The 139859-nt window shown below is 35.1% G+C and overlaps 5 protein-coding genes across 7 annotated transcripts; 3 read left to right on the top strand and 2 right to left on the bottom strand.

Moving 5' to 3' along the window:
• The first annotated feature begins 3184 nt into the window (after positions 1-3184).
• LOC121325843 (dorsal root ganglia homeobox protein-like) lies at positions 3185-11322 on the top strand. Of its 2 annotated transcripts, none has more exons than XM_041268935.1 (7): positions 3185-3299; positions 3598-3712; positions 5069-5169; positions 5599-5700; positions 7448-7620; positions 7711-7823; positions 9288-11322. In XM_041268935.1, the coding sequence occupies exons 2-7, from the start codon at positions 3655-3657 to the stop codon at positions 9521-9523; spliced, it is 783 nt and encodes a 260-aa protein (XP_041124869.1). In that variant the 5' UTR covers positions 3185-3299; positions 3598-3654; the 3' UTR covers positions 9524-11322. The 2 variants fall into 2 exon arrangements, with proteins under 2 accessions (XP_041124869.1, XP_041124868.1); XM_041268934.1 differs by having other exon boundaries at positions 9258-11322.
• Positions 11323-17597: 6275 nt separating this feature from the next.
• On the bottom strand, positions 17598-29273 carry LOC121325842 (cardiac-enriched FHL2-interacting protein-like). Its single transcript, XM_041268933.1, has 4 exons — positions 29141-29273; positions 28948-29047; positions 18736-23320; positions 17598-18685 (listed from the first exon to the last, which is right to left on the bottom strand). The coding sequence occupies exon 3, from the start codon at positions 23207-23209 to the stop codon at positions 18776-18778; it is 4434 nt and encodes a 1477-aa protein (XP_041124867.1). The 5' UTR covers positions 23210-23320; positions 28948-29047; positions 29141-29273; the 3' UTR covers positions 17598-18685; positions 18736-18775.
• Positions 29274-53294: 24021 nt separating this feature from the next.
• Positions 53295-72270, top strand: LOC121325810 (V-set and transmembrane domain-containing protein 4-like). Of its 2 annotated transcripts, XM_041268874.1 has the most exons (8): positions 53295-53465; positions 55265-55660; positions 59506-59559; positions 66902-67009; positions 67268-67301; positions 67905-68026; positions 69143-69207; positions 71650-72270. In XM_041268874.1, exons 1-8 carry the CDS (start codon positions 53414-53416, stop codon positions 71773-71775), a joined length of 957 nt encoding a protein of 318 aa, XP_041124808.1. In that variant the 5' UTR covers positions 53295-53413; the 3' UTR covers positions 71776-72270. The 2 variants fall into 2 exon arrangements, with proteins under 2 accessions (XP_041124808.1, XP_041124809.1); XM_041268875.1 differs by lacking the exon at positions 59506-59559.
• A 5172-nt stretch (positions 72271-77442) lies between these two features.
• Positions 77443-137925, bottom strand: wdfy4 (WDFY family member 4). Its single transcript, XM_041268458.1, has 65 exons — positions 137356-137925; positions 134488-134633; positions 133886-133999; positions 133054-133318; positions 131980-132094; positions 130787-130896; positions 129701-129838; positions 128819-129008; positions 127403-127592; positions 126548-126708; positions 124476-124937; positions 124061-124162; positions 123449-123639; positions 121108-121736; positions 120754-120844; positions 120427-120641; positions 120034-120143; positions 119479-119692; positions 119096-119172; positions 118639-118857; positions 118125-118303; positions 117743-117974; positions 117112-117263; positions 116558-116669; positions 115994-116184; positions 115353-115505; positions 115202-115271; positions 114366-114531; positions 114148-114239; positions 113931-114030; positions 113579-113784; positions 112960-113126; positions 112554-112673; positions 111752-111913; positions 110954-111145; positions 110643-110769; positions 110261-110418; positions 109883-110121; positions 108574-108695; positions 108182-108373; positions 107741-107871; positions 102461-102538; positions 101977-102183; positions 101737-101824; positions 100528-100694; positions 97658-97806; positions 97289-97409; positions 96975-97060; positions 96820-96882; positions 90411-90453; positions 90204-90323; positions 89289-89406; positions 88634-88743; positions 86158-86311; positions 85920-85996; positions 83324-83551; positions 82698-82845; positions 82070-82227; positions 81207-81365; positions 80705-80884; positions 80225-80407; positions 79574-79670; positions 79352-79402; positions 78269-78380; positions 77443-77956 (listed from the first exon to the last, which is right to left on the bottom strand). Exons 4-65 carry the CDS (start codon positions 133297-133299, stop codon positions 77890-77892), a joined length of 9687 nt encoding a protein of 3228 aa, XP_041124392.1. The 5' UTR covers positions 133300-133318; positions 133886-133999; positions 134488-134633; positions 137356-137925; the 3' UTR covers positions 77443-77889.
• LOC121325635 (leucine-rich repeat-containing protein 18-like) lies at positions 92296-96171 on the top strand. The gene is made up of 3 exons (XM_041268457.1): positions 92296-92399; positions 92536-92647; positions 94398-96171. Exon 3 carries the CDS (start codon positions 94402-94404, stop codon positions 95167-95169), a length of 768 nt encoding a protein of 255 aa, XP_041124391.1. The 5' UTR covers positions 92296-92399; positions 92536-92647; positions 94398-94401; the 3' UTR covers positions 95170-96171.
• Positions 137926-139859: the final 1934 nt, after the last annotated feature.

Below are 139859 nucleotides of genomic sequence, written 5' to 3'. Positions count from 1 at the left end.
ATTAGAAGTGTTTGTTAATTTAGAAAAATGAGCTTGAAAATAACAATTTCTACCTGACTTGATTTCTTGTTTTTCCTTTTTTTGTTGTCATGTATGCTTTTTTAATCAATTGCTAGCTATGACGCAAAAATTAGTATTATCATATATATATATAATATCTATATATATATATTAGATATATATATATATATATATATATATATATACTTTTGAAAACAATATCATGAGCACCACAAACCTTATATAGGTCTAGCATTCCTGGTTTTAATAAAAGAACAGTACTGTATCTCTGTGAAACTAAATAATTTTGTATGTCCTGTTATAAAGTATAGCTATAAAAAAAAAATATAGCAAGTACATCAATTTGAATGCATTAATCTGAGAGTATGTTCATTACACATGGTATCTAATTTGCAAAGTATTGTAGTAAAGAGTCTGTTTATCTGTTAATGCAATTATAAAAACATGCTTTATACAAACACAGTTTCACCTTATTAAAACCTACTGATCACCTCCGATGGAGGGGGGTACCCCCACCCCCCACCCTCCCCCAATATATATATATGCTATATATATATATATATATATATATATATATATATATATATATATATGGCAGTCTGATCAAAAGATTAAAATTATCATTATTGATCATTTTGCATTTAATAGGTTATACATGGACACCAAATGCACTACACATGGCTTCTGTAAATGGGTATTCTCCATCATGTGGCAGATTTACAGATCATCCCATGTGTCTTAAAGATACATTTATGCCCTTTTGCAAACCAAGGGCCCAGTTTGTCAGAGTCATACTGGTGTCACTCAAGAAACAACAGGGTTAACCCTGGATCTAATACAAAGGTGTACTAAATTAAAGATTCAGACAGAGTATTTTAATATTGCTTCTACATCTAGATGGTTCGACAGGGGTAGTTTTTACGATCTGCAAAACTGAAATAGTTCACCCAAAATAACAGTAGGCCTATCTCATGATATATCTGTTATTTAAATGAAAGAATGCCACTGACGTAACTGCTTATACCAGTTACTTTCACGAACCAGTTGAACAAAACAAAAACTTTAATGAAAGAAAATATCTATATTGTTATGCAGACATGCAAATAGCAACGTAGGTGTTACAGGAAACCGGAGAACAATTAATGAACCATGTCTGAAGTCAATTAAAATTATGATTTAACCTACCGTAGAAGGTCTAGGATAAATTTAACCCAGTCACGTTGCAGGTTAAGAGTACACAAAGTCATAAATAACACCGACCGAATCAAATCGGAGGATTTCTTCTCATAAACACAAAATACTCTGCGTGACTCGCTGGAGCTGGCCAGGGTGCTGAAAAACTTAAATCAAGTTAGACGTCATCGTGTTCGTGTTGGTATAAAGTGATGTTTTTTTTCTTTTTTGTTTGTTTGTTTGTTTGCTTGTTAAACAACTATTGGTTACTGTAGGCCCAGGTATACCTTGTACTCCGTTGTTTAAACTTCACTTTCACAACGTATGGGTGTTGAAAACGTGCTTTTAAATATCTAGCGTTGTGCTTGAAATGTCAAATATGAAATAGTTGTAAACTGGAAATGACAAAGAAACAGGTTTTGGTAACTTTTTTTTTTTTTTTTTAATTTTGGTAACCGATGTTTTTTGCGAGTTTCTAAAGTATATTATTAAACAATATGTTTAAAATATAATTCTTAAACATTTGGAAATACAGTGATACGTTTATTTTTACTAAGATTCATAACATCAAACAACACATTATCGTGTGCAACTTTTAAACGTCCATACGCATATTCCAACGAGATTTACAATGTTACAATACAATAACTACACTTAATACTAAACAATGTTACTTGACACGTTTGTGGCTGCCAGTGCCTTAATACAGAAAGATTGATTAAACTAGAATTAAGTCCTACACTATAGTTTATATTTTTAAAAAATGAGGGTAGGTTATTTTTTACCAAAAACACTCACGCAGCAACACCTAACAAAATACAATAGATCTATTTAAAAATGTCTTACCCCTTTCCACACAATTAGTATAGGTAATTGCTGTATATCTACCAAAGGTCTACTGGCCCTTTAAGGTTCACATATTTCTGTAAACTTCCCTGCACTAGAGATTTATAAAATATGCAACTTCTGAAGTCTGTCCAAAAAACAAACAGTCCTTTAAATATGTCTAGACAAAACGTTATCAACAGTTGTCTGATTTCAATCTTCTGATGCATCTTGCCGAGGTCATAATACCAACTTTATTTTCAGTGTTGCATAAATTAATTACATGCATTTAATAACCAGAATATCATTATACCCCCCCCCCCCCCAATATCATAAAGGCATTACGCCAGGGAAGCACTTAATAGTGCAGCGGGTCGTAACAGGCTATTATCCTTGTGTAATGCTGTTAGAGAACCAATTATGCACCATTATACTTGCTTTTTTTACAGTTTATGTGATTTCCAATCCCGCCCTCGACTTGAAAATATCAGCTGGTACTTAGAGCCTAATTTTCACACGCACATAAACGGCGATCTCTTTCCTCTGTGTCTCTGATGCGTTTTAAAAGTATTTCAAAGGGTCCCGCAGCAATACATTTGCGGCGGAAGCGAGCATAAATCCACGGACCCCTTGCTGTGAACAAAATCAAAATTTGGTTGTACTGCCGCTTAGAAACGGAAGCCTTGTGTAAACTGGACCCTCTAACCCGTCTAATGTGCAATTATGGATATGATTATACATTTAAAAAATACAGAAGTTTTGGTGATGACTTATGAAAAAATATCTCCCTATGCAAGGCGACTGTCCACGGGGCGTGAATGCTTAGGCTCTGGGGATCACAATACAGCCCGTATCAAAGCAAATATGTGAAAATAAATACTGCATAGATGTTTTAAGTCTTTGACGTTTTGAACCACGTGAGTGGTTTGGAAAGCCCAATGGACCTATACAAGTCACTCACAAAACACAATGCTGGAAATAATCAGATTAAGGCCATTTATGCGTGAGATTATAAAGGCAAGTGCTGAGAGGCAGAGCGTGTAGACAGATATAAAGACATCTGGTCACTTCCAGGGTTGGGCTCGCTCTCTCTCTCTCTCTCTCTCTCTCTCTCTCTCTCTCTCTCTCTCTCTCTCTCTCTCTCTCTCTCTCTCTCTCTCTCTCTCTCTCTCTCTCTCTCTCACACACACACATATACTCTCGTCTTTGGCAGTAACACAGTAGCTGTTTACATCTGCTCAAGATTAACTCGGTGGTAATCCAGTTCTGCCAACAGAAAGGTATGACTCATAATATTTATGGTAATGCAGGATTTTTTGTCAACAATGAATTGCAATTGTAAAATGCATGTTTGTACTGTCCCAAACATTAAAGTTTAGGACACTTCATTAAATAAATTTTAATTGTAATAAATAACAACAGTTGAATTTACCTACCTGTATAATAATACGATTTTTTTTTTCTTCTGATTATTGACAATTCGTTAGCTTTTTGATTTATTGTACTAGCATACGGAAACATATTACATTGTAATATTGCACTGTACTGTAACTCTTGTACATGTTACATGTCTTTCAGAGTTAAATAAGGGTTACGAGTGCCATTGGTTACACAGTTTCATCGAAGTAAACTACAATGTTCTATTTCCATTGTCCTCCACAATTAGACGGTGAATGCTGCCGGAATAATACCTGTAAGTAGTTTAGTTTTGTATATGTTCCAGTGGTGTCTTTCTTTTTGTTTTCTTTTTTTTTTTTTTTGCAGAAACATCTGACCTTGTATTATGCAGTTATCTATATCCTTTACCATGCAAACAGCAATCATTTCTTAACTTAACTGTAACTAGTGTGTTTCCCTTTATCATGCAATAATAAAGTACTTATAAATGTAGTATTGTAGATATTTTAAACCGCTTGTCATTTAATTTAATCTAAACGTAAATAAGTTAAACTCAACAACATACGAGGCTGTGTGGTCCAGGCAGGAGGCTGTAAGGTCCAGCAAGTACCCGCTTCAAATCCCAGCTCAGCCATTAACTCATTGTGTGACCATGAACAAGTCACTTAACCTCCTCGTGCTCCGTCTTTGGGGTGAGACGTTGTTGTAAGTGACTCTGCAGCTGATGCATAGTTCACACACCCTAGTATCTTGTAAAGCGTTTTGTGATGGACCTCTATGAAAGACGCACTATAAAATGATTATATGTCCTGTCTTTTTTAAATAACTTATTTAATATTTGCATTTAATTATCAATTTAAACTCCAAATGTCAATGCGTGTGCAAACAACATACAGGCTTGCAATTGATGTACATTATTCAAACATATTACGCTAATAGTGAGCTCTTACGATAGAGAAACTGATTGTTTTTTTTTTTTTTTTTTTTGTTTTTTTTAAACTTGCATTTTGCCACCTGCCTCCCTTTTGTGGGCGAACCTCTTACATTTGCTCCAGGCTATGAAGGTTTTTTTTTTTTTTTTTTTTTTTTTTTTTTTGTCACAGATGTTTGTTGTCATGGGTCTAATCGACAGTTAAATGTGGTCACGCTCCTTCCTTTGCTAAACTGCAGTTTATATAAATCTTTTATGTTATACTGAAAGCATTTTTCAAGAAAAGAGAAGTGACCATATGATGCCATATGCTTAAGGGAAACCGGTAATAAACACTAGGACTATATATAAATACAATGTGCATGTTTTAACCTAAAATGCATGAATTTACCACAACAGGCCTACTTCATAATAACTGAAGCTAGTTTTATTAGTATAAACATACCACTTTTTTAACCTTTCCACTATGACAAACAAACAAACAAACACACAACAAATAAACAAATAGTGCTAATTTCTGCTGTTGGAATGTTTTAATATAGGGTAAATTAATATTTGATAAGAGCTTCAGATTTTATTATTTGCAATGCACAAATATATTTTCCCCGTTAGCCTACTGTCAGGACCTTCGTGAGATGTAATTATCGTATTTTTCAATTATAAAACAACACATTTTGTAATGTAACAATTGTACATGTGTGCTCTCCATATACCCTTCAGTAAACACCAGCAGTTTCGCAAACCACGCCACGGGCGACTTCGATGATGGTTTCCTACGCAGGAAACAACGGAGAAACAGGACAACATTTACTTTACAGCAGGTACAAGCTGTGACATTGCTATCCAAACTATTTATTTTGGCATTTGGGCATAATAGTCATCCAATTATGTTTGGTATGCTTTTGCGAACCTATGTCAAGTAGTAAAGAATAATGAAAGCCTGATAAGTTAAAACTTTCAATAGTGATACAAACTGTATGGTACATCACAGTAAAAACAGAGTAGGCCTCATAAGGGTTAATCATGAAACTACAGAATTACCGTGCAAGGTGTCTTCGTCTAAAGCCGAGTGAATGAGTGAAAATGAGATCGTGAGGAGTGAGGAAGGTAAAGGCTTGTTAGAATGAATCAACTCAGAACTGTCGAAAAAAAAAAGCTGTTTAAGGTTTCTATAAAGAAACCATTGTTCTCTTTTCATCCAGTACGATGCAATCTTATAGCATAATTGTGACTTTGTGTTTGTTTAATAGTTAGAAGCATTAGAAGCAATATTTGCACAGACACACTACCCAGATGTTTTCACGAGAGAAGAGTTGGCGATGAAAATCAACCTCACAGAAGCAAGAGTCCAGGTAAAAACTGCTGTTCAGTAGCCTACTGTAAATAAATATCCCAAATCTAAACTGGCAAACTTTTTGACATTTGGAATGTTGAGTTCACAGTTGGCCAGAGAAACTATATGAATAATATTTGTCATTTTCATGATGCATTTTAATAACATCGACATAATGTGGAATATTAGATTAGGTTGATTAATCGGTCATTCATAATTAACCAGTGATAATGTTCTACACTAATTTGTCCGCGTCTCTAAGGTACTAAATTACATCAACTCACATCCATTTCAGTGCTTTGGGAAAAAAGGGAGATAATCTTAAAGCTGTAGATAGGTTTTAAACTTTCACATATTATGACTACTACTACTACTACTAATAATAATAATAATAATAATAATAATAATAATAATAATAATAATAATAATAATAATAATGTTTTTCAGTTCATAGAACAATAACAAATGTTCAAGAACATGTTTAGGCTCAGTTTTAGAGCTTATATATTTTCTACTTTTCAGTATTGCAGAACAGCAAAAGACAACTGTATATTATCTAGTCTACTTATTCTGCAGACGATTTGCTATAGTATAAACATGGTCACATCTAATTAAATTCTGTGTGTCCTATATGTAATTTCCTGCTTTCCACATTTGCTTTTGGGTTTTGGTGCAAGCGCAGATTTAATTGTAAGAAATGTAATAGTTTGCCTTTTATTCCCCTGGGTCATCTTACTATCGCTTAAAACCAACGACTGCAGAGAGATAATGGAATTCGCAGCTGTAAATTAGGGATTGTAAACAAATTATTTCCCTCTAATCGGATTACGCGATTCGTATTATTAAATCTGAACACGAATCGGTGGGAGCATGCAGAGATATTAAACATACATTATTATTAGAAAATAAATGTTCTTTTTGTTGTAGTGTGTAGACCTTCTTTTTAAGTGTCAATTGGCTGTTGCTGCCTTAAGACCGAACAGCAAATTGAGATAAATGGGGCAATTACAGACCATTCAAAAGGGAAAGATCGTGACTTCTCGCTGGAAGGTGCAGGGGTGAGATAGTGTTGAGACAATTAAAGTCTGAATATTGTTTTTTTTTTCTTTTTTTCTGCCTGTAAACCGTTGCCGTTTATTATGTTGAGTGAATGTTATCTATTTTATTTAGATAGATACAATAACAGGAGAATCTGGGAAGGTATGTTTTCATTATGGCCCCCATTCAAATATGATTAATGTGTTAGAAAGCACAGTCTTAATCGAATCTGATGTTGTCAAACAATCACTAAATAGGGAATAAACGACTTCATCATGCTTCTTTCACAGAAGCAGGGGAACTGTCATTGGGAAGTCATTAAAATATGATAATGAAAAATTGCTCAATTAAATGTTGTTATAGCCAGTGACCTTCATTCAATTAAGATACAAGAACTGCCCTGCATATGCTCAGCATTTAAGTATCAGAAGTTTTAAAGAAGAAACAGAAGAAGAAGAAGAAGAAGAAGAAGAAGAAGAAGAAGAAGAAGAAGAAGAAGAAGAAGAAGAAGAAGAAGAAGAAAGGTCCTCTCAATTAAAGAAAAGTGTAAAAAATATAATGGTGTCTAGAACAACATTTAATTTATCATGATGTTTTGTATTTAATCTAACAGACTCAAACACTGGTCAAGTGACCAGGAGACCAGAATAGCCTTGCTCTCAGTTCCATATTTTAAGTTAGCTTAGGTCCACAATGAGAAATATTAAACTAGACAAGTTGTTTTTTAGGTGTGGTTCCAGAATAGGAGGGCCAAATGGAGGAAGACGGAAAGAGGCAGTTCGGACCACGAGGGCGGTAAGGAACAGTTAAATGACGGCACGCCCTCCGTTAGAAATTTGAATTCACCTTCCCCAATCGACCAGGCTAGGAATAAAAAGGAGCATTTGGAGATACAACAAAGGTATGTACAATGTATCATAAATAATGTCAGTTTCTGGTTTGTAGTTAACGTTTATATTAAGAAACTGACCTTTTTTTTGTTTGTTTTTAGTTTAAACAGGTCAGTTGGTCCCGGTGGTCCGTTCTTCCAGTCCTGCTTGCCTGGCACACTTCTCAATACAGCTACATATGCTCAAGCACTTTCCCAAGTTGCTACCTTAAAAGGTAAGTGCAATAGAAAACAAAAAGCCTAAGCCTGTTTATATATGTCCTGTTTGGGAGATGATAATGTAGGCTCTGTAAAAGTCAACAGAATGCAGTTTCCTTCAATTCAGTTGTCCTTTCTGGTCACTGTCGATGAGAGTTATTGATTTCAGTTTACCCCATGTGTTTTTTATGCTGTAAAATAAACTACAAATCCGGAGTAGCTATACACAGATAGGGAACATATCAACTTGTGTATATATAGTAGCCTAAAACTTAAATCTATTGTAGTTTCTGTATATTATAAACATGATTGTAAGTGAGAGTTGCACACGCATGATATATTTAAAATATTCACTGCCTTCCCCTAGTATACATAACTGCACTATCTCTATTATCCCCATGATGCAGCATTCTGTTATCAGTGGCATAGGCCACAGGCTTCAGAGAATATGAAACTATAACTCCAATGACCTAACATATTGTGCAAACAACTCTAGCATGATTTGAAGACAACTCGAGGCAATGACATTTTTTGTCAGTTTTATTGTAGGAATGTTCATAGTTTCCATTGCATTGTATGCAACATTAGTTTTATTCCAATATGTCTACCAGCAGTCCAGCAGGTATTTTGTGGACCAGTTATATATGTATGGGTGTTTATCATAAGTGTAAGGCTAGTGTACAGTTTATAACTTGACAGGATCTGTGGGTAATCTGGATATTTAAAATTCTATGTTATTAAAGATTTTTTAAATTATTCTTTCTTTTTTTAAACAAGGGACATATTTCTTGATAAGGTTGTTTTATTTAGTACATCAGTAGATATGTTTGTTCTATTAATCTATTCCTCTCCATGTTTGTCTTCATGTAGAAAACTGAGTTGTGTATTTTTGTATAAAGTTATTGTGATTGTTGCCACTTTAGCTCAGCACAGTTTGTTATTATACTTTCATTACAATGTAGAGAAACTATAATACATGCTCAGTACAGAAATATAGTTTTGGGGTCATCAAAGAATTATAGATATTAATCAACCATTATTTGTTAAAAATGGCAGGTTTAGTTTTTTCCTTAGCTTATCACGTATTACCTTCTGCCCTGTAAGCGTGTTCTCTACATATCAAGCCATCAGCCCTCATATTTCCTGTTTGATCTGTATTTAATAAAATGTAGGAGATTTTAAAAGTGCTGCAACAATTGAGGTTTGATAACAAAACAAGGAAAATATAAGCATGGTATGAATGGAATAAATAATTTTCCTCACCTCTCAGTCATATTTTACTTAAGGACTTGTTATATTTAAGGTAGAATATTGCATGATTATATATTACATTTCTCAGTTTATACTTTTTGGGTATAGGCCCCAATTATATTGTTGGCAAGTTTTTATTGATTCCAACCAGTGATTGATAGCTCCTAACACATATTTTTTTTAAATATATTTCCACTAAGGGAGCCCACTCTGTTCTTGCTGTGTTCCAGACCCAATGGGCCTTTCCTTCTTGCCCACTTATGGATGCCAGAGTAACCGCACGGCCAGCGTGGCAGCGCTGCGGATGAAAGCACGGGAACACTCTGAAGCTGTGCTTCAATCAGCCAACCTCCTCCCTTCCACAAGCAGCAGCCATGTCCCAGCAACAAAGCAAACCACGCAGGAAAACAGCCCTGACAAGTCAAACCACTCCAAGGAACAGCTGGAAAAGAAAATAAACTTGTGAGAGATTCAATCCACGTATCAGAACAATAAGATGCATCAAATTTACTCTGTGGATAATAAAAAAGAACCCTACTGCTTCTACATTTTCACACTGTGCAGTTAATTCCTACTAAATTAAAAGAAGCTTTATCTCTGGGGATTATTTTCACCTAACAAATTATTTATTTATTTATTTATTTTTATGTATTTAACCAATGCATTATTTTAATTAGGACACATTTATTTTTAATGTAATGTACTTTTCGTAATAGTGCACTTTCTCATGTTTGATCCATAGCAAAATATGAGGAACCAATATTGTTTCAAAGTATAAAACAAAATGCCCTGACAGCTAAGGGATCAGTCTTCCACTATGTGCTGTTAGCACTAAGTGCTAACTTTTTATAAAGAAACGCATGGTCAACATATTATACTGACAAGTGCAAAAGAAAGACTAAAGAAGCATATTATCTTTGGATATCAGTCTGATATAAACTATACAGCTACTGTTACCTGTAACCTTTCAGTGAGAAAACAATATAATGCTTCTTATATTTATTTTGTTTCTTGTATGCCATAATTCCAATTATGTTATTTAAAATGCAAGTGTAATGTGCCAAGAATACAGAGTATACAAACATGTGGCTGTATTTCTGTTAAATACAGTGAAGGCTTTTTTGTTTTTTCCAGACAGAAGCTTAAATCTAATATAAAATGTTTCTGATACAAATTTGAGTAGTAAGGTAAAAAAAAAAAAAAAAAGACATATCATTACCTATTCCTGTGCTTGTATGTTGTATTATGTAATGATTATAGAGAGAAACATTAACGTAACAATATAAATCTCTAGTCGCCTATTGCTTGAGCCATCTGGCTCTTATTAATAATTTACTTTCCTGTACAACAGGAGAAAACGTCAAGAAACAAACAGTGGTTGGTTCCATAATTTATTTACTTTTAGGAACTCCACTGCCATTTGTTGTTCCCTTTCATTACTGAATCATCCTTTTTTTTACAATAAAATTATTCAGAGCTATACAATTACAATTCGTGAACTAGAGTCCATGTGCACTAATGCTTCATAACTAGGGTCCATGTACACCTGTCCACTAACGCTTCCTTCTATCTGTTTGATTAAATTCTTGTTTCCTCCAGAAAAGTACATAAGTAAGAGAACTCTTCAGCAAATTAAGAATACTTAACAGCATTGCATCTGTAAAGTAGTTAGGCTGATTAAATTTTGTGTCCTTGAGGATTTTCAGGAAATTACTTTTGATTGTCAATAACGCAATTAAGTAAACTACATGCACATTAGCATGAATAATTGATAAGGAATTATGTATTACCACGAAGCAGTGATTTAATAATTCATGATGCGACACCCTAGTGAATGTGCAGAACTAGATAACGTCAAAAGTCTTGCCTGATATCGCTGAAAGCACTGTGCAAATACAGATGCTATGTTGTTTGGTTGTGTATAAAAAGTATGTGACGCATGATGTGGATTTTTTTGTACAAATCATATTAATAAAACAAAGGAGTCAGATAAATTAAAAGGGTCTTTATTTGGAATATTAAAGCTCCCAGATTTCATATTCTAACTATAAATATACTGATGCTCAATGAAAATGCAACAGTCTAGGTTTTACACCAATAGCTCACTGGGCACATACATAATGTTATTTACATTTATTTGAGTAGTATTATTCCTTGGGATAACAAAATACTGAGCTCATGTGATTTCATGAAAACGCCAGATGGTCAGTGTTTGGTATTTGAGTTGAGTTAAAATTGCCAAAATGAGTTGACTAATGTAACACAATTTTTGTTCCTGGGTAGTAAGTGTTATTTCCTAATTGCTTATGCCTCAAAAGTATAGAGCATGGCTATTATTCCCTACAAACTTTGCTTTTGTGACCAGGACAGTGATATTTCAAAATATCGCTATTTCCAATGGGAAAATGGGCAAATGTGTATCTTTTCGTTCACATAAAGTCAGCAAAAAACAACATATGAATCCAAATTAACATGTATTTATACTAAAGTAATACAAAGATGACTACAAAAGATTTAGAAGTGAGTAGTTTTTCGAGATTTACAATTATACTTATCACTGTCCTGGTCACAAAAGCAAAGTTTGTAGGGAATAATAGCCATTTTCTATACTTTTGAGGCATAAGCAATTAGGAAATAACACTTACTACTCAGGAACAAAAAAAAAAAAAAAAAATGTTACACAGTGTAATCAGTATAAATAGCTATTCAGAAATACATGATTTTAATTAAAGCAAGAACAGTGAAATATACAACCATGCCCTGCCTGAGTAATGAAGATAGCATGGTTGTTATTTGCATGATTGAAGGCAGCCTGTCTATGAGAGAACTTGCCTGGAGAATGGCATGTTCTGCTTCAACACTCCTTTCAACAGTCCAGGGAAACCAGGAGACTGCTCTGTGAGGGACAGGCCACATCCTGGAAGGCAGAGGGTCACCACACCGGCCTACCACACCGTGGTGAGCGTTATGCTGACTGTTGCGTTGTTTAAGCCAACCAGTAGGGCAGTGGAAGTGTGATGATGTGGGGAGGAATCTCCTTTAACACAAGAAGAAATTTGGTGCAGAATGAGAGCAACCTTACTGCTCATTGATACATTGACAAAGTCCTTGAGGCAACAGTTTTCACATTCCTGCAAGCCAATCTGGAAGTGTCCATTTTTCCAGCAGGACAATTCCAAGACCCCACAGTGCTCGGATTACAATTGCACGACTTGAAGAAAACAATGTCAACGTCTTGCCCTGGCCAGCTTTTTCTCCTGACCTGAGTCCAATAGAAAATCCGTGGGACCAAATCGCCAGTGCCATCCACAGAAGACAACTGCGGCCAGCCATCCTTTGCCAGTTGGTTGCAGCTGCACAGGAAGAGTGGCAGAACATCCCACAGTCTATTCAGAGGCTGATTAGGTCTATGCATCAATGCTGCCAGGATTACGTTAATGCTCAGGGAGGTCATACCCGATACTAACTTTATAATGTTTTCATTTTGACAGTGTGTGCCACATTTCATACTGAAAACTTATCATAATTCTTTGGTCTGTATTTTTTTCACATTTTCTTCTATTTTGTTTGATCTCTATGTTTAAAATATTGATTAAATCCATTAGATTGACTGTTGCGTTTCTTTTGTACATCAGGATAGACAGATAGATAGATAGATAGACAGACAGACAGACAGACAGACAGACAGACAGACAGACAGACAGACAGACAGACAGACAGACAGATTGATTGATTGAGTGACTGATTGTGCCTCTGGTGGTTGCACATGTTTTTGATTGCCTTATAAAAAATACAAATAAATTCCCAGAAGTATTATTTCATATTACCCTCTGCTGGCCCTATTCCCAAAATTTGCGAAGAATGTTTTGTTGTTAAGTACTCTTTGGTGTTTTAAATAAAACTGACATTCAAGTAAGTGTTCAAGACTATCAGATTGTATTGATCTATCGAAATGTTCTTTAAAAATATATATTTTAAAAGCTCAAGAGCTAAAGCTTTGTGAATAGGATCCACTGTCAAAGCGGTATTTTTTTGTTTTGGTAGTATGTATTACATGTTTAGAAAAAAGTAGCCAATTACAAAATATTTTTCAGTTAGCATCATGAAAAATATAAAGGTTCAGATTGATTTAGAAAAATGTGCAGGTTACAGCAAAGCAAGTCTGTATTGCTTTTTGATTCTTGTGTTTTCAAAAAGATCAATACATCAATCAATTATGCTCATCTCTTGTGAAAATTTTACAAACGTAGCATTCTTTAAATGCAGGAAGTAATGTTTCTGAAAGGTGCTTACAGGTATTCCAATAAGTACTGTATTTTCTGCTTACTCAGCACCCACAAAAACAAGTACTTTGCAAACTTCATTAAATTATTGATATCAAGAGCAACACATTTAGAGTAGTCTCTTTGCTTGCCATTTCTCAGGGAATTATCATAATTTCTAGCATAAAATACAACATAATTTATAAACTGCAGCATCAACATCATTTTTTTGTCTTGTATTTCATTAATAGACATTTTTTACTAGTATAAAATAATCAGCTTGACTGGTTTCACTAGAGATGCCTATATCCTGGGCCTCCACAGAGAGCAATGGAAATTGAAAGACATGCCATGAAACTATATTGTATAGATCCACCATGGTCGTCCAGCACAGCACTGAAATTGTTCTGGAATGTTACTTCTCGAAGATTACCACCGCTAAGGGAAGTTCATATGGAGAACCAGTTTTGAGCCTGGTTCTGATTGCATATCAGTAATGAATGCAGTCTAGAAACAGAATCATCTGCCAACCGAACACTTACTGTATACAGTGCAGAGATTCTATTTGAGTAACAATGAGCTGGTCATGTGGTTTATGGCCCAGTTAAACAAAATGATGTGCTACACATTGAAGAGGTTTCCATTTATAGAATATAGCATAAACTTTAATGCAATAAAATTTGTTAATGATTTACAAATTGGTTAGCAGTTTCAGGGTGTAAAATTAAACCTGGTTGTAATGTCCCCAGAAGTGACCCAAACAATTCTATTGGCAACCAATTGTCAGTTCCAGAATAAGATGTCACAAGTCATCAATATAGATAGCCACCTCACTTGCAAAGCATAAGCATAGTATAGAAAAGTACAATTTCTCAAAAGGGGCGAACAATAATATACACTGCTCTACATAAAAGATATGAGCATGCAGGATAATAATAATAATAATAATAATAAATAATAATAATAATAATAATAATAATAATAATAATGGAAGTAATCTGTATTCAGGACACCTTTAGAAATGAGATGTATGGAATATTTCCATTAATGATATTTATGATTATCCCTTATGAAACAGTTACGAAGTTCAGTATAAAATAATAGAAAGCAAATGAATGATATTAGCTAACTTCAAATATGTTCAGTGTAAAACATGCAACCCAGATCTTTTTTTCTAAGCTGGAACAGCCACTGTTCTGTGAGGGAGAATGTCACAGCTGCACACCACTGCATTCTGGGTTCTGTAGTCTATTTATTCACACACTACCTTCGTTTGGGTAAAAAAACAAAAGAAACAAAAAAAAAAACTACACATCCTGGGCCTATTGCTGTGCCATTAGTCACATTTTCCAATCCCAAATCCTATGTGTGTCGAATTTTCTGTGGGGTTTTGGGGATCTCTATAGGGTTTTTTTTTTTTTGTTTGTTTAATCATACAATCCCATAGCAAATTACCCTGTGCGAATGAAACCAAATAAAAAGAGACAACAGCTGGATAAAGGACTCCAGACAGTGGAGTGGAACATTCCTTTGAACTTTTCTGCTTGGAGATTTGTAGAAGAGCACATTTCCATCTGTTGGTGAAAGACTGCAGTTGAGATGTGAAAGGATAACCTTCTCTAATTATTCATGTCATAGAAGTGTCTGTACATGTTTTGCAATGACTGCTGGGCATGAGTGGCATGGAACAATTATCAAACATTAAAAAGTATTTTAACAAGGACTCGCCACACCCCACGTTAAAATTGCATTGCATGCTTGTATGTACAGTATGGTACATTCTGTATCTGATTAAACATTCCAAATTGAGGTTTACGCTGGATAAAAAAATAAATAAATAAAACATCACACAATAAGCTATTAAGTTTTATTGCATACACCTGATCTTACCTGTTTGCTTGTGTTTGCACTGGTTAGATCATCTCTTTTTTGTCTCTTTTACAGTCAGTTTGTCTCATGGCAAAATTTGGATGTCAGAAGTGATGCAAGATAGCCCTCCAGGTTACCAGTTTCTAAAATTTGTATATTTTAATGAATTTAATTTAAATAAATTTTTTGTTTCTTTTTCTAACTTTTAAAATAGGTCCTAAAATATGTTTAACAAATAAGAAAATGAAATAATGTGTAAATCAAGTATGCTAATAAAAAAAAAAACACATTTATTGTGAATGAGTGGAAATTCCACATATTTTCAAAGAATTAACATCTGAGTCTCTAAATAAAGTTAGTCATTTATTTTTTTATTTTTTTGTAATAAAGAAGTTATCTCTGAAACAGCAGGTCACTTCAAGTAAAAATACACTTCTTTCAACAGTTTAATATGATTTAAATCAGGCCTTTTAGGAAATGATAAAAGAAAAAAAAAAACATGTAAAAAAATTAATTATCTTTGCTTATAGACCATAGATATTTTCTTACAGTCCTAAAAGGAGGATCAAAATGTCAAATAATTTACATTTCTTAAGATATATTGCACAAATATGTTATTTTTTCCATTAGAAAATGTGAGACAAATCTGTTAAAACCATAACATGTAATGCTTTACAGTGTTAAAATAAAAGCATACATTTTCTCCACTATAGACTACTGTTCTGTTAACTGCTGGTGCGTATTGCTTTTTTTAGGCTGGCTCATATAAAATGTACATTTCTCATAAGCAACATATAATTATTTCTAGGTCATTTCTATTTATATTTTCTAGGCTGATTCTCTTCAAGAGAACTGTAAATTATACATGTAAACATACATTCATTTTTTGCTTCAGTAAAGATGATATGGTGGCCCATTGAAGAGATGGAAAAAAAAAAAATCTAAATGTGTTTTATCCAGACCCTGATATCATTTACCTTGTGATCTTGACATAATGGCTTAAAATGTTGAGTTCTTGAGATAAATGATCTCGTATTTATTTTTTTCCCACTATCCTTAATGAGCCACCATAAGATGATGTAATGTAAGTGAGAGCAAAATAATGTTTTAACTGAAATAGGTTTTCTTATTGTCATACAATGATGCAGTAGAATGTTCCTTACTAGTCTAAAACATTTGTCTAATGGAAATCACAGCAGATTCAATTGGACAACACTGTATATTTTCAAATAGCAAGTAGCACATTTTGTAAGTTTTTTAAATCTGCATTTAAGTATATAACAACACATCAACAACAACCACTGTGATATGTGAAAAAAAATGGTCATTTACCCCACTGATATTAATTAATGTGGACAAGAAAGAAAATGCAATTGAAACATGCATCCGTTATAGCTAAAATGCTGTGATGAAGCACTGCACATATATATTAAAAAAAAAAACAAAAAAAAAAACAGACAAATGCCCAACATATAAGATCACCTATTTTTTTTTTTTTTTTTTTTAAGAATAGGCCTTTTCAATGGAATGGTTTCCTTTTATAGCACAACACATTCTTTCAAAAACAGCATTGATTTCTAAATTTTCTAACTAAAAGATAATAAATTATATATTACTATATTATATATATATATATATATATATATATATATATATTATATCTATATATATATATATATATATATTGTTGTTTCTTTTGGGAAAAGAAAACCAACCCCTTTGTGCACTGCAATGCTTCAGTTTCCACAGAGGTGCTGACCAATATAAGGTAATGTCCATAATATGCATAATATCCATGTCTCTGTCGAGTCATGCCAACAAGCCAGGAATGGTCAAACAAACCTTACTTACTTATGGTTCAGGACTGTAGAGCCAAGAATTGGGCGCACACTGTGATTTTTCTCAATGATCCACACTACTCAGAAGTCCAAAATTAATTTCATTTTTATTAAACATATATATATATATATATATATATATATATATATATATATAATATATATAAAAGAGTTTACTTTTAATCAGTGGTGAAAATTTACACCTTTGTTAATTGGAACCAATTTTCATAAAAATTTACAAACATGTATTGTATGTCACGAGGGAACGATATTCCCTTGCTAATATTGCAAGGAGCCTCTATTGCGAGGATAACGTTCTCTGGGGGTCACGGGATATATATCTAAGTCGCACCCAAGTTCCCCTATACCAGTGAAAGTTAATTTTGCGGAAGTTTATTGCTTCACGGAAAGTTTAATTTTTGCTTCACTATATATGCATTATAGAGGGAGTTATTTTACTTTGTATTTTAGTCAGATGTGTGTTGTTATGTGTCCCGCGACGCCACCCCCCCCCCGTCCCCCCCCCCCCCCCCCCCCCCCCCCCCATTTAAAAAAAAAAAAAAAAGCTCTTCGATTATAACACTCATGTTCTGTTTCTCCATGACCTGCATTATAGCGTGGGGGCACTGTACGTATACAGAGAGAGAGAGAGAGAGAGAGAACACATGTTTAAAAGGGGAACCCAAACATTCATACCTATGTTCACACTAAACTGTCCTTTGATATCATAGAAATATGATGTGTCTTTTTTCAATTTCCAATTTTAAAAATTGGTAATGTAACGATTAAACCTTGAATTTTTTCAATGACCGAAATGAGTTTTGTCAATTTCCTGACAACAAATGCTCTCTCCTTGTATACCCATTGGTTGGCAGTTACCACAGGAGCACCTGAGATTAGGAATGTAAAATACATACCAGTGGAATTAGGCCTTTATTCCTGTTTGTATTCGGGAATCTGCAGGGACATTGTTGTGGTTTTTGGCTCCGTCTAGCGGATTTAGTTGAAACATTTGTGAATAGGTGAGTTTTTTTTTTTTTTAATTATTATTACCTAACTTACTTTTTTTTTTTTTTTACAACGATATGGTACCCAGCAAAACTCTTACCAGTCAGTGTTATTTAAACCATCACTGAGATTGTCTTGATCACTGCTATTTTCCGTTTCATCTTTTTAACTCTAGTGCGGCTCGAAATGATAGGGCCAGCTCTATTGCATCTGCCATGTCCAACACTAAAGGTGTTCACTCTATGACGTCACTGGTCAAGGTCACAGGATTTTTCACTTGGGGCAAAAATACCAGTTTTTAAAAAAAAGCAATTGGGACTGGAATGGATCTTTCTTTTATTTTATTTTATTTCGTCTTTAAATTCGGACCACGTGGAGTAATTATCAATATTTTTTATTCGATTTTTTTTTTTTTTCTGTTTGGGTTCCCCTTTAATTAATTTCTAATGGACAGTTGTATGAATCCCAGTTTTCTAAATAGATTACAGTTAGACTAAAAGGGAAAATAGAAAGAATTTACTTTTATTTCCATAACTTGTTCTTAAAAAAAAGTAAAATATGCAGAAAATTATCTTGATTTAATATGTTCTTTCATATCCGTGTTCTATTTTTGCTGGGTGTTTCAAAACAAGGACTTAACTTAAGGAATTTATATATATATATATATATATATATATATATATATATATATATATATATATATATATATATATATATATATATATATATATATCCCTGAATCTATAAAATGCTTTCAACTGCAAAATCTTCTAACTCACTCATTGGTATTATGTCCAAATTCCTGGGGCTGCTACTTTCTTTCTCTTCACTGTGCATTGATCCATCAGTCAGCTGATTGTGAGAATCACACACAGGCTCGATGTACGGGTGACTTTCTTCATTGTGCTTCTGGTTAATAGCATCCTGTGTCCAGATCTCTGAACGGTCATTTATTCCATGATCATCCATAAGCGCTGCCGGTGCTGACATCTCAGAAGAAGACCTCAATGCTGGTAAAGATGTGACAGGCAAGGGCAAAAATCCAGGATATACCACATAAGGAGGGTTCAAAACCTCCAACGATGATGCATGTGATAATCCGCCTTCCGCTGATCGAATGGATAGCTGAATATATTTTCCAGTTTCTGGATCAAAAAAGGTTTTAGTTTTCACTTGGACAGGCATATCTACAACAAAGTACTGACCCGACTCAGGGTCTTGTAGCAGCTTTCTTTGGGTAATTGGGAAAGACTGGATTAACGGTGTTGTCACAATATTAGGGACTGGCGAAACATCCTTCGGTTCAAGGTGCACAGGCTGTGGTACTGGTGTTGAATTCATAGGTATGGGTGACTGTGACATATGCGTTGGAGATGATGGCACACTGGAAACGGTTCTGACAGGTTTCTTTTCGATTTGGCTAGTACTTTCTGTTTTTGGCTTTGTTTCAGCCTTTTTTCTTCTGTTGGTAAGCTTCTTGGCACGTCGAAGTCCTTTTTCAGTTTTCGGGGGAACAGTGGGTGGTTTGCCTAATGGTTTATTTTCACTAACATTACTTAATGAATCTGACCTTTCACTAACATCTTTTGAATGTTCTGCTTCTTTTGTACAGACAGCTCTTGCAACCTTTTCGTCTATGTGTACGGTACTTGCGGCACAACTTTCTATGTCTTCTGACTTTGTGTTTACAATCAATTGACTTTCTTCTTCCACTCGCACTGAATTAAGTTGAATTAAACATTCAACTTCATCTTTAACTGAGCCCTTACGTCTAACTGGGGCTTCACCTTTAACTGTGCTTTTGCTTCTAAAAGGGACTTCACCTTTAACTGAGCCTTCACTTCTAACTGGGGCTTCACCTTTAACTGAGCCCTTACGTCTAACTGGGGCTTCACTTTTAACTGTGCTTTTGCTTCTAAAAGGGACTTCACCTTTAAATGAGCCTTCACTTCTAACTGGGGCTTCACCTTTAACTGAGCCTTCACTTCTAACTGGGGCTTCACCTTTAACTGAGCCTTCACTTCTAACTGGGGCTTCACCTTTAACTGAGCCTTCCCTTCTAACTGGGGCTTCACCTTTAACTGTGCTTTCGCTTCTAAAAGGGACTTCACCTTTAACTGAGCCTTCATGTCTAACTGGGGCTTCACCTTTAACTGAGCCTTCACTTCTATCTGGGGCTTCACCTTTAACTGAGCCTTCACTTCTAACTGGGGCTTCACCTTTAACTGAGCCTTCCCTTCTAACTGGGGCTTCACCTTTAACTGTGCTTTCGCTTCTAAAAGGGACTTCACCTTTAACTGAGCCTTCATGTCTAACTGGGGCTTCACCTTTAACTGAGCCTTCACTTGTAACTAGGGCTTCACCTGTAAGAGGGATTTTCTCTGTAACTCGGTCTTTGTCATACTCTTCAAAATAGGCCTTTGCAATTTCAAATTTCTCAGGACTGCTTCCACTTCTACTAAGGCCATTCATCTCAACATCCTCTTGAAATGTTTTTTGCAATGGTGCTTTCACGGACTTGATTACAGGTGACGTCCGGAATGTGTTGTCTTTAACTTTAAACAGATTTCCCTTTACTGAAGACGGAGATGATGCATTAGATGATGATACTGGTGTGTAACCCATAGCATCATCTATTAAACAATGAACCCAGCTTCTTTCCTCCACCCCATTCGAAGGCAAATCGTGTTCTTCCTTTGGGGATGTACTTTGATTTCTCATAGGTGACGGGTGGCTCTCAGCTTCACTTTCTCTCTTACTTTCATGGTTACTTAGTGCATAATACTGCAACTCCGTATTTTCAATGTCTTTCTTTGTCTCCTCTGCAGTATTTTTAACCTTTTCATCACTACCATTTCCATTCCTCAAAGCTAACTCTTCATTCAAGTTGTAATCCAAATCATTTTGATGGTGACCTTTTAATGATAAATATGATTGTTTAGAAGGCTTTGTTCTACCACCTGTACTTCCTTTACATGAAACACCAGGGTTGTGCTTCACACTGCTTTCCTGCAAGGGAAAGCTAGGGGTTGTCCTTGTCTTGTGGAAACTGCTAATATTTTGGATGGCAGTATGCTTTTCAACATTATCATTCTCTTGTGGTGAACTAGACTGTGGAGGGTTCTTTATTGATGCTGGTATTTCTTTGGTTTCTTCCTTCACAATATCCTCTTTCTTGTACAGTTTTAAAGAGGGGTAGTCTGGTCTCTTTCGCAAGGTGACTTCACTTGATCTGGGGCAAGGCATCATATCTAAATCATTGTTTATACTACTTTCGCTTTCAACAGATTTAGTTTTATGTACTGCACCTTCCCGAATTACATGACTGAGGCCTTTGTAATTAGCAGCCTCTTTTATGGTTTGAGGTGAACTTAAAGTCAAATAGTCATCTGAGATACAAACAGCAGCTTCTTTATTGTCAGCGACTTGTGTGTTCAATGTTTGCAAAGTTGAGGCGATGCTAGGGGAGATGTCTGTCCTTTGTAGTTGTGTAGAAGAGTTAGCAGGAGGGTCTGAGGTAAACGGCACATTTTTTGGAATTACCTCTTGGTTTGAGGTCTGTTTACTTCGGTCTTGTACTTCGTGGCTTCGAAAGGCAGATGGGCTATAAGTGCTTTTTACTCTTTTCCTGTTATCTTTAAGATTAAATAACAAGCTTGAAGCCATAGATTTATAACTGTCACGTAATTTGCTCTCAGCAACAGCTTTAAATTCATTTTCATGTGAAGTTGTTAAGTCAGTGGTTGGTGGAGATAACACACATTGTAGGATCTCAGATGTTTCCGTATCTTGTCTAGCATGAATAACTGGTGTCAGGAGTTTGGAAATGTTGAACGAGGGTGTTTCAATGCTCGGTATTTGTCCATCCACAACTGTGCGTACTTTTTGGAGGGTTGATGTTGGCTTTGTGAAAGAAAAATTACTGTCTTCTTTTCTACTAGATTTTTCACTAAATGGTGAAACAGTACAGGGATGGGGAAGGGGCAGTTTGTTTTTAATCGTGTTTCTAGTTCTTCTCCACGGGGGACATGTACTCCCCATTTCCGATTCACTTATTTTCTCAAACATGGAGGCTTCTTGCAAAAGAGAAGATGATGCACTTCCTGTGAGAGAAACATCATCTTTTTGGTGTTTTCGCATTTTCCTGTCCTCAATTGGCAGGGTTCTATTTCTATGTGCTGCTGTAAGTTCTTTGTAATCAGGAGAGTCGTACCATTTAGGGATTCCATTTGTTGGCAAAAGTTCCACTTCTTCTTTCTCAAATGGAAATTCATTATAATCTTTCCATGATCTGAATGGACTGTATTCACTATGGAGAAAACAATTCCTGAAGCTCAACCTTTTCCCTTTACTAGTATTGCTAGTTTTGTTTTTAGTAGGTATAGCAGGAGGATTATTTGGGTCCACGTTGGACTTATGAGTTATTATCATGTTAGAAGATTGCAAATTGTTTCTGCCTGGGAGTAAATTATCAATTGTTTTCTTTCTATTATCTTCATCAGATTTCTTACTTAACATATAGTTTTGCTGATAGGCAAGAGAGAATTCAGATAATTCTTTCTCAATACTCAACAGGGCAGACTTATCCCATGATGCAAAGTCACTTTCTTTATGCATTCTATCATTTTTAGTAGCTGCTAGAATGCATTGTTTGTTGCCCAGATTTATGCTACTGTCACCGTCATTTTCTACTGTATCAGATGCGTTAATCAGGGAAGATACGTTTGAGATGTTCTTTTTTGGTCTACAGCTTGCCCCAATAACACCATTGCTCAAATGAGTTGCTATATCATTTTTGAAGCCATTTTCTGCTTGTTTGGAACTGTGCCTGACTGACTTCTGGAATGTTACAGCAACTTCAGATTTTTCTTCCACTTCTTTAGATTTAATTCTAATGGTATGGCTTTCTTTTTTCAGGATATCTGGGTTTTGTGCATTATCAATAAAAGCCAAGCTGCGTTCAAGTGGAGAGACAGCAAAATCTGAGTCATTATAAATGGCTTCTTCCCCAATACATAAACTTCTAAATGCACGGTCTGTCAGATTGCTAACTTCTCTGTCGGTATCATCCATAAAACTTCCAATGCTTGACATGTCACTAAAGCCATCTGTATATTTGTGGTGCTTCTGCATCGTTCTTTTGTGAGTCATATGGCAGTGATCCAGAAAACTCATTTCAAGTGCTTAACACAGATTCAGGGGCCAGTTGTCTCACTCAGTCGTCCATCAACGGTGTCTTGCATTTACAAATTCACCTTCCAAAATCTTCAAATGATTATTTGTTTCCTGTAAATAATTACAGAAGAAACATTTGCCTAAGAATTGCAACTTTAATAACAATGAAAAGCAGTATTTTCACCATAACATGTTTAGGAAATAGAATACTACAAATTCAACTTGCACAAATAGTTGATGAATTAATGAAACCTAGAAGTATATGAGTACATACTATTGTATGGAGTCAAGCCCATGTTAACACTTTTATCTTGGATATCATTATCTGTAGTGTTATTTCTCCAATACAATTCAATTGCACCCCAGATAATTACACTCATTTCAACTCTTTTAAAGTAGAACTACCACAGTGGAATTAGAACTACAAACACATTGATATCTTGGATAACATCAGCTATTACTGCAATGGTATCCAGAAAAAAAGGACAACAAGCACTCAAGGGGCTTCAAATTTGGTCACATAGATAGACAGGTATTTGTTCTATGCATGTGTAACTGTATTTTCCCTAAAATGTCATTATTATGCCCATCGTATTTCCACGGGATGCATGTGACCGTTTCTTGGGGTCATTCCATTCAAAAGGCATTTGCTGATCCAACTGGGTTTTTCATGTTGAACAGCAGAATACATTTTTTTTGTTTAATGTTGTTGGAAATGTGCAGTTCCTAGTCCTGTAACTGTAGTAGGCTTTGTAACAAAACAACTATGACTGTTAGTTTATAGCTAGAAAATGCACCAGGTCCCAAACTGTTACCATGAACACTACAGGGTGAACTTCATGTTGAAATTGGACATTTTGTCAACTTTGATTACCTGAAAAATTACGCATTGATCTACTCTTCAGCCCCAACAGCTGAAGAGATATGGACTGTGCCAACCCTCAGTCTATGAGGGGGAATGTCACAAGAGCATTTGGGGATAGAGAGGAAATAACATGTATTTTAGCATTACTTTTTGACCACAACCAAGCATACCCCAGATAGCAACCTTTTGTTACCAGGAATGACCCAATGAGAACCTCAATGTGCCCATCCTGGAGTAATACATAAATACATTGGTTAATGACTGAATAAATGCATCATCATTTTCTCAAAGACCTACCTGGCTTGCAGGCTGAAATTGCATTGTAGTTTATGCTTCTTTACATTTAAAGATTCCTTACCGTGTGGTGTTTAGTCACATCGATGCCCATCTACAGTAGAAGTTCAAATTAGTTACTCATACTACTGCGATAGTAAAGGTTTCATCCACTGCGTCTGACCTTCAGCTAAACCAACCTCTGTGAACTCTGGTATCATTGCTCATAATATAAAGACAATTGTAAAACCAAGCCTATTCTATTTTAAAAAACACTTCTGAATCCACCTTAGCGGTAGTCTATACTTTTAAATGTAATTAATGTTTCTTACCTGTGAAACTCTGCCAAACATTCAATACTGAATTCAAATTTTAAAACTTCTTATAATTTAGATGAAATTATTCAGGTCTCTAATTGAAAGTTAAAGTTTTATTGTTAACAGTACTTTTGCGCAATGTAAAAAGTGCACTGCAAAGTCATTCTGCTTATGTTATGTTAAAAGTATTCGATTGACAGGTTTCAATCAAGGCATGCTGTTTCTGGGAGTATATCTCTAATCATGAGGCTAGTTTTGTAGTTACTTTTAGAGATGTCAGGTTCTATTTTTTTTAATGATGCATTTACAGTGGTCTGCTAATACACCTTGAAAACAGATAAAGGCCAAAGTTTCATGGTTTTATAACAAGCTATTACTACAATAACTGTGCAACGTACCAACTAAATGCTTAACAACAACTATTTGAGACAAACTGTATCTAGTTAAAATAAGACAGAACCTGAACCATTTTCTTTTTTTATTTTAAGAAATAAAAGATTCAGAACTCATGTAACCAGCGTAAAATCACGTTACAGAAATTCCACATGCCGCAGCAGGTTGAAATATTCTTTTTTTTTTTATTATTTAGTAGTCGGCAATTGTTTTTACCCGTTTTTAAGAATTCAACCTGGACCCCAGTGGCTACCGAAAATAAGAGCTAAAGGAATGGCTGTGCTAAGCTCAGGTCATCAGAGATTCTTTGAAGTCACACCTGCCATTTTGCATTCCTTGCCTAGAACTCACCCCATCAGGATCATAATCCAAGTGCTACAGCATTAATCTATTACACAGAAAAGTAAGTGAGATGAATTGTAATGTTGAGAGGTTTGCCAGTCAACCCCCATTAGTTGTTGATAAGTTTAAATGCACTAACTTAACTCTTGGTTCAATCTCTGTTTAAAAAGCTATATTGTACATACCTTTTAATCTATGCTAGCAGAAGGTATCAGTGCAAGTTATCAAAGTGTTGCAAGTAAGAAGCTTATATGCATAAACACTTAATCATAAATTCAGAGATCCATTAAAAACATTTGTTTACCCTGCTTAGTTTCTGCAGTAAGTGGCTTAAAACTTTGGAAGTGAATTTAAATAATTCCAAGCACCTGAACCCCACCAGAAAGCACTTAGTAGAAGGGTGGCATTCTACACCATGAGTTCTACACAACCCCTCCACACACACACACCTGTACAGTGCAGGTATTATTGCAGAGTGGCTGCTGTGGTATTAGATCCAGATTCATTAGAATGAAGCTAATGTTTGTGTACTGTGCAGCAGGCTAGGGTGAGTTACACTTGCATTTTAGAAATGTGCTTGCTTTTTTTATTATTTGTATTGATTTGTTTCATTTTTAAGCTGCAAAAGGAAACAATAAAATACAGAAATGCTGGTTAAAAAACAGAATACATTGATAGAATTAACTGATTGTCTGCCAGCAGTGTATATCTTTCATAAAGAAAGAAGAACAGGTTAAAAAAAAAAAAAAAAACCTTAATAACCAGCATACCAACACATTCGGTATGGTTCAGCATTCAGGTTTCAACTTCATGCACATGTATACTTTACACAAAAGCACAGTTCTGACAGAGGGGTTGTATAGTGTTTGAACCCCTTTTGCTTCTATAAATACATTTTAAATAAAATGTATAAAGATGCCCACATTGATAAAATTGTGAAATGGGTCAAATATAACAATATAATCAAATACTTTTACAATATTAACTTATTTGCTAAGTGTGCATAGCAAATCCAGTACATTATTTATGTACGTGCTTATTTCTTACTGGATATTTTTAAATATAGAAACTAATTTTATGTTATTTAATACTGCTGCCATTCAGATAACAATACTGTTAAGAATTGATTTTATTACACTATGTCAGTAGTTAGATTTGGATATGGCTGGACCGGCAACTTGTTTATGACGTATTTACAGCAAATATAGGATTTATGACCTAGAATAGTTTTCATAGAACAGGAAATGTTATAAATTATGTTACAATTTAGACAAGTTAACCTTTTATAGGTTATTCGAACTGGTCAATGTATACTAAATGTTATCTAAGAACAGTTTGGGCCCTGAACCAAGGTTTTGCTGTACATCTCAAGCATATAGTCTTACAACCTAAGGGCTGGGTTCAGCACCCCTGAAGCTTAATGTATAATTCACAGCACATATTGGCTGAGTTTAAGACCCATTGGCTATTTCTTCAGATGTGTGGGGTATCCTAAATTGAACATTTCTATTTGTGAGTTATAGTAACTTCAATTACAGTATTTAACTCTGATGTCCATTTTCTGTTCTATCTTTTTGTGGGATGCCACTCATGGAACCCTCACACTTAAAGAGTTTTGAAATATGCCTCAACTTTTTGTTAGGCATCTTCTATAATACCACTCTCAGCTCCGATATCTGTACTGACATTCTGCAATGGTCACAATAATTGATATACTGTATTGCATTTCTTTACAATTAAAGTAAATTTGCCTGACCATGTACTGCCACCTGTGGTTTGCAGTTGTAATTCAATCACAATGGAATACAATCTTGTATCGGTTTCCTTTTGATTCCAAAGTTCTCTTCCACAGCAGCTCTTACATTTTGTGTTGAAAGAATCTATTTGTTTCTCATTCTGAATAAAGAGTACTTGACCTATTTGCCCTATGTCTTGTCAGATAACATGTAATGTGAATATTACAACACATACTTGAGTCATTGAGACCCACCTAGCAGATGTGAGCTGAACTTAAATGTTTGCTTTCACAGATCCTGATTAGCACTTGCAATACTTTATATTACCTCAGGTATGGTACTCAATGATTAGTGTTAATCAGATATAAAATCCTGCCCATCATTTCCTTCCAATCTTCAAACTAAATGCGTTGCTTTCTGCACAAAACGTCTGAACCAACTCTACCCCCTTGAGCAACTAAACAGTCTTTTACTCTGCAAGCTTTGCATCTATAGTACTAGCATGCACTTCAACTGTGTCTCCTATTGACCGTGCTGCTTAAGATTGATAAAGAATAACTGACTATGTTTACAGCTTACTTCATAAAACAGTCAGCAGAAACAAGTAAGCAATCTTAATTTTCAACAACTGTAATCTAGTAAGTGCCAGCTGATAGTATCATAGCCATAGCTACTTTTAGAAACTCATGTATGTGTGTACTATGCAAATAAAAAACAGGAGAGAATATTTATATAGAGTACATGTCATATACAGTACAAGCATGCTGTATACAGTTTGTACCCCAACATATAGCTTTCATGTCTTTAGCAGGAATCTCAGTTTGTGCATGTCACACCTACTGTCTACTTATTTTTAAAGACAAGATTAGCATGTGAGCCAATTTTTATCAGCCAGTTTTGACCATCAACTGACACCACCTACACACACACACACACACACACACACACACACACACACACACACACACACACACCCCCGTTTAATATTGTACTTTTATGTTAAAAATCCCAATTCAGCATTTTTTTTTTTTTTAAAGTCAAATTAAATCTGAATTTTTCCCAGGCCCGACCATTTGTAAACTAGTCTTTTAAAGTAATATTAAGCTAAGTATACTATACATGGTATCCATTCCGTCTCGATCAAAATTTAGCAGCCATTTAAGACATTTTCCATTACTTATAATTTGTTACCAATCACAGTCCTGTTGATTTACCTGTGCCTGGTTCAACTACATGTTTATTTTTACCCCTTAAAGCAGTACCTACCCCTCTACAGTACTCTTTTGTTGCATTCAATAAAATATCGATATTGACTTTACAGCTGTTAAAAAAACATAAAACTATTATACAGAAGTATATTATCTGTGTGAACAACTGTTGCCTGTAAATATTTGTTGTACAAGTACAATAGGAAAGGGGTTCCCGGAGACTGAAACTACATTGTTTTTATGTACATTAAATTCCTTGACATATTTCTTAACTTTTAAGACTTATTTAAGATAGTATGACAGTAGTTTTAATGGCCCAGTTCCTACCCATATAAACCTTATTAATTTCTAAATATCTACAGTGTGTAGAATTAGTTTAAAATGATCTATGCTAGGTAGATTTAAAATGTGTTCTAAACAACCATAATAAATTATAGAGTATTAACAATATGATTTCTCCATTTAAAAACACACACACACATTATATATATATATATATATATATATATATATATATATATATATATATATATATATATATATATATATACTTTCTAGAACAGTTGTTCATAACTTTTGAAGCATGTGTGAATAATCCACTTACCTTTTAATCCTGTATTCCATTTTGATGTGAGATCACTGGTCAAGCCTCAAACCTCCCTAATTCACCAGGAAATCCAAATAATGTCATTTGAGCAGGGGCGCTGTAGCAAAACAGACATGTTTCTGTTACTTTATAGAACATTCGATGGCCAGAAATACAATTTGTTGAGCAAAAGAAATAGCAAACTTTTTACCACTCTTAGGCCTCCCAAACCAGGTGAAATGAACTAAGCAAGGAGCCAGAAGGAAGTAAAAAGTACTGAAATAGACATGGGAGCCGTGAAACCAAACACAGTCGTAATATGGGAAGAAGCTAGCACACGTATTGGAATAACCATTTGGTGTCAGGTATCAAGCAGATGAAATAAACAGACTCAGCCGCTATTTATATATATGGAGTTGCTAGCTCTTAAGCCTTTATAGTCAAACCTACCTCCTCTCTATTCGGCAAAGCAATATAGTATATAAAAACAGCAACACTATATTCAAACTGAACTGTTTTTCAAAAATAGTCCCTCTTAATCAATCTAGATAAGGCTGCTACTGAGCACTTGAGCTGTACATGCTTAATCTTGTTGATGCATTTGAACAAAAATAGCCTATTACATCACAATGTCCTGCAGTTCCTTGGAGAGTAAGAGTTTGAACTACGCCACATGATTACTCTAATGTTACTATAGTAGACAACAAGAAAAGTATTTGTTATTTTGCTTTGTGAAGCATTTAAAATATGTCCAGAACTGCTTAGGAAATAAGCATCACAAAGTATAAACAACTCATGTTTACTACTGACCTAAGGATAATAAATATACGTACAAGCTTCAGATAGGATATAACTAAAATATAATGGAAACAATTCTCAAATCTGAAGCATATCTGTATACGGTACTTTATTGATAGAAGACTGGGCTCTAATTCATATCAAGGGGATGCTCACTAGGCCTTGTTGATTTGGGTGTTGGTTTAAACCAACTGAAGAGCAAATTGTCACATGGTCAAAACTTGATAGTTCCAGTTTTCCTCTCCCACGACCTACTCTTCAGTACCAGGTTGTGGGTTACACTTAACATTTGACAATTTCTTTTTTTATGATTTTTTCTTTTTTTTTTTTTTTATTGTGTACAGCAACTTAAATGTGAAGAGTTGTCATAAAAAATGTAGTGTGGTCCTTTATTATGAAAAAAGTAATACAATGTCCTCAAAACAAACATATAAAGAAATAAGCAAAAAGTGCAGCTTCCTGCTGCATTTCAAGGAAGTAAAATGTCAAATCAGGAAGTTGAGATCTTTCAAAATGGTAGGACTGAAAACATTGTTTTTACTTAACAACACCAGAACATTTCCTCAAGGTGTTTGTTTACTTGACTGTGATTCATTGTAATACTACATTAAGAATAGAATCAGAATTTTATATAGAGCTTTTGTATTTGGAATATTGGGACTGTGTGTACTCATTTTTGGAAATAAAAACAATACTTTTTCCGTACTTACGGTATAGTGTATGTGATGTGATTCCAGTCTTGGATGGATTAGCATTCATACTAAATCATTTTAAGAAGTCACAACAATTCATATGTATGTTTGCACAAGGTAAAATATGACTGCTTTCTCCTTAACAGCTACAGTGGGTTTTGGTAACCTGAATGTATTACACTTTAATGAGAGCCTAACAAATCATAATGTGGTTGTACCAGGGCGATTTCCTGCTAGTGCTGTGTAGGCACTTGGGTCCTCTTAAAAGTAGAAAGGAATTCAAGGGCATTTTTATTTTACTATCTACAGACACTTACCTCTTAGTAAAGAAGGTCATGAGGCATACAGAAAACCTTTCCAGCTACATAGCCACACACTTTCCAAATGTTTTTCATGTCAAGTGATCTTCCCACAGCCTTATATTGCAGACAGTCAATGCTATAATAAGAGATGGGCGCTGTGAATATTTTCTCAGGAGTCCTGGCTGCCGGCAAGCGGGGCTTGTTGACATGATGGACATTCACACATGTTCTAACAGCAGTGAGGTCAGCCATCATTCATGGAGGCAGACAGATACTCTGAAGCATGTTATAGAACAGCAGAAGTAGAGGCATTTTGACTGGGTCTGAAAGGCTGACTATCACACTCCCAGAAATGTCAGACTCCTCCCTGTTTACAGCATTCCAACCAGGAGCAAGTGTCAATCTGTGCTAAAATATACAGCATTACCTTTTTTGACCTGAATCAAAATATATTGCATAACAGTATTAATGTTTTTTGTTATTTTCATTGTTTTGAATGATGCCAGGTTTGTCAGTTGGTATTGTTCCATAAGAATTGGTGACTAAGTGAGATGAAAATAACTGACTTTCATCATTACTTTGCTATGGAATATGATCTACTCAGCACAACTTTTCTATATGAGTTAGTACTGTATAGATAACATCTAAATTATGGTAATTACAGCATATTAAATAATTTACACAAAAAATGTGTGTTTAATAAGTTGATGTATGTATATTACAGTATTTTCTTTGCAGATGTTCAGTTATGTCAAAAATATATGGTTACTATTTTCAGTTCAAAAATAAATTTTGGGCTTTTACCATTATTTGTAATCTGCAACGCGTGTCACTGCATTATTGAATTCAGTTGCAGTTTGTATATGGACACCCAGAAGGTTAGTCCCATGGACTACACATAGAGCAGAGCTGTGTTTGAACCCGAACCCTAACCCTCCCCCCCCATACAAGATTTTGCAAGGCCCTATAAAGATGTGTTGTTTTATTGATTCATAATAGTATGTCTAGTAGCTATTAAGGATGTAAGTAATGATAATAACACCCAGGCATAGTCTACTGTATCTAAAAGAGGTAATACTATTATTAGGTTATTTCAGGCCAGGTTTGTGGTTTTGCTAACTAGCCAACAACACCTTAACTGCTGATACTCAATGCAAGTGTCCTGTCACTGATCACTCCATTTTGTCTCATACACACCTTTAGATACATGCATAATGTGTAGTATGAAAATGAGTAGTAAAATAAATGTTTAATTAAGAATCATTTAAGAAGCTTAATAATGCCACTTTTTCCTTTTACAATTCCAAAATTCCCTGTTATCTACACCAGCTCTCTCATGGCACACTACTGAGACATCAGGTATGCAAGTAAAAAGCCCTAGGCTCATGTATACTTTGCAGCCAACTTGAATGGATACAATAGTCCTCCTTTTCTGGCCCATACCCAAGGCCAATCCTTCCTTCCTGTACCTTGCTGTTCCTGGATTAGATAGTGCTGGCTTCCTTCAGTTCTTCAGTCCTCTTAACTTGTGCTGAGATGTTGTATATCAACCACAACATCGAAGACCTCGACTTCATGCAGCAGGTTACTCTTCAGTCCTGGGTAAAGGAATCCTTTTTTCCAGCCACCAATCACATAGGATGATGGGCGCCATATGCTATTCATAAATCTTAAATTCACAAGTGATTTAAAAAATGTTTCTTTTTAAAAGTCTGGTTTGATGCATTGAACAAAGTTTGATGTTCATAAAAACTGCCGTTAAAGCAAACAGCAGCTTTTGAATACACCTAGTTCTTTTATACTTGTGGTATAGTGATAGAAGTATCTGATTTACAGTAGTAATATTAAGTTGAACTGTACTCTCCAGTAAAGTTATCAATCTGACATGTATTTAAATACAATGTGCTGTTAATTCTGTTACTGCAGTAAATTATCTTTTCACTCAGGACTTAAATTCAGACAGTTCTGAGCGCCGATAAATATTTTTTCACCTTGACTTCAGCTTGAGGCTGTTCTGTAGTGAAAACAATACAAAATACAACTTTACTATAAATAATTATGAACATTTATTTTCACAAGGACTGTAGCAATTTATTTTCATGGCAATTATTACAAGTGAAAATATTTATGTACAGTATATGGAGAGCAGCATAACAGGAGTGCAATTTCAGTATCTTTTTGTGTGCGTCTGTCCTTCCTTTCCCTGGTTGTTGCTAGTGCTGTGTGTAAACCAGTTAACTGCTGTGTATACTTGACACAATGTAATAAGTCACTACTATCGGCAGAACTGAAACAAGAAATTGGTTTGGTTGCCTGAGAATGTATGAACTTAACTAGTTTGAAATAAAATTAATTGAAGTACTTGACTGAATAGTCTTATCTTCAGAGATCTTTTCTGTGGAAGTCCAGAGTTGCACTTGTAAATAAGCTTGATTCACACATTTGTTTTTGGAGTTTTACTTATTTGAAGTTTTACTTATCTGTACTTTTATGTAATTTCCTAGGTGGCTACGGAAACAGAAAAACAAAACTTGTAAGAAATGTTTATAAAACCTGTGAACAAATTGCTTTGGTTTAAAATAAAATAAATGCAATTGCTTTAATTGATCCTGTTTGTTTTATTTTGAAATGTGCTTGGGGAGATTTGGCAGGTGGGCTTCGGGAAATATTCCATGAGAATTTAAGCCCTGTTTATACTTGATTATGCTTGTCTACTCCAATACTTTTTCAAGGGTCGACAGTGTCACAACCCATTATGGGTTTACAGTATAACCAAGGCATCTAAAACAGCTGTGGTATGCTATCTCTGAACCATTGTCAGTACTTGCCTGCCTTACTAGTTTTAAGGAAGCTTAAAATAACCCCTGAGACATAAAACTTAATTGTGTTCTCTAAATTTTGCATCAACAACATTTTCTGTATAGAACAATATCTTCACAGAAGAAGAATGTAAGTTCAAATTTCAACTGTATGATGATAGAGATTTATTTATTGCAGACTATAAAAATATTCTGCAGAATGTATATCAAGAGATATATATATATATATATATATATATAGTGGATCCCCTTCCCTCTCTCTTTTACAAAAAATGTATTTTCCAGGAGGGGTTAAAAGTCTACATCCCCCAGAATGGCAGGTATATAACATGGACAGCAATGTGTGTTCAAGGCAGTCTGTGTGAAGGCAAGAGCCTGTTGGTGAGAGACAAAGCAAGGCACTGTGGAAAACTGTGTGTGTAACTATGTGTGTAACAGTGTGTGTAACTATGTGTGTAACAGTGTGTGTAACAGTGTGTGCAAGCGGTTGACGGCTTAGCCGTCTGATATAGTCAGTGCAGAAGAAACATTACGTTTAGTACTCTAAATGGAAGTTAAATTTTTGTTTACTTTTATTTGTTTTGTAATTAATAAAAGTGCTTCAAACCTGCAATTCTGGTGTCTGGGTTGATGTTTTAAAGGGGCAAAATGAACCTCAGAATAAGGCTGTGTTACTATATGTAGTGTATATATATATTATGTGTGTGTGTGTGTGTGTGTGTGTGTGTGTGTGAACAGTTTCACTTTAAATCTATAACAGTGCAAAAGGAACTGGAAAATCATTCACTGAGGACAGTGTAGTAAAAACAACTTTTATTACTTATCTTTTCCTGTAAGTGCAGTAGCAATGTAAAACTCAAATCAATAATCACGCTGACTTATCCATGGATTTTATCACACCTCAAATGTTATAGAAAATACATTTTAAAAGAATCCAACTTTATTCCCCAGTACTGCTGGATACTGGATGGCTTTTATTGTTTTAGCTGTATTCAGTTCATAACACAAAAACTGATCATACTCACAGTGTAAAGCCATCTATTGAGAGGGAGGTGGGAAATACAGAGTATCAATCAGTTTAATTAATTCATCAGTGTGATTATTTAGTAATATTATCCTGACATGAACCTCTGATTATATTATACAACTGATATTAACAGTATGCTCAGTTATAGCTAGCCTGCTGGATTTCAGAAGGCCGTTTGACAGGAAGTGGAAAGAGTTTTAGTTAAAAAGTGTTTAATAGCATCTAATAATAACTCTAATTAGAGAGCCAGTACAGCTGTCATATATATATATATATATTTTTACTTTAATTCTATGAAATAGAAACAAACATCAATAATAATAATAATAATAATAATAATAATAATAATAATAATAATAATAATAATAATAATAATGATTTGATTTTTGTTCGACAAGTTTTCTTGTGCATTTTTATTTTTATTTATTTATTTATTTATAAATCTTCCATTAAATACCGCAAAAGATCGTAAAGCGATTCATGCATTCATGTGGTCCATGGAGCTTTTTTGCCATATCACTACTACCATTGCTGTTCCACAGCTGCCAGCAGTCTTCTTTTGAAGAGACAGAAAAGTGCAAGTCCCCAGGAAAGAATTCATGTCAGTAAATACAAAGGTTCCCACCATGGTACAGTACCAGATGACTGAAGTGAAGTGTCCTCTTTATATCTTTATATTGTAAGTACCGTCCCAAATTACCCTTATTGGGTGACATTGTCAGCCAATGAAAAGCCAAGAAAGTTTCCTATTGCCAAACAGTTCAGTCCCTCAGCATGCAGCTTAGATTAGTAGGGATCAAAATGATACTATTACTACTACTACTACTACTACTAATAATAATAATAATAATAATAATAATAATAATAATAATAATAATAATAAAACTTCATAAATATATTGAGCCTCCTTAACCCACAGCATGATGCCACACAAATAATGTCCATGCAAATGCTCTTTCATAATAAGTTATGTCCTGTATGCATTGTTTTTTGAGTACTAACAGCAACCCACATTGACCACTTACAATCTCCACTGCGTACTGTAAAGTATGTTTTTATACTGGGGCTTTTGAATTATTTTAGTATTTAGGATCACCCGAGATGCATTTTACTGTCCTAAATATCCATTGCATTGCTAATGTGTTCAGTTGTTATCGAGGTTAATCATATCACTGTCACATCTACTTTGCAGGCACTTTTTAAAAGAAAGAACAGGTTCAGGATGTGGCTACATTATTTCTCTGTCATGTGACCCATTTTCAAGTTTCAAGAAGGCTGATGATAGTACGGTGAATTTAATCAACAAAATGGTTGTGTCTTTAAGCTGGGTTTCTACTTTTACACTTATTCTTTTCTTGGGTGAGTAGTCTTTAGTGTATTTTCTTATAAATGTGTTTTATAGCTGGTTCATTTAGCTGGGATATTTTTGTCTTTTCTGTTTATTGTATAGCAATTTGGGGTTCTCAGTCTTAAAACAGATTTAATGAAAATGAAACTGTGACTGTATGTGTGTGTATATATATATATATATATTATATATATATATATATATTATATATAATGTGAGGAACTAGTAGATAGGGTATCCCATAAATTCACGAACACCATGACATAATTCTGAGAAGTATTTAAGTATTCAGTGATGTCATGGAATATCCGTACTAGGTGTTGTTTTTGTTATATAGCATTTGGAGGACGTCTTAATGTGGTTGCAAAAGAAAAAAATAGATTGATTGCCAAACATTTCACCCAGGGCATTGTTTGCATAAATATGTAATTCTGGAGAACAGCCTGCTGCAGCTCTATTTAATTTAATAAGGTCAAAAAATGATGCTATAATAATAATACCTGTTTCATGTTTTCCTTTTACTACTAAATTACATTGATTTTCATATTGCCTGATCATTTTACTGGGATATTTAACTTAATAAGGGTTAAATCTGAAACTCCAGCGATGGAAATATTATAGTTCCAATTCAAGAGTCCCAAATTATAAGGGATGTTTTGAAGAGTCCAATGAAATAATGTATGATACCATTCTCTATTGGTTGACAGCAAGGTGAGGGTAAACAGGTTTAACACTAGAACGAACAACCATGACCAGTGAATTTGACCGGCATATTAACTGATGCTTTTAAAAGGCGAATATTTTGACAGAGGAGGATTAGTGTGTAAATGACAGATGTAATGTTGGTATACACATTAGGGTTTGTTTCCATTGCACTGGGGGAATGCCCTGGAGGGCCTGTATATTGAACAAGTTATTGCACACTCAACATGGTACAATATCATCATTTTACAACTTTGTCATTTTGTTCATGAAGATCACCATTTTATTAAAGTCATTCTGTATTATGAGTTATATGTGCATAATCCTCAACTTTGAAAAGTCTTTGGTTTTAAAAAGAAGCTCAGGACCAGTCATATCTTCCATGTGTTTATATATTCTTATTTCCAGATATTTATATAGCAGTATATAAACGTGACCCTTGCTTGAATATTAGACATGACAGCAGTGCATTGTCATGTGCAGTGTATTTAGCCAGCAATGCATTGTCATATTCGTAGCGCTGAGACATCAATGTAATTTCCAGCAGCACCTAATTGTTCTTGCATTTCTCCTATAAAGTACTGACCAGGATTAGCCTTTAAGTGCTGACATAATTAGACTTCAAAATCTGTTGTCATCCAGCTGTATACTTGCTTTTGACAAAATGTTTAACTAGTTCCCTTTCAATTCAAAGATGGCCACCAACCAATACTTTTGGGATATGCCTGCCACAGGTCAGTTGTTCACGGAGCATTTTATGTCACAGCTACCGATGGGCCCCTCCGTGGAGTGACGTCCTTGGTCCTGCCCACCAAGGTATTAAACAGTCGATACGCATAGAACTCATTCTCTTTTGCTTCTCACAACCAGGGAAGTAATGTGGGTATACTAACCTCTTCCAGTTGTTGATTGTCTCTTAAAAAGAGCCCCTCTCCAAGTTTACTGTAGTTCCCTTGCAATTTATTGCTGGAAGTCGGCTTGCCATTTCCCTGAAATCAGAACTCGGCAGCTGAAGCCTGAGCAAAACACTTCACAACTGAGGTCCGTTCAAAAAAATATTATATATTACTTTCAACAGACTACATTGCCTAGCGACTGTAGTCTGCCTCTACTAACCTTGCAGCTTGCTGCCTGTGTTTTCTATTTTTCCTCTGTGTTTGGCAGCTGCTGAAAAACCAGAGAGAGAGACATACCCTCCAGTGAGGCCCGGCTCTGCTGTGCCCGCTGTTGAGTCAAGTACTCTGGGCTACCTCAGCACCCACATTTGCTGTGCGTGGCCCAGTCTGGCCCAGCCTCAGTGCCTTGGTGTATTGGCATCGTCTGTGCCTCGAGGACTCAACACCTCTACGCTTTGATGCCTTCTGAACTTTAATGCTCCGTGCAGTGGTGTCCTCAGTGCCTTCAGTACCCTCGACCCCTAGTGCCCCAAAGCTTAGGTGCTTCAACACCCTCTGTGCCCCAGGGCCTCGTCACCTTGGTGCATTGATGCCCTTGGTGCTGAAGTGCTCCTTGCACTGGTGCATTCTATACCTTTGGTGCTTTTGGTACCCCGGTACCCTATAACCTCGACACCTCAGTGCTTCAGCTCTGTCAACGCTCCAGAGCTTCGAAGCCTCATGCTTAGGTGCCTTCTGTACTCACACACTCTATAAAATGGAGGCTTTGGGTCCCTTGGTGCATTTTGTACCTCTGTTCTCCAGTACATCAGCGTTTCGGTGCATCAGTGCCCCCCAGTGCTCCAGAGCCTTGGGGCCTCGGTGCTTTGATACCTATTACAATGGCGCTTCGGTGCTCTGGGTACCTCAGCACCCTAGAGCCTTGGTGCCTCGGTGCCCAAAGGACATAATTTCAGAGTACATATGAGGGTACATGCGGAAGTCATGTTTTTTGGCTCAGAAGAGATGCTTGAAAACAGTGATTTTGGACATAGCAGTGTGGCATTATGCAGATGTTTGGGTGCATAGGGATTATTACACAATGGCCAAATACATTCGGAACAGCAAGGTGGAATAGTTTATTTTTTATCTTTCATGTAGTGCTGATATACCCTTTAATCATTGCTAAAATCTACTAACCACAATGCCAACCGTGTTTCAGTTTGCTTTAATAATTCAATCACTAAATACATTTTTCTGTAGTTTTAAGTCATGTATCAGATTTCCTCTGCCATTTCAAATTGATGTTTCAGTCATGTTGTTGAGTAGATTAGAGATTATGAAGCAACTAGTCTTCTCTTGGGCATTGGAAATAGATAATAGATAGACCTTTTAAGATGGAAACTTTAAAAAATGGAATACAAAATGTGCAATATTAAATTTAAAACTATAAAATGAAAGATTGAAAATAATGTTTTTACTAATACAACTTATTCACATACTAATTTGCAGAATGCTTAAGCACAAAAGTTAATGGAACTGAATTGGACAGTGAAGATGATCCAGGTAAACCTGTTTTATAATAACAAATCACTTTTCCATTGACGTAAAATGATGATGTACAAGCAATGACTTCCGTTGCTAATTTGTTTGATACATAAGAGGTACTCCAAATATTTTGTTCCTACTTTTTTACTTTACTACACAATATGAGGAGGCTCCAATAATAAGTTCCCAGAACAATTCACCACATGAGGCACCAGCTGCCTACAGTCAGACATTTCAGGATTTCAGCTGACTTTGACATGAGTTTGCTGTCCACCTTGGGGCCATCACATACACGTGCCAAAGGTCACATAAATGGGTTGCTTAGTAACAGATTGCATTCGAACAAGTTACTCCCTGTAAGTAGCTTCTGAATAGATATTAATAGATGAAAAATTGTTTTGACTTAGGTAAACTATTTAAGACTTGCATCATTTTCTAAAATTAACAAAATTTAGCCGACAAAGGTTCTCCCATCAGGAAGACCTCTGACCAATTGTCTGTAACTGCATTGAGACTTGTTAATTGAGAAGAGGGGAAACTATGTGGTTGATACTGCAGGCATCATCAATCTAACAGTGTAAAATACAGTAATATTATTGAACTGATTGCAACTGTACTAACTTCCCTTCATACCTAGCCCTGGTACATTGCATATCTTGTATAACCTCCACAGCAGAGAAAGAAGTTTTCCCTTTTCAATTTCTGATATAACTGCAAGATAATGAGTGAAATGGCAGCAGTTTGTGCCACAATTGATTACTAGACAAGTTTAAGCAAAAAACAGAGTAAACCTGGCTCATGGTTTGCTGTGATCTTAATTAAGCTCAAGTGTGTACTGCTGCCATTTCTGAGCACTGATGGTACAATCCCAGTGCTGATGGAACATCTTATTAACCACAAAAGGGAGAGTTTCTGACGATCTCTATTTAGCAATGTGTGTTTGGAACAGGATCATCCTAAATTTATACTATAAAATGATTTATTATCAGTGTCAATTCATTGGTACTGGAAAGACTTTGTTGACTCAATTAACATATTTAATGCAACCTTTATTTAGTCATTGTTAAAAACACATTATTAACAACATTCATTCTTTAGAAATAGTCAAGTTTCTTGAATACTGAGGACTATTTTTTTTTTTTATTAAAACAGGTCTGAAAAGAAATAAACCTGGGTTAAAGTGTTATTGATAGGGCCCAGTATATTTTGTACATCTTCCTTTCGCTTAAGAATATGTATTATATGACCTCTACTATGTGTAGGGCTGCTTGTAATATGCTAGTATTTTGGTTTACAGAAGTCAAGTATGCAGTACTTGGAGCTGGAATCGGTGCCTTCTTTGCCTTATGTTTTGTTGCAATAAAGCTCTACATGATTGAAAAACATATGCTTGACAATGAGCTTTCAGGTAAGAGACAGTACTTTCTACAGTTAACTATTTGTAAAACATGTCCATAAAATTAAAAAATAAAATAAAACAGTTGGTTAATTGTTTAGTTAAATTGCTTTGCTTAGGGTACGTGTTTATTTTTTTTTAATGATGGCAGTATCATTGATTACAACATGAACCAGTAGCAAAAACCCCTGTCTATATTACTGGATTTACTCAATAGTCTCTCACCCATGAGAGGCAAGCAGGCAGTCAGAAATCCCTCCTCCCTTGAATCCCTAGAGCTTAGTTAACCGGATTATGTCATCATTTCAGTGTTTTTGAAATACAGTAATATGTCATTGTGTAGTTCTGTGAGCACCTGCTGTGAGCTGTCATTTATTTATTTATTTATTTTGCCCCTGGCATCTTCAAACAGCATCCTGTCTTTATTAGGTCAAGGACATGGTGTGGCATGAAATAGAATTGTGCTGATACACTTTGAAATACATAGCAAGCTCCTTATCCTATACACACGTGGATGCCTTATTTGCACTTTACACAATTCTCATATTATTGATGCATTAATTCAGCTTTTTTTATGTCAGCTAGCCACAGCATACTGTATGTGGAAAACTCAAGCCACTTTATGCCAGACCTGTATGTTTTCACATGCAAGTACTTAAGGGAAAATGGAAAATCCAGACCATTATGTGTTTTCTTTACAGTTGATGATAGCGTTCAGGTCCAGGAAGCTTTCATTCATGAATCTCAGTTGATTTTTTGTTCTCTAATTGTATTAATTTTAGATACTGAAACTGCCAAATGGCTGTATTTAAGATAAGTAACCTACTGTTGACTGTGTGAGCAGGCATGTTTTGAAAAGGGTTAGGCTTTATTATTACTATTTTCACAATTAGCACAGTAAAACATGCTTCATCTGGATTTACAGATGCTGAATTACAGATGTACTGTAAAATATAATACTGTGCCTTAAAAAAGGAATAGAGTTTACAGTACATACAGTATGAAGCACTGTACAGATAGACCTTATAATTCAAGGATAGTGTCCATTTAAATTTCTTTCTCCATAATGCAAAAAGGATTTTACTGTAGATGTACCATACCTGTGCGATGTGTGCCTACTTACACAACATACTGGTTTCTAAACTTAGAAAAGAAAAAAAACACATGACTTGGTGGCAGACAGTTAGATTGACATTATTTTTAGACAGACAAGACTAAAAAATCATGTCGGATTCCAGAATAGACAGACTAGAGAGGACCACAGTAACATTTTTAATAGGGATTTGGTCGGGACACAAAAATAACGCAGAATTATACAGAATGCACAGGAGCTGGATTAGACATTTGCATTTACATTTGTATGAATTATATGAGTCTACAGTCTTATTATTTGCACTTATTATTGTCACGCGACCCCAGTAAGATAATAATTCTATAATAGATAATAAGACTGCCCGTGTCACCACAATCAATAAACACAAAAGTCTTCACCCACTTCACCGTAGAACAACTGTACAATATAAAATACAAAGTAGAAGTCATCTACAACTAGCCTTGTGCTTTTCGAGACACCCTCGAATCAATTACAGCCTCATTATGTACAGGTGGTTAACATCATTCCTAAAGCTGTTGCTGTTGTTGTTGTTATTAGTTTTTTAAAGTATCTTTAACAAAAATATTTGTTTTGAATTGCAAAACCATCAATTAGAATATACAGATAATGTTCATATATATTATGTTTCCATCTGACTAATGATTAAAAAATAGCAATTAAAAAATATATAAGACACGGAATATACGATTGAAATATGTTATCTGAGGTAAGGAGAAGGCACAGTGCAAAGTAAGGCGCCCAAGGTGTGTTGTTGTGGGAAATTGCTGCTTTTTTAATGTCTGAAGGAATAATTAAAAAAAAAAAAAAAAAACGAGAATCAAGAACCGGGGGTCACAAATGGAGATTAGACAAAGGAGCATTCAAAACAGAAAATAGGGGGCTCTTTTTTAGACAGAGAATTGTGAGGGCCTGGAACTGACTCCCCAGTAATGTTGTTGTAGCTGACACCCTGGGATCCTTCAAGAAACTGCTTGATGAGATTCTGGGATCAATAAGCTACTAACAACAAAAGGAGCAAGATAGTCCGAATGGCCTCCTCTCTTTTATAAACTTTCTTATATTCTTATTTTCTAATTCACCTGACATAGCAATATCCCACATAGCACCCGCAATGGTTCGCCTTATTCCTAAAAAAAAACAAAAAAAAGAAAATATTCATTTATTTATTAAAATAAACACAATGGGAGAAAGTTCTATGTCTACTGATGTCTTTTTTTTTTTGTGCAAAAACTAATGCAAATATTTAACTGTGCTGTTTCAGGAGTGAAAGAAGTAGTCTGAAGTGACAAGAGGACATGTTTTGCACCGAAGTATGAAATCATACCTGTTCGATAAGAAGAGTTTCTAAAAATGTAGTTTCTTATCTTAGCTTAGTGGGAAACCTGAACCCAGTGCAACAATCCATTTTGTCAAAAAACTGAAATGACTTTTCTGAAATGACTCAACTTTTATTAAATATATAAAATTGATCATTTCCTTTTTAAAATATTTGTAAATATTCTTGTCACTATGCTATTTGGCAGTTTTGACATTAAACTAGCTTTTGTGCAAATAAACTGTTAAGTTTCAGGAAAGTAAGACATGTTACTGGTACCCATAAGAATTTTCATTAAGTTCAGGGATAGAGTCTGGGAGTGAGTTTAGATAATGTGTTTAAACTTTCCACAGAGCTACACAGTCCCACAGAGGTATCTTTCTTTATCTTTTTTTAACTACTGAAAAACAATGATAATCGATCAATTGGGCCCTTTCCTGGTGTATTTAAAGAAGACAGAGCCAGGCACCCCTCCCATCGAAATGCACCTTGTAGCCATGATCATGATGCTTCTTTTTCTATTTTTTACTCATTAAAGTGTCCTGTTCCATATTAAAAGCCACCCAGTGAAGCACGGTATGTACACCACAATTATCTTTGAGATAATCAGAGACAAATTATGCATGTACATTTCCTGTCTATGCTCAGACACACTGAAAAGGTCATAGTGACAAGAAAACAGTTCTGAATGTTACATGTTGGAGGATCTGTTTTTGATAAGATCTATGTTCAGTTTAGGCGACATCAGCTTTCCTCCATGAAAGATAGAGGCTGTTTTTATTTCTCAACAAGCCAAAAAGCCTGGTCCTTAAAGTTTTCTGTTGCTTGCTTAATGTATTATAATGATTATATACAATCTACAGCTCAAACAGAATGAGATTTGCATTGTTTTTTGATTTTAGATGCTCTGAACAATTTGGACAAAATTACAATATAGCAATATAATTTTCAAACGTGTCTTAAAAATAAATTCATGAATTAATATTGTAGCCTGATGAGCATAAAACAATTAGCAAATTATGTCTTCTGTTCATTAGAAAGCAATTATAATTGTGGCATCTCTTTTAAATATATCACTCAATCCCCATTTTACTCTTAAACAATTATGCATTATTGAATGTTACAATTGGCTGACAAACAGTTAGACTCTTTCAATTAATCAGCACAATCAAAAGTTGCTTTCCAAACGTGAATGTTGTCTACTGCAGGGTGTGAGGGATCAGTGGATCTACTTGTCAAATGCAAACATTGACTGCATAGTTAATACATATCAGTGCGGTATAGATTAAGCAGAAGTGGGGTTTTTTTGTATCCATGCATGGCAAGAGCTGACAAGGTTTGCCAGTCACAGGGGTGTCCTCTTGGGCAAACAGTTTCAAGTCAAGAATAGCACTCCCTTGTTAATTCACAATTTAATAATTCACAAATGTGGTTAATTTAGTTAGGTCATGTCAACAGTAAATTATCACGTTCAGTACTTTGCAGTATAAGGCCCATTCACCAATTCACAATTTATAATAGTGCATGATTTTTTGATGCGTTGAGCCTTTATAAAGAGGAAGCTCTATACCTTTTTCAACTAGCCTTTATCCTTAATGTTCTGCAATGTATTTGTGAAAGCTGGTGCTGATTATGCATTATCTTCTGATTATGTTGTGAAAACTAGTAAGAAAAAAATCTGTATATCCATTCTCAGAACATGCACATGCATCTAGAAAGCTGAACAGGCAACATTTCTGAAATGAATGTTCTATAAATTTTTTATTCAACTTTTATTTACATATCCTGTGATTATGGGATGCTAATGCAACCATTAGCAATAACTGTATATGACTGATACAATCATTAAGCATATAACAGAAAACGTCTGTGTCACTTTACAGTTTTGGTTTCAAACTCTCCATACATTTTTAAAAAGATGAGTAATCAATGAGTAATTTGCTGAGATAAAGAAAGCAGCACATTGCTCTTCATCACACTGATGTACACCCATCAAATGGAAACACATTTGAAAAAAACATTTTTAAAAAAAATTTAAAAGCTACTTTTTTAAAAACTTTGATTACCTAATCAATAGTTAAATTCTATAGTCAAAAAATGTGTTTCTGTCTCAATGGACTGTAACCTGTAATCTGAATGGAATGTCACCACTCTTATTAACTGCCAGCAATGTGTTATTCTAGGGGGTGCACGATGCTGGAACCTGAACATGACCTTTAATAAAACATGTATTTTAAACTATATGAAAGTTTAATAATAATAATAATAATAATAATAATAATAATAATAATAATAATAATAATAATAAAACAAGAAGGAAAAACAATCTTCATTATTACTGACAAACTATTAATCCATAAAGCAGCCTGGAAATCTGTTGATCAGCTGTCAAAAGAGAGGGAGGAGAATAAAACAAGTGTTTGCTTTATGTAAGGTAGTGCAGATATTTTTGGCAAATAATGTGGTGGCATTTCATCTTTTTTACTGTTAGAAAGAAGAACAATTTCATATTTTCACTCCTTCATAAAGCATACAATGGGCTCCGACAACGTTAGGGGATTAAAAAAGTACTAAAAACCCCAAGTAAACTTCCTAAAAGGGCTTTGAAAATTCCAAAATGCTGCATTGTGCTATCTTTGAAGTTTTCTTGCTGTCGGAAGCCTTCCTCAAGACTGATTACTAAATTAAGCAGTTCGTTACATTTCTCTTTTGCGCGCTCTATGGCCCGGATAAACTCAAAACAATTGTCCAGATGACTTTATAAGTTACTCCAGCAGACATGAACACCACTTAAGCAATTTTTCAATGTGTCACCGAGACCAATCTGAAAGCACTTTGAATCCAATCCTGTTGATTTCCATTGGCAGCAGTCTAAGATTAAAGCAGTTTGAATTAAGATTCAATCCCAGTAAGGACTGCAGGGTGACGGAAATCTGCTTCGATGGAGGAGGTTACCTAATGAGCTTCCAGCATGAAGGACACAAGAGGCAATGAAAAAAACAGGCAGGAGGGGGTGTCAATTAATTATACATTGATACTGGAGGTAAGTGAATGTATTTATAAATGGCAGTTAAACAAAAACTCGATACATTTGGCAGTCTTTGACCTCATGGGAAATCTATTACAAATCATCTTGTAGACTGCTGATGGAATCAGCTGTAGGCAGCCCCAGTTCGATATTGCAATGAGAGGAGATAGAGTTTTACTGGTGTTTACAGTGTATTGAAATAAGTATAAGTAATACAATTGCACTCTGTCCAGATTTGCAAATGTTTTTCCTCAAAAATGTTAACGCAAACAAGGGGATAGTGAGCATTTTCATTCTACCGTGCCATTAATCACTTGCATGTAGATCTGGGTCATTTGTTCTTGTGAAATGTAGACGTCATTTTTTATCCAGATCTTTCATTCAAGCCACATATTAGGAACTTAACTAAAGTGCCTTTTTTCATTCAAGAAATATTGTTAAACTAAGATGTTCACTTTCGCTGCAGGATGCTGAGAGATTGATGCATGCTTTTATAACATCCGTCATTGATTATTGCATTGCTATTTTTCTGGTATTTGAAGTTGTGTTTAATCTCGATTGCAGCTTGTGTAAAATGTTGCAACAAGATGAAAGAACAAGTACAAACACATTACCCCTGTGTTAGCAGCAGCACATTGGCTTCCTGTATGGTTTAGGATTAATTTTAATGTCAAATCTATAAAAGGCCTTGCTCCCCTATATCTAAAAGATTTGCTGACCCCATATGTGCCTAGCTGCTCTCTTAGATCACTAGGTGAAAGTTTACTTCATATTCCATGAATACAGAGAAAGAAGGCAGGTGGCAGAACATTCAACTTTAGTTGTGGAATGATCTGCCCTGATTTGTAAGGGAGGCACCATCTCTTGCTGCTTTTAAAGTAAGATTAAAAACACATTTTAATAATTTAGCGTATTTATTTTATATTAGTTATTTTTCTTTTTGTATACTGCTTATTTTTGGTCACTGCTTTTAAAACTAAGAATTAAAACAACTTTTTAAAATAATTTATTGTGTGTAATTTAATGGGGTATTTCATCATCTTATCTTTTACTACTCCTCTGAATTGTTTTGTATATTATTACTTTTTGTTACAGCTTTAAGGAGATGTATGCAAAAGAAATAGATTAGTTTATTGATTGGTTAATCAGCACTCGTGTCCATACAAATTACATGAATGACTAAAACCCTAATGCAATATCATTAGTATGCACTATAAGTGAATTCTTACCACAGTTTTGTAATACATTCAGATTACTGAATAGATGCTCAGACTGAACATGCATACTACTACCATTGTTTAAATGACCTCTTGGATTATATAAGAGATAAAAGGCAGTTTAAGCAAATTAGAATATTCTGCAGCACCTCTGTGGTAGATTCTTGAACAAAGTAAGCCATGCAAGTACGCAGTCTATTGTGCATCTAACGATATAATTAGAAACAAATTGACTGAGAATAATTTGTATAACGGTGGAGTCAATAAACAAGCAAACTAAGCAACTGATCTAATGCATCTGTGCCGGTTGTTTTACAAATGGCCCAAGTGCCTTTTATGAGTTCTTACTAGGCCTCAGGGATTGGATGTCTATAGTAAATATGAAAGCATGTTTACTTTGATTTCCCCTGGTCAATAATTTAACGACTGAAACATCTTTTTTTAACCAGGCCACTGTCCAGCACTTTGTGACCTAGACATACATGTTGATCATCTAATTGTCACTGACCAGTTGCTGGTCAGATAACACAGGGCAAGGGGCAGGGTTAGAGGTAGTGGTACTCAGAGCAAAAGAGTGTCTTATTTTAGTAAAATTCACTGAGGTCAGGCAGTGCCAGGAAATGGGGACTAATCTTTGGTCGAAGCAGCAGCTGCTTATTGTGTAGCAGTTGCCTTCCTGCTGATTAATTAATTATCTTCCATTATATAATTTGTCATAATCCCCTGCCAGTCAGGTCAATTAATCATCATTCAGAAAAAATGAAATTTCACACTTGGAGATGATCTGTCAATGACAAACACTATATAATCGAATTTGTCAGATTTATTTATTTATGTATTTGATTATAACTTCATAAGGTAGATATTTTAACATACATGCCATTAAAATGTTCATTGATAAATATTATATTCTGTTAAGTTTATTTTGTGTATTACAGGGAAGGACTTCTTGCGGTTATGCACTTAGGATTTGGAATAATCTTCTGCAGGTGATCAAGGACGCAAAAAACATATGTCTATGTACAGGCATATCATTATGGCTAGGCTTACGTCACTGTGCAATCTTTTATTTTATAATCTGTGCTATTTTTAACCATGTGCTTGTGTATTTGTTGTTGTATTTTGTTTTGTTGTTTTTAGAGTTATTGTTCTATATTATTCAGTGCTTTGAGATGCTTGCATTTAGGTGCTATACAAATAAAGATTATTATTATTATTATTATTATTATTATTATTATTATATTATTATTATTATTATTATTATATTTTCATTGTAGTTCCGTAACAGACTGTCTGCAATAAATTGATTTGAATGTGTTAAAAATCAAAGATAGTCAGTTGGCATTCATTTGAGTTTGTGTCAGAAGTTAGGGCTAAAATAATCTCTAAGACAAAGTAATAGTTGCAAATATTGAATCCAACAATAATTGAATCCAAATAAATATTTCTCCACATTCATTCCATTAATGGCTGAAAATGTCCAGGTAAAAAGCATATTGAATTTTTCTTCAAGAGGAAATCTGAATATGTATCTGAATATATAGCTCTTTAATTTTTTATTAAAATGATCCTGCACATACCTTTACACAAAATGAAAATATATATTAAACAAGTTCCCAGATGAGAATAAATATGAAACTTTCACGTTTCTGCAATGCATTATTTTTGCATTTTTCTGTATTTTTTTTTAAAGCTTTAGAATTAATTATTTGTAAATGGCAAACAAGAAACCCCCAAAAAGCTTTGAGATTTTGAAAAGCATTTCTTCTGATGGACTAAAGTCGAGGCGTACTTTAATGAGAATTTATATTTTTTGTTTTTCAGGAGGGTTAATATCAATGATATATGGTTTGTTAGAACGTACTCCTGATTTGTAGTGATCCTTGAAACAGGCCTTAAAAACTATTGCATTGAAGAAAACTACAATCAAAGATGGACCTTAGTAATAAATGCATATACATTTATGGGTATATTAATTACCTAAGACTCATATGTGTATCAAGGTTATGAAAATCAAATACCTAACAGTTACTATTGGCCTCTTTAGTATATTCCTGTGTGTAAAAATATGAAAAACTCCAGGTGGGGTAACATATTGATGTAAGTGATGGTGGTATTCAGATCAATTGAATAGTCCCTTATATTGTTAACATATATATTTTTTTCATTTAACCTTTATTTTACCAGATATGAAGATTGAGGACAAATTCTCATTTACAACAACAATCTGGTCAAGAGGCAAACATCACAGCAGCACAAAGCAAACAAATACAGAATAAATAAATAAATAAATAACACATTCATAATCAATCCAATAATAAAACAAACAAACAAACAAACATGTAATTGAATTAAGTTACAGTATACATTGGCAACCCCAATGTTGTTACAAACTGTTGGTTTTCATTGGTTTTATTCAATCCACAAGGTGGCAGTGTAAAATAGCATTCTACTGAAAACTTTTCTTGTACTTTACAACTGAAATCCTTGTAGTGCACATGATTTCTGTGTTATAAAGAATCTTCATTCCTGCAATCAAATCAGGCTCCAGTCGAGGAGACGGCATGATCACTATAAACAATGGAGTTTATAGCAATCAGGTTGCTTGTACAGAAAGCCATTGCCAGAAACCAAAACTAAATTGAGCAAGAAGCTGAAATAAAACTGGGGACACTGAGGGGTGAGAAAAGCTTAGCAAAGTAATTCAAACTGCAAAATAAATGCAAGCATGGCATTCATGTGCATTAGTGGTTGTGGTAAATTTTCAGTGTTGCTTATTCTGTGAGTTTCATATCACAACATTTTATTTTCAACATATTCACAACAGTTTTGATCTTTTTTTATGCAAAATATCAGAGATAAATAAACTAGGGTGCTATTTTTTTTTTCTCCTAAATATCGCAGCATATCCAATTCATGCTCCCTCCTGCAACACTACTGGCTTACTCATTGAAACGGTGGCGTAGTGTGGGAAAGGCATTGTTGCAGGGTGGAGCATGATCTGGATACACTGTGATCCTTACATCCTGAAATTTCCTGAGTAAATGTTCAGAAATGTGTTGCCCAGTTGATTTACAACCCATGATGATGTGTGATTAAAAACGTACAGAGAGTCTGCAATATATTTTCAAATACATTGCTGTGTGACTGATAACATGGGACAGCAAAGGTGACGTAATGTGTTTCTTGTAAACTTCGCAGGGTGTTCTGTTGGCTCTGAAAATTGATTCAGTTGAACTCATGCAAGTTCACATAGTTTGTGTTCGTGTTGCTGCTCAAGCACATCCAGCCCCTGAGCACATATACTATGGATAGACTGTGAGGCCTTTTTCTGTGAATAAATCTTGTGTGAGTGATCCCGAAATGACCCTGAACAAGTTTGTCCCACTGGGAGAGCAGGTGTCATTTAACACTATCCCAACTGTGCAGCCAAGCTCCATTTGAAAGAATGGCAAGCTTCATACTCTTCATTTCCTATATAGCCAAAATTCCTTCTGTCTATTCTATATTCAATACTGATTGATCTGTGTGACTGATTCTAAATAGCTGGAGCTCTGGGACTAGTGGGGCATTCTCAGGATCTTACAAACATGTAATTTTACCTCTGAACACAGCTTGTTGCAACTGGTGATTATGTTACCTTTAAAAGAAAAGAAGAAATACGAGCAACAATATTAAGCAAGCTATCACAGGTAATGAGTAGACAAGAATAATGTGTTTATGAAAGCACAGAGAGAGACATAATTTTGTTTCAGCAGTGTCAACTTGACTAAAAGTGATTGGGTTTCTTGTAACAGACAAGAGTATGTTACTTCTTAAAGGGCCAGTGCAAGAATCAGCAATAGTCTGAGACAGGAATCTTGGAGTGTTGAGTTTAACAGTCGTCTCCCTGAACTCTGTCTGTGTGTGATGGTATTTGTATTGTATGACATAAGAACCATCTATCCACATTACTAGGAAAGGAATGGTGGGGCCCCAGACAGATCTGCACAGGCTGTGCTGTGTTGTTTTGTGAAACAAGAATAACTGACAGACCACTGCAGCTTTGGTCTCTTCCAAATATGTTAAAAAAAATTATAATTAACCCTTTGCATACCTTTGCTGTGGCAGAATGACAGATTCTTTTGATACTGAATTACAGCAGTTTTTCTGGTTTGTTTGTTTTGTTTTGTTTTATACTGGTCTCACATTAGGAACATTGTGTTTATTTTAATTGCTAAGTCTGTGTTGATGTGAGTTCAGGATCTGATCTTCAGTTCTAGTTTTCTGGCACAGACATGTCATGTAGACTAGTTTAGCTAATGTGTCTTTATATTAGGTGGTACCAGCACCATCCAGACGACAGTAGTGTATTGACAACAAAACAAACACTTGAGGCAAAGTGGCACATCACTAGATGGCACTGTCTCTTACTTCTAAAATGACTTTGGTTGATCTAACCAAATTACATGCCTCTATGACAGACAACTAGAACTAGAACGTCTATGACTTTATTACTTCTTATTGCACATTCATATATAGCCAAATTGCTTGTTATCCATTCTAAAATTCAACCCTCTATGGAAGTGATGTGTGACTGATTTTACAGAAGATGCACAGTATGTGGTGGAGCACTGAGACTGGTGGTGTGTGTGTGGGTGGGGGGGTAATGCTAAGTATCTTATACAACATGTAACTGTACCTCTGGACACTGCAACTTGTGACTGGAGAGTTTGTTGTTTTCAGCTTTCTTTCATGATTCAATACAGCCTCATGTCAGAGCCACAGCAGGATGGCATGATGCTTCCTAATTTACTACAGTGCATCCTGTTTACAGACCTGGATTCACATTTACAATTGAAAACAGATTTGAGAAAACAAAGTCTCTGAAACAAGTATGGGCTTTAAAGTTTGTACGAAGAATGTGTTATTTATTTTTTTCGGTAAATTTAATGAGCCTGGTTTCCAGTGACTGACACAATTAAATCCCAGAGGGACTAAAAAAATGAAGACTGTGTGTTTTAGATACTACTGAAGTAAGTAAAGAGTAAAACCTGCTCATCTTCTACTGTGATATCACTGAGAAATAAAGAAAACACAAGGCCTACTCCAAGTGACGTGCCTACGTATCCTTTTGTTTATTACTTTTCAGTGCCCAATACTATTATTCCCTTATCCATAATGAGTACTAGCAACAGATCAAAATAATACTATGTATTTTACTTTTCACATAGTTATGTTTTTCTTGTTGTTTTAAAGAAACCTGTGGTTTGTTTTTTCACTTTTCTTTGTGTGCTTCTGATTAATGGTTCTTTACTGTAAACCAGCCTTGCACCATGTTTTACATCAAGATGGTTTTGATTTTGTTTGACTGTTGGAATCTAAATAAAAATGTGCTTACAAAGGTTTACAATCAACCATATTTGATGATCAAAGAGCGCTGTGATGTCTCCATACGTTATGCAAAACACATGTCTTGTCATTAACCATCTGTTTCCACTGAGAAATTAAATATAGGTATCAGTTTATCGTAAAAAGCAAATATATATGACTTTACTTCAAGGATTATTCCCTGTGTCACTTTATATTAGCTATCCTATACAAATACAATGCAGGAATAGTTTCTTTATTGTTCCCAACATCTTTCTACATGTTAACAATATCTATCCTCAAGCCAAGAACGACTTGCTCACGATATTATACACACCAATAAACTATCAAGTTTCCAACCACAAAAAAAGGGTGGGTGCCAGTCTGAACACTACATAGCAGAAATACATGGACTGGGTAAGAAATATTTGCATCTCTGAACCTAAACTTGATGACAGTTAAAGGAGGCTACATAATGACCACTGCGTTCAGATAATGAAAATTGTAGCATGAGTCATTAAAAGAAAATAATGGCAAATAATGGAAACAATAGATATAAGAATGTACTTGTTATATTATGGAAATCTAGCAGAAACAGGGAGTACGCTGTGTCTCTTTTCAGGAATACAATCTTTTGAGAATCCCATGCAAGTATTGTGAAGAGAATTTAACAGCAGACTTCAAATGATCGTCCCTCATTATCTACACAAATAATGAAAACAAAGACTAAGTTGCTGTGTTTCATGTAAGTCCAGCTGGAAATTTGTTTGGTTTCCAAGTACAGCACAGGAAATGACATTTCCTACATTTGCAGGAGAGGAGTGATTAAGAGGGAGGGTGTTTCTAACTGGGAACAGAACAAGTACTGTTTCATATTACAACAGAAAAGAAAAATCCTGCGACTTCTTCAGTTAAAACGCTTAGTTGAGTTTATGGAGCCTGTGTGTCTGAAAAATGAAAATCTTTTTAGTGGTCATAGTTCTCCTGAATAAAGTTTTAATTGGAGGTAAGTGCAGTTTTCTTTGTGTTTCTTTTAAAACTAAGAAAACTGGTTTGTGTAATTCAATTGGTCAGTCTGTAGGAATTGGGTTTTTTTCTGTTGAAGGATGACTTAACTTGAGAGTTCAGAAAAACAAAAAACATCTTCTAAAGTTTGGATACTATAGGCCAGTCTAGCTGGACAATGCGCTGTAGAAGTCAGAAAAAGAATACAATCAGATGGGTTTAACGCACGCTGTTTAACAGTATTTAGTTTTTATCTGAAATAATTATTGTAATGTAAACACCAATATAAACAATGCAGAAAGGAAATAGAATGTTATATTTTTTTCAAGGAAAGATTATCATTTGGTTTTTAAAGTTTATTAAATATTAAATAAAAAAACAGAGGTTTTTGCTGTTTTCCTTTCCCCTTGAAATGATCTACCTACTGATTTTTATGACTGTTGAGATGTGGTCAAATAACCTGGTGCAAGCTTAAATTAAATTGTTGTGCATATTTAAAAATGACCAGTTTACATTTCTTAACAAACTGGAAAACAGATTCAAACTTCACCCTGGAAAATATTTGGTCCGACGTTGATTGTTGTGTTTTTGTTGAATATTTATACCTAAAGTTATGAAAAGCCACCAGACATTTAATAAAAGTTGAATACAACTTTGTACTCACTGTGCCACCAGGACCATTATAATTTTCATCTATCGACTACTAAAGACTGCCAGTATGTGGTACACAGTGCTTCCCAATTTGTCACACACATCACCCATAGATATTAGGGGTTTATTGCAAACAAGTCTCTTTCCGTTTCCATTACCAGTTTCACAGTGGAAAATAAACTGCTTTTAATATACTTTTTATTGTTAAGTTTGTAGTCTTTGAAGGAAAGTCATGTGACTAAGATATTGAAGAATTAGAGAAACTAAATATAAAATAATTATTGTAGGAAAGTACGCCATTTCAGACAAATAACACAAGCACAGAAATGTGTACAGAAATATTTCCCTGGCTCAGCAATGGTCTAGAGCCCCAATTAATGTACCACACACGCGATTCTCTGCCAGTCCAGACAAGGTAATTGTGATATTTCTTGAATGAGATCATGGTGTGCCTACAGTGCGGTAGGAACAATTGATTAAGAGACAGGAGTCGATGGGTAAGAAAATTGCACTAAGTAGCCATTTAATAGTTGAGTTATTCAGCAGACCAAAATCAACAGCCACTGTGAATGAGCAGACACACTGGTTTAGTGACATAATCATTTCCGTACCCAAAACCAGTGGTACTTCCTCTGTGTTTTTACGGGAGTTTTGCAAACAAACATTGCTAGTCATTTATTTATATTGTCATATCAAAGTTAAAGCTGAGTAATTTTTATACATAACTGTACCATGACAACAGTGGAATACAGTTTTGATGGAGCTGTACATTGTAATTGTCATTTGACATCAGTAAAACTGAAGTGAAGCTAGGGTACAAGTATGAAGTGTCACAATACTGTATCTTGAATAATGTTTTCTTCTTGTTGTTCAGACTCACTTTCTATGTTTCAGTCTTCATATCCTGGTGACTTTTCAAGTTAAGTTTTAAGTACCTTTGTGGCTTCTATAGCCCACTGCAACATGTGTTTTCTCTCAGTACAGTTGGTACACCAGAGCGTAACCATTAACTAGCCCTCCTTCATTTGTACTGTGGTATTTCTTGTTGTTGTATTTCTAACTTCCACAAGAGGCAGTGTTAAAAGAGTAACATACACTACTTTGATTTACGTGAACATCATTTTCGAATTCTTCGTTTTTCTTTTCCAGAAATCTGTGAAGCCCTGAACGTCACTGTCTCCCCAGGACCAGTGGCCATGTTTATGGAGGGTGAAAATGTCACTCTTTCCTGTCATGTATCCCAGCAAAAAAACTCCAACAGTCTTTTGGTTGTACGCTGGATGTTTTCTGTTGTACCTGATGAAGAATATTTACTTGTCAAAATGAACATGAGAAAGGTAAAAATGTATGGAAATTATACAAAAGGTTTTAATCAACACAAGTTGCAGTTTTCTGAAGGGAAAACCAGTAAAATCTATAATTTAGACATTTTTAACTTTTCAAAAGAAGACAAGGGGAATTATACGTGCAAAGTCCAGGAAATCAGAAAACACCAAAATAAATGGAGAGCGACATCTAACGGCACAGGAACTGCAGAATTAAGAGGTAGGGGAAAACGACAAAATAGTTTTTTTTTTTTTATAGTGCACTTTATTTAAGCTCAACAAAGACAATATAGACTTATAATAATATGTAATAACTGGTTAAAGTTTAGTCTAGTTCAGTTATGGTATAAAGCTGTTCCAGTCACAGAGAATTTCTACAACAAAAGCATATCCCTAACTTCCATTCTAGAGGACTGTATATTTTGAATATTCCACTCTTGCTCCAATAAATCTGTTTTGTTACTTGTGGTGAGCAGCAATTCATATACAAATGTTTCCTTTGACTGCTCACCCCTGTCTCTCTAAAGACTGAGAGGAATTTCCTTGATTGTGCTATGCGAACTAAATTAGCAAATATACACAACAAACAGCCATTCGCTTTAGAAAATATAGATTTAAATCCATATAGTACTGATACCTATAAATACTGCTAATAAGAAACCATATCAATTCCCTTACCATTATTTTATATGGAAAACCACCTGCATGGAGCCTGTATAATTGAATAGTAATATGTCTGGCCACTACATGGATAAGGAATATGTTCATGTTATGTTTTTGATATACTTTGTATTTGGGAGCTGTGAGACTTGTATAAATGCAGCACAGATGTTGAGCAGTTGGCTTTCAACTGCAGTATTTTTTGTCTGTCAGTTGTATGTATGTTGTAAAAACAAATAACATTGCAGTGATGCTAAATTACAGCCATATTATATTATTTCAGTTTTTTATTGTCTATATCCAATAAGATTATAAGGCAATACGTTCTGGTTTAACAACACATAATGAAAACATCAGTTGAGAAATCAGATGCATTCTGCATCATCATACACGCTAGGTCATCTCCATATATATTATTTCCACTATGAATTGTTCTTATGCCATTAAAAACAATCATTAGGTCTGAAAATGTGTAGAACTTGGACGTGCTGAGATGACAGCAGAAGGCACTTTGGCACAGTATAATATTGGCATTGGCTGCAGTGTCAGCTTTCTCTCATTGACCTGTATTAGATTTAATACAGACGCAGACATACTGCGCACATACATGCACAGAATCATGCAGACATTCAAACAACCTGATGCCATTCTCCAATTAAAGACATTGGCACCAAGAAGGCTGGTGTTCTGTGTCTGCATGTTGCATAATCGACAAGGTTCAAATTAAGCATAGGAATAGGAAGATCATTGCAGAACTTATTTTGAGTTATTCTAGTTCAGTTGAAAGGAGTAAGGGGTTCGGGAATAGTTGTATTGACTTTTGCAAAGTGCTGGATTTATGTTTTCATTGTACATGTTGTTCTTTCTGCTGGTTTTCTTCAGTTTAAGTAATATCATTTTACCCAGATACACAAGTAACAAATCTTCTTGTTATTGTCTACAGTAAATCCTTTAATTGATCTCTAGAATAGAAGCAAATACATTTCTGAAAAGTCTGTGGTCAGTGCGTAAAAGCTGCAAGTACCTGAAATGGACGTACTTCTATAACCTCTAACTAGGAACTCAAATATTATTCAAGTCATCTATCAATTTTACCAAGACCTTGTTATTCAAAGGTATTGATGATCTTAGCAAAATGGTCTCTACAAGTCAAAGAATGTGAACCAATGCATATCTGAACAGTTTTCACTGAGTAGTTTCTTAAATCCTTCCAGGGACTCTTAGTTGTATGCATTTAAGTGCAAACAGTTTCCTCGATCATGATGCACTCCTTCACTGATTTTAATTTAGAAAATGGGAATCAGATGTGATTTCAAATGCAATTGGTGTGAGGTGTTTTGTTTCAGTGGTTAAAGAAAAGGGCTTGTAAACAGGGGGTCCCCGGTTCAAATCCCAGCTCACTCATTGACTCACTGTGTGACCCTAAGCAAGTCACTTAACCTCCTTATGCTCTGTCATTCGGGTGAGATGTTGTTTTAAGTGGCTCTGCAGCTGATGCATAGTTCACACACTCTAGTTTCTGTAAGTCACCTTGGATAAAGGTGTCTGCTAAATAATAATAATAATAATAATAATAATAATAATAATAATAATAATAACAACAACACTGGTTCATCTGTTTTACTTTTTTTTTTTTTAAAGAAGTAAATATTATTCATACTAATGTATTAATAGGAATTTTTGAGAGAAACAATGTTAAAACATAAGTCCAGCACCTACAGTAAATGTTTCAATTATTTTCTGGGGTGATGTTTCTACCAGATTTACTCAATCAAATGCAAACGCTTTCTGTGTGTTTCTGTGATACAAATGGCTGTGCACTATAATAATGTGTTTATTATGTTTATTGCTCACTGTTGCTGTTTGAGAAAGCATGAATATTGAAACAGCTGAGAAATCAAACACATATATTATCAGCTTCAGTACCGGACTGGTAATGAGCTGTAACAAATACACAGTACCTTACAGAGGAGAAAAAATCAAGGAAACCAGAAAAGCAGTGTAATAAAGAAGGTGGTTGGCTATATTCATTTTTTTGACAACCAATGCGTTTAATGCAGATATATGGTCAAAACTGTCAACCACTGGTGGATCTGTACAAGTGTGAGAATCCATCTCTGTCAAACTTCTTGAAAATCTATTGAATACTGACAGCTACAAGGTATTTGTTTTGTCTCATCATGCATTTCCATCTGGAACCCATAACAATGGACTTTAATAAATATTCCAGCATGAAACAGAACCAAAGATCTCTGGTAATATGTTTGAAATGAACAGAAACATGTGGATCAATGCAAGTAAACTCCAATTTGTCTGTGTCTTGCTGTAACCTGATATTAAACTGACTGGGGAGCCAGTGTATGCTGGGTTTCTACTGTGATTTATCAAGGATGTAATGAGATTGATTCTCTACACAATACCATCGTTATGAATAGGGCCTGTACTTTCATGGAACATAAATAGACCAATTAAGGATTCTGAAAGTTTTTGAAGTATAAATTGAACAGACAATTTTGAGCAACTGAGTTAAAACTCAACATGCAAATCATTTTGTAATTGAGACAGATTTAAAAAAAAAAAAAAATGCCCCATTTGTGACCTTGTAGACATCAAAGAGAACACCCCCATGTGGTTCCCCTGTAATTAGGGTGACCACTTAGAGAATCAGGACTACACTTACCAGAACGCATTGGGTTGTGAGGTGAAAAGATTGAAATGTCTCAAACCCTTTGACCACGGAGCCATATGGTCACCTTACCTTTAATTTACATTTCAGTTTAATTAATTCATGTCTGAGACTTGGGGATCAAAGGGGAGGAAGCAATCAGATGGACAGGCAGCTGCATAGAACCTTTGCCAGACCTGCTGCTGTTGGCAGTTCCAGAAAACTAAGAGCAGTTTCATATGGACTCCAAACTGTTAATCCGGTTCCCCATCTCAAATCCCAGCAATCACTCTTGAGGAGTCTTTTCAGAAATTATTTTTGCTGGAATAGTTAGTGAGTAAATAATACATTGCATTTATAACTGAATTGGTTGAAATCAGGCGATAGGGTTTGTATTTATCAAACTGTAGACTATGATTGTTTTTGTGATTCAGTACTTGGTCCACTTAATTCGGGTTAGATTTAAGTCCAGAAAGGTAATCAAAAAGTTAGCTGCTTAGTTATACAGTTCATTCAGAAAAAAGCTGCAACTGCCTACTGAGTCTTCTCTTCATGTAAGACTGCTTCCAGCACTAGGTATTTTTGGATGATAGTGTGGGTGTTAGAAGCCACCACTGAAGTGAGTTAAAAAAAGTAAATCCTCACATATCATCATTACATAATGCTGCACCTATAATTTATACAATAGCGAAACGTATAATCATGCTGTTTTTAACTATGTGCTGACATATCTATTGCAGTACACGTATCACCAGTTTTGAAGAGCAATGGTGGAATCTGGAGTTTTTTTGAAGGTAAATGTGTAGTGAAGTTTTATTTTACAATATATAACAATATATAATATCAGAACATCTTAGAGAATGTGTTTGTATGTATTTATGATTATGTTTATTCTGCTGCAGTACCTCCCATACTCCTGTTAGATTTTACATTCAAATATAACTTGTTAGTGTCTGAGTAAGAACAGCCCATCGTTTAGCCTTGTGTGAATTGTGCTTCATCAGACAGAAATCATTGTTGACAGTCACATTTAAAAGTTAAAGCTACTTTTGTACTATTTGAAGTTTCTGTGAATTACTGGTATGCCTCTGCTTCCAATAGGCGAGGGAGAGAGAGGACATTGTCAGACTGGCCTACCGCATTGCTGTAGTATATGGGGCATGTTGTAAACTATATAGGTCCTATTCACAAAGTCTGTTCCCCTTCAATTCGAAGATGACCGCCAAAACAATACTTTTGGGATATGCCTGCTTGTCAGGTATTTACTGAGCATTTTATATCAAAGCTGCCGATAGGCCCCTCCGTGGAGTGACGTCCTCGGTCCTACCTCCCGAGGTAATAAATAGTCACGACACGGAGACTTCAGTCTCTTTTGCCTTTCACTTCAGGTGAGTAAACAAGGTATGTATAAACTAACTTTCTCCAGTTGTGTGATTGACTGAGAGTTTTTCTGCAGTTCCCTTGCAATTTCATTGCTGGAAGTTGGCTCGCCTCTTTCCCAGAATCAGAAATGCGTGCCACCGTTGCCTAGTGCCCTTACAGGTTGTGAATGACTATTGTTTTTATATTACTGCTTACAGAAAAAAAAAAGCCTTACACTCCACTCGCTTGCTGTTGAGTGTCTGTACACGCCACTCGCTTGCTGTTGAGTGTCTGTGTTGTACTGCCTTGTTGAGCAGACCATATGCACATTCAAACCACTCGCCCATAAAGTGGTGTGTAGGTCCAATAATAATAATAATAATAATAATAATAATAATAATAATAATAATAATAATAATAATAATCTATTTTAAAACACTCTCTCTCTCTCTCTCTCTCTCTCTCTCTCTCTCTCTCTAGCCTCGAAGGTGTGGAAGCACTGAGGCGTTAAGTTCTCAAGGCACAAAAGGTTCTTGAAGCACCGAGGTACCGTGGCTATGGGTGCTCGCCACCGTACACACCGGTTATGCACTGCAATTCCACTCGGGACCTCTTCCTTTTCGAGAGATCACGGTCACATCCGTGAACGACCTTCTCGAGGTCTTGGCTCTTAAACAAGAAGTAGAAACATTGCTTATAAAACAAGCCATCCATCTCATGGAACACACCTCTCAAAGAGAGGGGTTCTACTCAAGATACTTCTTGGTGCCAAAAAAAAGGACGATGGCCTTCGCCCCATCCTTCACCTGAGACAGCTCAACGGGTTCTTGAGGGAGAGGAGGTTCCAGATGTTCCACATCCTCCAGTCTGCCTGGCTGGGCGACTGGTTTACAACAGTGGACCTGAAGGACACATATTTCAATGTTCCTAACCATCCAGTGCACAGGAAATATCTCTGCTTCGCCTTTCAGGGGAACGTCTTCTAGTTTTCCGTGCTGCCATTTGGCCTCTCCTTAGCCCTCCACTCATTTTCAAAGTGCATGGATGCCATCCTAGCTCCCTTGTGGCTGCAGGGAATCAGGATAAGGAATTACCTGGACGACTGGTTGATTTTTTCCCAGTCCCAGGAAGGAGCAGTGCCTCACACAGCAATTATGATAGAGCATCTGTCGAGGCTGGGTCTCACCCTCAGTGATGCAAAAAGCAAATTAACAAAGTATGGTCTACTTGGGTCTCCAGCTGGAATCCCATTACAATACGAGCCTACCAGTCAGACGATAGAGTAGCTGCCATTCACAACTGTCTGCCCTGTTTCAACAAGAGTCCACAGTACAACTGGTTTTGTGCCAAAGATTACTGGGTCTGTTGGCCGCAGCTTCATCAGCCATCCAACTGGGGTTACTTCACATGAGCCTGCTTCAAGCATGGCTCAATGCCTTTCAGCTACACCCCAAGCACCACAGACACCGTCGGCTGACCTCACCTATATTGGTAACTGCATACATGAACCACCAGGGAGGGCTTTGGTTCCTGGGGTTACACTGCATAGCCTTTCAGCTGCTGATCTGGTCACAGAGGCACTTTCTGTCCCTCCAGGATGTACATCTCCCAGGAGAGGTGAAATATTTGGTGGACCTCCTCTCGAAGGAGGGTCCTCACCCATCAGAATAGTGACTGCACCCTCAGGTGGTTCAGCGCATTTGGTAATGCTCTGGGGAGGCCCATCCAATCTCTTTGCCACGGCAGAGATGACCCATTGCCCCCTGTGGTTCTCCCTCTGCAGCTGCAGAAGTCCACTAGGCTTCAACGCCCTAGAGCACGGATGGCCCAAAGAGATTTTGTACGCCTTCCCACCTATGCTGCTGCTCTCTTCCTTCCTTGAGAAGGTCAGGAGAGATGAGGGACAGTTATCCTGGTGGCCCCCAGATGGCCCAGGAGAATCTGTTTTTCGAACCTCTGCCAGCTGCTGCGAGGCCAGCCCAGGGAGATTCCACTGCGCATGGATCTCCTCAGTCAGGCAAAAGGCAACCTCTGGCACCCAGAACCGGGCAGACTCCAACTGTGGGTCTGGCCCCTGAACCGAAGGGTTCTCAGAGGCAGTAGTGGGTACAATGCAGATTGCTAGGGCTTCTTCCACAAGAGCGTTGTACGCCTACAAGTGGAAATATTTTCGAATTTAGTGCATGGCCAGAAGCCATGATCCCATTTATGGCCCTATAGCAATTATTCTGTAAGATTCGCTAGAGGCGGGTAGATCCCCTTCTACATTGAAAGTGTTCCTAGCAGCCATATCTACATGCCATGTTCCCTTTGACTCAGTGGCATTCCGTTTTCTAAAGGGTGATCGGTGATTACGTCCTCCTATAAAGGACATCCTCCACAAAAGGAGTCTAGACGTGGTACTGGAGGCTCTCACTAAGGCCCCGTTTGAGCCCATACATTCTATGGAGCTGAAATATTGAAAGACAGACTTTCTATTAGCTATCATCTCCGTTAAGTTGAGCTACAGGCACTGTCCGTGCACAGTTCCTGTATGTGTATTTCGGACAATCTAAACAAGGTTTCATTGCGTACGAACCCTGCTTTCCTCCTTAAGGTGATTACAGCTTTTCACTTGAATCAGTTAGTAGAACTGCAGGCTTTCCCTCCCCCTGCCTTTGCAGAGGAGACGGATAGGAGGTTGAATTCTTTCTACCCAGTTCGAGCATTGAGAGGTTATGTGGACAAAACAAGAGTGCTGCCTCAGTCTGACCAGCTCTTTGTCTTTCATGGTGACCCGAGTTCAAGCCCTCTCTAAGCAACGACTGCCATTGGATTGTGGACACGGTTTCTACTGCGTATACTAATGCACGCCTACCCCCACCTGGGAGGGTGGCCGCACGCTCTACCAGAGGTGTGGCTATGTCATGGGCCCTCTTCAGAGGTGCTAGATGGCATTAGCAGGATGTCCCTCATATGCTGTCCGCTCATTCTCCCTAGCGACGGCTTTGGTATACTTTCCCAAAAGTATTTTTTTGGCAATTATCTTTGAATTGAAAGGGAACTATGGATTACAGATGTTACCCCAGTTCCCTGAAAAAGAAGATGACCGCCAACCTTGTGAGGTCACATCACTCGCATTCATGGGTTCAATGCAAAAATGACTTGGGAGACAGAAACGAGGACATCACTCCACGGAGGGGCCTATTGGCACCTTTATATAAAATGCTCAGTAAATACCTGACAAGCAGGCATGTCCCAAAAGTATTGTTTTGCCGGTCATCGTCTCTTTCAGGAATTGTTTTGATGGATTCAATAAAGCTTGAGATGTACTGTAGTTTCTGAATTAGTTTCAAAGGTAATATCCTGCCAGCCTTCATTTGGCTTCCCAGAGTTTCTAGCTTTCCCACTTGTGGACAATACTGTACTTTTTTGGCATTTGTTTTGGATGTGAAGCAAAGGGAAACACCTTTGTTGTGCCTGACCACAGCTTTATGGAACTACTGACTGAGCGATTTAGACTGTGTTAGACCAATTTAGACAGTCATCCCAACTGACTACCACAACCACAAACACTGCTATTGCCTGATGGGGGCTCTGGCGGTAAGCAAGTAAAAGGCCATTTGTAAACACACCTCCATGAAATTATATAGCCAACCCAGACTAACCTAAAAAGGAACTACATTCTAAATTAAGCTACTTTCTATCTTTAAACAGTATTTCTGAGTAATGAGCTCAGAAACATTGTTGTGTGTAGAACACTTCACAAATGCATGTATCATACAGTGAAATTTCTCTTTACGTACCACTAATGGGCCTGTCTTAGTAGAGACCTGGTCAAACTGATGCATTCTGAAAGGTTCTACATTGTAATGGTCACAAGGAGAGAGTCTTCTGCATACCAAATAGAAAGAGTTCCAACAATTGTGTTGCAAGACTTAATTTACTGTCTTTTTATTGCTAGAACATGTTTTTTGAGTTTAAAACGGCAAAGAGCAACCAAGCTTATATTATCTGGATTTATACTGGTGAAATTAAGTAATCAACAATTTAACAGTGTAGGTACAAAATAAAAGATCCATGCATAATATAAACAGGTATACAGTATCATATTAATATTATAAATACAGCAATGCCAGAGGCCAAACACTTACTTACATACTGTAAATATTAAAACATAAAGTAATGAAAAAATAAAAACATACATAAAATAATAATGCAAACAGGTGAGACTGATGTCAAATGAAATATCACACAAGTGTTTCTGTGCAGCCCTTATTATATTACAGTGTGAGAGGCAGTGGTGGCTGATCACTTGATACACAGAGGAGGCACATTGTAAGGGAGTTGGGTTTTTATATATACAGTGTGTGTGTGTGTGTGTGTGTATATATATGCATATATATATATATATATATATATATATATATATATATATATATATATATATATCCTTATAATGGAAGATTAAATGAAACTTTAACAGTTAATAGACTTGTTTTCCTAAGATTTGTTTTGACACATTTTTTTAAAATTACAAATGTAACAAAAATACAGTCAAAGCACATTTTTAAATACAAGATATGACATCTGGTCATAGACCATGACAGCAATACCCAAAGATAAGTCACACAAATCACATAAAACCATAAACAAAGTACCATAAACTGAACACACAAACGTACTGTAATTAACAAACTTGTAAACACAATTACGGTATCAAAAAAGTTCATAATAAAAAGATAGCGCAAATAGCTAAGGCACAATCCACATACAATCTTGCAAAGGGAACAAGTTTCAATCACTGTTTGCTTCAAAACAATCAATGTATTTAAAAAAGGACTGAGAACTGAATTCCCAATATATTACATTTACTATGAACTTTGACAGTAACTTACTATTTTACAGCAAAAAAGATTAAAGCTGTCAGTTCAACAATTGCCTTACCTTTACTTGTAAATAAAGTCTGCCCCTCTCCTTCTGAGATGTGAAATGATTAATCACATGGTCATGCCAGCAGGTAGTTCTCTCCACTGCCTCCACAATTCCCTTCTAAATAGACAGAGTCGGCAAGTTCTTTAGTCGTTTTTGTCCCATTGTGTTTCCAATGTGTTCACCGTTTCATTGTGACCTGGTGACCTAAGTATGTTCTTGCATCAATCAAGAGTTTTAAAATAGCCATGTTACAGTTTCACTGTGGTTTGCAACTTGAGTTCTAGTGCTTTCATCTGGAACATGTTCAATTCAAGTTTGGCCTAATAGCTTCAGTTTCACCTCAGAATTGAATTGCTCCTTTGCTTTGGGGTGCCATTTCACTGCACGGTCCATGTTTTTAAAATCAGCATATCCGTATTTTATACATGCATACGTAGATGAAGAGATATCAAAAACATGGCAAACAATACTGGCGATTTGTAACAGCACTGCCAGTAAGCCAATCTACTCTGTCATCCCAATTACACTGAAATAACTTACTCTTTCCAGAGTCTTCTTGTACTGCTTTAGTTTAGGCAGAGACCTACCTGCACCATTTATGGAAACCATCTCTGTGCACTCAAGCATTCTAAATTGATTCTTTAACAGTGGATTTACCACCTTCTCTGTTTCACTTTAAATAGCAGTTTTCAATAACACTGTCTGGTATCTAAATACTGTATTTCACTACTGACTTCTTACAAAAGTTCTGCAGTTGGGCTATCCCATGACTTTCTCGCATGCTCAGCACAAGTATCACTACATGATAGTACACCTCTGTGAAAAAAAAAGAATCTAATAAAAAAAAACAGTTTCTAGGGTCAGGTGACTGTCGGCAACTTGCATTAGATCATATTGGATATAGGGAAAACCAACAGAGCCGCGCCTCTGCCAAACTGCATAGTGTGAATTAAAGGTGTTGGTATAATCATCATCATCCTACTACTATATTATTAGTAGTAGTAGTAGTAGTAGTAGTATGTAGTATGTATAATGATGATGATGATGAAGATTATGATATTTTTGGGGATGTACTGACTCCTCTAAGGAGACTTTACTGGTTACAGGCAGAAATCCATAAATAAATGTGGGCAGAATACAGAATAAAAATCCAAGATCTTCTGGTGCAACGCTATTCTACCTCACACATGGAAAACAAAACAATGTGGTAAAGGTTATACCATACATCCCGTGACCCGTGTCAATTCAGTGTCTTTGATAAAACCGTTTAGCAACTAAAATCAAATCCTGTCCCATTTCAAAACATACACCTTCTATAAAAAAAAAAAAAAAAAAACACTGGATTGATGTACTGGTAGAGCATGGCTGTGAGTTGTTTATTTTTTAAGCTTTTCTCTTGACTTAACTACCAACTCCCCAACTTGAATCTGACTATCCAACTAATAAATAATTTACTTCATGTACTAATATTATAATTCATTGTGCCCAGTAGGTAACATAATCCCCAGGGCAATGTGCTGCTATATATAAATGTTTGGATAGTTCTCTGACCCCCCCAGTGTTTGATCCAGTGTCATTACTTATTACAGCATGTGTTCTTGTTAACTCGAGAATGTTGACGTGTGTGCGCTTGATGACAGGCTTTCTCTAAGTGGGTGAGGAGGTGTGCAGTGTGGGGTGTTTTTTTGTGTCGAGTCCTTTAACTCAACGGACATAATTCTGCTTTAAGTCTGACCTTCCAATCTATGTATAAATACATGCATTTGAAGTACAAGTCACCAGTAGTAATTTTGCAATTCTGTCACAGACACCTTGAAAGAAATATTTCTAACTTTATTTTTTTTTGTGCATATGTTTCAGATCTTTTCTTTTGTGCAGTGCTAATATGCTCTGTTGGCATTATTTGCATATTGCTGTTCACCATTATAATTATCTGCCAATGCCTGTTTAAGAAAAGAAGATTAAAAGGTATGTACAACAAAGCCAACCAAACCCAGCTATGTATTTGTGCTGCATAGGGTTATTGTGAAAAAGAACGGCATCAACAAAAAATTATTAATTCGTCTCGTTATTTGAAATGTTCTTTTTTTTGTGGTAGCTGCAAAAACTTACCACACAACATATGCATGTACCTCTTTTTCAGGGGATGAATATTTGGCTACAGTACTGTAATGTGTCTTATAAAAGGTTGCTCTGTGTATTCATTTTGTTTTTGTTTCTCGACAGCAAGTTATTATTTGGTGAAATGTCCACAAAACAGGTAAGGCTATTTTAATGTTGATGTGTTTTTGTGTGGGAGTTTTTAAAAAAATAATAACCAATAGAGATGATTTGTTATAGTCGTGGAGAACATTCAATTACTTTTAGGAGGCAGCACTGCTAGTCACTTATTAGGCTGTGTACTCAGCAGGATATAAGCATGGCTCCCTTCATAGCAGCTTTTAGTTCCTATTGAAACAACCCACACAATACAGAACAATGCATCTGTGATACTTTGCTTCAGACTCTATTAAGTGCCGTGACTACGCTCCACACGGTTAACAGCTCACATGTGGTGTCTATCGCAATCTTTATATTTCAAAAATATATCTAAACAAAAGCAAGAGTCAAATACAATTTATTAACAAAACATAATGCCAATGACTACAAGTGTGCATTCCACAGTACAAGGCTTACAATTTGATTTAACGTCCTAATAAACTGGATCAGCGAGACCCTAATCCAAAAGGGCCATGCTCACCACTAAGATGTTTCGTTGGGTTTAAAACTCTTCTTGGTGGACAATTAAATATTATAGAGACCACACAGGCTATTCATTTACCCTCTTATAACATGTTCACTGAGTTTTATTTCTTGTTTCCAGTTCAGGAGAAACAGTAACAAGTGTTATCAGCTCATCGCCTGGACAAAAAAGGAAAGAAAAGAAACACAAAAAGAAAAAAGCTAAAGAAAATGATGATGTCCCACCAGACATACCAGCAAAAGGTACTTTCTTCACTTTCTTACTGGACCCCCTCAAGGCCACAAACTTATTCAACATCGGGGAAAGAATTAGATCTACACATCTTTTCCATTCGGAGGAATGCATGTGAAAATATATTGATATATTTTGTATTCTTAATGCATTATCAAACACATAATCTAAGATTTACATTTTGTTTAACAATTATAAAATGCTCAGTTGCTTAAAGAAAAAAACACAAGCATTTTTGGTGTGTCAAACACACCTGTTTTTTGACATAGGGCTTAGTACCAGCAACACACGTGCACAGCCATAACACACTCAGACATGTTAACCATTTACATTCTGTAGAAAGCTTGCTATTAGTACATGCATATTAATTAAAAATAAATCAAAACCAGCTATCTTCTAAAATGATCTAAGGCATATTTACTATTACCAGAACCATGGAGAGGGAGGTAATTGTCATTGTCAAATAACTAAAACAACCTTGGCTCTCATTTCCTTCTACCCACAAACTTGAATACCCTAAAATAACATTCCCTCCCCAAGATTTCCTCCTCAGTACACTCCCCAAAAAGACTAAAAAAATGATGTTCCACATCGCTGGAGAAGACATTATTTTGAAATGATTTGTGAGGCATACCTTAGGGTTTGGAAAAATAGTGTTGCAATCATCTTTAAGGGCTGTCACAATTCCAGTGCATTGTGTCTTGTGCAAAGATGCTATCATGTGCATAGAACACACTGCCATGACTACACAATGTATTTTTGTGATTTGTGAATACCTTGTGTGTAGAATGTCTCACTATAAGGGACATAATTTTGCATAGTTTGAGCTTCGCGTTTCACTGTGCAAGGTGACCTCTTTTATAGAATAAGAGACAACCTTGACGCAGTATTTGCATTAAGCAATCATAGACTGTACACTAACCATAGTTTTTGTTATTTGGTACTTTTTAAAAACAAACTTTAATAAAATGTAAAATTACCAGTTAAGTCATGTTTAATTTGTTAATTAATTGTAGGTGAATTGAAAACCACACCTGCAGTATGTATACCTTTTTGACACATACAGAGTAACCAGTGTTACTGAAGAACTGACGTTATATTTACAAAAGTCCTTACCTTTATTTTAGCTCCTATTCCTGACACACCAAGGAGGCCTAAACTTTTAAAAACACAGTCAAGAAAAGTAATTCTGGTAAGTGTTTTTCTTCCATGCCATACATAAAAATTACAAAACCAAAATTTGTAATCCGGTAATCCTTGTGAAAAGAAAATGTTACAAATTAAAAACACATTTTTAAAAGGCTCTGTTCATAGTAAATCAATACAGTACTGTATACACATACATACAATTGAATTGCCAGCTGTAACCATTTTGCTGGGAGAGAAACTCATCCAAAGAGCCAGCAAAGCTGGGTGGCAAACAAAACTAAAGAATTGTATTCTCTTGATCTACAAGATACCCTATCCACCTTTACCTATTCATCAGCAAGGAAGAAGTGGAGCTAATTAAAAAAACTGGTTTAATTATTATATTAAAAATCAAAAACAGAAGTGTGTTTATTTTCAGAGTTTGGTTTATTTATCATACTGGTGAATTTAATTTTGTTTTATTATAAATTGTATAGTTTTTACATGTCAAAACCTCTAGCAGTTTTTTTTTTTTTTTTTTTTTGTATTTTCTATGTAATTATTACAGGGAAGAAATATGCTTGGGGGAAATTATGCTGCATGCTTTATAGTGCCCTCTTGCTTGTTGAAGTTATTGCAGCACCTTTTTCCATTTATGAAAGTACTAATTTTATTTTGTTGTATTGCTTTCTGAAATGCAATTATTTATTTAGCGTATTTTGTCTAAATTGAATTATGTTTACTATAGGAGTATCATAAAAATGTATAAAAACAACACATCGCCCAATCCTGCTCAGTGACCCATCTCAGGGAATACAGTGTTGTTTCAAATCCAAATCCAATCCAATAACATCACAAATAAGTATATAATGCACACGTTGATTTCATTAACTCAAGTCCTTAAATTTGCATGAGGTACAGTAGGATTCAGATTAGGATTTTTAAGGTGTATTACTAAATGGAGCCATTACAATGTGAAGAGTAAACCCAGATCTATTATTATGTAAACAGTTTGCCATGGGACATTTGATCTTTCCCCAGAACTTTCTAAGGTAAAGGTAAAATCTAAGGTCCCTTACATGCAAGGTTGCTCGAAATGTTACCACATATACTGTATAACATTATTATTATTATTATTATTATTATTATTATTATTATTATTATTATTATTATTATTATTTCCCCATGCAGTAGGTTACATAAGCCTGTATTCTTAATTTAAAGTTCAGAAAATATATGTAATGTATCACTATGATTAAACAATCCCTATTACTATAGCAAATGTGTATTGATAATAGATGTGAATCTACAGTTAATCCCAGGCTTTTGTTTTTGTTTTTAAATCAGAGGAAGATTTTACTTGAAGGTGATACACATTTGCAAATATTAATTTGCAGGGAATTTGATAGTAGGATAGGCTTCAGACATACGACAACCCCAAACAATAACTCATGTTTACTGCTAAAACATGTTGAGAATGATACTGTTTTGAACCTACAGAAGCCACTAAGTATTATTAAAAATTAACAATTCACAAACTCCAAGTCAAGGCAGTGTTTTAGAATTAAACTGTATTGTATTTACACTGTGGGCGAAGGGCATTCTGTAGGATTTCTGGAATCTAAATTTTCACAGATTTTATTTGTTGTCCATGATTTCAAACAAACTCTGTACAGTGAAACCACATTTGTACAAACTGTTGTTCATTTTGTTTGGATAATCAAATGACTGTAAAAATGATTAATCTGACATTCCCAATCAACGGTAAGAAATAATTACAATACAATCCTTTCAGATTTAAACATATATTGTCCACTGTACACAAGAGGAGTGTTAACACATAGATGTTAGTAAAATTCAAGTCTGGGTTTTACTATATTGAAAACTCTCAAGATAAGCATTTAATAAAATCGATTTAGATAGTGTATATGGTATACAGAAAAAATGATCTGATGTGTTATAGAAAGAAACCAGGAACAATATCTACAGGATTGTAGTACGATTTATTTGTTCATGTGCAGCTAAGCTCCAAAGTGAAAGAATATGTTGTGGAAAACATGTGGTTTTAGAATCACAACAGACGTGAAAACTGTTTCTAGTTTAAGCACAGATTTTTGTTAAATCCTTTGGTATGTGATATTTAGCCTCAGTCATGCATTTGACCAGGTGTTAAGCATGAGGAGCTCATTATAGAAGTGGACCAAGCCTGGCAAGCTGTACAGTAAAACACGTTTCATTAGCTGGAAATTAGGTTTTATTTATGATCTGAAAATGCATATAAATCCAAAATATACATACTGCCTGTTTTCTTTATGATCCTTTTGCAAGAGAAACCTTGTGGGATTTTAAGAAGTGCTTTTAACCACCATTATTGTTTTAAATAATCCATACATGGTCTACTTGCAGCAAAGCACATTGCAAGAACAGATAGATTTTTTTTAGCCACTTTCTATGATCCATATACCTTATTCACATCTGCTGTTTTTTTTTTTTTCTTTAAATACAGCCCAAGATTGCAGAAGAGAGTTTAACATATGCTGAACTTGAACTTGTTAAACCCCACCCAGAAAACAAATCAGCCTGCACAGGGACTGTGTATGCACAAATACTGTTTGAGGAAAAACAATTGTAAATACACATATACTATAGCTGTATATAATACTGTATCATAGGCTATGTGGACATGATTGTGAAACAAGTGCAAAGTTTTGTCAAAGTTTGCCTTTCAGAAAGGAAAAAATAGTAGTATAAAACTAGCAAGAAGCAACTTGGTTTGAGGAGAAGATATTTTTTCTTGTTCTGTTAATTGTTATACTGTATTGCTTTCAGGATAAAAAATGGGGGTAAACTTTTCACTTGGTTCAAAATAGGGTCTTATATGTTTTATTTATAAAATATAATTAAATATTTGTTTTTGATTGTTTTGTTATACCATTATAATAGCCCTGTTAAATGTGCCAGAGGATTTGACCTGTAAAAAGTAAGATGTTATGTGTTTTGTGTTTGTTTTGTGTTTTTAGAAGTATCAGTATTTAAAGGCCAGTAAGTTCATTCTACATTCGTCCGTATATAAACATTGCCTCTTTGCATGAATACATTATAAATAATTAAATGTTGACTTTCTAAACTAAAGACTGTCTTGTTTTAAATTGCATAAATTTTAACAGTGGGCTTTAAAAAAGGTATCAAAACTCATTTTGTTTGGGTAAACTACTTCCAAACCCCTTAATGGAAGGCTTGGTTGCTTTATTGGGTGTGTTTTTCCTTTCTGGAAAAAAAAAAAAATCGAGATTTGAAGTAAAAAGCTTTGAGAGTATAGCCCTAAATATCTGAGGAGTCAAACGCTACGGTTGACTGATTCTGCGTCTTCACAATTATAGACAAAAAAAAAAAAAGATCACTAAGTGGAAAAGATAAACTTAACTACTGTATGCAATTTCCTTCCACTTAGTGCTGCATGCATTATAGAAACAATAAAAACAAATAAATACCAGCACAGAGGTGGATGGGTTCACAGACCCTACTTAGCATTTAGTACCTAAGATTGGGAAGGTAGTTCAAGACTAGTGCTAATCAGGGTCTGTGAAGCAGCCTTTTATAACATTAATCCACTGATTGCTCCAATTGCACCTTCATAGTTTACAGTAAGTAACAAAAAAAGGAAAGAAAAACAGTAAAATTAAGGCTGAGGACAGTATTACATTTTCATTCTGAATCCCTAGTCAACAGTAGGTCTTTGGATTGCTGCTGAGTTTGAAAATGATGAAGCAGCATTGGAAAGGAGTTTAAGCACAATCCTCTGTCTGCCCCCAACAGTCCAAGGCAAAGTGCCAGTTCTGTACGTGACTGTGATCAGCCCACTAATGGTTACATTTATTAAAAGTGATAGCAACTGTAATGCTTCTAAATAATTAGTTTTACAGTGTATTATAATTAGGTTAAACTACAAGATGGTTCTGCCTAGGTGCTAGAATTTATTTGATTTAATTATTTGAACGTGCCTAACAGTTTGACATTTAATATTAAAAAATCATTGGTGTATTAAAATTGAAACTATTACCGTCTTTCAGAAGGTCATTTGCTTCTGCAGTGAGATATATGATGATTATTTTCCAGTCTATTAAGCCCTTCTACTTAGCACAATTAGTACTGTGTGAAAGGTTAAACACAGCGCACTCCCTCTCATCGTGGTCATAACGCATAGCTCTAGCTGGGGCTACCATTTCTACATAGTACAAGTGTATCAAGGATTCTTCTTTTCCTCATTATTATTTAGAAAATATTTTGTGCTAAAATGAGTTTCCTTTACATAATACTTTTTCGAGTTCTGCTAACTACATCCTTTCATTTCTGCTTGTAATTTTCAGTATACAATATCTCATATGCAATTTCTTTTTAGAAACAGCAGAAGATTTGCATTGGAAACAATTGTTTTATTTGTTTATTACACAGTACCTTGTGGCTGTGAAGCAGCCTTGTGTGTTAAAATGTGTTGCTTCCAGACTTTTTTTTTTTTTTTTGTAAAAGTGCTTAGCAGTTGTCATTGAGTCTGAGCTTGTAATAAACTGCCCGATGAAATATGTCAGTGTACAGTAAAGTAAATCCTAACTGCCATGACTATGTCATCTTATCATTACACGGTGGCAGTATCCTTAACTTTGACTACCCTTCCTTTCTAAGATGATTCATGCATCTTAATGATGGTAATTAGAGAAGGCAGTTCTAAGGGCTGGAAGTAAGGTAACAATTAGCCTTCTCCCCCAGGAAATAAGTGGTGCATGCACAATGGGAGTTTCTTACCTAGAAATAAACAGATTAGTTTTCCATAGTGACAGAAAATAAGGTAGAGGTTTAAGTAGAAGCAACAGCATTTTTAATGTTAAAATGCCTTTAGCTGACCACATAAAACTGATGTGAGCTTTGTACAATATGGTTTGGTCCTAAAATGTATAGTGATCATTTTAATGTTTTACTGTGATGAAGATCAGCATCACAGCACCAGCTCAATCACACTTAGCAAATGACATTTAATAGAGAAAAGTGTACGGTACTGCACGCAGGCCATAAAATGTGCATTATAAATACCATATGGGAGATACTGAATTCGAAGAAGGAATCTATGGAAAAGACCTAGGAGGTTTATGTTGACTCAGAAATGTCTTCATCTAGACAATGTGGGGAAGCTATAAAAAGACCAACAAAATGCTTGGATATATAGTAAAAAGTGTTGAATTTAAATCAAGGGAAGTAATTTTTACAGTAAAATTTTAAAGTAAAATTTACAATGCATTAGTAAGACCTCATCTAGAATATTGTGTTCAGTTCTGGTCACCTCATTGCAAAAAGGATATTGCTGCTCTAGAAAGAGTGTAAAGAAGAGCTGCCAGAATTATTCCAGGTTTAAAAGGCATGTCATATGTAGGCTAAAAAATGCAATCTATTCAGTCTTGAACAAAGAAGACTATGAGGCGATCTGATTCAAGCATTCACAATTCTGAAAGGTACTGATAATGTCTACTCAAGGGACTTTTTCAACCTGAAAAAAGAAACAAGGACCAAGGGTCACAAATGGAGATTAGATAAAGGGACATTTCTGAACAGAAAAATAGGAGGCACTTTTTAACACAGAGAATTGTGGGAGTTTGGAACCAACTCCCCAGTAATGTTGTTGAAGCTGACACCCTGGGATCCTTCAAGAAGCTGCTTGATGAGATTCTGGGATCAATAACCTACTAACAACCAAACGAGCAAGATAGGCTGAATGGCCTCCTCCTGTATGTAAACTTTCTTATGTTCTTATGTTCTAACAGTTACTTAGGATTTAACTCAAAACTTTTTCAGTTAGCCCACCTATAGTCTAAATACTGAAAGATATCTGTGCAAATCATTTTAATTGTTATGACAACTTTTGGGAAAAAAAAAAAAAAATTATGATGTGGAATGAGGTAAAAACTATAAAGAATACAAAAACGAAAATGTGTAAGATCTATTCTGTAAAACACATTTCAACCAAATTAGTGTTTAATGATCTCAAACCACCATCACTGTTAGACACTTTTGTAGAAATGTTTGTCCAATGGATACATTATTTTTAATAGTTGTATTCATCCGCAGAGATAGCCATGGAGACAAAACCCCCTGATGTTGCTGCTGGGTGATTATGACAACAGGCCAGACACGGCCTTCATTTCATGGCTGAGTGATTAAACCTTGATGCCATTGAGCTGTTCCTCAGAGGTCACTCAGCCACAGCTTTCATGGCCTGAAAATTCACACCAAAAACTGAATGTGTTCAACATCATGAAAAGACGATAATAAAACAGAGAAAGACTTTTTTTTCTTCCTGTAATAACACTATTTCCTCCAGTAATATAAAAACAATCAGATTCAACAAAAATACAGGCAACAGTTTACAGGCACTATCCTCTAAGCCAGTACGTGCGTGATTGTGTACATACAGCTCTCTTACACAAGAAGAAAGCTGTACATTCCTTTTATACACCAGTAGAGCCAGAGGTGCATGCTGCCACCCACTGGGAGAACAGCACTATGACAAAAGCTGTCCAGGTGCCCAGCTAAAATACACAGAAATCATTTTAATCAGCTCTGAATGGAGGTTTGAAGTTCAGAGTAGCTATTGTGAATGAAAGTGATACTAATGCACTTCCTTAAACTTTCATCAAACCTCTGCAAATGATTTCCTGAACTTAAAAATGGTACAAAGCTGGCTTATTGTTGCTGTGGTTTGCTGTTTGTTTTATTTAAAAGCATCTTAGCCTGAATATTTTCCGCACATGATGTTCCCTTTAATGTTTCCTGAGTTTGTTTGTTTTTTCAGTCTGTAGTGACCATTTGGATTATACAGTGGAAAAACTAAAACACTAAAACCACAAGGAGCAAAGCTAGGCTTCCTGTTTATTGAGCTGTAATCCCCCCGCCCCCCTTATTTTTCTTTTCTAGTTAGTACAGAATGGAATGTAGTAATATGTGTTTAACTCTGTAAACGTTCACCATTATTTCTTGTAATCTGGCAAAATACAGAAAGTCTGTTTTTATTTCCACACACACTTACAATGCAAGCTAATAAAATACAGGCAACTGGATATCTTAAAAAAAAAAAAAAAAAACTTTCATTAAAAATGTGATAGCAGTTTTACAAAAAATGATTTTATATATATATATATATATATATATATATATATATATATATATATATATATATATATATTTTATATTAACGGGCCCATAGAGAATATATCATATAAGTTTGTTTGTTGACAGTGTAAAAGCTCAAATGTTCTTTCATTGTATCACATTATTATATGTTTCATTATTATTGATACAAAGATATGTATAACTGGACATTCAGTTTTAACACAGACATAGATTATTAAACTGTACAGAAAGTGAACTAATTCCTTAAAAAATAAAGCTATGTATTAACCTTTATTATTACAACCACAGAAAAGCTCAGATCTGCTGTGTGGATGAGACCTGCATCAACTCCATCACTCAATATGAACCTACTGAACTAGAAATGAAATCTATTTTAAGGGCATTATCTGAAGATGTGAGCATGCGAAACAAATAAAAAACATACCATTTATCACCTTTGGGCTAATGTAAAAAAAAAAAAAAATCAAACAACACCTGTCAAATATGTCAAAACATGAAAACATTTTTTCTATTTAATTTCTAATGTGTCTAGTTTTGTCAGACATGCTATTGTGTTCTCTGGACTCTTCATACAGCTCTCCTGATAATGCACTGCAATATCCTGATGCAAATTATTATAGCTAGAAATAGTTATGCTGTGTTATTAGTTGGGGAATATAACTTGGCCAGTCATTGCATTTTGCAAAGGTAGAATAAAAGTGTGCCCATATAAAAAGGTAGAAAAACAGAAAGAAAAGTTATGTGCATAATGTTTTTCAATAGAAAATGACTGTCTTTGTTCAATTTCTGGCAGGTTTTTTGATTAATTAAGCACTTAACGAGTCTTAACCCATTCTATAGTGGACAAATACAAACATTTTAAATCAAATGAACAGGTTACAGTAATTGTGTATCAACATGTAAACTGATTTTAAGAGCAGATACCTCGAGATTATTTAGTGTGGTCGTTTTGAGCATTTTTTTCTCAGCTGCTTTGTGGTTGACTCTATAAAAAATAAAATTGAAGCAAGCTGGTTCTGGCTTGCAGTGCAGCTGTAATTTTAAATTTAACCTATCACCTTTAACTTTAGGCAGTAAAATTTCACTGTTTTATAATAGCAAGCAGAACAGTTACAAAACAGCATTAAAAAAAAGTATATTTATTAGAGTGTCACAGACTCAAGCACAATAGTAGTTCAGTATCAGATCCTCCTAAAACAGAATAAAAAAAAAAATACAACAAAAAAAATTACATTGAACGGAACTGAAACTAAACCAGATGGATGTCTTTAAACTAAATATTGTGACATGTTCTCAAGGCACTAGCTAAGTCTGTAACAAGTCTGCAGAAAAAGGCAGACAGAAGCTGCAGTATCTTATTGTTCTTAAGAAAACAATCTCACTCTCCAGCTTGCAAGATTTCCAGAACTTGTCCAAGAAGGTATGCGTCACCTATTATGCATTGCTCAATTTCCAGAGAGTTCTTGGTTGATAGCAGTTTTTAAACGATTACTCTCGCTTTTAACAAACTCCTGGCTTTAGCACAGAAGCTGGGTTTTGCATTTAAACACTGATGCTCTGCCTTCTTATCCTACCCTTCATTGGACCAGCTAAACACCCGGCCCCAAGCATCTCCAACCAGTAATGTATTCTGAGTTCTAGAAAGAAAAACAGTGTATATATTATTACTTCATTTATATTAAGGTACAAATAAGGATTCATCAACTATTTATAAATTGATGGTTTAAATGTCACAATGAAAGATGGTTCACCTCAAATATTTAATGGGCAGCACTTCAAATTTAGGATCGTGGAGAGCCCATTAAAAGATACAATATCTGATATCAAATACTTCATAAAACCACACTTTTTGAGGAATAAGGTATTTAAATATTGTATTGTTCTGGCTACAATGCCCTCTGCTGGGCACACATGTCCAAATGCTTATAATAATAATAATAATAATATACCTGGATATTGCCAGTGCTGTAACTGCAGGGTTATTTTTATATCGTTTTCGGGAATTTTCTTGGCTTCGGTTCAGCTCACGACAAAGCACAAGGTGTTTTTCCCACCTTTTACCTGAAGTGTTTGGGAAAAATAAAAGAAGAATTAGAAGCTGTTTTTATTTACGGTCAGCATTCTATGAAATTGAGGAAATATATATCTAATATAAACTTGTGATGTTACAAGAGGAGGATGTCCCAATTTAATTTGTAACTTGTGATGCTTATATGCGCTGACGCTATGCTGTAAACAATGTGTGCTAAATTGGATTTGGGTATTATTGCTTTCTAGATTGCATGCCTAGTTCAGCAGAATTGCTCATCAGTGTTTACTGGCTGTATGCTTAATAATCTGCCCCACAATCCCTTGTACCTAGGCTATATGGTACAACATTAGAAACCTTTATCCAAATTCCTATACAGCTTTCAAACGGAGCATTTTAAGATAAATATCATACTAATAGCTTCAAAATATTTGTAGAAAAATTAATCATAGTATATTCTCCAGCCAATTCAATGATTTCAAATGGGTCAAATTTCAACACCACCACTCAACTACATGTAAATCCTGCTTGTGTTTTCTCCCAGTGGTGATTTATTGAAAATAATGTAATTACCATTATTACATACAGGACTGTACAATACATTTAAGTAAGGTCTGTGAAAAATCAGACCCCAGTCAACATCAGATCTATAGTAATTTACATTATCAATGTCTTTCTAATTTAAACATCCCCAAAAATGTGCACAGTTTGGTCCAACATCCACTGGCTTGTAGATAGTTTCTACCAGCTTAAAACTTGATTTGTATTCATTCACTCTCAGTTCTTTTAAATGACTAATAAGTGATACTCCGAAGGCTTACTGTCACTGTATATAGCAATAAACACTGAATGGTCCTTATTATATTTCTGAACTGAATAATTACTTGTTGTGCTATTTCTCCTTCGTTTTTATCCTAATTGTATCTTTAAATATGGATGATTGTTCAGATAATGTTCATGCTTTAGAGTTAAAACGAGTACATTCACAGAATAATCAATGTACCGGTAAGCAGAGTTTTGTTTAGTGCCGTGAAGAACGCTGTGCTTCTTAAACCTTTAAAAACAAATTAGCATGGGTAAATCATAACCATCTTCTGGCATTGTAGCATATGAAAAACATTACCTTTAACGATTACAAAAAAAAAAAAAAAAAAAAAAAAAAAAAGATTTTTTTCCTTGCATGTTGGCCCCTTGCGAGAGTTAACATGAAATATATTAATGTTACCAGTTTCCTCTGGAGTTGTAGCCGCTGTGTGCCCTGGAGACACTGCTTCTACTTGATGTGCTGGTAATTGTGTTTTCACATATTCTGTCTTCCATAACTATGAGAGGAACAAAAACACCCACAATTCAGTGCACAGATATAATCATTAATCACATCTAGTGCTCATTGGTTTAAGAGAGACTTGGGACCCATTTGTCGCCTAATTTAGAACTCTTTTCAAGTGAATAACCTAGATTTGTGTTTTATACTGAATATATGGTATTCATATTTCAAAATGCATTTATTATACCTGGAAAACTACTTTTAAGCTGTAAAAAATAAATACAAAAAGACGCTACATGTGTGAAGTAAAAATTAAATTATAGGTCCATCTTCCACTTCTATTGGGGAACCATTGTAGAAATGAATCTTGTTTTATTTAGATAACTTGTCCCTGTAGCCGAAAATTGATGTGACATCGATGTACCCGAATGACGTCATGAAAGCGTGTCTTCCTTATTTCCCCTCATTGTAATAAATAATGGGACATTTAAACATTTTTGAAATTATAAAAATGAATGTGCAAACTAAACAGTTGAAAGCAAAATATGACCAAAGTTACCAACATGTATGGCTTGATTAGGCCACTGAGATTTGTCAAGCAGTACTTACTCGCACAATACCATCAGCGCATCCTGTGACAATTACATTTCTGGAATCCCATTCAAACTTTTGTGTAAAACAGCAGCATAGAATGTCCCCTTCCGGTCCACAAGAGGTGTTTATAGAAGAAACAAGCTGACCTTTGATAGTCCAGAGGTAAAGGAAAGGCCCTGCACATGAAGCAATGTCCCCCTGTAAAAAGAAAGGTTGTACTGATTAATTATAAGTTGAAAGAAACAAAAAGCTGCCAGTGAAATAAAAAATGAAATTAAAAGCATTACATCCATTTCCATTATATCTTCTATACCTGGGTGAACACCTGGTTATTTATTCTTCTTTCACAGTTTACCCTATCACTATTAGGTACACCGTTAATGCTTCCTATGCACAAATCAATCTGTCACACTCTGAAGCGTACTTTCCTTGGACTACTCATTAAAGTTATGTCTACAGAAGTGTCATGAGTATGATAATGGCTGAAAAGCTTACAGTTAAATCATTGATAGCCACTGCTGAGAGCCCTGCATTATGTTCCGGAAGCTGAGTGATGTAGTTCAGTCGATTGTAATCCCAAATAATGCATGTTCTGTCAAGTGATCCACTGATTACCACACTGTAGGTCAAAGAGGTGGCTAGGCAGGTCACATCATCTGTATGTCCATATAAAGCCTGGAAACAATATTGGTAAAAGTGTAAGTCAAAGCAACATAAGGCACCTGTATTGCTAGGGAAATATTGATCTCTATTATTTATATTCACAATCCTTATTGGTAGAATTATCAGGACTTTCCTGCACACATTTACTGCAGAAAAAAATATTACTTCAAAACACTCAACAAAAAAACACTGAAAAAGTAGACAGCATTTTGGCTTGTCCCTTCAACACCAATGAATGCATGAAGTAAAATATTTGTTTACTTAACTTTGTTACAGTAGTTTTAAGAAAAAACACATACAGCACAACCATTAAAAAGGGATATTTAAAACTAACCTGCTTTAATTTCATGTGTTTCAGTTTGTCTTTACTGATGGATATTTCCCAAACGCATACCACAGTGCTTGTCCCTGCTGTAATAATAGAGCTCTGGGTAGGGCATGATGCACACAGACACTGTCCCCAGTCTGCAAGACTTTCAGATATGGCAAAGCACTGAAAAAGAAATGATACATATACTTTCTTACCCAGGACTATTTTGCTATCCTAACAAGGCTGCTATTGTGAAACATGATTTTTCTACACGATAATCATTGGTACATTATCATTTTTAAAGCCAAACATATATACCCTTATAAAAGTTAAGTATAGTAAAAGCATGGTATAGCATTGGTAAGCATTGTAAAGAATAGCAAAGTATGGTAAATCATATTAATAAACATGGTAAACTATGACAAATGCATGGGAAAAAGCATAGTGGATACATAAACATAAATAATGACTTCAGATTTATGGAACATTTATTTTGGTTTTAACTCTCACTCAGGTGGGATTAAATGCCAGAGTGGGTATGTTAAGACAGATTTGACAGTCAAGGACAAATACTGGTAAACAGTTCAGTGACGTACAGTTTAAGCAACAGATGAATAAAAATAAGACCCCTCTTGTGCAGCAGTTTGAAACATTTAAGGTTTGACAATGAACTTAATTAGTCAATCACAAAACTGGAACTTAAATTCAAAAGGTTTCCACGATAAATAAAAGCTTGTGATCCAAACATACTGACGATACATTTTCCAAATCAGAAATGTAAGATCAAAGTTTGTTGATAATGAGACTGGTCTGATGGGAAATAATCACATGCTAGTAAGCAGAAATAACACAATCCTCAGTTCTCTTAAGCGCAAGTCAAAATTAACCTTTTCAGTGCCATAGCTTCTAAAGGCACAGGTGTGATCGTTAAATCCCCAGGAAAAGGTCACATTCCAAAGAGGTGGAATCAGGAGTTTGTTTTTCTCCACCGCAAATACTTCTTTCTCTCCACACACAATATGTCCCACTGGTCCACCGATCAGCTCTGTTATAAAAAAAACAAAAAAACATGAAAACAGCACCATCCTTTATTATATGCTATTAAAATTAAAAACAACTACACTATAAATGACATTAGATCTGGAAAATACATATTTAATATACAAGTACCACATTCCATAAATAAACACTTCTCATTTTCTGAAGGAATCCTGTTGGGATATTCAGATTATTAAAGAAGCATCACTTGTGGCTTCATGAAGACATTTCTAACAAAATCGAGGGGAGCATTCTACTCTATGTGAATAAGAACATGAGTCTTTAAAAGGGTCTAGCCAGCATCTTCAGCTGCCATTCTATTGCTCCCAATGGACAAGACTGTGTTGCAGGTCAAATAACTGAAAGCTGCAATGAAGTCTAGTGGTGACAAAGAATGATTAAGCACTGCAATTACTTATATTTATTTCCACAACTGCAAATATTAAAAAGTGAATAAACATTTTCTTTTTCAAATACCTTTAAGAGCTTGTACTGATGGCTTTAGTTTGTTCAGGTTGAAGAAAAATGGCTGTGTTTCCCCTGCTGCAACGGAGCCTGAGGCTGCATCCTTCCCTGAATTGCTCTTCTGATTCCCCAGTCTAGGAGGATGAGGCTTTGTGAAAAGCTGGTACCATCAAAAAATAAAATAAAAAACACAAAATGTAAGAAAAAAAAAAAATTCTCATTGCATAGAAATTTGAGTCATGATAGGTTTAACTATGATGTTAAGTAACTATTGAGGTTATTAGGATCCCCTCCTGAGCTTTTTCCTCTCTATGGTTGTCCTAAGCTTACAGTCATTATTTTACATGTTCTGACTCTGGTGCTCGCTGAAATATTGGATTATACCAGACCCACCATCCCTAGATGAGTGAAAGCTTGGTGGTTTTTTAGATGTAGGCTTCTGTAAATTGAAGCTGAGAAGCAGTGCATAGATCATTATTGACTAGAGAATGAGAGCCAGCATTCAGCATATACATTTTAAATAACCACGCTTTCTTATTTCAGCATGATACAGGGATGAACATGCAGTTAGCTCAACGTATCTGCTCAGGCCCTGCAAAGAAGTGTTATGTAAAATATGCAATATTACTCTACCGCACCTGTCTTGGTATCTGTCCGAAGTTACTGACAAAGCCCAGGATGGTGCTCTTCTTCAAGGGGTCTTTCATATTAGCAAGATCTATTAGGTCACCATTGAAATAGGGGTGACAGACATTCACTGCCTCCACTGCAGCTGGACCCTGCTGCTTGAAGCCAAAGATCAGATCAATCCACAGATGAAGATTTGCACTGACATATTCACTCTCCAAAGCCTGAAATGATAACAGCTGCAATAAGCTGAAAGTTTCTATACATTGTTAATGTTCGCGATTGTGAGTTGCTGCCAAACAAGTCCAGTACTTCAAATGATACAAGAGTAGGCGCTTTAGAATACTGAACCAGTACTTTTACAACACTTCAATTTCAGTGCTATTAATTACACTTCTTATTATTATTTATTATTTTGTGGAAAATGTAACAAATTTGGAGGATGAAACAGATGCCTGCCAAATTATTGGTGAAACGAAAACCATAGGGATGTTTTATTCCATATGGTGATATCTTATTAAAGTACGCATTATCCCTTTTGCATTCAGCTGAGCACAGGACATGAACAGATCTGACACCAAACACCCTCAGCAGCAGCACAGATTCACTGTTAACTGAAGCAGCATTTACAATATACAATTATACTGTCATTACCCAAGCATACAGTAAATGTGCCTTAAAAGCATCAACAGCTCCTTTTCAGTTAACCATATCTTAAAAAAAGCCATGTTGTAAAAATGACCTAGGTACATGACAGAAAACAATTAGGAGTACTAACTAGCATGTTGTATCTAATCTGGTACTTTGCAAAATTTGTCAATTAGGTTACAATATTGTTATCTATAAACCTGAATGTACAAGTACTGCTTAAATTATCAGTGTTTTCTTCAACATCTCAGGTGACTGTGACATCAGTCACATGGTACAAATGTATTTATACAGTTAGAGTAGTGTGACAAGATAATGAACATGTGCTAAAGAATGCCACACAACATTTCATCACAAATGTAAGCTTCTTAAAAACATAGCAGGAAATGTATGGGTAAATGTAGGTTGTATGGTCCCTCCACTTTATGCCACACAGGAATGATAACTCAGTTAGTTGTTTTAAACATTGTTCAGAGGTTTTACTTTTTATAAGCAATACTTCTTTGTGATGTCACTGTCAGTTCTATTTGAAATTTGATTCCAAGTCTGAGACCCTCAAGTCCAAGTCTGAGACCCTTTGTGGAATCAAACCTTGGAAAACTCTAGGTTGTCTGGCATGTGAAAAAGCTCTGGTGAAGGGAGGTTGAGAAGAATGAGGAAAACACAGGAAGGAGTCAATACCAGGACTCACACAAACTGTGTGCTGAATCAACTACTTTGTATTCATGGAAAACAAGATGCACAGTGAATACATCTACAACTCCATGCCTAGACTGCAAATTGACCTGATTGCCAGAAAAGTGCAGGCTCAAAGCATTTTGGCCACATGTTAAGTTACAAAGAAGCCATTCATTGAAATAAACAATAGTGGAGCAATGAGAAAGTCTTGATTTTTAGCTACGCATAAACTGCTTTATTATGTTGCAATATTGGCAGTATTAAGAAGAGGATAGTGTACAGTATTTCATGAGTACCACATTTATCTTAAAAATACTTTGCATTACTCTATTGCTCAATAGATTGTGAGCAGCAGATAAAACAACACATTTTTAACTATTTAAAAAGCTGTAGATAGCTGTAAATAATTGAAATGCATGGTTTGACTATGGATAAAGGGTTAACTCAGACTGTGACATTTTCTTACATGTTTTAATACACTTTTTTATAACGTGACATTATGTACCGATCTCCACTTGAATTCTAAGATCCCTCTATGATCCTTTACATGTAGATATTTCTGACTGGCTGATCAATTTAAAAAGAGACTCTATGGGATCAACAGAGGGACATACAAGGTTTCTGACAGGTACCGTGCTAAAGCCCTTCTTTACTGTAACTGCAAATTAGCTTGACGCCACTGATGTCATAATCCAGGTTGTCACAAGCTCAGTATACACCTCTGTACCATCCAACAAAGATCCAAACCCTTTGCAGCATGAGCCTGGACTATAAAGTTTGCCTTAATTAGAGAAGTCTTTGATTGCATAATAATTGTGTGTACCAAGACCATAGAAACAAGATAATCTTGTTGATCATACCTTGTTTCCATGTGCCCACCTATAAGTGATCAGGTTTCAAATGAATTGGGTCTCAAGCTCAGATTGGGAAGGAAAACATCTGCTGTCAAACTGTACTGGTTTGGAAACATGTGAATGCAACTGGACATTGAGACACAGGGGCCAATTCAATTTATAAAAACAATGGCAAGTTCAAACACATCCAAGTAATTTAAACTGTGCCCTTTATTTAGGGAAATTTAGATAAGACTTTTTTTTTGGAATCTTGGTACTGTATTTGAGATTTTAACAAACTCTCTGTACATCAAATCAACTCTAGTTTTACCAATGCATGTACTATATATATTATATATATAGATATATATATATATATATATATATATATATATTATATATATATATATATATCTCCAGGTCCCTGACCTTCCCGTTGCAACGTGACTAAAAGTTCACGTGGATCGCCTTTTGCCCATTTTGGTAGCACCACATCACCTAGTGCCGTTCCATCTTGCATGCAACCTAAAATAAAATTGGAAAATAACCCTTTGGATATAATTCCTGAACAATGACCAGCAAGCCACGCACTAACTCTACTAGTAATTCAGCTCCATGTTTCTGATATTAGCTCCAGGTTTCTGATTTTAACAAGATTAATTTGTAAAACAGGACAGGCAACTCACCAAATTCAAACTTATTGGAATTGATAAGAAAGTCTGGCAGGTAAAAGAATTCAGGGATGAGCTCTCTCACATCACTCATGTTGTCTTTGGAGGCTGAGTCCCATTCATTCTTCACACTGTGAAACATCCTATCTGCAACATCAAAACTTCCACCCTGCAATATTGACAAAACTGGAAATTACAGATCCAAATCCCAGATTAGTACAAAGATGCATTAAACTAGTGCTTATATAAACTGTCAAACCCATGTGTTCCCCAGCAACCTTACACCTACAGTAATGGTGGTGCGAAAAGGTTTTTGCTCGTCCTTTTGCTTCTCTGCTTGATAATTTTTAGTACTCTTAACTCTTAACTACTCTTAACAGTAGAGCAAAGTGACCAAGTGACTGCATTTTGATTCAATCCAGATAAATTAAAACCTACGTTAAAAGTGTAAATGAAAGAGGTACAGGATTTGTATTTAGGGTTTTGTGTCAAGCCAAGATCTGCTTTACCAAATGTTCTAGCTTTCCATGGATGGATAAATAATATGTGATAAACTAATATTTATCAATGAATGTCATCTTATCCAACCTAGGCAACCTTTTTAACAAGTAACTGCTACAGTGTCATTTTTAATATATTTTGTAGCTTATCAAGTAACTCGCTTAAGTGAACAAAGGACCATATAAGAAGAAAATATAAGTAAATTAGGATTAAAAGTTTCCCTTGCAGCATATGAAATATATTATTTGCTTAATCACAGATTGATTTTTTTTTTTGCCTGGGGGTGACTGAAGCTTTTCATTTTTTGCAGGTTTTATAAGTCCTGATAGCAAGCTCCTGAGAAACACTAAACTTTGCAGTAAAAAGATTACCTATATTAAATAAAAATAATATATACATAGTAAATGCTGTTAGTGCTACAAATCAAGTTAAAGATATTACAGCAAAGAGGAATGTGATTTTTCTGCAGCCTAATGCATTGTGGTGCACCTAATATCTTTATTGTTTTATGCAGACTATTAAATATGCATGACATTTTATTTTAATCAATTGGATCGCAGTGTTCAAATCTAATATTTTTAAAAGACGAAACCTGATTTTTCTATGCTTTTGATGCTAATACATTTATTTGCATATATATTGAAATCATTTTTTTTTCACAAAGAATAAAAGAAAAGGTTTACAAAGAATTTGCAAAAAGCTGGCCTGAGTTCGAGAGGGAGCTGTAAGAATCATGCTTTTTAAACATTTCATCTTATCAATCACTGAAATCCAATATGCAGTTTTGCAATCATTTCAAATTATCTGTTTAAAACACACACACATTTTATTCACAAGCTTTTCTAGAAAAATATAAAAAAAAGTGATCAAAAGTGAAAAACATTTTTGGGAATACACTCCATAAACCATGAAATTTAATCTACATTTACTAGCTATTACTAACATCAGCAGCAGCTTTCATTTGTATAAACCAGACTGTGTTGCTTTACTTCCTTAAAATAAGAACCTTTCAAGACTGCAGTATAAGGTGGAAAACATTTTAGTCATCTTAAGCTGTTATGCCTTAATTGCTGTATGTTGAATTGATTTGTTTCTTTATTTAGAAATATAACCAAATAAGGATATATTACAATTTCAACATACAGCATTTTCACAAAAGCATTTTTTTTTAACCCTGTATAACCTGAACGCACTAAATATTGATGTGAGAGTGCCAGGAAAGAAAGCAAAACTTAAATAATATCTGGCAACACCATACAGGCAGTCTATATTTTTATGTTATAAATGTTAATGACCTTAAAAGGGCACATAAGGACAGTTTTATTTTATTGTGTTACATATTCCCATGTGTTGCTACAACTGTTTACTTAAGTTGTGTGTATTGTTTTAATTATTTATTTATTTTTACATTTTGACCACTTCTTTTAAAAAAAAATTCAAACTTTTTAATTGCATTCCCTGCCTCAAGATGGCTTACCATGTACCCGCATGGATCTCTCAGAACTACATTTCCCATCATCCTCCTGCTCACTGGTAAATCCATCTCAGTTACAAATAAAAAAGGTCCTTGTGTGTCCTTTAAGATAACAGTAGATCGGCACATGATACCTTTAAATATTTTCAGAAACAACTGTTTGCAAACCGAGTGTTTAGTGTAAGCCTTAGCGGCACAAAACATTTTGAAAAATGTGTGCCTGCGCCTTTAAAACAAGTCAGAGATTTTGGAATGAGACCTGTTTCTGTTTTAATCGTAGTTATATGAACAATTACACTTGTTGTCCCTGCCATAAGATGACGTGAACGGTATGGCATGCTGTTTATCAAACCAAAATGACGAGGGTCGTGTGACTTTCTATCACGCACTTCATAAAAAAAAAAAAAAATGAATTAAGTGCGTGACAAAAGGGTACATTTTGAGAAGACAAAGCAGCATTCTTGCTAAAAGTCATTGTAAACACAGCCAGTGTTGGAAACTTTACAAGTAAATTACCTGCAGAGACAAGAAAGTCGTTGTAAAAGGCTCCATTCGGACCAAGAAGGAAGCTACAATAATAGCAGAGGAGTAATGGGTGCAATAGTGGCACTGTGCAGAAAGGTCACCTGGAATATAGAACGATAATAGAAGAGTTCATTGGTAATGAATAAGGCCATTGCAACTGCACACAGAAAAACAAGTCTCCAGCCACAAAAACATACTTTTTCATATTGTTTGTGCTGCTTGATATTGTAATTACATGTTATATTCATTTTCATACCTTCAGAGTTGACTCCCGCACCCCCCCTACCCAATCCAGGAAATAGAGTCAGTGGATTATATTGTGATTTGTGCAAATAAAAGGGGGGGGGGGGGGGGTTCTATTGCAGCAAATACATCTACACAGATTTCTAAAAAATCAAATAAAAAATATGCATTTTTACAAAAAATATATATTTTTCTGTTCTTTACATTAGACATTTTACAACCACATGTAATTGGTTTGTTTCTGTTTGCTATGGAAGTCCATACACAACACCACTGGCCTTGCTAAGCACAATGACCAATCGGTTTCACAGCAACAATCAAAGACTACAATGTGATATTGTCTAGCGTGCAGCGTTTTGATTGACCAGTGATTTGTACTGTATGGACATGTTCAAATACTCACCATCGTTGTTTTCCACTTCATTATACCGTTGAACAAATTTGGCTCGTCTTTCTTCAGTTTGTGCTCCCATGGGCTTTGACAAATCTCGATAGGTTGTAGGACAAGAAAGATCCAATGTCTACAAAAAAGACGCGAAAATCTCAGTAAAACGTAATCTGTTGCTACTGATTTCAGTGACAAAGGGAATGCCATTTATTGAAAACCCACACCAAAAACCAAACTAGATATAGAAAGGATTCAGACTTGCGTGGTATGTGGGACTGGGCTTGGCTTACGACTACTGTCATTTCATATGAATTAGGGTTGGTATATATACAATTTTATGAAATTATGACATATTTTGCAATTATGGAGCTAGATTATTTTAGATCATATTATATCATCGCACATCACATTGCTGGTGCCTGTTGTAATGTGTTAAATTACATGTATGAGGCACATTCTGGAAACCCTGAAGCATGTTGTGGGATAAATGTAGGAATAATAAAAAAGAATATTGCTTGGGTTCAATAAGCAACCAATTTCCTAATTGAATTTCCCATTGGTAACACATGTGCATATTATTATACCAAGTAATGTAATACATGCACTGAGAAAACTATGAAAAAAGCGAGGGACATCAAATGTTTTTTTTCATTAGATTCTGCCATATCTCATCACAAAACAAACATACAAAACAGGAGAGCAGTTTCAATGTGATGCCCTAAATAGGGCATCTATTTCAGGCTCTCTATATAAAAGTCATAGATCAATAAATCGATTAATCTCCACTGTTCTGAAATATTTCATGGAGTGGGTGGCTTACAATTAACTCAGAGTCATACTTAAGCAAGATACAATCCAAATGGTGGCTCCTTTTGGAAGTAGCTGAAGTAAAATCACATTATGAAGTCAAACAAGTTTTTCGTCGCTCACCTCGGAATCATAATCAGCAATAATCCAGGGGAAGACAGGATACTGCATTAGGTCATTGTATGTCCGGCCTGCCAAGGTGTTTAGGTACATGAGGTATTCAAAATTACTCATGTTCCCTTTCTGCCACCATAACAAGAGAGAAAAACAATCAGAAGATAAACCGGACCTTTGAAAACAGTGCTGCTGTTTGATTTACTATTAACTTACCTGCCATTTATGTAGTGCTGTCTTTTCTCCGCCTGCATTCTTTCTGAAAGGAAAATAAAAACATAAAAAAACAACTTCCAAACCCATTAGAATTTTTTTTTTTTTTTTTGATATCTTCTATTTAGGCAGGTCAGTATTACTGTAGTTGGATACAGTAGAAAAAATGTCAAAGTGCCACTGTAAATGTAGGGAACAGGACAAATATAATCTAGGGTTACCTACATAATGCTTGCTATTAAAGAAGTTGCAAGTGTATACCGTAGACAAGTTTAAATAAAATGAATTAATTCAATAAAATAAAATAAAAATCTTGAAATTAGAAAAGAATGAATAACTGCCAATCAGTTAGGTGTCAGTAAGTACTAGTGGACAAGGGCCATTGTTACGTTGTTTTCTTTGTCTTTAATACACAATTAATATTGCTTCTTCTATGCAACTGCAATTTTTGGTCCACACCATTTGGTATGGTTTGATAAACTAAACAATGTTGACTTAATAGGTAAGTTTGTTGCTCTTTAAACTGTGGGTTGTGATTTACATACCGAGACAGCTTCTTTATAAAAGCCATTTGCTTTAACTGTTTGATTTACATGGTGTACTTTATAGTACAATATTGAATGTCTATTTATTTCAAATAAACTTAAATTTTTCATTGTTGAATTTTATTGTACTTAGTGGTAATACTGGAAGTAGGTATTTTGATCACCCCTGAAGAGCAAAAGGGTGTGTGTAGCAAAGATATCGTACAAAGACAGCATACAAATTCCTTTAGAAAAGTTAAAAAACACCAAACTCCAGGGGAAGTGATTTTAGCTAGTTTATATGCATGCAAGATAAAACCTCAATCCAGGGTAAAGAACTCCCTCAAACAAGGCACTTAAACACAGAGTAATAGGTTCCGGTGTCCAGACTGAGTGTTCTTAGAGATAATGTTCCTGGCCTTACAGTTACACCTTCCCCAGTGAAATCAAAAACCAGAACTTGAATTTCCTTCATCTGCACAAGTTTCAGCATGTTGAGTTTGTTGTCCCTCAATTAACGATCAGTCCGTAGCTTAGTGTTTATACAGCAGTGTCAAAGGGTAATTGTTTTCCTTCCTAACAACCACACTGGTATGCATATAACACATACAGCAAGGTAACATTTTTAAAAGACCAGCTATAGACTTCCCCTTGCCTTTCCTTGTTCGTGTGTGTTATTTGTCTGTGAGTGTGGTGCTCCCACTTCAAATATTAATTCTGTTTTGCATTTCAAATACATTATTTTTGTAGTATTTGTGAGTTATGGGGCCTACTCAATTGATCTAAATACTGATGTTCATTACATCACTAAATAAGGCCCTCCCTGCTTTTGACCTATGATTAAAGAGAGCAATATACTAAATTAGAGAGCCACAAACACTGTTGGGTGTTAGATTTTCATAATCTTGATATACAAATGATCTCAGTGGCTGTCCTTAAATTGTGGATCAATTATGGATTCAAATTAGAAAAACAAATATGAAAAAATCCATTAATTTATCAAAATAAGTTTTGATTCTGTTTGTATTCTGTGTCATGCTTTAACAGATTCTTGTTTGTGGGAATGTTTATAGCAAAACTGAGTAAAATGGCCAGTAACCTGCTAAAACAATATTACATGAATCAGTGGCACAGTAAGTGGTATTTTGTTCATAACTGAAACAATAGGCAATCATTTGCAATGTCATTGTACTAAAAAAAATAATAATACAGGGGAACACACAATGGAAATTAAAACCGTTTTTTTTAGGATCTCTGGTTTATAAATTTACAATATTGTTTAAAAACATACATAGAAGTAAAACTGCTACTCCAAACTTTTTATTTAGAAGTACGCCACTGACATACAAATGATCTCCAGGGAACACAGATTTCCGTTTCTTAGCAACCCAAGTTAAACAAGGAAGAGAGCAAAAGTAAAGCCGGGTTTTCTTTTGTTGTTGACAATCTGCTTGGGAACTCGATGCTAGTTAGTATTTTAATACTTTGTTTTAATTACTAATAAATATCTGAAGATAAGAGCATGCAGTAAATCATACCATGTTATTGTAGCCTCCTGGTTTTTATTTACAAAGCCTGTAAAAACCTTTATTTATAATTCACAGAGTCAGAAATGGAAGAAGCCAGGCCCAGGGAGCACATTCCATACTTTTAACTTGGGAGACTAAGAGGTTTACTCTCATTAATTCAGCTATAAGTTCACTGAAACAAACGCTGGTAAGAAACTGAAACTATTATTGTTACTTTCCTTGTGTTTTTGTTTTAAATAAGAAAAGTAATTTTATCTAGCACAGTTTAAACATTCAATTATATTTGCACTAACGAAGTAAACCTTTCAAGTTATATAATTAATCCAGGTAAGACTAAACTACAAAACAATGTTTTTGGAATTAAAACTACTTCTTAATGACATTATATCCATAATTGAAATATATACTTTTTTGGTGGAAATTTCAACTATGTTCAGTTAACTGCCAATTAACAAGTTATTGGGATACATAGTGTGAAGACTTTATGATAGGGTTATAAATATTTAAATATTACATGTTTTAACTTGTATTATTTTTAAGTTGTCAAGATAACAAGTAACTTAAAATCAGCATTAAAATCAGAAAGCGTGTTTGACTTGTAACATGGCAAACAGAAAAACAGATCAGAAAATGAAACTATAGTAGATCACAACTAAACCTAATCATAACTAAACAGTCATGGAGAACTCATCTCCCCTAGAGGTGTCAGTGTACAATTGCGTACAGTAGTTGTCTTAAACTGATCATTATCAATGTTGTGGACTATACAGTAACTGCAATTTACAATCTCTCTGTCATGTAAAAACAGTTCTAAATAAATTAGTAGATTCTTAACTAAACTGCAGCGGCAAAGGTGCAAGCATTATTAGACTGGTTCATTGCACTCCATTACTCCAGCATTAGGGGTACACTGTAGCAGATAGGGCCCATACCTGTATTGGCAAAGGTATGGTTCATGGTTTTCAGAATTTTATGCTTGTATAGACATTTAGTTTTATATGTTTTTCCATATATTACTGTGGTAGTCAATAAGTTAATACGTTAAGTGTAGGGTGTTACTTATTGTAAAAGATACGTTGCTTTTATATATATAATATATATATATATATATATATATATATATATATATATATATATATATATATATATATATATATATATATATATATATATATATATATACACACACACACACACATTTTTTTTATTCTATTAATTTGATTATTTTTTGCTAATAAAAACGATATATTTTATATATATTATATATATTATATATATATATATATATATATATATATATATATATATATATAATATATATATATATATATATATTGAACAATTCCATGCGGGTGGACTTATAAATTGTTTTGTATTCCAGATAATAGATATTAGCTATACTACATTAGCTTTTTCTGAGTTCCCTTTCATACTCCTGAATATGATTAATGAGTAGCCAAAGGGCCTGAAGGGCTTCTTATGAAGCCATTTTAATGGGGAGGTGTGTAATACAGAAACCCATATCACTTACCAAACAATCATTTATCATAGCCCTGATTTGACTTCAAGCTTTGTAACCCATGTTACTTTCTGCTTACTTTCAAAATACATTAATTACTTCACTACCTATTGTATTGTTTATTAAACTTAATTAGGGAAATAGGTATTTTAGCACATCTTTAAAAGGGTTATTGGGTGAATGAGCAGGACTGTATGCTCCTTTCTTTTTTATTCCCAAAAGTATAGGACTGCCTACAGAATATGCATCTCTCTCTCTCTCTCTCTCTCTCTCTCTCTCTCTCTCTCTCTCTCTCTCTCTCTCTCTCTCTCTCTCTCTCTCTCAGCAGAATGCACAATGACAAAGTAATACAAAGCCTCTGATAAAATACAAAATATTAACCTATGGTGGGTCTGTAAGCGACTTTTATTTTTTACAGGAAAATGGGCAAAGGAAAGAAAAAAGCAGGACCTAGAGGGAAAAAGATTACCCTTAAATTAGCCAAAAACTCATTAAGAATGACAGCTGATGGCAAGCGTCGACTCGACCTTAGCAACATGGGCATTGCAACCTTCCCCAAATGTATTCTAAAACTGGCAGACGTAGATGAGCTTGATCTCAGCAGAAACATGTTACAGAAGATTCCATCCTACATTGAAGATTTTAAGAATCTACGTTGGCTGGATTTCCACAGCAACCAGATAGAAACCCTTCCTGAGACCATTGGGCAACTTGAAAACCTCTTTTACCTTAACCTCTGCAACAATAAACTTACAGCAGCTTCTCTTCCACTGCAGTTAGGACAGCTGAAGAAATTGCGCCATCTAAACCTTGGAATGAATGGTTTTGAATGCCTCCCATCAACTCTTGCTGCTCTGAAGGAGCTGCAGGAACTGGGCCTGTTTGACAACCGACTCACTGGCCTGCCTGAAAACATTGCTAATCTTCCCAAGCTCATGAAGGTAAATGTGAAACGGAACCCATTCCTTCAGACTAGAGGTGATGAGGACACCAACACCATCCAGCGTTTAGAGTGTCTGTATCTAGTCAATGAAGATAGCCTGTGCAAGCCCTGCTTCAAGAAGTGCAAAGAAGAAAGAGAGAAGTTAAACAGACTGAAGCACTTTGCCCCTTCTGCAAGGAAGCTGACTTTCCCAGGTCTCCTTACCCCGAATTCCACAGCACAAGAAACGCAAGAGGAGTGGAGGTGAAAAATTCAAACCCAGCTCCTCTCAATACTAGGCTAACAAAATGCATTCATTAAAACACAGACATATTGAGGTATATCTCCCCACTGTTGAAAAGTTTCCCTTGGTAAATGGCAAGGACTGTTGCCCCAAGTGGAAACCCAGGTTCACTATAATCCAGTAATATTGTACTATTGTACAAACAGTAAAACAACCATTACATGAAACAGTGCGCAGACCGCATTGGGTCTTTTAGAACTGGATATCGCAGGCCACTTAAACACATATGAGAAGATGAGGCAAACAATTCTAATAACTAAAATCATGTGATTTAAAGAAATGAAACTGAACATTTAAAAATGTTCATTATTGAAATGTACTTGTTTTAAAAAGATTATATTCTAAGTTTCTGTTTTTCTTTTGTGTAACAAAATACCCTGTTTTGAAGCAAGGTAAAGACAAACAAGGTTTTATTAAAATAAATATACATTTTAACAGTATATAACTAGTATGAATATAATCAGACAATTTGACCTTCCTGTTGTTTCAAAATATGCCCCTAAGTTTATTGTTGCTGTGCCAATTTGTTTTTAATACAATTTATAAAAGAAAATGGATAATTAAAAGCCAATTTATGGAACATTCATATGAATCATATTTTATTTTCACTTACCAATTGGTGTGAATCTACTAATTAGCCCCACCCTCATGAATATCAGATAATTCAACACTATAAAACTGAATATTATATTAATACTCAAAATGCAAGTTTCAATATTTTACACATTTCAAAAGACTCCCAATAGCCTGTACTGCAATTGTTTGATAACTGCATTACCAGCACCAGCAGTGTTTTTGAAAAGCAAGGATGAATTAGTAAGATGGTTTTACTGTACAATACAGTAGGCCTCCTATCAACAGCTCTGTGGAAGGATGCTCCAAATTATAGATTCTAATACTTCCTCTTAATAACATTGTATACATAATACAGGTTTTTCGAGGTTGTTTTTCTTTAAACAAACATGTGGAATCTACCACATCTGTACATCTTATGCCTCCATACAAATTTATCAAATATGTTGTATACACATATGTAGACACATATATATTAATATATATATATATATAATATATATAATATATATATATATATATATATATATATATATATATATATATATATATATATATATAAATTAATTCAAATTAAATTGATACACATTTTAGCTCAGATGCAAAGTGTGCATCAGTTTAAAAAAATAATAAACTGCACATTTAATTATTTATAAAGGAACATATTTGGAGTTGGATATTAGTTGGATGATGCTAAATATTAGATGGATGGTATAACTGTACCTTGCAGCCAATTACCACAGTTCTGTTACTTATAAAGTACTTAATTGGTTGCAAAATCTCTTGTTATTCTAGCCATGTATTGGTGTAACGACTACTTGATCATTATTTTGATAAGACGTCACATCAGAAAAAAATACCATTCAATGTATAGAGCTCCAAATGATTAACTGCCCACATCAATTATACTTTCCTATTACATTCTCAGGGGACATGCAAGATTCTTTACCATACAGTACACTGTAAGCTGATCATGTATTGACATATTCATTGTCTCTTATGTTAAGGAATAACCTAGGCTGATAAAACAGTGGCTCTTACCGCACATTAATAATGGCTTCTGTGACCCCTTTCCCTTTTAATGATGGTACAGCAGAGTAAAACCTAAAAGTAAACGGAGAAAATCAATCTCACTATTCAAGGCATGGACAACAGAAATTAACAACGGAAACTACTTTAGTGCTCTCTGACTTCACCTTTTAAAAGCTTTGATTTGATCTTTGTTCTCAAACACAAGAAACTTGGATTCTCCGCATTTCATAAATATTTCAAGTGCTGTTTCCTGCAACGTTAAAAAAAAAAAAAAAAGAAAAAACAACATATAAAACGTTCAACTTTGATTTTTTATTAAGTAACAAGATAATAGCTAGGTGCTAATTTACAGTACATTTCACAAGCATGCAGTAGATCATCGGAACAGCAATGCAAAATATAAGGTGGGAAATTAGTAAGAAATGTTTCAACTAGTTCTCCACCTCAAATACAAAACCCTATTGATACACAGCCTTACCTGAAGCAGGAAACGCATGTAATGGACTTCTTGAACTTCCTCATAAGGATACCTGAAGCAAGCAGGATTCTCTCCAAGTTTCTCCCTGTTAACCATGTTGCAAATGAAGGGATCGACAATTCTGAAACGGGAAGGGGCCTTTATTTTTAAAACATTGTACTTTAATCTCCATGTGTTTTCAGACCAATAGGAAACCCCCGTTATTATTTTATGTTGCATTGTTCATGAAAACAAAATATTTTAAAGCCAAAAGAAGCTTTTGTTGTTAATTTTTGTTGTTCATTTATTTTGTTGTTGTGGCACTCAGTGGCATTCACTATGAAGCAATAACATACCCGCCCCCCCCCAATAATAAAACTGTAATATTACCTAGAAGGATGATGCTTTTTGCAATAAACTTCTCTTGATTCAGACATTGTAAAGTTTTCACAGATGTAGAAATCAGCTTTTCCAAATAGCAGAACCCCTTCCGATATGACATGTCCTTTAACAATTACCACAGATAACTTCATGCTGACCTAAACAGAAGATATGCATATGTATATTGTTCATAATTTTAAAAGTAAATGCAATACTATTAAAATAAACTAAAAGGAACATTAACATGTCGGCTGCACATCTAAAGAAAATAAATTTTACACACATTTACTTTATAATTCAAAAGGCAACCCATATAAAGTTCTGATTTTTAATATAAGTTTTAGAAATGCACATGGTAAAACATCTGTTTAGATGTGTTACTGTACTGCTTATCCACAATCCTGTACAAGACAATGTAACTGATGACACTTTAATTATTTAATTTTGTGCAGCCCTTCCACCAGAGGAGCAACTCTGGATAACTTCAAGATCACAGTGGCAGCAGCCTAACACTCCCCTGGTACACAGGACAGTGCGCACTGACAAGATTCTCACTACAGGCTCTTACCCCCCTCATTCTTATGGGACAATATTATTGATCACAAAAAAAAGCCTTTTGACAATTCACCTAGATAAAATCGAGATAATGATCAACAAAGAACACCATTTTTCTGCTACATTTCAAGTACTATCATAATAAGCACTTCTGTTTAACGACCATGTAATTAACACACATTTTTCACTCCAGCTTTCACAACACTCTGCATTTTAAGGCATTTTCCAAAATAAACGGTTACTTTATTCTGTATACAATGTGAATAATAAATTAAGAAAAAATTAACTGACTGGGTCAAAGGGGTGCGCACACACACGACAAGAAGAATGCCCCATGCATGGCTAATTTTGTTGTTCCTATTCATTTCAAAAGAAGAAACCTGCACCTGTGCCTTTGTCTATCATCAACCTAGTTTAAACCCCACAGGACTTTAAATACCCAAACCATATGGGGTACCAGCATACAGGCAGCCGTTTGCAATTAATACAAATCAAATACCCCTTCCCTTTCAGTAAACACTTTGAGGCCACAGTAAAAAAAGACCTTGTGTTTATTACAATAATTAATCAATGACATGCACACAATAGATAAGTGATAATTGAATAGTGGCTTTGGATCCCCAAGAGATCCTTTGTTGTACATCCTGTTATTTAAACATATACAAAAACACATTTGCTTTTAAAACGGGCACCCATACACATGCATTATTTATATGTCAGTTTGGTCAACCAAACATTTGATATAGACTGATGGGTTACCATGGTCACTCCATCAACGTTAATTCAAAGATTACTTCAATTAATCATAATTCACTAGAATCACAATCTGGAACAAAATCTATGTCTGATTGCCTCATTTCACAAAGCAGCTTGTTTAGTGGATCTCTTAAAATGATTGAGAAATATACTGTATTTTGGTTCTAAGATTAATATGCTTGACATGGTAAACAGACAATCTGCAAGAGCATACTAATATTTGCAGGTTGTCATATTTATATGCATTTCTTTTCAGAAATATCAAGTTTTGTAGAAAACAGCTTGAACTGCGATCCTACATTAATAAGCATGAAGGGAATTATTTATAAGACAGACAACACAGCAGGACTGAAAAACTCTACATGAATACAAGACAGTTGACATCACCCCCCACTGTTATTAGTAATACAGTGCTTAAGCCACATTTGCACAATCACACAAGTGATACAACAGGTTGCAAATTGTAAAGATGTTTCGCAGTTTTAAAAACACCCCTTCATAATACGGCAAGATAAAATCTGACATTGCTAAAATGCTATAAAATTGTATAATTGTATTAAGTATAAAAGATTATATGTTTGGTGTAAAAAAAGTTTTGGAAAAAGAATAAACATTTACATTGACAGTAGACTTTACACTCATTTGGAAAAAATGATTAATGTCCAGGGGAGTCATTTTGTTGGGGGGGAGGTTGGGGTGGGGTGGGGGGGGGGTTGGGGGAAACATTCTCTGTTTCTTGCCAAAGTTACATGAATGAAACATTCTCTTTTTTCTTGCCAAAAGTTGCAATGCTACTATGTTTTTAAATTGTTTTGCCTAAAAAAATGTCACAGCAATAGCCTCTCCTGAGTTATTGCTATAATGTGCACTTGTTGAATTTCAATATTAACAATAACAGCTGTTGTGTTACAAAAAGCAACAGCGAAAGGTACGTTTTACTAATGATTCTGTTCAAGTGTTTAATATGTGTTCCGGGAATGGGTCAGTAAAAGTGCTTAGATTATAAGATAAAAGTGCTTAGCTTATAAGAAGCCCCTGTGTGTGCGTTTGTATTTTGTATTTTTTGTATGAGCGTCTTTAAGTTAAAACCTATTTATGAACTTCCATGCCCAATACTCATCTGAGTGGTCTGTTTGTAATGGCAACGGAAAAATCATTGTAAAAAAAAAAAAAAAAAAAAAAGTTGATTTCGATGTCCTGGTTGACATCTTTGCAAAAATGAAGCCTAAGTGTTATCTGTTGCTTCACTAGGTCTATTCATGCAATGCAAGAGGTTTTTCTTTTTTTTTGTTGCAGAGTTTTATTATTATGGAGAGGGAGGCCCCTGATTATGTCTACAGTTCTTTACTGACACTGTTTTGTGAAAGTTGAAACTTGGTTCTACAATAAAGAACCAACACAGAAAAGCCTTAAAAATAAAATACTGTTCTTCATCAAATCAGTCTTTTACTTTTGCAAGAAACAATAACATTTACCACAGTGTAAATTCTTTGATTTGGCAGTTGAATAAAAATAACTCATACAGTCATGGTGATATGAAGTAAGTATCTTCCACACAGACAGCTTACCTCTTCCGCCTCTGACATCTCCTGAAGAATGACTTGTGTTTCCATACATTGCTCAGAGAAGTCATCAGAATGAAAGGTTTCATTCAAGGAAGGGAAAAAGGTTAGCTGGGCGCAGTCAAGTCCGTTTTCATCCACTTCTTTCCCCAGCACATCCACATCACTTACTTCTAGAATGTAAACAGTTAGTACTAGAAGGTTTCATGGAGAACACCAATCCATCAATGCGTCAATCTGCTTCTGCTCAGTTGTAAACTGGGTTCGCTGCAGTTGCATGAAAGGGACACTGGCTATGATGTAAGGTTTCCTGGACGGAATTAAATCCACATTTGGGCAGTGTCATTGCCATTATAAAGTACAGTGTGGCAGGGCAAAAGCCCTACAAGTAAACAGTGAGTGTGTGTGTGTGTGTGTGCTGTGGTGTATATATATATATATATACACACACACACACACACACACACATACATATATGTTTGGTTGAGAATGTGGCTGGAGCCTTACTTGAATGATTCATGGTTAATTAGGCTCCAGTTATCTGTGATATAAGGGAAGAGAAATCCTTTGTTAGGTGTTGGTGTGAAGGGGAGTGTAACCTGTGTTGAACTGTGCGCTGTGCTATATTGTGGCTATGATGTGTATTGGTCAGCTGAGGCAAATGCCCAGCCTGACAAGTGTTTGAACAGGTTTTGTTTAAACCTTTTATTTTGGCCACCGTGCCTGTTTGTTTGTTCCTGCTTGTATATTTTTGTTGATTAAACGTGAACACCTAGCACTTAAACTGTGGTTTCCAAGCCTCTGAGTCTCATTCGTGCTGCTATCCTGTTACATATAGCTATAAAAATAAAATTAAAATGTAATTCAATTCAGCCTGCTGTTTTTTTGTGACATGAAATTGACCATTATTAGCTTTGAAGTCTGTGATTCACGTGAGAGTGCTGCACAACCATGCACTGTACCTGTAAGCCTCCCTCTGTGGGCTTGAAGAGGAATATACACACACACACTGTAAATGACAGCTTCTTTGAATCTTCAAAAACATATTGAAAACTAAAATCAGTCCACTGTGTTATCAGTATTAGCAAACAATACATTATTAGCAAAACATATTTGAATAATCTGTTAGAGTATTAAGAAAAAAAAAAAAATATATATATATATATATATATATATATATATATATATATATATATATATATATATATAGGTTACCTGCATTTAATCCAGTGCTCTCGATCATCCCCTGACTCTCTTCAATAGGATTAAACTTGAAATACAATCCTTTGTTGGTTGCTTGGTACTAAAAAAAAGCAGCATGACAGAAGCAAAATCACTGTTACCTGTAGGCATGTGCAATTGAAGTACATTACTAATGTCATTAAGTTGAGATTTACAATTTAGAATATAAACGAAAATAATTTCAGCTCAAATTTCTAAACCATGGAATGTTACCTCTCTTCCCAGCTCCTCCTTTTTGTCACTTAGGTTGTTTCGCCTCATTTTCTTCCTCATGCGAGCAGGCCCCTCTGCGGGATCCTGACTCCACCCCAACGGGAGAAAGATTCCTTTTTCTGGACCAAACAATCCCCTTTCCCGAAAAAGTTGCTCCTCTATCGTCACCCACTGTTTGGAAGTCCTGTTATTTTCACACTGAAGCATCTATGGATAGGAAGCCAAACACAGAGAATAATTCATTTATTAGGGCAAAAACTGTGCATTTGAATTATCTATACTGGTATACCCCCATGTGATTAAGTTAATGATTGAAGATTGATATCAAATTAAATGTATTTATGCTCTTTGAGCTAAATAAATATATACTGTGTATGTGTATAGATATGTGTGTGTGTGTGTGTGTGTGTGTGTGTGTGTAATATATATAACGACACACATACACACAAAAGACTACTTATTTTACAGACTGATGTTACATTACCTGAATGTGATTTTTATAAATTGCTGCAAACATTTCCTGGCCACTCTTTCTATGCACATCCATACATGCCAGAAATGCCTAAACGAATTTAAAACAATATATTACAACTCACAAACGAAAACTATTAAAGTAAAACAATCTTTTAACAACCATATGCACAGACTGGGTGAAACAATAACAGAATTTAAATACAAAAATTACTTTCTCCACAATGTAATAATTCAAGCTTCCAAGCCCCAGTATGCTGCAGTGAGGGTCTTGAACAATACTTGTTAATTAAAAAGATTACTCACAATATATTTTCTGTTTCATTTTGGGTATCAGTAATGTGTTCATTTTATATTATATATATAAATTTTTTCTCAGTTAGTACAGTAGTTGTATGATGTTTCATTGCTGCCAATGTAACCATGCACTTGTCATCTGGGTACCCACATAAAAAGATTGGATTAAATTACATTTTAGTGAGTTTGTTTTTGTTTTCAGCATTAAACAGAAATTAAAAATAAAACAGAATGGTTTACAGTAGTTTGTATTTAATGAGAAAGATCATGAATACCTCTAGATTTTGTGCAGCAGTATACAGTATTCGCTGTTGTTTAAATGTAGCTACTGTACAATTGAAACACGATTGCAGCTATACATTGTACATTTTTACTGTCTGGTCCTGTTTGTTTTAAAACTCCATCAGCGGTTTGGTTTACATTCAATTATATTTTTATATCTCTCTCCAGTATCATATGAATATAATACAGCTTGGACATCCCAGGCACATTTCTCACACTGTAAGAAATACGTGGCCAAGCAGTGATATGGCTAAAAAGGGTGGGTACATTTCAGCAGTGAAGATCGTGTTTGGAGCCTCGTGCAACTTTCTAAAAAGGTATTACCAAAACAGTGTGGCAAAAAAAATGAGACTTCTTTTTACTTTTGCATGTAAACCAAGCCAATGTTACAGATAGGATGAAACAATTAAAAAAAAGACAATTTTCTTCACAAAATGGCCCATTTCTCATAAAGTGCAAATTCTTTTTTGATTATTCTAAGAATTATTTTTATTGTTTATATAATAACCAGATATCCATTTTTTTTTGCATTACATTAAAATTGCAGTTACTAGGCAAATCACTGTGGATCCAAATGCAATTGTTTTCAGTGTGCTACAATTAAGTTAAACTATAATATCTGCACAGTGCTAGATGGCTTTTGGCTGCTTGCCAGGGCTGATGCCCTGCTGATATATTAAACTGATTGGCATTACCCAGCAGGAAGCCCCTGAACTACACTGGAAATGGGGTTATATTTTGTTTGCTTAAAGGATCATTAAGCCAATAATCACAGTGGTGATCTCACAACAGTAGTCTGCAATCCACATGAAACTGCTATAACAAATGACCTACAAAGCACATTTTGTCTACTTTAGGGAAAGCCACTTAACAATTTGCCTGCTATTTACATTTGTGTAGACAGTTGCTACTGTTAAGTGAACTATTAAAAATGCGGGTTTTTTTATTTATTTATTTATTTTATTTTTTTTACTTATTTTGAAATACAAAGAAAAGTATGAGGTGGTCATTTTCTACAGTGCTCTCTGGAGTCAAAACACACTGGAATATACCATAGCAGTTAGCACATTAGAGATTGAAAATCCTTATCAATAAATACAATGATGTACCATAATAAAAACTTGAGCAAAGTATAACAAGCATAGTGAAAAGCCAGAGGTGTATGGTAAAGCATATTCAAAAACATGGCAAGCTACAATAAATGTAAAGGGAAAAGCATTGGAAAACTGCATGAGTTTATTGAAGTACAAATACTATCGATGTTGCGATGCCTGATTCACTTATGTCCAAAACAAATAGCATTCTCTAATATTGGAGGTAGATGTTACCTGTAGAATGAATGTATATTACATTCGGGAATATATATCACATTCAGGGCTGATGTCTACCCAGTTTGTCTATTGTAATTACGTCCACAGCCTCTCTCTACTGTAGTTGTGATGAAAAGTATGATCTGTAAATCGGTCCTTATTAGACAAAGTGAGAAATAGCAATAGAGAAAGAGATAACACCTCATAGCCACGAATCAAAGGCTGAGGACAGAGAATGGTGGAGTTTATGAGCAAAAGGAAGCTTTAATTGGAGCGTCTGCATTCCACTGTCCAGAGCATTCCCCACTAATTGTGTTAATTAGCAGAAGCTGGGTCTTCTCCATTTGCCTCCATGGTGGCAACCTTTAGGCTTCTTATTACCAGCGATTTGTTCACTATTTATAGTGTGTGAGAATAAAATTGCACTGCCATCTCTGACATCTGCTTTCTACACACACTGTGGGTAATTTTTCATTTAAAAAGGTTACCGTTTGTATCCAAGATACTGTAAATTACATGAAGACCAAATCCTTGAAGAAGAAAAAAACGAATCCTTAAATCACAGGGATTGCAGACTGTTATTCATAAAATCTCTCTTCATTCTCAAACAAAACTCCGCCTTAGAAGAATATTTACACACACTTATTTTAAATAAAGTGAGATTTAACAATTTTGAATAGCAAAATGTCTTGCAAGTACTGTAAAACTTCAAATAATTGCCAGGTCTCAAATAATGGCCTGTCTCCAATACGCGCCAGGTCTGCTGGCAAACACTGTAAATAAACGCCAGTTCTCTGTCACTGCCATTGCAGCTGAGGAAGATGAGGAGGGGCTTGACTGTAAAGAACTGCTAATATGTGACAGCGATGAAAGTGACTCTCAGGAGTAATAAATAATAATAGAAAGTTTAAAGTTTAAGGTAGGCCTACATGTAATGCATATTTGTTTAATGCAGTTATTACATTATTAAAAGTTTTGATAATTTTAAGCATGCTGAAAGTAGGCTAGTTACAAACCTCTTGGTGTATTTTAACACATTTTGTTGTATTAACAATGTACAAGTTTGAGATTAAACAGTAAATTATTTCTGATAATGATACTTATTGATACATAGTTTGTAGTATTATTATTATTATTATTATTATTATTATTATTATTACTATTATTATTATTATTATTATTATTATTATTATTATTATCATTATTATGCTGTAAGTGTAGCCTACATGCCTGTGTTCTGATATCTACATGGCTGTCTTTTAGTGAATTTAACTGTTGTTATTATTATTATTATTATTATTATTATTATTATTATTATTATTATTATTAATGACACATGAAGCATGTGAAGCTAGAAACATCTAATATAAACGCTGGTCTCAAATAATTGCCAGTCTCCAATACACGCCGGGTCTGCTGGCAAATATTGTAAAGAAATGCTGGGAGTATTAAGGTATTTTTAAAGTCACTAGACCATAAGTAATAAATCAAAGTAATCCGCTATTGCTTGTTAAAAAACAGAGAAAAAAAAAAGACCTCCCCTCAGATTACATATTCTTTAAATGTGAAGTACTGTATTTACATACTGTAATCTGACCCTGCATTAAATTCACATGGAACCATAATCTTTATTAATCTTAAAATTGCATTTGACCTTTATCTACAAAACATGCCAATACTGTATAAACCCTATTCAGTCTTTGCATTGCTATAAAAGAAACATTCCAGGAGTTTATACCTGGTACACTGTGCCTCAAATCTTATACCTTGTGTTAGCTACCAAGCAACCTAACTCAGTATGATATTTACCATTAATAAAGTCCTATATTAAATAAAAAGTAAATTGTCACTAAAGCATTTTGAAAGAAATATTCAATAACATCATCCCTGCACTTAACATCATGCTAATTTACATTTTAATTACTTCCCAAGAAATCAGTACCTTTGTTGACAATACAACATAATTTCAACTTCATTGTGTGCTGTCGGTGAATGCTTAATGAACTTAATTTGATAATTAGTGATGTTAATTATCTTCCTAATATTATGAAAATGAGACATTCAGTATCAGAATAAAAAACACTTCAAGGTTTACACTAGAACTACAAGGACACTTTCTGCGAGTTGTAAAGTATCTGCCTGACTTGTCTCACCCTGCACTAGCATGGGAGAAGTGCATTTTCATTATGTTATAAGTTTTCATTATTCAATATTATTATTATCGTTTTTCTTAAGATTGTAAAGACCACCAAGATCATACTATGAAGGTACTGAACAGTAGGGCAAATAAATAATGAATCTGACACCCCCCTCCAACCTGCTGTAGTGATGAACTGGTCAGTCTTTAAATATGATGGAACTTACAGCATATGAATGAAAATGGTCAAAACCACAACCTCTCTGTAACACTTTTAGCATTTGAGAACATCAATAATCTATAATAAAGAGCATTTAAATCAAGTGAAGTAGAAAGTAAGGATATTTGGCATAAAAGTGCCTTAATCCGTAACTTTGAGATTTCTTTTTAAATGTTCTGTCTGATCGCAACTCCAACAGGATGCAAATTCCACTTGTGTCTCAAAGAGGGACAATTTATCAAAGACTTTGATAGGCTGTCACTGCACGATATAAGGAATAACACAAAATAAATAATGTTTTCAACAGATTGAGACTTTTAAAATTACAGCCTCTTTTTGTCACCACACAGAGATAGCAGTTGCAGAAACCCCAATTTCATGCACTTGTGCCTGAATAATATCTCTGTGCTTCCTTTTCCAGATGGAAAAATTTCCAATGGAGGAACTAATGATGTGGGCACATTTAGAGAAAAAAAACAAAAAGCAAAAATGAGAGAGTCTTTAACCTTCAACAGAAAAAAAAAAAACATGTTCTACAAAATGTTCCATGGGATAAATTAACAAATGTCAATTACTTTGCTCACTGAGGTGTAATCAGTTGTAATAATCAAAATTAATTTAAAAAAAATAATGAAACAGACCCCAGGGCAAATTGCCCATACTCTGCAGTATGACGTCACAGCCTACACATGTACCTGTGAATGAGTTTTCACTCTGCTAATAACCCCTGCGTCTGGGGGAAAATGAACTTGCATTACCAGAAAAAAAATTAAAAAACCACAATCAAAAAAGGCTTTTATGAATACACACAATCTTGTAAGCTTTTTTTAAATCACCACTGACGAAATGACTACATTACTTGCTTGACAGAAAGTGTCATTCATAATAAATGTGAGCTTGTATTAGTCAGCCAGTTTCCTAAAACAAAACAAAACAAAAAAACAGACTAGCTTGGTAGAACTGTGTGCAACTAGTTGCATTTGTTAATATTTCACATTATAAAATACAATTTAAAAACAAAAATATATAACAATGATCTGGCCTCACCTCAGCAGTGCACTCGGTGTCCTTAACAAACCTCTTGTGTGCTGTCCACATTACTGTTGTAAGGGAGCTGCTGGGTTTCCATTGCTGGCTATGCACTGCCATGACTTTAGCTAATTTCTTCTTTTGAGAAGCTGAGAAAAAAGCACATAAAAACACACTTTAAAAGCAGGTCCACACAACAAATGGATGCATTTCACTAAGGTACAACCACTATACAGTGTCAGGAATTGAAATGTGTATTTTATAGTTAACAGTGAACATGTGCAAGATGAGATTCAAGTTTTATCTTCATAAATGCAGCACAACCTTTAGGTCTCTGAATCATGTGTGTCTCTCCACGAAGCGAGTTAGGTTAGTTTGCAGATGCATGAAAGTCTTTGGTAATTCAACTTTTTTTTTTAATGCTACACAACACAGTATATAAATAAAAATGGCACAAACCCATAAACTGCTGCCAAGCTTTACTTGCTGTTTCTTCCCAAAGAGGGGTAATTTCAGAAATATTCACGCTACTGTCTGAATTCCCCTGCTTTACTAACAGATCAATCTTGTACGTATCTTCTAGAGAGCGTCTTCTCTCGGACATTAGTTTACTCCATGTAGCTTCCACTAACTTCAGAAGCTCTGATTGAACTAAAAACAAAATTGTGCAAGAGGTTACATAGACAGAACAGATTTGCTGATGTGCAATATATAAACGGTATGGTTTTAAAGAAAGTAAAATATTTAGTATGATTGTTAAAGCAAACCACTTAGTTTTTATTTTTTTTTCTAAAATGAATCAGTTCATGTACTGATACCTCCAAAACATTTTTAAAAAAAGGACAAATTACCATCTAATGCATTAGGTAGTTCATGTTTCCGGTTTGCCTGAATATTCTTCTTTGGTAAGAAGTGATACCAAATTCCCTTGGGGTGCTTCTTATGTCCTTTCAATCCAAACCCATCAGGACAGCTGAAACACATTTACAAACTTTTCACAAAACAGCAAACACTTATATTCATGTTATTGCATTATGATCCATATAACCCTTCCATCCGGGGTAAAGTCTGAGTGCTCTAAAGGCACATACTGTATAGATTTGTTTCCACGAATATAGAAGCAGTTGTAACCCCACTTGGAAGAGTCTAAAACTAACAAAGTTGGGGTAACCTACCGTAAGTAACATGTTACTGTAATAATATTCTTTTTGTCAATAACAAGGTAATATAACGCATTCGACTATTTAGAGTTATAAACAAAACATTTAAAACAGTTTGACAATGTATGCTTTGAAGAACTCAAATTGCAAGTTAATGAAAAATACCACAGTATAATAGATGTATACAGTAGTATGTATCTACACAATACATGTATCGATTACATTAAGTAATTTATCTAACACAATGTTTATATACATTATGCCCGCTCCCCCCTGCCACACCCACTATAATGCTCGCTATTCTCTAATAAAAAGCCTTTATATAACTTAAGATTCCTTTAAATTTTCACTCTATATTTTCACACTATATCCAGTCAATTATTAAGAGTTGTTTGTTATACTACAAACATTTTAAAAACATGTTTGGCACATTTAATAAATTAATTACCAGACATACAATTAAATAGTGAGCAACAACTGTTTCGCAGGACAAGACAAGAAAGAAATAGAGTAATATAATGAGTAATACAACGTGCTACTTTTTTTTAAATTAAGTAATAAGTAAGGACATTATAATTTTTTTTTTGTTTTTACAGAAGAAATGAGTAACAAGTTACTTTTTTCAGTAACGTGTCCAATACTGAAAACTAACCACATACACTCTGAGTGACACTTCTCTTCCATTGTTTTGTTGTCTGTGAAATCAATCCCATGTGTTATTCTGAACAAGACGGTGCATGAACCTAGCAATAAACTCAGATGTTTATTAGTTCATCTTTTAATCTGCATTCCAATGCATTCACCCCCGGAAATATTTGTCACTGATTAGATTAAATCTGTTTGGGATAATCATCAGGTTCTGAAAAGGCGGAGGCACGGTAGTGTTGTGAAATTGCCAAGTTCACATTCAAATTCAATTTCCAGTAGCCAAGTAGTGTGCACAGATCTGTATGAACTAAACAAATGTGTGCAAAAGATCAAGCTGTTTGTAACTGCTTACCTTCCAGTCTTAATTTGAATGAGACAGTGCATGAGACAGGTAATAAAGTTCACATTGGAGTTGTAGGTTGCAAAGATTATGTCCCACTGGACCTGCAGGACTGTCAAGGACCGGGCAAGGGTCTGCTGTTCAGCCAAAGACTGTCGCGGTCTTGACAGAAAGTAGAGTGTAGCTCTGTTTAAACTCTTATAGAGGATGCTTACAATCTGCTCCCTCTGGGAATAGGCTTTCTCCAGTACCTGAGAAAAAAGCATAGTCACAAACACAGAACAATGTATGCAAAAAGGAAAACAGTGAGGATGTTAATGAAATATCATATACCAAATTACACTGTTTTATATACAAATGGTACATTTATAATAGAAAGTAATCACTTACCACAACAATCTGGTCCGTAATGAAAAGAAGAATTTTCTCAGGCTCCACAACAAACATACCAGCATACAGCTTTTCAACAAGCTTCTTACTGAAGAAAGCTATATTTCTGACTAATATGGCAATCTGTCCGTCTTGGGCGCTGTTAGAGATTTTATTATCTGTGAAAATAAAAGAAACTAATGAACGTAGGACAGGAGTATGCCTATTATTGGAATATAGTTAACAACTTGTACTGTTATAATATGGTACTTAGAATGACGGCTGTTTGGTTATATTATGGTTCCATGGGTCAGAATAGGTCGTCCTTCATTAACTGGGCTCTTTTTTAAATAACTTCTGTTCCAGAGTTACCGGAAGAATGCAAAGACTCAAGTTACTGTACCATCTCTTGCCAAATGAGTAGATTTTCCTTCTTCCCGACATGTCATTTGCACAATGTCCATCAAGAATTCAAGCAACTCCGTCTGGAAACTCTGCCTTTGATCATGTGTCACCTTTTCTGGGGAAAACTAAAAATATATATATATATATATATATATATATATATATATATATATAGATAGAGAGAGAGAGAGAGAGAGAGAGAGAGAGAGAGAGAGAGAGAGAGAGAGAGAGAGTTGAGTCAATGAACATCATTAAAAAACCTGAACAGGTACATTTGAAAACAAAATAAAGAGATAGAAAAGCACTTACCTCTAGAATGAGTTCAAACGGGTGCATACGTTTCTTGGCTGGGATGTTTATAAGACTGTCCATCAGCAGAATGCGCATGAAATCACACACCTGTTTCCTGGCTGGGTTGGTAAACTGTGGTGGTACTGTCTCCTGAATGCACGTGCCTTCAGAAAGCACTGAACAGTCCTGGGAGGACGCTGCAAGACAGGTCTAGAGGACAGTATGCACATATTAATAACAATGTACCTACATGTACGCATTGTATCACAGTGCTGTTTAAATCTGTTTCTACTAAAGAATTTGCATCTTCAAATGTCATTTTAATTGCTTTTATGTTTCTCAGTTAGAATTTCTCTGGTATTTGCAATTCTAAATGGTTGTGGGTTCCGTTGCTCCAATATCGAGCCCCAGCTATACACTCTGCAGAGAGAGTAGCTGGGACTGGCAGAGTTGAAAGGTCACACTGTCATGTGATTTTAATGGAATGAGGAAGGCTGTTCAGGTCAGGCACTTAGGATTCTGCTGTTAAGTTCAAAACCAGGCCATGGCAGATTTTGATAAAAAATTTAAACTTTAGAGTGAAGCAATATAATCCAGTACCAGCCAGAAGACCATCAATGTTAATCCCTTGTGAACACTATCCCTGACATGGTAGGGATGCAAATATTCCTGCCTCAGCACTTAGTCATAATTGATTTTACTTTACTTTACAGCAACTTCAAACAAGCCATTTGTTATAACAGGCTTGCTATTAAATGGACAGGAAAATGTTCCAAGAGTCACAAGAACCGAAGGAAGGCAGCACTGTATACTTACCACTTGAGAATATGATGGGAAGATAGTGCCAGCCAAAGCATGGAGAAATCCTGGAGAAGACCAAAGAGGCTCTCTTGGGAAGATGTTGTGGACCAAGCAAAAGAACTGCATGACACTCCCGGGGTAGTTTATTTCCCAACAGTCCTCTGTACCTGTTGTGGGCTTAACAGACAAACACAACATAGGAAAAACATTATTACAGAGCATGTTTACTCATTTCACTTTTACAAGTACACACCATTTATGGCATACAGGAATGGGAATGCATGCAATATTGACGAATATGCCTACTGTATGCTCATGTACAGTATATGGGCAATCCAACTCAGCAGTATGTACAATGTCCTAGCAATCTGGAATAGTAACATGTTTTTGACATGGTTTGTTGTTTATGTATCACCCTGTAGATTGTTTTTAATGAAGTATATATATATATATATATATATATATATATATATATATATATATATATATATATATATATATATATATATACATGCAGAAAAACATGCATTGCTGTTACCAGGTACTTCGATTATTTAGCCCGCTAGTTAACTCATGTTATCTACCCAGTAGGTGACACTAACAATGTTGTTTAAAGACACAATAACCATTTAGTAAAGGATCATTACATGTTGTATACATTTATTAAAACGTTTATTTTTCATTTGCCATTCTACCCCATATTGTTTGTTGCAATTAGTTCTCCTGAACACAGACAAAGATGTTCATTCAGTATCCTTCTCGATGATCTGAATTTCTGATAAAACAACCAGTTGTTTTTTTTTTCCTGTTTCCTTACCTTGCTTAAAATGATCTTTACCAACTCCAAGAGAACAATGGCCACATCCTCACATAAGCATATCTTCTGCTTTTCACTTACATTTTCTATTACATACTGCAGCATTGAATCAAGGTCCAGCTGGAAAAAAAATATATATATATAAAAACACTGATGCTGGTTTACATGTTAAAGTATATCTAGGAGTCCTTGTCAAAAAGAAGAAAAAACACTAACTGAAGTTACTTTACAAAAGATATTAATAATTTGAGGGTTCTTCTGTATCCTTATATTGTAAATTTCACATTCTGCAGCCTTAAAAAGGGGTTTTTCTTTATACATAAACAAAAATGGCACTTTACAGTTTGATGTATCTTGCAAATGTGTCTAGCATGGATACTTAAAAACATCCATTTTTATAATGTACCTTTTCTGCTGGCACTTCGAGACTTGGTTTCTGTAAGAACAAGGCTGCCAGAAGGAAGTAGACCTGAGGGATGTGCATATGGTGTCCTAAAAGGCTTTGCAACACTCCAAATCCTGGAGATGAACATGCTGTCTGTGCAGCTGTCCAAGGATGACTTTTTAAATTGTCTAGTGGCAAAAACAAATTAACAGAATTTTCACAATGAAAACATGTGAACAGCATTCAAACTGATGTGTTTATTTGTTGGGCAGACAGAAAAACAAACAAGCAAAGCAGGCTAAGTGATGAGGTTCCATTAAGAAGATAGTTATAAAAAGCCATGATGAGAGATCCAAAAAGTAAACTTGCTAACTCGATGCTTGCTAGCTACTGTTTCTATATAGCAGTGGTATGGAAACCTTGGTCCTTCCACTCCAGCACTTTGCACTATCCTTATTTAGTAAAAGCGACTGAAGTACCCACTCCAGTTTTATATCTATTCAACCTGCACTGGAATGGCCCTCCAGGAGTTGTGATGGCTTTATAAACATGAATAAGATACCAAATGGCAATAACAAGGAAAGCTATACAAAAATACTAATACCCAGCAAATGCATCTTGCACAGAGATTTAAACGTACACATTAGTACTGTACAATCTTCCGCAATGTTGGAGAGCCAGCTACTTGTTGCCATTCCATCTCTGAACTTCTCCATGTTGACTGGGTTATGCAGGAAGTGGATCAGTAACTTTGCTCCTAACAAAACTGTGGTTGAATGCAGATGACCTTGTATGAAAAGTAGGAACCAATCTGATCCCAGGGCCATGAACACTTCTTCTTGATCCCTTAAAAAATAAAAATGTGTTTTTTTGTTGTTTTTTTTTTTTTTACCTAACTATGTAAACAAGTTATTAGAAGTACATATCCCACATCAATTAGAGCTAAAATACTTTGTCAACACCCCTCCATTTATCCACTAACTGGTACTCACTCTGAACTTGGATGAAGGTTGTCTGAACAGATTAAATCTAACAGCATCTCCAGCAAATGGTTCCTCAACCAGATTGTTCTTGCAGGTGTCTGGCTCAAGGCTAAACATATATGTTAAAGGGAAATACAGTATTTGTGGTAAGAGTGCGTTTGGAATAGATGTACTTAAAAAAGGTGCTAGTAATACAGAGTATGATGATAACTTGATCAGTCATTACCTTGTATAGACACATCCAAGTCATTCTCAGGAAAAATCACATTTTCATTCAGGGAAGGTGGCAGCAGTGTGTAAACAAGGAATAATCCAAGTCTGGAGGGCACAGTATAAAATAGCACATTAACGTGTATGTTGTGATGTTGATTAAATACAAACACTGCAGTAAAAATATAAAAATGAAAGAGAGCCGATTTAGAAAACGCTTAACGTTTGACATACCTGAGAACATCCTTGGTATCAAAATACCCCTTCAACAGATTTTTCATTATGGTAGAAATAATGTGGACTTTTTCACAAGTCAGGCTGGGTTCATTAAGTAGGAAAATAAGCTTTTTTATCACATTCAGCCGATGCATGACTTCAGCATTTCTACGCCCGTCACTGGTGAGCAAAAGAAGAATATTAACCAGGCAACAGGGGAGCTCAAAAATGATTCTTAGTTGCTAATTGCTTTGTACTGGCTGAAAGGCAAACATCATTTAAATGTGTCTGTTGCGTTGACTGATTTTTAATAATCCACCAAATATTATTACCTTTTCCAACTGTAAACCAGTAAGCTTTTCAATCATACATGACAATTATGTTGTGGGAATAGCTCTTTGTTAATGTGATCATTCATGACCACTTATTATGATGGATGTCATATAAATGAGATTTATACCAAAAGCATTGTAAAACAGGTAACATGGTGATTATAATTTCAACTGTTAGAAGAGTCTTTGTTAAACTAACATAATCTGAAATAACAAAACATAAAAGAAACCTAGACATACAGATCTACTGCAATACAGACAACTACTACCATCATGTCATTAATGCAAACATATTGATTAGTTTAACTGTAATATTCTAAAGTCTAGACACTCATCAATTGTTCACCAGCTGTACATATGCTAGCTCCTATTCATTTGTCTGGGCCGCTGTATAATTTAAATAAAAGAATGCAACATAATCTTTTATATTTTGACACATACTGTATGGAGAATATATATATATATATATATATATATATATATATATATATATATATATATATATATATATATAGATTTATAGAGATTTAAGCAGATCCACATAATGAGTCAAAACAATGACATCTAGATTTTCTGGTGCATTCTGCCAAACCTAGAAATAGTAAAAAATAAACATTTAAAAAATTCTAAACAATTCAAGCGAAAGACCAGGAACGTCAGACAATGAATGTACCTCAAAATCGCAGAGAATGTCTTTAAATGCATTATGGTTTTGGATTGCAACTGATCCACAGCCAAGTTCCATGGTTCCAACAATAGAGAGTATGAGCTGAAATATTCTGTTGCTTAACAATGAAGACTTCAACTTCAACAGAAACGCCAATAACTAAAAAAAAAAAAAAAAAAAAAAAAAAAAAAATTACATTGCAATTGAAATAGTGTAAGATGATGCTTACCGTTAATGTTTTATTACTCAGTTTTCAATACTACCAAAATCAACTAGGTTTAGGCTAAAATGTAAAATGTTTCTAATTATTGACTGAGCTTCAATGTGGCCTTAATGTATGTGGTGAAGAAAGCATACGCCAAAAAGAAAAAAGAAAAATGGAAATCTGGGGCTATAGCCTTAGGTGGTCACATGGCTTCTATGCCAGGTGACTAACACAGTGTACCAGACAACAGTTATAGAAAGTAGTTGTGGGGGAAGGGGGACAGAGAGAGCTAACTTTTTTTTTTTTTAATACAAAAGAACTAGCAGTAGAATTATAGTAGAAAAATGCCTTACTAGTCTTAAATCTGATGCAGAAATGTTCCTATAGTTTTGCTAACTGATAATGACTGACATGATTAAAAGGATAATAAGTGATCCATTACCTTGTACCCATTAATACGTTTCATCTCCTTCTCACACCCAGTGCTACTGCTGAGGACTGATAGAAGAACTTTCATAGCTGCATACATGGAACTATCGTCAGATGCCATGGCAACAAAGCCTAAAATCACAGCAGGCCCCCCGATGAACTGAAAGCTGTTGGCTGCAGTGTTGGACGCAAATGTTCTTACTCCTGGAAGACAGCAGTTATGTTTATTGATTTTGGCCACTGATACTCAGCAGGTGTACATTTTATACAGTATGAACTGTGATACATACTGCATAAACGTTAGACAACATCCTTCATGGTAGTCTAAAAAAGTGATAGAGTGTATCCTTACATCATAGGCAGAACTGCCTCTAGAAGATAAGCTATTCAAATTTTAGAACTAACTACTGTAGGGTATGAGTTGTTCTCCTCATGTCCTGTGCTGCCCCCTACAGGATAGTTTTGTATCATTTGTAACACAGTAGTGTGATTAAAAAAAAAAAAAAAACACAACCAACAACACTGCAATTTAAAGGAAAGTCTTCAGTTGAAGATTTGGTTAAACTTTAAACTTTACCATAATGCCCCACAAGTGCAGCTCCAATAGTACGTGAGGTCCCGCTGAGATGCTGAGCGAGGTTTCTGGCTAGGTATACCGGAGTACTACTGTCACGTGACGTAATCCCCATCTAAAGGAAATAAAACAGCCAAAGGCCAACTTCATATACTGCTCTAAGAAATCATTTAAAACGGTATAAGAAGGACTTGTGGTGTCCTCATATAAAGGATTTTTTTGATCAATTATTCACATTTTTGTGTACCTACACTGCCTTTCTCTTTTTGATTTTGCACCTTTTTCCTTTTTTAAAAAGTATGTATATATATATATATATATATATATATATATATATATATATATATATATATATATATATATAGATAGATAGATAGATACACAGATACATAGATACATACACACATACATACATACATACATACACACACACGTCAAAGAGAGCAATAAAAAAAAATAGGCACAAGAAATTAGCACAGTGAGACAGAACACGAGTTAGACTGAGATATCTGTTCAGACACAGTTAGCCTCTACATGTACATTTCACATATAAATACCTCTTGAGCTATCTGGCGGCTATCGACTTCATTGTAACAACTTTTAATGTCCATGACAGTTGTAACAAAGAATGAGTTTGCATTGATACCGAAAGAAATCCTTTCCTCAGTTACCAGTCTGGATGGTGAGGGCTCAGGATTAACATCATCTCCTAAAATAAAATTTTAAAAAGCACAGCATATCAGTTATCATATTAATATATGTTTGTATATAAGAAAAAATAAATAAACCAGCCGCACAACTTAAATCAGACCATTGTTCACATGGATTTCTTATCAGAAAGAGGAAAACATCTATTTATTTTGTACTTATTTATAAAACTGAAGACAAATATTAAAAAATCCAAACTCCTTAAAACTGTGGCCAAAATTTAGCACCTTGGCCTTTAATTCGCTCTGATGGTTATGAAATGATATAATGACTTTCATGTTTAATTCGCTCTGATGGTTACAAAATGATATAATGACTTTCCTATTTAATTCGCTCTGATGGTTACGAAATGATTTAATGACTTTCCTATGATAAACCGTTAGACGCTGCTTTCCAAAGTACCTTCTTTTGTGTATACAATTGAAAGTAAACTATGCTGATCATTCTTTTCTAGCAGAAAGGTGTTCGATATAAACAGACCTGCAAAAGACACTGCCTGCAAGTTCCCAGAGTAGTTTGGACCCAGTTTATGAAGAACTGCAACTGTTTCCGAAGAGATAACTTCCTCAAACAAATATGCTGGGCCAAGGCACCAAATCAGAGAAGATATTTGCTTCCATATGTGGGGAGTGCCTATAATGCCATACACATCAATGACAGAAGTCGGCTCCATAGAAATGCTTTGCCCTGGGAAAGGTTGAATATACTGCATCTAAAAAGAAAAAGCAAACAATACTGCATCAGCCTTCGGAATATTGACAATACCCTTTGAGGAAACTGAGACATGATGTTAACATCAGGTTTAACTTGTTTAAATCATTTTAAATAGAGCATATACATGCTGTACCAATTACAGTGTTACCTTTGCTGTCCCAATTATTTTCTCATTTAAATAGACAGTGAGTTTGCAGGTCTTTTTCATGTCCTTGGCAATGACCACAGTCAGATGATGCCACTGTCCAGGAACCAGCAGCTTGGAGCACATAAAACGGACCGAGGTTGGTGCAGAACTTGTATGTTTCGTCTCTGGCTCCATCATATCTGTAAGAAAAAAAAAAACTGTGCTCAAGTCAAATGCTCAATGTTCAGGTCAAAAACAAAAGGATAGATTTTCTGTGTGCTAAATGTGACTTATGTAAACGTAATATAATTTGATCTTTTTTTGCTGAATTAACACTTCACACGTAAAAACTTTCTTTGCAAGACATAGCTCATACTCAATTGCTTCCCACAGATTCAACTGAATATTCTGAAGCATGATGTTTCTATGCTAAAATTAGGTGACACTCAGATTGTTATTTTTCCTTTGGACAGAGAAATAAGCTTTGTCTTTCCCAAAACTATCACGAACACTGAAAAACAAAAAAAGGATTTACCTAGGAACTGAAAAGCTTCCTCCTCTGTAGTAATAACTAGGGAACAGTCAGGGGCTGAGACACTGACTGAGAGGCACATGAAATGCAGGACCATCCTTGACATGTGGCGGACGATCGTAAAGAGGCGGACAGGATGTGAATCACACGCAGAACTGAACTTCCTAATCAGGAACCAGGTGGAGAAGGACAGGCCAGCAGAAGGAGGAAACCCCCGGCCATCTGAAACATTTAAAGATCTGTAACTTACCAAATACTTCAGGTCATTACAATATCTCTACACCAACTACATGTCACAAGAAATCCTGTGCTTAATTTTGATTGTGTAGATGAAGTATGGTGACTATATTTGCAAGTAAAACCGGTTCATAATGTTTAAATAATGTACAGAGATTACCTAAAACAGTGGGAACTGTAATTAAGCAGGAACATCAATTATAGGTTCATATATATTTCTCACCTGTGCCATGTCCACCAGCTGTTACAGCATCTGCATTGACACCCTTAACTGTGGCAAGTGAAGGAAGGAAAAGGCATCTGTAAAAGAGGACACTGGTTATTAATAATTAAACTTAAACTTCTTAACAAATTTTTAAGGCATCATTAAATTAGCAAAATCACTTAATTATGCATTGAATTCTACAACATGAGATTAGTCTCTGTACTAATCAGTTTATTTTGTAAATCCCTTGTAATTCTTGGTCTTCTGTTCACTCAGACTGACTCTGGCAACCAATGCCTACAGTTATTGAACATTTATTGTATCTGATACAGTTTACATTGTTATTTCTGAAATTAGTCAGTTTGATTCAAATCATTTACATAAAAACCTGAAACCGTTACCCATATCCAGTAGCACTCATGTCAAACTCAACAAACGATGGTGGAGTCGAAACTTTGTGAGGGTGAAAGTTCCGAGGTGATGTCATCGAAACTAGACTGACGATACGGTGCAGAGCAAAGGCGGAGCCCCTAGAAACATTGAGCAAACTAAAACCTGACTTGGATTTGCTTGTTTCCAAAAAAAAATCCTGGTTTAAATTAGGATCAGTGTCACCTGAAAAAAAAGTAGATTCAATATGTAGTATAATGAAAATGTCCATGCTTGTATCATTAACTATGCATTCATATTCAATGTTTCCTCTTTGCTAATACAACTCATGTGACATTATTCAAAAACAAGCTGAAATGGAATTAGATATATGTAAAAATCTAAGTGTGACGGACAGACTTAATGGATCTAAAAAATGGGGTAAAATACCTAATTGGGAACTAAATTAATATGTGATATTGCTCACCAATATCTTGGGACAATACAACTATTTTTTACTGAAACTGAAACTCAGTTAAACAGTTCCTTTAAAAAGTTCCTTTAAATTACATAAGAAACGTTCTTACCAAATGTAACCAGACTGGTAGTACGCAAGTCCATCTGATATCTCATATAAGACACATCTTTCTGTTTGCTGGCTGCACACTTCTGGGGATTTCTAAGGCGAAGGAATTGTCTGTAACAGAAAACATATTATCAAGCATTTAATGTCTCTTCACAGTGATGCTTTTACAAAACAAACAAAAAAATGAAAATCTGAAAAGAAATTACTATTTTAAATATATTCGATTTTAAAATAATATAATTACTATTAAAACTGAAAACAAGCTCAATAAACTAATAACACACATTTAAATATAATAACTCGCATTTAAATGTTTCATTTGTTTGCTCTTAACCAGCTACAACACAAAATCTTCACAAAAAGTGTACTTGTTGAAAAGCATAAAGATAAAGACCTTAGTAATTTATGCTCAATAGCTTGTGAAGCCAGTTTCTCAAAGATCCTTAAAACGGACAGATGTAGAGGATGAGCAGTGCTACCCAGAATGGTCTGGCAGTGAGTTAGGAGTGTGTGCAGAAGACCAGACATGCACATGATCTGTCGATTTCTCTCGGACTTCACTAACGACTGAACATGATCAGTGACTGCAAACTGAAGCTCCATGGACAGCTGGGAAAAAAAACATACATTTTTTAAAAAGGCACTTTTCTTCTCAAGAAGTAACTAATTCCCAGTGTTGCCATCTTTCATTAAATATAGGAAGAAATGGATGAAAATGTACCTGTCTGTTCTCTTGAGTGTATATTTTTGAAAGCAGGGTCATCATCACACAGATAGCACCTGGATGTACTATCATGGGTTCACCAATCAATCTGCCCAAAACAAACAGTAAATTGTGTAACTAGCTTCAAATATATAGTTGTTTATGAGTACAACCCCAAGTAATAAGTTAATATGTCGTGTGTAGGGTGTCTCTTATTATAGCATAAATCACTTAGCACAGTTTAAGCAGCTCAGTTTGAGCAGCACAGTTCGCTTTGCGGTCCCATCACCCCAACCCCTGCACGAGATGACACACTACACAGAGAAGAGTTCCAAGACAGCCATGCTATTCAAAACAGAAAAGGAAGAATACCTGCTCTCGAATTCACTAGATATCGTGGATGTTCTGCAAGCAGCACTTCTAATTATTCTAATGGAACTGTGGTCCCCTTGAGAGAAAAGCCCTTCTTCTGTTTCTGGGTTGATGTTTTTCCCATCAGCCTGAGGCTCACAACTGTCAGGAGCTTGTTCCACATTTTCAGAATAGCCGATGTTAAGTGCTCCTCTGGCCACTTGTTCAAGACAGGTCAAAATTTGTAGACAATGACGTAAAGACAATGGTAATTGCTCTTTGGAGTTTTTAACAATATCTACAAATTCAGCAAATGTCCTACAGTGAGTAAGGTCTATGTCAGACTTCAAAAATTCATCCTCATTGAAGCAACCAAGCAGCCCGATGGCTTCAGCCATTTTCTCATAATGGCCTGTGGTCTGAAAAAAGTGACTATTTACTGGATCAAGGTGGATAGCCACTGTCATGGTGTGGAGTGTTAACAAAATTAGATCCATTTTACTGTCGAGGTCCACCGTAGCCCATTCTCCAGCAGGTTGGTCACACAGAGCTCCCTCCATGTCTACTATCAAAGACAACAGTCCATTAAATCCACCAGCCGTTCTGAAGGCACAGCAGCCTTTTGGTGTATCTAGCACTTTAAGAAGAGACTGCAAAATATAGGGTAGAACAGAATACACAAATTATATGTTTTAATGCTATACATGTAAGAAGGAAATGTATTAACAAACCAGTATCAATTGCAACGTAGCTATCAACAGATTAAATATAATACAGTATGCAAACATACATTTTAAAAGAATATAATACACACAATTATTATTATAAGCAACATTAGTTTACCGTTTTATTCTTCGATATTTAAACCCTGCAGAGATTCACTTTGACATGCATTGGTATACACTGCACTACACTCCAATAAATATTGGGACATTTTATTTTTAAACATTGGTAGGTTCTGAATGAAAAAAACAAATTTTAAAATAATGCAATCATCATTGTTGAAATCAAATTAGGAAGTTCTGCTTCTAAATCATTAAAAGCAAGCACTTTCTGTTGTAAATTAAATAATGTGTCAGTTTGGGCAATAATTTTGAGGACCCCGGTGAACTAAATTAGAGTTATTCAATTTAGCATGATAATGTATCAAATGGGTGATGTGTCATAAAGGGAAGCAAAATGTAATCAGCACCAATAGAATGGCTTTGACACATTTCAGTAAAGGTCGGAGCAAATCTCATTGCCACAGGCATTAACTCGGTTACAGTTTAATCGTCTGCGAGTCAGTATTCCTCGCGCTTGAATCTATAAAAACGGATGTCTACTGTAACTCAGTAACTTGGTTAGACCTTGGTTAGATTTCACATTCCATGATTTGATATTGCTCATAAGTTTTGTTGTGTCACACTGGAAGTATAATCAAATTGAGGCTGAGTTAACAGCTAAATATATATTAGCAAATCAATCTGAATTTGTCTGTAATGCTATCAAACTCCCAAAGGCTAGGATAATAAATTCACTTGCTTATTATGTTTTCAAATGTGTTATAATTTGTCAAAATTAGAGAAAAAAAAACTACATTTGTACATCGGTCCAGACCTTCCACATTTCAGTGTTTTCAAGGATCAGACATATACTGCTTCTGCAAAGCTGGAACATATTGCATTTCTATCAATTAAAATGTAGGAATCTTAAAATATAAACACCTACAGTATTCCTAGTTTTCTTTTTTGACACAATGAAAAGATTATTGTGCAATATTCAAAATTCAGAGTGGTAACATCGAATTATAAAATGCAGTAACTATAAAATCTTTCTCATATAAATAAATATGGTCTGCAGCACTAGATTCTGCCTGGAGGCATACAAAACAATTCACATAGCAGGAGCAATATCTGTATTTAGGATAGCAAATTTTTCTCAGCAGAAAGCCATCTCCAGAAGCAGGGGAGTCACTAGCCCCTAGAGGAGAAAACATAGCTAGAGTAGTGGTGAAGGAGTGCAAGTTTGGAGGAGAAAAGACTGAATTTAGGGAAGCCTTTTTTTTTTTTTTTTTTTTTTACATTGGGAGGTGTCATTGCTCTGCCTCACAAAATATGCCAGGGTTATGATAAAAAGAAGGCTTGGTTCAACTTAATACAATTAAAAAACATCAAACCAACAACACAAAACAATAACTAAGTAAAAAGGTAAACATAATCAGATTTTGTGTGGGACAGCTACATTTAAGACTTACTATAAAACAAACAAAAAAAATCCCTGTCCAACTTTTATTTGATCCCATCTACCAATACTCTTTGACACAGATGCACATCCTTTGTTTTTATATAACATCATGGCACAGGCTCATCTTCTCATATACCTGGAGGAGGTCCTGTTTTAACAGCAGCTCCCCTTCAGTGGAAGAGCACAAGGCCCCAATCATTATGCTCATGTATTCCTCTGGATTTATAACTGACAGCTGTTCCAGAATACACAAAGTAGAAAGACGGTACTGCTGGTCATCCAAAAAAATCTTGATGTATGGAACCATACCACAGTCCCTTAAAAAAACTTAAAAAACAAAAACAGTAATTCAATAATTAGAATTCTAAATTTGAAAACCTTAATTACTTTCAGAGGAAGTTTAAGCTGTAGTGTAAACAAAATGTCAATGATATTGTACAACCTGATAATCCATTGCGCACATACCATTACCACTATCTGGTGCAGCTATATCTAGTGCCTATGATGTTTCAGGTGGGAGGAGCCGAGGGTCCCAGTTCCTAGCATTTCATTTTGAAAACGGAAACAGTAGAAGATAGTATCATTTGTATATTTTGCATTGAAAGTGGTACACATGGCAGCGATAATAGGGTCACTGCAATATGTTAAGAAAGGGTGGTACAGAAATACCTTGGCTGCCAACAGTGATCTGATAACAGTATCAGATCAAAGATGTACAAGAAAGCAATTTGATATGTTTTGTCCTTACCAGTATTCTTCACCGATCTCAACACCAAGGCAGCAACAACCTTCAGCACTGCAGTGGTTAGTTCCTTCTGGGCATCTTGCTCATTTACCATTTTTTTGTTCCCTTTAGTATATAAGAATTAGACTAAGTGATTTCAGAATTATACATGTTGAACTAATTTCTCAAACAATGTTTTTTTTTTGTTTGTTTTTTTCCAGTTTTTATTGTTATTATTTGAGTGATTTGTCCATTTGTTTATTTACTAGTCAGAGGACAGTATGTAGAATTAAAAAGTAAGCCAGTTCAAATTTCATTTGAATTGCTTTTTTACATTACGTTTCTGCCTTTACCTGGCTTAGGGCTGCTTTGAGCCTGTCATATGTTTGCTCATGAAAGTTAAAATATAAAAGTGGGTGCAATGTTGCAAAGACCATACCTGTTATACCTGCTTTTCTCAGGATCTTCGCTTGTTTCCGGAGCTCATCAAGAAGCAGTTTCAACAAGCCAGAGTCACTAAAGACATCACTGAACAGCAATGTGTGCACGGTTAGGTTGCAAAAGCACTTCAAGGCTGCCACGGTAAACCTTGTGGAGAAGTTTTCCTTAATAAGATACTGAATTTTTTGAAGGGTTTCATGAGGAATGTAATCCAATTCAAAAACCACCATCTCTACAAGCTGAAAGAACTGAGTGTGGATTTGAAGAGGCTTCAAACAAATACAGTCAGCAAGCTGAGAGAGAGACTGCAATGTCCACTCCAGCAGGAAGAAATTGGCCTTTGTCCAAGTCCAGATCTGTTTAATGGTAGACATAATTTGGGAGCAGATGTAGGTGCTTCCTGATTGTTGGAATGCTGACTGCAATATCCTAAAAGCTGGGAGGTTTTTCACAGTTGTCCCTGATTGAGAGAAGGGAAAATACAAGCTAAATTCTCCAAACAAATTCTTTATCTTGACATATTCACTATACAATATGTTAGATGGATCCCCAAATCCATTTGCTCCATATAAGCCTGGTGCAGGGACTAGACTAGATAAGAACATAACTCAATATAACTATTTGTAATGGGGATCAGCAAACAATACACAGAGGTTGGACAACAAATTATGAACTTAAGAATGGCCCTGATCCATAATCAGTAATTTGTACAACCTTGGAAAGGGGAAATCCTGACAACCAAGCACCTGCTATAGGCCCTTTATCAAAGTCTGGAATTAATCGTTCCATTTAGATAAAAGTGTTTGTGACATATGTCTCTTAATGTTTTGTCCAACCTCATAAGTATTTGAGCTTTGCATGCATTAAGTATGAGGAAGAAATCTATGGATGCAAAATTGATGCATGCTTTCTATAGTGAATCCATGTCAATGTGCCCCGGTCCCCCCATTACTATGAGACCGAGGGGTTTGTACTTGTCTATATATTCCATACATAATGCTTAATTTTATATAGATAGATAGATATAGATATAGATATACACACAAATACAAACACAAACACTGTGGACATGGATGCATTACATGTACATGACCATTCTTCGCATATGTGAATGCAACAAATGAAATACAGAAGTCTGAAGAAATGTGTTGTAAGTGTGTTTTTTGTTGTTTTTTCCTAATAGCATGCATACTACAAAAGTATTTTCTTTAGAAGTCAGTTTACCTGACAGGGCGAACCATAATTGTAGATCCTAGAAGCAAAATCTATATGTCAGGTATGTTTGGTAATAAAATACTTTCCATTTCAGATCAAAATAACTTGAAAAATGAATTGTGAACAATAATTAACAGTGCTAAATTAGGTGTAGACTTCGCACCAAATCACAGATTATTATCTACTGCTGGATTAATGGAAAATACACTCCCCATATATATATATATATATATATATATATATATATATATATATATATATATATATATATATATATATATATATTTCAATTTTTTTTTTTTTTTTTTATTATTTGGGGTTTGTTTGCTTGCTTCCCGATCATGAGCGAAGGAATCGCAGAATACATCTGAGTAGAATGTTTTGTTTCGATCATCTGGAAACCAAAAGGTCAAATGATTGCAATAAGGCAGCAATTTAAGTCTGTTGTCAAGGGCATCTGCAGATGTTTACAAAACTGCTAGTATGAAGTTTGTATCTGAAATGGTCTCCAAGATAAACGATGTTGAAAATGTGTTTATTTAGGGGAATTTCTTCACTGGAGGGAAGTATAAACACAAAACAGATAAACATGCAGGAATCTAGTCAAGCCCTTACACAACACAAATTACAATGAGAACCAGGGTTTGAGATTTGGTACTTTCATATCCGATGCCTCACCTTCTTCCAAACACAACACACAGATAAAAGACTGCTTTCATGAGTACAGCTGGAAAATAAACGTAGTGCTTGCAAACCCTGTTAAAAAAATATGCTATATTTCATCACTGTAGATTTTAGTATCTATTATAATAGTTATTATATAAACAGTAATAACAATATATGTATTTGTAATACCTGTTGTGAGTTGTGGATCAAACCGGAATCCCGGGGGCTGAGGGTTCGAAACACAAATAGCAACTTTTAATTCAGCTTGTCCGCAAAGTGTAAGATGAGCTATAAAATTCAGCAGATCTTCAACAGGTTTTCCATTTTCTTCGTTCATCTCTACCTCACTCCTGTACAAACAAAAAGCCAAATAAAATAAAATGTGCAGTAGAGTTAAAGTTGTGTTTTTTTTGTGACAATCAGATCCCATCCACACTTTTCCCATTGGGTTGAAGAGATCACATCGCTGCACAGGACACACAGCTGCTTGTATGTTGGAGGACCTTCTGTGGTTAAAGGTTCTGTGTAGACTTGAGCAGGAATGTTTCTATTCTCACCAGCCTTTCAACATTCAAAGTCGGAGATGTATTCTGGGATTTAGAAAACAAACAACTTATGACTATAAACTCTGGGCCTAAGTCGTGAGGAGAACTTGCAAACAACTTGAGCTTGATTGAATTCAGAAATATGTTTTTGCCACAGCAGAAAAAACAGCAATAGGGGATGCCTGAGCAAGACTAGACAACACAAAGAGATCCAGACTTAGAAACATTCAGTCACATGGGGAAAATGTAGAGAAACAGAAGCGTTGTGAAAAAAGACAGCTGCCAAACTACAGTATGTATGAGTACTATTTTTCTGCTATTATTTTCCTATTTTCAATAGGCTTAAAACATATCTCTCTATTAGACATAACTTCAGTTTGTACACGTTGATTCATACTGACTATCAAAAAAACTGTGGCAAAAGAAATTTCCAAAGGAATTCCTGTTTTTCTTTACTTAATATAAGCCAATATGTTGCTAAAAACTGGGCTGTACTTGCCGACACAATATTGTTTGTAGTATTCTGTATCCCTCGTTATTTTCAAACTCTGCTAACAGCCCTGGAGACGTGGAATAGGAGTCTTTTATAAAACAGAACACGGTGACAGCCACTTCAGCCAGGACACTGGGAGGTACTTGATCAACGATTTTTGCCAAGTTTTGTGTGCAGATCTTTATGCAGTTCATGGCTGTAAACATGAAAAGAAGCCTATTAATTATATGATACGTTCAAATTATTGCTTAATAATAAAAAGCACTGTACAATGCAGACAGACAACAACACTTGAACCAAATAAACAACATTGTTGTACTTCAAATTTACCATGCAGTGTGAATGCACGCATGTACTGAGAAACCAAATGTCATTTCATATTGGATTTCAGATGCGTACTAAAATGCATTATTTTTTGTTAGTTTGTTTTACATTTGGTTGGTTGTTTACTTTTTTTTTTTTTACTGTGTTGTAGAAATCTGGCATGAAATAATACACATCTTTGTTTGTTTTTTATTTTATACATGATATACCCTCACAGTACTTATATTTCTGACAATTGTACTGAACTTAGATGACTAATATAACAGGAAGGTAATGGTTATTTATAGCATTTTAAGGGAAATGTACAAGCTTGGTTTCAAGCGTTACAAATACCACAGTATTTAAAAACATACAGCCACTACCCAGTCTTCTGCATTTCTGCAGCATTGCCTGCTGCATCTAAACTATGATTAATGAAAGTCATTTGGCAGATCACAGAATCAAAAGCATGCCAATGCATGTCATGTGAAAAAGTCTATTACCATTTCCATAGACTTCTGGAACTCAGTAGTATCTTATGATTCTGTATCAGGTGGTTGCAACTGAGGCTAAAAAAAAGTTCCTAGTACTGTATATACCACTATTAATTGACCCTTTACCACCTGCCACAAACTGAGAAACCATTCAAAGAAGTCAGTTTTTACTGAAGAGAAGACATTGATTAGGTAGCTTATGAATGAATTACAATGGATATGTGAAAAAAAATATATAATGGGTATCACTGATATGTCCAGAGACTAAACAATGAGGCAGTGAAATGGTACAACTGAAAAAAATCATACAATTATATACCAAATATTCATTGTAGTTGTACAATCTAACCCAAGTCACGTGACCTCTACTTAGCAGCCATATTAGGTGAGTTCAATATCAGGGTTTATAAAACCCAGCAAATACGAAATCACTACATCAAATGGTTTCAGAGATATGAATAACTGGCACAAAGGTTTTTTCTCGTACAATAACCATGATTTAACTTGCCCATGAGAAAAGCAGAATACAGCTATATACCAAGTGCATCTTAAAGGGTTGGGAAACCAAAAAGTCACATGAACCTGATATGACCGTCATACACATGAAACGAAGGGACATATTCACCTTGTAATGACTTTGCTGTACTTAAAGCCCGGGCACTTGAAATAGCTCTTAGTACAAGAGATGCAGATCTTCTCCAGGAAGAGCAACATTGGTCCCAAAGGGAGGTCATGGCTATAATAAGACATTGTAGTTCACGTGTCTGTACCATTTCCTCCACACAGCTCAGATCACTGCACAGCCTTAATAGAGTCTGAAAGAAAACAAACAGAATGCCTTAGTTATTTATTCTTCAAAGCAAGAGGGGTATTTATGTACATTATTTGCTACAAAGATTCTCATAATCAGGCATTTTGAAAAACCAAGGTTGTATTAATTATGCTCTTGTGTATAGGGAGACTTGCCATTTGTTTGAACAATCACATGATGGACAATCTGGAAATCAGCTTGTAAATAATATGGCAGGAGTAGTATGGTATAAAGTCTATATACTGTTGCAGATCTTTCAAATGCATCCCTTAGTATCCTAGCATTCTGGTAAAATGTTTCGTCTTATTTGTGTTTACTAAATTTGATTTACAGTGTATATCTCCTAGGTGACATGATACAAGAGGTTTGAAGGAAATGTACAGTAAAAAAAAATAAGGTTTTCAAAATTAACTGTATAAACCACATTTACATACAGTACTGATTTAGCTGCCATTTGAATTAGAAACATGCTCACATTTTATTTGGGTAGTACAGGCCACATCTACCTATTTGTGGATCTGTGCAGACATTTACTCATTTACTTCTGGTGTTGGTTTTACTAAGAGGGTATACTCAGAGCTAATGTTTCAATTCTGCTTGATCACATTGTTCAATTTCTGTTTAAAAATGACAGAATCAATTGTTTTGAATAACAATTTAAATGAAGGTTGTCTTATTTATTCCTACAATTCTTACCTGAGTGAAGATTTCCTGGAATGAATGCTGTGGGTTGTCTTCAGTTGTTTCACTGTTTGATGGTAAAGCTACAAAAAGATACAGGCACTTCAAAAGAATGGCTGGTAATCCACTTATAATGATGATGCTTGCTGTTTCCTAAGAAGAAAAAAAAAAAAAACAGGCATCTCTTTAGTAAACCGTTTTAAAAAATCATTATACTGTGATTTTTTAAATAAAGCATTTATTGCAATAAATACAAACAGGGGTATATTTTCGAAGTGCCACAAATACTGTTTGTTTCCATAAACAAAACATATTATTAGAGTTTGGAAAAGCATTAAAATTTGGCAATTTTAATATAACAAAACACTGCAGTTAAATATGAAAATATTATTAAATCAATGTAAGTATTTACCAGGAACAAATGGTGCTATGGTACGTTTTACAAAAACAAACAAACAAAAAAATATATATATATATATATATATATATATATTAGAGTGCTTTTCCATTACATTCAAAACAAAACTAAAAGATCCCTTTTTTTTTTCTTTTTTTTTTTTTTTTTTTTTTACTCTTCAGTGATTTGCCGGAGCGATCCTTTCAGGACATATAGTATAGCTAGAAACAACCCTTTATCATTCTGAAAAGGTTCTGAGTGGTGTTGCTATAATGTTAAGATTTTCTTTCTTCATCAAATCATGTTATATTGTCACCTTTGAACTCTGTTTAATTCACATGCTTCTACACTTTTTCAGTTCAGTTTCTACCTTTCACTTGTAAGGTCTATAATGTTTAAGGGTTGTTTAAAGTTGCCCTATCCCTTCTCCAGCAATCTTTGACATGACCTGTTTCTGTTTTTACTTTGCATGTCTACCATAATAAGAAATATGGCCATTTATGGAAAGACAGTAGTGAAACAATGTAGACTTAATTACAAAACAAAACAAAAAGTGCTTGTGATGTCTGTACAAAATGAATGATCTGTATTTGTAATTTAATTATTTATGTATTTCAGAATAACCTGTGTTATTACAGTCACCTAGTATAACACCTACCAGCTCCTCTGCTGAAATGATAAATATACAGTACTGTATTACTCACCGAGTCAACACTGCATAATAACCAAACTGATTTTAATAAGAGCCATCCTTTGTTAGTGCTCACTTCTTCTTTCCACTGCATGAACTGTTCCACCGCAAAGCGAGCTTCCTCTGTAAAAAAAAAAAAAAAAAAAAAAAAAAAAAGAAGAACAGGGCAAAACCATAGGCATGAAGTTATACTGTGAAAAAAGATTCCCTCAGTCAAACTATATTTCAAACACCCATTATGATAAACACCTCATTCATCACAGTGGAAATACAGTGATCTATTGGCAATATGATGAATATCTAAATCTAGACTGACCTTGAATGAAGAACATTATTAACATTAACATTATATTATTTATACAACATCAAAATAAAGAATAACTCAATTCTCAGAAAATGACGGTACCTCACCAAACTGCCCCATCAACTACATTTGATATTTAAATATTTAAGTATGTTAAAAAAAAAAACACAGCACACATTTATTTTCAAATGGATCAACAATTTTGTACTTGCTACATAAGTGGCCTAAAAACAACACACTTCTGTATTTAAATCACACTTACTTTGTTTTAGACAAGAGTGGCTAAGGCCTACGCTTTACAGAACTGAAAAGCCCTTTTTTTATTTTAATGTTGTTTTTCAGACAAATGAAAATGAAAAGTTTTAAGACAATACTTCAACACCAAGCAACCTACAACTACCTTCCTCTTTTATGGTGTAATAAAAAGAGGCTTGTAAAGAAAATGACCTATGGAATTCTGAAATAAAATACCTTATCTGTTAGTTTGTTAATAATACTTCAAGAAAGGTTTTTGTTTTATTTGCACACCACACTGGAATTAAGAAAACTCTCTCAGCCCTAGAACAGAGGAAGAGGGCACCAATCAGAACACTTCTAGTTAAAACAACCTAATAAAGTATAGAATTGCTTGTCTTTCTTCAACTTATTTATACATCATGCGGTCATATTTTTAAAGTGACTCTCCATTACTGAAGAGGAAGATCACATGCTCTTGTGTCTCCCACCTAATTAAGCCTTAAGCCTAATGATCTTCTGTGGAAATTATGAGTAAAGGATGGATACCTCCCACCATTGAACCAATGGTTTGGATTTTTTTACTTGAAGTGCTGCTAACCTCAATTTAATTGTAAACCAGATAGTGCTTTTGTGCATGATTATATTATTTAGCTGCCAAAAAATACCTGCAGGCTTGTTTCTCAATTTCTCTTCAATATTTTCAACCATCATTTGAACAATTTCACCAGCGAAGGTCTGAATGTTGGCCAGTTTTTCCTCTCCAGCAGTGTTCTCTGCAATCTTAAACAAAACAAACAAAGTTAAGGATTTGCAGTCACAATTTCACCATCCTTCTTATTGTATCACATCTCTACTTAACCATGTTTATACTTACAAATAGGTTAGTGCTTACCAATGCACTGTGGTCTGTAGCAACCTTGGTTTCTTATACATCTCAAATCTCAGCATATGTACCTAAAAGTCCATTGCATATGTTATCATTTGGATCATTTCTAATCCAAATGACAATATAACATGTTGAAATAGCAGAACTGTGTTTTTGATTGAAACCCAATATACACAATTAATGTCTATCTTCAATGATTAGTCAAGCCCATTTGAGAATGGCTTCATAGCCCACACTGCCTAGCACACTGTTTGTCTTCTCCAGTGTTGAAGGTTCCTGTGATTTCGTCCATTGCAGAACATGTCTGAAAACTTTCATGACCCACCTGTAACTGGAATTGTACTTTCCATTGGTTGTTTTCTATAAATGTAAAATTTTAGATGCCATCTTGACATCATGTTGGTCAATGCAACCAACAGGTTAAAGGATGACACAGCTACAGGGGCACACACTATTGTGCCACTTGTGAAATCAATTAGTTCCTTCTGCTTTCCCAGTACTATGGCTGAATAGTGGCACCCAACTCCCACATCACCTGATCACACACACTAGAGGACTAGGGGATTTTTTTCAATTTTACTTTAAATACTTTTGAACTTGAAAAATGTACGTGATAAACCATTCATTTTATTTAGCACTCTTACTGTGATCTGTCTGACTGACCACATTATATCATTCATGTACAATTAGTATAATTACAACAGTTCCTCCTTACTGACCATATATTATTCATTGGTTTTTACTTTTCTTCTCAGTCACTTCATTGTGGTATTAGTAGAATGTACAAGATACCTAACTCTTACAGAATACAGGAAGTGAAACAAATATAATAAAGAATTATAATAAATGTCACCTTAATGAAAAGCGGCAAAAGGTTAGTTATTGCCTGCTCCCGTTCACCATGCTTGAGTTGCTGAATGCTTTGTTCAAACTGTAAAAGCTTCTCTCTTAGGAATGTCAATGCCTGCGTTAAATCCATCTCTTCAATGTTTGGAATACTGTTAACATTGGAGTCTTCCTGCTTATTCTCTTTCAGTCGATAACCTGTGGATGTCCTGGACGACTGAAGTTCTTTTTCTGATTCTTGTCTTGACTTCATGATTTGCAGAATAATGTTGCTTGCAAAAAGAAAAAAAAAAGTTAATATTCAGAACACACTGAGCCAGATTTATTAACATCTTTACACCAAGATGCAAGTCGTTTCATTTTTTGTTTAAGTAAAATCAAAACTGTTAATTTTACAAAATAAGCATTACAACTATTCAGGTAAATTTAAAAGACTCAAAAGTGTAGTTGTGCTTTTGTTTTACTGGTAATGTCAAATTAACCATTTTATTTTTCTTTCACAAAAAAAAAAATTGCAACTTGAGTTTTAATAAAATTAGATAGACGAACTGACTGACTGGCATCACGGCCTAATTCATCCTGGCAAGCTGAAGTGAAGCGACACAGTTTTTAATATAAACCTACCCACAAGAATGAAATAGCTTTTGTAAATAAAATATATTTATATTAATCGTTTTCTCTACCACAAAGTGATTCATTGGTTTGGCTTTCTAAACTACACAACACCAAAATACATATTTATATTTCAATAACCATAAAATAAACTGTATGCAAACAAGATTTTTTTTTTTTTTAAATGACTTAAAATGAATCTAGATGAAAAATAAGAGTATACTTACACAAGGTCTTAAATTTACCACGCAATTCCAGACTGACTGAAGATAGTATCGGCATCTTCCTGTCCAGTTACTGTCCAGCAGTAACTTCTTAGATACGGTACAGCTCAGTGAGGCCTGAGGAGATTAAAAACTAAAAGAATCAATGTTGCCTGCTTCAGATTTTATTCTGCCTAATTATTTTCTTTGTTATGTTACAGGCAAGGGAAGATAATGTTGTCCCTGCGAGACTCTGGCTGTGCTCATATTAACATCACAAAGGATTTTCTACACATCACAGCCTTGAAATATAGTCCACATCTATAATTACTATTGAAATTTCACACAGGCTCATCAACAGGAAAATAGCTCCCTGTGCAAAACTGTAATTCTGTGCTGATCTTTTTCTGTAATTACCGTGTCACCATTTGAAATTAAGTATCCAACTTGTGTTTCTAATAATGTACTTTCTACATACACTTCTCTTAAGCATGTCACAGCATGTGTATATATCTACTGCACCATTTACTAAAACAGTGAAAACAAAGGAACATATTACAGTCATTTTTACATTATTGGATACATTTCATAGCTCATAGTTCTTCAATACTGTAAAATAGTTTTACCTTTGTAATTCTTCTCTGCAGTCCTTGTGACTGTTTCCAACTGAAATACAAGTACAAGCTGTTTCTTAATCTGTCTTTAGAACTTAATCTGCTGCTTGACCGAACTTTGAACAAAAAATAACTTACTGAATCACATGGCTCATTTCCTGGGAAAAAAAAGCAGAAGTACAGAGATAAAGAATATAGTGGTGGTTAGATTTTGTGTTTAAAGCTATTTGCTACAGTGTTTGTGTTAAGTTATTCACACCTTAACATATATACTCTGAGAACACTAACAAATATTGTTTTGTAATGAGGCATTAAACTGTCCTTTTATTCTGACTATGAAATAAGGAACTAAAATCAAACTCAGTATTAAAAGAGAAAATCTGTCTGATATTTCCTGTTTAATTTCACACACTAAAGTTAACGGAAGTGCAAATGTTTTGTTATCACCTTTCAGCTTATGTTCAGTTTTTCAAACTTGAATTCAGTTATGCTTCATGTGGGTAATGTACGGCATTGACAAAATATAAACATATTAAATATATGGACAGGTAGATACAACACACAATAAAATAGATCTGCATTTACCAGGTATTTTTGCCAGTTCTCATATGATATGTGCATGCAATTATATGTCAAACGCTAGAGAAACTTTACGTGTTAAAAACTACATTGTGGTTTTGAGTTAAAGTACTGTTCTCTCACCTACTAATACTGAATACCACATGCAATGGGTTTACTCTACATTGGCTGGGTGCTAACCCAATAGCACATTTATTATCATCTCTAATTTTAAATAAGGATTAAAGAAAGTATACTTCTCTTGTAACTGGTTGGAATATTCTGTATATAAAATATGTTTCTTTGGAGTGAGCATACTGTGTAATAATTACACCGTGTAACAATTTTTTTTTTTTTTTTTTTTTTTGTTCCTGGGTAGTAAGTGTTATTTCCTAATTGCTTATGCCTCAAAAGTATAGAAAATGGCTATTATTCCCCACAAACTTTGTTTTGTGACCATGACAGTGATATTTTGAAATGTACCTATTTTCCAGAACATTCCCGATAGATTCAGTGCTGAGTAAACTTGGAGTAACTTCTAGAACTTTCTAGAACTTTCCAGTAATATAAATAGTAGTATAAATACAGGGGCCTTAAGCCCACCAGTTCAGTTTAGTTCCAGCTGCCTATGTGGATACATATCTGCATTTTTCTGAGATGGCATCAAGAGGCTGCAATGGTTGCATTCCGGATGGGTCTCCAAGGCGGTTTTACCAAGTTTCCCTGCTATCTTTGCCTTTGGGACAGCAGGGACACCAAGGCGCACTACCACAGGCGGGATTGGCCACAGCGGACCGTTCTGTGTGGGGAGGAACAACGTCAAGTGGGAGCCACTGGTGGACCCCCGGAGGGTGCTGATGCCACCACTGCACATCAAACTGGGCCTTATGAAACAATTTGTCAGAGCTCTAGATAAGGAGTTGGCAGCCTTAAAAGATCCTAGAGTGCAATGAATTCCCCAAGAAGCTCACTAGTAAGGAGAAAGCGGCTTGGAACAGCTTTGTAGCAGTGGTTCGGGGCTTCCTGGGCAATCACAAGGCCGAAAACTATGCGGAGCTGGTTGAGACTCTGGTGAAGAACTACGGCACAATGGGCTGTAGGATGTCCCTCAAAGTCCATATCCTTGATGCTCATCTTGATAAATTCAAGGATAACATGGGAGCGTACTCGGAGGAGCAAGGCGAGCACTTCCACCAGGATATACTGGACTTTGAACACCGGTACCAAGGACTGTATAACGAGAACATGATGGGAGACTACATTTGGGGGCTGATTCATGAAAGTGATTTACAGTATAATCGTAAATCTCGAAAAACTACTCACTTCTAAATCTGTTGTAGTCATTTTTGTATTACTTTAGTATAAATACATGTTAATTTGGATTCATATGTTGTTTTTTTCTGACTTTATGTGAACGAAAAAACACAAATTTGCCTGTTTTCTCATTGGAAATAGGTAAATTTCAAAATATCACTGTCCTGGTCACAAAAGCAAAGTTTGTGGGTAATAATAGCCATTTTCTATACTTTTGAGGCATAAGCAATTAGGAAATAACACTTACTACTCAGGAACAAAAATTGTTTTACATAGTGTTATATATAATTTAATGCATCATACAGCATAACAAACACACCAATAAAACTAATATAATTATATAACCCCTTCATAATTATATTAAACATTGTAAATAATGTTAACATTTTCTTGCTCCATGTTTGAGTGTCAAATCGCAAAAGCTATTATTATTATTATTGTTATTATTATTATTATTATTATTATTATTATTATTATTATTATTATTATTATTATTATTATTTAAACGTTGTATTTTTTAAACTAGAGTGACATCTAGAGGAAGCGAAAATAAAGACACTAGCTCAACATATGCTTCCCACTGTAGAGTACTAGTTATTTGGGAAAAGGTCTAGTATATTTATAATGAAGGAAATCTTGCAATTATAATAGCGTACCAAATCATATCATAATAATAATACAGCTAATGTGTATGTAATCGAGACTTTTTTTTTTTTTTTACTTTAAGCTTTATGCACATTTGCCAGTTTACTATACTTTTTCTGGTACATTTACTGACGTTTACGTCAATGGAATCCTGTCTTACGCGGTTACAGTGCTACATATTTCGGTTATATTTTGCAGAACCATTAAACAGTGTGAATTACTGTGTAAATAAACATCTAACATCCTAAGCGGAAACCACTAGTCTGCATACCACATAAAAGAACAATCTTATTTGGCGTAAGCTGTCAAGTAAAGTTGTAGACAATTGTATTGGCAGTTTGAAATATCAATGGTGCTACTTACATGCCACATTGTTCTGCCTGTAAAATACTGTCCGTTCTCAGCAGTGTAAAATTCCATTCTTCGTATTCCACTGCCGCCAGCTAGGAAGTTTTGAAGGATCATCCCTCCTCTTCTTCCGGGTTATTTTTATTTCTATTATAAAAAGACATGCAATTTGATCGTTCCATATGTCAAGTCCTAATCTCGTATTTATTTTCGCATGTGCAAAGTTTATATTTGTGCAGTCTCAAGAAGAAAAAAAAAAAAGCGTCTTTAACAATATGCCACACTTGTTAGTTTATTTTATGGGGGCTTCAGGTTAGGTACTGGAGTTTTCCCAGATATCTATTTTTTTTTTAAATAAACAAACAGACGTATGTAATTGATTAACGGGATACAATCAAGTTGTTGTGTATAGTAGGTATACATATTCACATTTTACTTTTACAACCATATATTAGGTCCGGGCATGTATAATGTATGAGTAATAAATGCACATGTTGGGTAAGTTTTCAGTAGTGTAAGGTTTGAGAAACTGAAAACTGAAACCCAGAAACACGCCCACTCTGGCACTTTGTGCAACAATTATCAATGGCATCGTACTAATATCAGTTTGTTTTGTTTTAATTTTTATTTTATTAATGATATATAACAATAAAACAATAATTACGTTTGGATTATACATAAATACAAGTACAGTAATTGAGTTCCATGCAGCATGTCGCAAATATCTGCAGATATATTGTCATTTCTGGACGAGATTAGGCAGTAAACACTTTCTTAACGATTTGCATGGTTGTTAAAGGACTGGAAAGTCTATTTGTATTTGAGAAGTGCGTGAATGTCTTAATTGTTAGTGGTTTATTATGCTGAGAAACGAGGGGTTGTATAAGTTACAATTCTGTATTGGACAGGTGAACCTCCGCCTTCTCTAAGGGTTTAGGGTGGGGGGACGTCACCAAAACATAAATAAAAATAAATTACATTACGAAATAAAATTCAAACTGTTAATGATTACATCCCTATTCGTGTAAATTGTTTTGAAAAAGGTAATGCTTGTTTATAGTGTATAATAAAGTTGTTCAACTCGGGTTATCCAGCTGGCGACCTGAGTCGCACTTTTCAAATTTATTTCGTCTGTTTTTGTGAACGTCTTTCACTTGTTACCACTTTTGTTGTTGGCGTCCTTCAGTTGATTTATTTATTTATTTATTTATTTATTTTTGACACGACACTGGATTGCTGTCTTTTCAATTTCCATTGTCTGCGGCATTTTCAAAATGTTGTCAAAAACTTTAAGACCAAATATTCAAAAGTGCTTTAATTTCCTCCGCATCCCAAGGTTAAAAAAAAAAAAAAGTATTTTCTTTTCTCTCTGCTCTCGATCGGCTAGCGTCCGCCATTATTGTATTGAAATCCAAAAACACACTGACGGTGCCTAACATGCTACGTAAAAATACTTCCGCCTGGGCCAGTTGGGACTGAGATAAGAAACGTGAATGTCCTTCTCAGACCGTTTTGGGAAACCCTGAGGTCTACCTTAGCGTTAGTGGACTCATCCGGACTCACAGAGGTGCACCTAAACGTGGCATTACAGAGAAGGAAACGGGAATAAATGAATTCCGTCCCATGAAAAAAATGTTCACTTTAATATTCCCATCCTGTCTCACTATCATTTCTTCCAATCCTGTTCCGCACATTTATATATTTCGACCCATCTCGTCTTGTCAAAAAAATGTCCTGTGCCGAAAAAGAAGAGACTGGATTATTTTAACCTCTCACTGGATGACATACCTTTCACGCAAGATGTTTTTCGGGTTACTTTTTTTGTGTTTGCCATTCTCATCCTGTTACCAGTTATTGTTTTTTACGTTTTCATTCACAACCGTATTACCTAAAGAATAACAAGAACCACAAAACCCTACTACTTCAATCGGTTTATTATGGCTAATGTGTAATTAATAACGAAAAAAAAACAAAAAAACTCGAGGGCCACAGTCTTGAGTTTCACTCCAAATACCAGTATGTTTAATTAATCCAATTATTGCTGAGGTTGACATATTTAAAATTAGTTTTTTTCTTTTGCGGTTTTTGTTTTTTTAACGGTCTTGTGAAGCAAGCAAACAAGCAAGGTTTAATTCAGTGGGTGTGCCAATTAATGATGTGTGTCAATTAAAATTAGTGTAGTTATGATTATTACAGCATCTAATGTAGATAGTTTGGAAACGAAAAGCGACCGTTAACGGTTCAAGGGGTTTAGTTCCTGTAGCTCGTCTGAAAGTAGGGGTGCGTTCAGAGATCTTTCTGCGCAGATTCAGTGCAGATCCCGGCCAATTTAGCTAATGGGCGCTTTCCCGGAGATCATTAGACTATCATTGGATAAACTGGTAAGATTCTGCACAGAATCTGCGCAGAATGATCTACGTGAGCGCACCTGAAGTTTGGTACTGCTACCTGCTCCCATCTGATCCAGTGAGATTTAGACTCTTTATTCCCGGCCCCACACGTTCATGCCCGTTTCATTT

This window comes from Polyodon spathula, chromosome 13 (assembly GCF_017654505.1).
Source record: "Polyodon spathula isolate WHYD16114869_AA chromosome 13, ASM1765450v1, whole genome shotgun sequence".
In the NCBI taxonomy this organism is placed as follows: Eukaryota; Metazoa; Chordata; class Actinopteri; order Acipenseriformes; family Polyodontidae; genus Polyodon; species Polyodon spathula.
Note: the sequence above shows the minus strand (reverse complement) of the source record. Positions and strands in the feature narration are given on the sequence as shown.

Coding starts and splice junctions, on each gene's coding strand:
- LOC121325843 (XM_041268934.1), top strand. CDS start 3,655: ATGTTCTATTTCCATTGTCCTCCACAATTAGACGGTGAATGCTGCCGG. Junction 5,170..5,598: donor CAACATTTACTTTACAGCAG/GTACAAGCTGTG, acceptor TTTGTTTAATAG/TTAGAAGCATTAGAAGCAAT. Junction 7,824..9,257: donor CCAAGTTGCTACCTTAAAAG/GTAAGTGCAATA, acceptor ATTTCCACTAAG/GGAGCCCACTCTGTTCTTGC.
- LOC121325810 (XM_041268874.1), top strand. CDS start 53,414: ATGAAAATCTTTTTAGTGGTCATAGTTCTCCTGAATAAAGTTTTAATT. Junction 67,010..67,267: donor TAAGAAAAGAAGATTAAAAG/GTATGTACAACA, acceptor GTTTCTCGACAG/CAAGTTATTATTTGGTGAAA. Junction 69,208..71,649: donor AGTCAAGAAAAGTAATTCTG/GTAAGTGTTTTT, acceptor CTTTAAATACAG/CCCAAGATTGCAGAAGAGAG.
- wdfy4 (XM_041268458.1), bottom strand. CDS start 133,299: ATGAAGTCAAGACAAGAATCAGAAAAAGAACTTCAGTCGTCCAGGACA. Junction 86,312..88,633: donor CGACTTTCTTGTCTCTGCAG/GTAATTTACTTG, acceptor TCAATATTGCAG/GGTGGAAGTTTTGATGTTGC. Junction 83,552..85,919: donor GCGATCCACGTGAACTTTTA/GTCACGTTGCAA, acceptor AGCTTATTGCAG/CTGTTATCATTTCAGGCTTT.
- LOC121325635 (XM_041268457.1), top strand. CDS start 94,402: ATGGGCAAAGGAAAGAAAAAAGCAGGACCTAGAGGGAAAAAGATTACC.
- LOC121325842 (XM_041268933.1), bottom strand. CDS start 23,209: ATGAGTTTTCTGGATCACTGCCATATGACTCACAAAAGAACGATGCAG.